This window comes from Rutidosis leptorrhynchoides, chromosome 10, assembly GCF_046630445.1.
Source record: "Rutidosis leptorrhynchoides isolate AG116_Rl617_1_P2 chromosome 10, CSIRO_AGI_Rlap_v1, whole genome shotgun sequence".
In the NCBI taxonomy this organism is placed as follows: domain Eukaryota; kingdom Viridiplantae; phylum Streptophyta; class Magnoliopsida; order Asterales; family Asteraceae; genus Rutidosis; species Rutidosis leptorrhynchoides.
Window position 1 is genome coordinate 291,245,685 of NC_092342.1, and position 144,179 is coordinate 291,389,863.

General features: G+C 33.1%; 1 pseudogene; it reads left to right on the top strand.

The window, feature by feature from the left end:
• The first annotated feature begins 19,464 nt into the window (after positions 1 to 19,464).
• On the top strand, positions 19,465 to 121,440 carry LOC139871149 (serine carboxypeptidase-like 18; annotated as a pseudogene).
• The last annotated feature ends 22,739 nt before the right edge of the window (positions 121,441 to 144,179 follow it).

Below are 144,179 nucleotides of genomic sequence, written 5' to 3' on the forward strand. Positions count from 1 at the left end.
TACCAAGCTACATGGAAGTATGCCAGTGGTACAACTCAACGTAGAATATATTTTAAGTACTTGTGTCTATCTCGTAAACATTTATAAAATCTGCGCATGTATTCTCAGCCCAAAAATATATATTGCAAAAGCAATTAAAAAGGGAGCAAATGAAACTCACAATACGATATTTTGTAGTAAAAATATGCATACGACGAAACTGAACAATGCAAGGTTAGCCTCGGATTCACGAACCTATATCATTTGTATATACATTAATTCATAAAATATATATCAATTAAGTTTATATATTTTGTTATGTATTTAAATTAATATTTTTATATATAATTTTATTAATACTTATAATAATGATAATACTATTAATAAAATTAATGATAATACTAATAATAATAATAATAATAATAATAATAATAATAATAATAATAATAATAATAATAATAATAATAATAATAATAATAATAATAATAATAATAAAATCATATCTAATGATAACAATAATAACAATGATAAAAATAATAATAATAATACTTTCGATGATACTTTTAATTAAAATGATAATTTTAATTATAATGATAACTTTAATAATAATGTATTTTTTTATATTAATAATAATTTTTAATGATAATGATAATAATAATATTGATCTTAATAATAATAATAATAATGGTAATAAAAATAAAATAATAATAATAATAATAATAGATATCTTACTACCTTAAGAGCTTTTCCAAAAATAAATGCCTCAGACAAGGTTTGAACCCAAGAAGTCTCGCTCACCTAATAACACCTCAACCCATTCTAATTTTGTTTTTCTGATTTATACTCCGTATTAAATCCATATAATTTGTTACAGAACCGGCCCAACATGAATTACTAAATCCATTTGTGTGATATATTTTAAATGGCCCGATACACAAAAGCAATAAACCCACTTCGATTAAGTTGATTTAAATGGCCCTAATACAATTGGCCCAATACAAGTAATAAATCAAATCCACCTTGATAAATTTCACATCCGTAATTGAAGGGGAAATGTGGGGATCGGTTCTTTTTTTTTTTTTACTCGATGGCTATATCCCAAAATAATGGCAGCCGTTCGTCATCATCAACATACCATATCATCATCATCGAATCATTATCATGACCACATCATCATCTATCATCCTCTCATCCTCACGGTTCATCATTAGTTTCTCATCATCATCATCGAATAATTTACAGAAAATTCCGGAAGAGTAACAACCTTTTTGCAGTAGTTTTTCGTGGGTTCATGACTGCCATAACAGTCCGAAGGTGATGGTGATGAATTGATGGTGTTTGCGGGTGAGTTCATGAGCAAGTTTAGGAGAGAAAGAGGAGAGAGAGGGAAGAGAGAGAGATTGAGATGGTGGTAACGGTGGTGGTGAGGGTGGTGTTCATGGTGGTGCAATGGTGTTTACAACAGAAGTAGTAACGGCGGCAGTAGAGGGGTCAATGGTTGAATGATAGATGATGATCGATGATGGATGGTTATGGTTTGAGTTGTGGTTATAACAGAATCATGTAGCAGATACAGCAACTTTTTAAAAGGTTTTCGAATAGGTTAAGAGAGAGAGAAGGGGGTGAATCATGGTGATGCTCCGGTGAACTGTGGTGATTGTGGTCGTGGGTTAAGGTGGTGGATGTGGTGGACGAGTAGTGTAAGTTGAAGAAGAAAGGTTGTAGTTGGTGGCTTATGGTGGTTGTGATTATTCGATCAAGAAAGAAAACGCAGATTAATACATAGTGGTGATTGTTTTGAGGTGTTTGTTTAAGTTGTAACTCTAGTTGAAGTATGGCGATTTAAAAAGTGGTGCTCATTGGTTCCATAGTATTTAAGTGATGATGATAGTAGTTTATGTAAACGGGTATGTACATGTATATAGAGAAAGATGGTTGAGAGGTGGTTATGGTGATGGGTTTGTAAATCACAAAATAGAAAATGTACTAGATGAATGGTTTTGGTGTTGGGTTGTTTAATTAGTAAGCATGAGTAATATTGTTCGATGGTGGTGGTGGATTGCGGTTGTAGGTGATAGCGTAGGTTGACGGGTTTATTGAGAGGGTATAGGTGAACTTGCTTGGGTGATAGACACCACAAAAGGAGAAGAATCGGGATGCATAGATGGTGAAGACTATATCTAGTACTCCTATATGTGTTATATATATACAAAAATAAAGATAATGATAAAGTAAAGGTAATAGCAGAAATTCAATCACTCACTCCATTAGTCACAGTATTAACTAAGAAATAGACGAGTGAATCCAAATGAAGATAATAAACTAATGGAACTTAATCTAATCATATATCAATTAAGTACAGTGAATCCAAATCATGTATAGTATCTCAAATTATAATATACTTTAATATACAAGCGTGTGTTAAATTAGCCGTCAGCAGTTACGGACTGGATCTCGTATCCCGTTATTAATTAGTGGAGGATAAAAGGTCTCAGAAAAATCCCACATTTTTTACAGAAAAATATAACTATTTATTTCGGTCTTTTATTGTGTAAAATTAATCATAAAATTTTTTTTATCGATTATTAGCGCTCAAATCAAGTAAAATACACGGAGTATTAAAACTCAATATATGGTAGTTAAATATATTTTTAGCAACCTTAAAATTTATATAACTCAATTATATACCAACGTTTATTTTTAACTTCTCACAAGTTCGAATTAAACACTTCTTTAATAACGATCGAAACGACAAACGAGTATTATAATCACTTAATATTTATTTTTAATATACTATAATATATATATATATATATATATATATATATATATATATATATATATATATATATATATATATATATATAGATATGTTTTAAATAATAATTATTTTAATATAATATTTCATAACAACAACATTCAATATTTCAAATCATACTTCCAATTATTATTTATATATATACACATATCTATTTACAAATAGTTGTTCGTGAATCGTCGGGAATGGTCGAAAGTCAAATGAATATATGAAACAGTTCAAAATTTTTGAGACTCAACCTATCAGACTTTGCTTATCGTGTTGAAAATAAATATCATATTGAGAGTTTGGTTTAAAATTAGTCGAAATTTTCCGGGTCGTGACAACAGTCACTAAACGAACGTCTCCTATACTGACATTTAATGAGTCACATCAATTCACAAAAGTCAACAACTTCTCTGGAAAACTCTTCGAGTCCAACATAGCTAGTCAAATCCTACAACGGTATAGCCATGCTAGTAATACTCCTCTCACAACAACAAAACATAGTTTTCCTATCTTCAGTCAAGACTACATGGAAAGCTCCGTTCAAACTTACTTCCTAAAGATCACCACTAACTCACATGAGTATATGGTAGGAAAAGCGATTCCTCAAGGTCTTACTACGGTCACAATCATCTAAACTAAAAGTCAACATCATACGTGACATGCAAACCCCATACATATGACAGCAACAAACAGGGTTCGAGGTCCTCTTATTAGAAGACAAAGAAACTACTACTCTATTCCAATCCTTACGGGCCACTACGTGTGTCCCTTCGATTCATGGAAAGGAATTACATTTCACCTAAGTTCAACACAACAAGTCCTGTCATACTACAATATCATAGGGTCCGTCATCTACTGGTTCAGTCACGGTCAACAAGCATGAAAATCACACTTCACATAGTTATACAATAGGGTTCGGGACTTTCACCAATCATCAAGGGGTCACTACCCTAATCAGTATCTATGGGTCACTTTGCGTGTCCATCAGTCAACGGTAAATAAAAGACTTCATATTCGTCTTGGTTGATACTACAAATCATTCACCTCAATTCTTCCAGTCTAGGCCAACCGTATAGTATATCAGGCCATAAAACAAATAATTCACAATAGCATGACACCATATCACAAAGGTCATATCTATAAAGCCTCACAGAACATGGCAGTCAGTCTAAGGGAATAAAATCCTGATAGTGGTAATGGTAGCTCCAGACACAATCGTTGTAAATGGATTCATCAATAGTTATCTACTTCTATCTTATAGGAATAAGCAATCAACTACAACTAGCAACACTAATCATCACATATTATCATTACAACAAATACAAAATTTGACAAAGACAAGAACACAATCTATAGGTACAATAATAACAATTACAACAATGTAACAAGAATGTACCTTTATGAATAAGAATACATCTTCTGTATCTATCAACACCTAAATCGCACCCGCACCCTTGACCCTCATCAACTCTGCAACTGAATCCTTATCCTTGGAGCCACGTCAACTAATACTCATCAAGTCCTTCATCAAAATCGGCATCAAACACATCCACCGAAGTTCTGTCAACACTGTGGCTAAACGGGGCACCAGCAGGGTGGAATCGATCTTCATACATGTCTTATCACAACATCTCACACACAAAAGCTTAGTAGATAATATGTTAGTTTATGCCAACTAACTTGGCAATACCTACTTCATTCACTTAACCCACCCCCTAAGATATGTTTGACTCGACATACGGTTTGGGAACATATAACTTTCGTGTACATGCTGCCAGACCTACACTCTGATACCAACTTATAACACCCCAGATTTTTTTTAAATACAGCGGAAGACCAATTAAATAAATACATAATATAAACATGTATATATATATATATATATATATATATATATATAATATATATATTAAATAAATACATAATATATATATTAAATAAATACATAATATATATATACATAATATATATATATAATATATACATAATATATATATACATAATATATATATACATAATATATACATAATATATATATATATATATATATATATATATATATATATATATATATATATATATATATATATATATATATATTAAATAAATACATAATATATATATACATAATATATACATAATATATATATAATATATATATATATATATATATTAAATAAATACATAATATATATATATATATATATATATATATATATATATATATATATATATATATATATATATATATATATATAATCCACTTAATGATAAACACGTTAATAAATAAATGACCGGGTGTTATATTAAAACATAAAAACAACTTTAATAGAATAGACGCGACATCAGAGTTTCGACTAGTCAAACATATCTCTCAACAATCCGTCTCCCTGGAATCTATTAAATATGCAACAGTCAACCTGCAGGGAAGAGGAGGGGGTTAGCACGAAGCTAAGTGAGTGCAACTAACTACATGTAATAGTATACATGAATCGTCATACTAATTATGTCACAAAATCTAACACACAAACATCACCCAAGTGCTGTCTACAGAGACTCTAGCGGCTCGGCCAAACCATTAACCACCAGTTAATCGAACTGGGGCTTACCAGAAGTTCCTCCACTACCATGTTGTATATATATAATCCACACACGACGGACGCGTCATTCACACATACATACACCACGATTGTCTAGGCTACCACATGAGGAACCCAACCCGCAGGTTGATCTCTCCTACCGAGGCTACCACACAATAGGGACGCATTGGGCTCCAGCAGACAAGCATCAATTAACATGCAGTCATCACAACGTACTAACTAACTAACTATAGTAGCAAGTATATATAACAAGCATGGCAATCATAATATAACATGCTACTCTATACTATATACTCCAGTTACTCTCACTCACTGATTACCAGCAAATGAGAAGGTGTTCAGCTATCTAATCACTGAACCTTCTCTTTCTCCTTTTCTCCTGAGAAAGACATATATACAAGTTAGTTATAATGTCTCGATAACAACCCGACAACAAAACAATAACACCAAATACCAACACTTAAGAACTTATCGACTGGTCCACCAATCGTACGAGTAACACTCTCACTCGCACTTTTGAGAACACTCAACCGTGCGGTTAACAACTTACTCGCACGTTTGGTCTATGACTAAACACTCATCAAATAATTAAATGATCCGTACGGTTCACCACACGAGTAACCAGTGACTCGTACGAGTCACATCCCAATGTACATATCATTTTACCTAAAACAACTCACTCGCACAGTTCATAACACGGTTGATCACCCCAACCGTACGAGTGAAGGCTCACTTGTGCGAGTGATGAAGAACAGTGACAGCAGCTGTTATACGGGTTTCAACTCAAAATATCCAACATAAAACATCAATACATACAGTAAATTAACACATACCATCATATATTCACTGTATGATAAGCCTACATCATAAACTCAATCAAAACCGACGCTCAATGAGTGCAAAACAAGACATACACTTTAAAACCCCTACGTCTAACCAAAATAAAGTTTGATCTAGCTTATTAAAACCTTATCATTAGAAATTAAACTTCAAGACGATTCTAAAGATAGTTTATTCATCGAAAACGGAGTTACGGTTTGAAAGTTATGCCCTTAACAATTTTACCAAAAGCTGACTAGTGCTCAATCGCGTGGTTGAGACCTCAAACGTACGGTTGAGTCCTCAACCGCGTGGTTGAGCTATCAAAAGTGTGAGAGCTGTTAGAACATTTTAGCTCGCTGTTTTCGCGTTTTTTGACCCCAAATCATGATTTTTGCAAGATCTGATCATGAAACCACTTCAAAAACATGATATAAACTATATAGAAACTATTTCTAACATCCATCAAGCATTTCTAACACATTAAAATCAAGAATCAAGCAAAATCTAACCAAAATCCATAAGAACACAAAAACCTAAATTGCAACAAGATTAATACATGAATCTGTGAATTACTTACCTTGCGTTGATCATGAAATCACTAGGAATCTGAATCCACAACTTGTTTAGATTGATTTTAACAAGATCAAGAGCTAGGGTTTACAAAGTGACAAGGTGTAGGTATGGTGTATATTTTCTAAATTGGGGAAAATGAAAGAAACAACTAGAAGCAGCCTTATATATGTGGGTTATCAACCCATACCCCATATCTCACGAGTATTTATCAGTTATCTGAATTCTTTCGTACGTAGTTTGGCGACCCAAACGAAGTCCAATATAAATAAACAAACCTATTCTGTGACCCTTGTCACAAACTAATCTCAACTAAAACACCAAATAATTATAAACATACAATTATTAAAATCACTAACTACGCCATACACAAGGGTAAAATGGTCATTTCACTTAGGCCCAATTATAGGATGTTACAATTATTATTCTTCGGTGTATTTTCTTTGGCCGGCCACTCGTGGCTACCTTTATTCGAATCTTCATGACCCTCACCTGTACGGAATTCCTCATTCTTGTTTTCTGATAACGAATCTATAAGGTTATTGACACTCTCAATATAAACCTCATTCCCTTTATCTTCAATATGATCAAAATCATTGTCAGCCTCTTACACCCACACATTGACTAATTTCTTATTAATCAACTCTGCCTTAATCATTCGATCAATACGCTGTACATCGTAGACTTCCATGAAAACAAACAGAGATTCTGCTTGGATCATATTATACAATTTTTGTGAATAGTACAAAACATCTCCCAAGTCTTTAACAGCTCTCATAACACTATCCATGCATCCATACTCGACAGGAATCCCTTTAACCTCAACCCAGGTAGCTCTCAAATATAAACCCCTTCTTTCTTTCATTGGAGAGATCTTTAAGAAGTTACCTCCATGACCACACAACTTTTGAAAATTTTCTCTATCAACACATCTCACTAGGCATCCATACTTTCCCCAAAGAGAACATTTATCGATTTTTGCCTTTCGACTAATAAGCCAATCTGCTAATTTAGCCGTTGAAAAGTCCACCTTATCCAAAACCATAACCGTTTTTTCCAGCCCATCATTAAGCTCATCAATCAACTATAGATTGACCGGAGCATCTACCTTCGAAGAAGAAGGGTAGTTTCTACTGGGATGGTGAAAATCATGATGAGCGCTACTCTTATTTTTACCATTCCACGTAAACTGTTTATCAAATTTAGCGAACCTGTGACGATCCGTCCAAATCCCTTTGGACGAATACATCATTCATTGATTTCATAGTGAGGTTTTGACCTCTATATGATACGTTTTGTAAACATTGCATTCTTTTAAAAAGGCACACCATAAATGAATATATAAATCCAAGGTTTTCGACGTCTGATGATTTTTACGTATAGATAATTACCGTATATAATAGTTTACAATACAACATCCATTGACAATGCAGTCAAAATAAGATACATGGTGATGATTTTGTGAATGCAAAGTTTTCTTGAATAAAGCATGTATGACTCCATGCACATAGCTTGTATAGCGCATAAGCAAACAGCGGAAGACTTCTAGGAACCTGAGAATAAACACAAAGGTGGATCATAGTTTTAATGTTGCATATAATCTATATATAAAGGTGGATCATAAGTTTTCAGTTGTTTCATCCAGAAACGTTTATCAAAATATTCTACGAAATTGAGCACCCTGGTAACTAAACTTTAACGTCTATATAATAAGTACCCTTTGTAAATTCATCTTAATAATACACGCAAACCAACGTATACGCTTCTCAAATATCATACGTCCGTTAAAAGGCTAGTGCTCTAGTTCGGACTGGGATATCAAGCGCTATGGATCCATATACTACTACTCGCGCCCACCAGTTCTTATAATCGACAGTTACTAGTTACCAAAGCTAAGGGATTTTCGGTTCAAACTCGGTGTAGAATTTAGTATGTACTTGTATCCATTGCGTTTAAAATAAAGTGCATGTATTCTCAGCCCAAAAATATAGATTGAAAAAGCAATTAAAAAGGGAGCAAATTAAACTCACCTTAGCAGCACATAAGGTCATTCACCGAAATGTGACCGAAAATAGGAATGCAAAATAACCGTAGATCTCAACCTAGAGAACATATGTTGGTCAATACATGTCTAACAAACTAGGTCAGGTCATAGTGTATCACAATCCTAATGCTCGAGACCGACATGCAAAAGTTAACAAAAGTCATCTCAAAAGTCAACATGACCCAATATGATCTTTAAATCTATACATGTTTATTAACATAATATAAGTCTTGATAATTGAACGAATTTATAGTTTATCAAACTCAAAATATTATTTATTTCAGGAGCTATATTATATTTGAATTATCATGACAATCGAACATATTTTATTATTTCACATAGTTTTTCCAATACTTGTAAAATTAGATTATAGTGTTTATAAAGCTTTAAAACATGATAAGACAGTCAACTTTGACAATTGTTCAACAAGACGAGACGTGCCTTATATAGAAATTCATTTACTCGATTAGTAATATCTAAAAATCCAATTTATCAATCTCATAGACAAGTTGTTTAAATATTAATTTACAGTTTCAAACACAATTTCAATTAACGTTAACCATAATTCAGTTGACCATATCTTTTAATCTGTTCATCGAAATCACGCGATTTCTAAATGAACAGTTAATAATTTTTCGCCAGCTTTCCAAAAACATGCATATCATATACTTTATATCAGTAGCATATGTATCAAATTCGTGATTCATCATAAACTATCTAATGACAAAATTAAAGCATACATGTATGCATAAACATATATACTCGAGCACTAGACATGGATACACTATTAAATATATAAAAGATAAGATATAAATGCTCACGTATCAATATTGAGATTCAATATTGCAGGAAAGTACGTAGATGCAACGGAGATGATAAACACTAGGTTTGACTTGCGAACAATACCCATGAACATCCATAGCTATAACCCATAATTTCCTTAGCTCTATCCCGCTCAAAAAAGTTTGTTTTGAAATCGTGCGAACAGAACCTCGTCGTAGTATTTTATGTATAAATAATAATAATACTAATACTACTAATAATAATAAGATTAATAATAATATTATTAATCTTAATAATAATAATATAAATAATAATTATAATACAGAGAAGGAAGAGAGAAAGAAGAGGAACGAATGATGCACAAACTGAAACAATTTGCTCGATTTATAATTGTGGCCAGATGCACACTGCCATGTGATCGCATGGTTTCTATGTGTAATGGCCATGCGATCGCATGGCCTAGGATACCAGCTCATATTCATTTAACGTTTTGCTTATCGACATAATATTTAATTATATATAATATATTTAATTTATATAATTAATTATATATTATATTATATTCATGTGCATAGTTGACTTCTAATTTTTGGTCCGATGACTCGTACGTTGTTACTCGACTTATGTCCCGGTTCCGATTTCTCGAACGCATTTTCGTACGCTTAGAAAACTAATACTTTACCTTTCGCGACTTGTACCTTTATTAATAATTAGGCTTAATTCATCAATAATTATACTAATTGAAATGTAACTTATTCATTTGAGTGTTGTGGTCATTTGCTTCTATAAATCAACGTCTCGTTATTTATTAATATATATTTAATAATATTATTTTAAATCAAATCGTTTTAAGATTATTTTATTTTATCACCTTGTAAAATATATATATATATATATATATATATATATATATATATATATATATACATTTTTATATTGAAATAGTGTTTTACTGTAGCAAATAGTGATTTTTGAAAACACTGTAACTTTTTGGGTACTGTAGCAATTCGAAAATACTGTAGCAAATTAGTGTTTTACTTGTTCATCTTAAACGTTTTAGTTCACTCATCTAAATATCAATTGAATCAACAAACGAATGTTACTATCGTTTACTAAATAACTTAAAATTATATATATGTATATATCTTTATTTAATACACATAAATCAGTTTTTAAATACACATTGCAAGTTATTTATAATTAATTTTAATAATTAATATTCCAACTTATTGTGTGTGTATATATATATATATATATATATATATAAATATATATCTATTTACAAATAGATGTTCGTGAATCATCGGTCAATAGTCAAAGGTTAACTGAATATATAACATTAGTTCAAAAATTTTGAGAATCAATATTACAGACTTTACTTATCGTGTCGGAAACATTAAATCATTTAAAGATAAAGTTTAAATTTGGTCTGAAATTTCCGGGTTGTCACAGAAACTGACTTTTATCTTACTTCCCACTAGGGTTCTTCCTTCCATGTATTGTACTGAGACGCTTGGTCATTATTTGCAAACTTAACGAAAGCATAGTTACGCCCATTCCTCCACGCAATGTTTTGGATCCATCTAAACCTACGAAACGCATTGCTTATAACCACTGGGATTATTCTCTTGTTTATGTTCCCGACAAAAATCATAGAAATTTTGAGTTCTTATTTTTGTAACATCCTCAACCGGGCCTAGCTGTAAGATTACTTTATTGCCTTTAAGTTAGTGTAGTGTTATTATATGCTTTTATTTTTATCTAATGTTTAAGATTAAATAATGTTGTGGTTAGGACCACTTTGTGACAAGGGTCACAGAACAGGTTCGTTTATTTAATTTGGACTTCGTTTGGGTTGCCAAATAATGTACAAAAGATATCAGATAACTGATAAATACCCGTGTGTTGCACAGTGTGGGAATTAAACCCATTTAGATCACTAGTGCAGCTCATTTTCTATCACTTTCCAGAATATTCCCAAATCACACTCGTTCTTCATCTTCTCACCTAACCAAAACCCTAATCTTTAATTCTTGTTTTAGAGCTCAAATCGTTCATATCTTTGTGTTCTCTACGATTTACTGATTCTTTTAAGGTAAGGTTTGTTTCATTTCGTGATTTAATCTTTGAGAAATTTAAGATTTTGTGGTAGTTTTCATAAAAGTGTAAATTGGGTCAAAATGAGTTGATTTAGTGTTGTTAGTGTCAAAACCTTTGGGTTTGTGTTTCTAAATGATCAATGTATCAGATTTGGTAAATTTTGAGGTTAAAAACGAGCTCTAGAGCAAGAATTGGATGAATTTGGGTGAAACCCGTCACTTTGGCAGCTGCTGCTTCAGATGAACTACCCTCGACCGATGGTCACTGACTATCAACCGATGGTGTCTGGCAATCGGCCGATGGACTAAACCGTCGACCGATGGTGTGAGTCCTTCAACCAACGGTTGTAATTTTATCGATCGACCGATAGGGTAGTCCATCGACCGATGGTGTAGTGACGATCGGCCGACCATCTCTGACGATCGACCGATGGTCTTGGCAGTTGTAATTTTGACTAAGTGTTGAGTTTTAGCCGTTATGCTGCCCGTTTGTATTTTGATGATTATGATGTAAATTTTGAAAGTGCACAAGTGTTAAGCAAAATTTTTTAGCGGATACTTTTTCTGACAAAAAATTTATATATTGTGTTATTTGGTGTTAATGGACAGTAACTAACTTGATGTGCCTTATGTTCAGGTGAAAAAGATAAGGAAGCCGCTCAGTAGTAGATTATCTGAGCTGGTTGCTGGTATTTGGTGAGTGGGACTAACTGGAGAATATAGTATATAGAAGCATGTTATATTATGATTGCCATGCTTGTAGATATACTTATTGTTGTGGTTAGTTTGTACTGTGATGATTGCATGTTAGTTGATGCTTGTCTGCTGGATCCCAGTGCATCCCTATTGTGTGGTAGCCTCGGTAGGAGAGATCAACCTGTGGGTTGGGTTCCTCTGTGGTAGCCTAGACAACCGTGGTGTATATATATGTGAATGACGCGTCCATCGCGTGTGGATTATGTATATACATACGGTGGTGAAGGAACTTCTGGTACGTCCCAGTCCGATCAGCTGGTGGTTAATGGTTTGGCCGAGCCGCCAGAGTCTCGGTAGACGGTACTTGGGTGATGTTTGTGTGTTAGACTTTGTGACTTGATTAGTATAACACTTGTGTATGCTATGGCCTGTAGTTAGTCGTACTCACTTAGCTTCGTGCTATTTCCCCTCCATCTCCTCCCTGTAGGTTGATAGCTTTTGTAGATAGTGCTTTTTGGGAGAAGACGGGCATGGTGATGTTGTGTTTGGCAGGGTTAACTCTGATGTGGTCTTTTAGGATATAAACCGTGTACTTTTGAAAGAAGAATGTAATTACGTCTTTTCCAGTTAAATATGTATTTTGTAATGACACGTGACACTGGTTGTGTTAACAATAGTTAACGTTTATTTTGTAATTAATATATAAATGCTTCAGCCACGTATATAAAAAAAAATAAAAAAATTTGGCGGTGTCACAAATTTTGACCCCCATGATTCTGTTTTTGCCCAGAATGCTTGTTATTGAACCCAGGAACTTCACTTCTATCAGAATCATAGTAATCCTTCTGTTTCGCCGGGCTTTCGCCCACTAGTGCTTCAGCGAAAGAATGGGTTATTGAGACTAAAACAATTGTAAGTGTGATAAACTGATCGTATTATTGAAGAGAATAATGCTTGAATTGGTGAATTACAAACTTACAATGTGTATGTATTTATACACAAGAGCTAACAGCTATATCTATCTAAGGCAAGGAGCCTAAAAATAAAAAAGGAAACTGTGAGCTGTTGTTTGCCATGATTGAGCTGTATCCTCTATGGGAAATGATGGAAACTGATCCCAAAATATAATATCTTCATATCTTGATTTCTAACACTCCCCCGCAAGTTAAATCTTGGGATCTCCGACATTTAACTTGAAGAGAACATATCTGAAGAGTCTTCCATTGATGGACTTTGTTAGGATATCAGCTAGCTAATCTTCAGACCTAACGAATGGAAGAGATATTATTTCTGCCTCGAGTTTTTCTTTGATGAAGTGTCTATCAATTTCAAAGTGTTTGGTGCGATCATGTTGAACGGGGTTTTCTGAGATTGCAATTACTGCTTCATTATCACAAATGATTTTGATGGAGTCTTGAGGAGGAAAACCAATTTCGGTTAGAAGTTTCTTTATCCACAAAGCTTCGGTCACACCTCTGGAAATTCCCCTAAATTCGGCTTCGGCGCTTAAGAGTGCAACAACCTTTTGTTTCTTGCTTCTCCAAGTGACTAGATTTCTGCCAACGAGAGCAAAGTATCCTGATGTTGACTTTCTATCTCCTTTTTCTCCTCCATAACTAGCGTCTGTAAAAATTTGGGCTTCTAAATGATTGTTCTTTTTTAATAATACCCCGTCTCCGACTGTGCCTTTGAGATAGCTGATAATTCTCCGTACTGCATTCATGTGATGTTGTTGTGGTTGATGCATGAACTGACTGACAACCCCTACAGCATAGGCTATATCTGGGCGAGTGTGAGTGAGGTAGATGAGTTTTCCCACAATTCTTTGATATTGACTTCGATCAGCTGACTTTGCCTTGCCTTCCTGGTCTTCTATGTATAACCTTTGATTTGGAATCATAGGAGTATCCGTTGGTTTGCAGTCGATCATTCCTGTTTCAGCAAGAAGATCAAGAATATACTTCTTTTGACATATAAAAATTCCTTGATGGGATCTTAAAACTTCAATTCCCAAAAAATATTTAAGTCCTCCTAGGTCTTTCATTTCAAATTCTTTGAAAATATTAGTTTTTAAGTTTGAAATTTCTTCTTGATCATTTCCGGTGATGATCATATCATCGACATATATGATGAGACATGTAATAAGGTTGTTTCTTTGTTTTAAAAATAAAGTATGATCAAAGTTGCTTTGTTTAAAACCATAATTTTTCATTGCTATAGTAAAGCGCCAAAACCAAGCCCGTGGGGATTATTTTAACCCATAAAGAGATTTTTTAAGGAGGCAGACTTCTCTTTCTTTAAAGTTTGATTTGAAACTGGGAGGTCCTTCCATGTAGACTTCTTCCTTGAGTTCTCCATGTAGGAAGGCGTTTTTTCGTCAAATTGATGAAGTGGCCAGTCGTTATTTGCGGCTACTGAGAGTAGGACCCTGATGGTATCGATTTTTGCTACTGGTGAAAACGTTTCCGAGTAATCAATACCATAGGTCTGCTTGTAACCTTTTGCCACAAGACGAGCTTTGTATCTTTCAGTTGTACCATCTGTTTTGTGTTTTATTGTAAAGACCCATCGGCAACCAACAGGTTTTTGTGATTCTGGAAGAATACATTTTTCCCATGTATTATTTGCTTTGAGAGCCTCCATTTCAATGTCCATTGCTTCCCTCCAGTGAGGAGATTTTAGGGCCTCTTCTACTGAGTTGGGAATTTTTTTCAGAGTATAACGCTGAAGTGAATTGTTTGGCCTTTGTTGATAAGTTTCCTTTGGCAATGTTTGCCATTGGATATCTTGATCTTCGAGGTTCCCTTTCTGGTGAGTACCTTCTTGGTGGAACTCCTCGAGTTGACCTTGGAGGAAGAATGTATTGAGATTCAATTTGTTCTGGTTCTGTTTGTTGCTCGGGTTCTGTTTGTTGTTCGGGTTCAGTTTGTGCTTCACCCTCATTTTGTGGTTCAGTTTCAGGTTCGGGTTGACCTGTATTTTCCTGTACTGATATATTTCTTCCATTCTCACGGTTAGTAGCATTAGTTTCGATAAAATCAGTACTTACCTCAGTATGGTCGGGGAGATCTTCAGTTGTAGTACTAACAGATGGAATACTATGAGTCACTTCTTCTGATGTCGGTATGTCTAGCCAACTCACATTGTCATCGGATATCGTTTCCCCCTGACTTGTGTGTTGGTTAGCATAGAAGTACTCGGTTTCCAAAAAATCACAGTTCATAGTAGTGAACATGTGATGTTTCTTAGGACTGTAGCACCTATATCCTTTTTTATTGACACCATACTCGACAAAGACACATTTCTCAGCACAGGCTTCAAGTTTGGTTCTTTCGTTTTTAGATATATGAACAAACACAGAACACCCAAATATTCGGGGTTTAAGAGTAAGACTTGAGGGAGGTTTATAGAATTTTTTTTAAGGCTTCGAGAGGATTTTTAAGGTCAAGGGCTCTCGTGGGAAGCCGATTTACAAGATAAGTTGCTGTAGCGAGAGCTTCAGGCAAAAAAGATTTGGGAACATTTGATTTGATCATTAGGGCACGAGTTATTTCTAAGAGGATTCGATTTTTTCTTTCGGCCACCCCATTTTGTTGTGGAGTATGTGGACATGTAGTTTGTTGAATAATGCCATGTTTTTCACAAAAAAGACTCATTTGGGTGTTGATAAATTCACCACCATTGTCAGGCCGAAGAACTTTATTGTACTTTGAAATTGAGTTTGAATCATGTTAAAAAAGATGGTGAATTTATCATAAAATTCAGATTTGTGTTTTAAAAAATATGTCCACGTCATACGGGTACAATCATTAATAAACAATAGAAAATATCGAAAGTTATGACCCCCATTAACCCTTGCGGGTCCCCACACATCAGAATGAACTAAAGCAAACGGACGTTCAGTTTTTGTATTACTTGGTTTATAAGAATTTTGATGGCTCTTGGCCAGAATACACGTTTCACACTCGAGTGTTTTATTTGAAAAAAACAAATTGGGAAATAAAATACTTAAATAACTAGAAAAAGGATGACCAAGACATCTATGCCATAACCAAGCTTGTCTGTCAGGAGTCCCGTGAGCTAGCATAACATGACTATCTTGAGTAACCTCGTCAACATAGTCTAACCCATCACGTTCAGTACCACGACTAATGATCTCCCCCGTTTTGATATCCTGTAAGATACAGAACGTTGGGTATAATAACACAGTGCAGTTAAGTTCTTTAGTTACGTGAGTGACAGATAATAATTTGTGAGATAAGGCGGGAACATATAAACAATTTTTTAGTTTTAAAGTAGGAGATATTTCCACCGTTCCACCCCCTTTGACTTGAATAACCCCTCCATTAGCAGTTTTAATTTTATTTTTGTTGGGTTTAGACTTTAATAAAATATCATTTTTATCAAACGTCATGGTGTCTGTAGCACCAGAATCAATAATCCATGCACCATTTTTTGTTGTATTTGAAACGAAATTAGTATAAGAAACATTATTTTTTAAAGAGGATTTATTATTATTATTATTATTATTATTATTATTATTATTATTATTATTATTATTATTATTATTATTATTATTATTATTATTATTATTAGTATTATTACTATTATTATTATTATTATTACTATTATTATTATTATTACTATTATTATTATTGTTATTATTACTACTACTACTACTACTATTACTATTACTATTACTATTAACTTTAATGAAGGACTGTTCAGACAACACATTCTAACTGGGGGGTTAGTTTGTAATCTTTGAAACTTCAGCGTATCATTAGTAAGCGCTGGGTCAAGGGGGGTCTCATTTTGTAAAATTGAAAAAGGATTTGGGGATAAAATCCCTAACCCTAATTCTCCCATCATCATTCCCATCCCCAAATTACCTGCAATTGATGTCTCAGCCGTGAGCAATCTAAACCCTGCTTTGGTGGTGGTGCCGGAGTTGTTGGCCTGCTGGTTACCTCCGGTTGCCACCACCGGTGTTACAATTGCAGCTTTGCCTTTTTTATGGCCGTCGTTCCACCACTCGGGGTATCCTATGACCTTGAAGCACTGCCCTTTTGTGTGCCTTTTCATGCCACATTCGCTGCATTTCAGATTGTCTTTATCCCGGGATGATGACGAATAGTTTGACCGACGTTGATTTCTAGAAACAAGGCCATGACCATCGAGTTCCTTTGATCTTGATGCTGGAGCAACAAGGCCAGAAGCGATGCCGGAGTGGGTAGGGATGTCGGTTTTAGTACCAAATATGGTTTGGTGGGTATTTTCTTTACAAATAGCATCATATGCTCCTTCAACCGATGGTAAGGGTTCAATTCTGAGTAGTTCCCGTTAAATGTTATCATGTTAATGATCTAATGTGTTTAAAAAATTGAAATAGCTTCTGTTCAGAACGAATATTGTTATATTTAACAATATCATTTGGGTGTTCCATGGGATTTGGATCCCTCATTTCAATTTCAACCCATATGCCCTGCAATTTAAGCCATAATTCCTCTACTGACTTACCTTCTTGTTTGATGTTATTTTCTCTTACATGAAGGTCAAAATGTTTGCAGCTTATCTTTTCCTGAGCTATATGTTGTAACAAGAGCATTCTAGAGGGCTTTTGCTGTTGGAAATTGAGTCAAGTTTCTTGCAATTTGTGGCTCAATATTTTGAATAAGCCAGGAAAAAACAACCAGGTCTTCTTGAATCTATTTTTGGTTTTTGCTGTCTGATGGATCCCCTGTTAGATGATTAAGGAGGGCATCTGACTTGCCTCCTATTGCAACCTTGATCATTCTAGACCAGAGGAAAAAATTCGAATTGTTGAGGCTCACATTGATTTTTAATGAATCAGAGAGCCTTTGTGATTGGGATTCAAGGTTTTTTTTGAAGTAACCTAGCCAATTGGTTGGTTAATTCAGTGATTTGAAGACTTTGAGTTTGGCTGCTGTCACCGATGATGGCCCCTAAAAAAAAAAAAAAAAAAAAAAAAACTGGCAAATGATGAGATTATGTGTTTGATTCGATCAACACAGCCCTGATGCCATATTGAGACTAAAAACAATTGTAAGTTTGTAAACTGATCGTATTATTGAAGAGAATAATGCTTGAATTGGTGAATTACAAACTTACAATGTGTATGTATTTATACACAAGAGCTAACGGTTATATCTATCTAAGGCAAGGAGTCTAAAAACAAAAAAGGAAACTGTGAGCTGTTGTTTGCTGTGATTGAGCTGTATCCTCTATGGGAAATGATGGAAACTGATCCCAAAAGATAATATCTTCATATCTTGATTTCTAACATGGGTTAAGGTAGGTGGCTGCACCGGGTTAATTTTTAGGTTGGTAAAGTTAATTTGTTGGGTGGTATGAGTAGTTTGGGTGGATTGTGATGGTGGTAGGGTGGTAGAAGGTAATTTGGAGTGTGTTTGGATGAAATTAGCTGGAGCTGGAGCTTATAGCTGGAGCTGGAGCTTATGGGCTAGAGCTGGAGCTTATGGTAGCTGGAGCTTATTATTTCTTATAAGTGTTTGGTAAACTAGCTGGAGCTTATTTTCCAGTTCATAAACTCTACTTTTTTTCATAAGCTACTAGGAGTAGCTTATTTTTCTAGAGCTTATGATTTTCATAAGCTCTACTTTTCATGTCTACCAAACAAAGCTTATTACTTAGAGCTTATTAAAATCATAAGCTCAAGCTCCCATAAGCTCTCATAAGCTCATATAAGCTCTTGCGCCAAACACACCCTTAGGATTGTTTTGGGTTTTCTGTACGGAGAGAGAAATTCCTTCCATTTTTGATAACTTATATTTGTATCTAAATAATACGAGTCTAATTTTTAACATATAATTCACATGTTCGAGTGATGGCTGTTGATGAACAATTAATGGTGAATAGTAGTCTGTACTATAAGATGAGTAGGTGACTAGTTTCCAAAACTTGGAGGTCTACAATTCATTTCATCGTGGACTCACTCATCCTATCCTTCCTATATATTATTATTATTAATAAAGTTGTTTTATTTTGCTCAAAACTTCAAAGCACAAAGATTTATCAACCACCATGAAACCAAAGTCACAAGCTCATGATAAAATGAGCAGTCGGACAATGTTATTTGTTCTAATAGTTGTTTTTGTTTGGTTGGAGGCTATCGAGTCACGGTTCGTGGTTAAATCACTCCCAGGCTTGGTTGGTGATCTTCCATTAATGCTTGAAACAGGGTAACCTCATGCTTTTTTTGAATTAATATTTGATTTTTTTTTATTATGATTAAACTAACTCTATTTTAATTTTAATACAACAATGTGGTTTAATTGATTTATTAATTATTAGATATATTGGGATAGGAGAATCTGAAGATATACAGTTATTTTACACCTTCATTGAATCAGAAGGGAACCCAAAAGATGACCCACTTCTAGTTTGGCTCACTGGAGGTCCTGGTTGTTCTATTTTTGGTCTTTTATATGAAGTAGGTTAGTATTAGTACTACTATTTCTAGTTTCTACTATTCACTCTTGCCTTCAATTGCCTTTTAATTTGTACGTTCAAATGTTAAATTTAATTTTTCAAACAATGATGGCAAATGGAACACATGTGTGGTGTATTTTGTTAGGATTTTAGCATCCAAATTAACAGTGCTCACAACAATTTCAAAAAATAGTGATCCCACAATCGACTACATGACAAACTATAGAGCGTGTTCTTTATTAATTTTTATTTTCCGTGCTTAGGGTTACGGGAGAATAATGGTTATAATATATAGGCATAAAAGAAAATAGTTTCATAAAAGTAAACATAGTGATGTGGTTCTGTGCAGGCCCCCTCACTTTTAACATTGAGCTCTCCACCGACGAAAACCCAGTACTCGAACTAGTCCCTGATAGTTTGACAAAGGTCTATAATTGTTACTCTGTTTACGTAAGACCTTCACTATACATACGTATGATTCGTAACATGTTTACAAGCTTATAATTAATATGATGTCAACAAAAGTATCCTCTATAAGTAGTACAGGTTAATAATATATGTAATGAAAACTCAACATTACATCTTAGGCAGCCAACGTAATATTTCTTGATCAACCTGCCGGGACTGGATACTCTTATGCGACAACTCCCGAAGCTTACTTGACAAATGATACATTATCAGCAATTAATGCTAACCAATTTATGAGGAAGGTAACATCAATCAATTTCCCGGTTAAAGTAGTTACTTTCCCATTTTTTCAGTTACCGTATAATATTAATCAATATCTACTATACATGACTTGTAATTTTTGATGAATATACACAATTTAGAGACAATAGATATATCATTCAATTCAAGCACTAAGATGAATTTGTTTTTGTCATTTCTATTGTTGCAGTGGCTTGTGGATCATCCAAAATTTGTTAAGCATATGGTGTATATTGGTGGTGATTCTTACGCGGGGATAGTGCTTCCAATGATGGTTGAGGAAATGTTTAACGGTTCTTGTAATAAATACTTAATAAGAAATTAAGAACTAATTATGTGGTGTAGATGCTTCGGTTTCAGCTTAATGGTTTTCATCTTTTGTAGGTAATGAAGTTGGACAAACGCCAAAGATCAACATCAAAGTACATATTAATGAATGCTTATAGCTCATTTTATGCTCCCGAATCTTGGAATGCTTATAGCTCGATTGTATCTTTGTTCGTCTTTTTCATCTATTGATGAAAAGACTTTGTTTTAATAACATATTAATATTAATGAATGACTTACATTACTCGAAAGTTTCATTTTATTAACTTGTACAAAATGATCTATGGTTTTATTGTTTAGGGATATATGCTTGGTAGTCTGTTTGGGGTGTGCGTTCAATTCAAGAATCAAATATGCTCATAATATGGCACTCATATCAGATGGAATCTATGAGGTAAGACACATTTACTACTACTATTTTGTTACTTCAATTTTGGTATTTTGATGGGGTTGTTCGAACATGTCTCTAGGGTATAATTCAATTGGATAGGTGTTCGACGTGAAAGAGTTTAGTTGGGTTGGTCTGGTTGGATTTAAGACACGTTTTATGAAATGTCCCGTTCATATTGATTATAAACGTTCCATATTAATTGATTTCGTCGCGAGGTTTTGACCTCTATATGAGACGTTTTTCAAAGACTGCATTCGTTTTTAAAACAAACCATAACCTTTATTTTATCGACAAGGTTAAAAGGACACCACCTAGATTATCAGAAATGATAATCTAAAAATATCACACTTACACACTACCAATATATATTGGTTTACAATATTAATATGTTACAACAAAGTAAAACTCGAATGCAGTTTTAAACAATATTATACAAGCATGCTGACACCAAATCTTGTCCATATATTAGCATGCAACAGCGGAAGTTCTTAATAATCACCTGAGAATAAACATACTTTAAACGTCAACAAAAATGTTGGTGAGTTATAGGTTTAACCTATATATCAAATTGTAATAATAGACCACAAGATTTCATCTTTCAATAACATGCAATCTGCATAAAAATCATTCGTATGGTTGAACACCTGGTAACCGACATTAACAAATGCATCTAGAATATCCCCATATATAAATATCGAAGTACTAAAGCAGTTCAAATTCTCTGACTGGGGCTTGTCAATGGCCCATAGATCTATCTTTAGGATTCGCGTCAATTGGTGGCAATTATAATAAACACGAATTCTTAGGTTACCAAGTTCAACAAGGGCGATATCCGGTATAACGATTCAACATAGAATGTCGTTTCAATACTTGTGTCTATTTTGTAAATCATTTTCAAAACTGCATGTATTCTCATCCCAAAATATTAAATTTTAAAAGTGGGACTATAACTAACTTTCACATATTTTTACTTCGTCTGGAAGTAAGACTTGGCCACTGGTCGATTCACGAACCTATAACAAATATGTACATATATATCAAAGTATGCTCAAAATATAATTACAATATTTTTAACACATTTTGATGTTTTAAGTTTATTAAGTCAGCTGTCCTCGTTAGTAACCTACAACTAGTTGTCCAAAGTTAGATGTACAGAAATAAATTGATATATATTATCTTGAATCAATCCACGACCCAGTGTATACACGTCTCAGGCTAGATCACAACTCAAAGTATATATATTTTTGGAATCAACCTCAACCCTGTATAGCTAACTCCAACATTACTGCATATAGAGTGTCTATGGTTGTTCCAAATAATATATATACATGGGTCGATATGATATGTCAAAACATTTGAATACGTGTCTATGGTATCCCAAGATTACATAATATATTAGAATACATGTAATACAATATGAGTTAGCTAGGATATGATTTGTATAGAATTGTTACAATATTTCCCGCAGCTACAACAATCAAAAAATATCCAATCTTGTTTTACCCATAACTTCTTCGTTTTAAATCCGTTTTGAGTGAATCAAATTGCTATGGTTTCATATTGAACTCTATTTTATGAATCTAAATAGAAAAAGTATAGGTTTATAGTCGGAAATATAAGTTACAAGTCGTTTTTGTAAGAGGTAGTCATTTCAGTCGAAAGAACGACGTCTTGATGACCATTTTGAAAAACATACTTCCACTTTGAGTTTAATCATGATTTTTGGATATAGTTTCATGTTCATAAGAAAAATCATTTTCCCAGAAGAACAACTTTTAAATCAAAGTTTATCATAGTTTTTAATTATCAAACCCAAAATAGCCCGCGGTGTTACTACGACGGCGTATATCAGGTTTTAAATCATTAAGTTAGCATATCATATAGATATAGAACATGTGTCTAGTTGATTTTAAAAGTCAAGTTAGAAGGATTAACTTTTTTTTGCGAACAAGTTTAGAATTAACTAAACTATGTTCTAGTGATTACAAGTTTAAACCTTCGAATAAGGTAGTTTTATATATGAATCGAATGATGTTATGGACATCATTACTACCTCAGGTTTTGTGGATAAACCTACTGGAAATGAAAAAAATAGATCTAGCTTCAAAGGATCCTCGGATGGCTTGAAAGTTCTTGAAGCAAAATCATGACACGAAAACAAGTTCAAGTAAGATTTCCACTCGAAATAAGATTGTTATAGTTATAGAAATTGAATTAAAGTTTGAATATGAGTATTACCTTGTATTAGAAAGATATCTTACTGTAAATAAGAAAGATTTCTTGAGGTTGGATGATCACTTTACAAGATTGGAAGTAAGCTAGTAAACTTGGAAGTATTCTTGATTTTATGAAACTAGAACTTATAAAATTTATGAAGAACACTTAGAACTTGAAGATAGAACTTGAGAGAGATCAATTAGATGAAGAAAATTGAAGAATTAAAGTGTTTTTAGGTGTTTTTGGTCGTTGGTATATGGATTAGATATAAAGGATGTGTAATTTTGTTTACTTGTAAATAAGTCATGAATGATTACTAATATTTTTGTAATTTTATGAGATATTTCATGCTAGTTGCCAAATGATGGTTCCCACATGTGTTAGGTGACTCACATGGGCTGCTAAGAGCTGATCATTGGAGTGTATATACCAATAGTACATACATCTAAAAGCTGTGTATTGTACGAGTACGAATACGGGTGCATACGAGTAGAATTGTTGATGAAACTGAACGAGGATGTAATTGTAAGCATTTTTTTTAAATAGAAGTACTTTGATAAGTGTCTTGAAGTCTTTCAAGTATAAATACATATTAAAACACTACATGTATATATATTTTAACTGAGTCGTTAAGTCATCGTTAGTCGTTACATGTAAGTGTTGTTTTGAAACCTTTAGGTTAACGATCTTGTTAAATATTGTTAACCCATTGTTTATTATATCAAATGAGATGTTAAATTATTACATTATCATGATATCATGATGTATTAATATATCTTAATATGATATATATACATTAAATGTCGTTACAGCGATAATCGTTACATATATGTCTCGTTTCGAAATCATTAAGTTAGTAGTCTTGTTTTTACATATGTAGTTCATTGTTAATATACTTAATGATATGTTTACTTATCATTTATCATGATTAAACATAGTGTATCAATATCTTAATATGATTCATATGTATTTAGTAAGACGTTGTTATAACGATAATCGTTATATATATCGTTTCGAGTTTCTTAATTCAATAATCTCAATTTTATGTATATAACTCATTGTTAAAATACCTAATGAGATACTTACTTATCATAATATCATGTTAACTATATATATAATCATATATATGTCATCATATAGTTTTTACAAGTTTTAACGTTCGTGAATCACCGGTCAACTTGGGTGGTCAATTGTCTATATGAAACCTATTTCAATTAATCAATTCTTAACAAGTTTGATTGCTTAACATGTTGGAAACACTTAATCATGTAAATAACAATTTTATTTAATATATATAAACATGGAAAAGTTCGGGTCACTACAGTACCTACCCGTTAAATAAATTTCGTCTCGAAATTTTAAGCAGTTGGAGGTGTTGACGTATCTTCTGGAATAAGTGCGGGTATTTCTTCTTCATCTGTTCTTCTCGTTCCCAGGTGAACTCAGGTCCTCTACGATCATTCCATCAAACCTTATCAATTGGTATCTTGTTTTGCTTAAGTCTTTTAACCTCACGATCCATTATTTCGACGGGTTCTTCGATGAATTGAAGTTTTTCGTTGATTTGGATTTCGTCTAACGGAATAGTGAGATCTACTTTAGCAAAATATTTCTTCAAATTTGAGACATGGAAAGTGTTATGTACAACCGCGAGTTGTTGAGGTAACTCAAGTCGGTAAGCTACTGGTCCGACACGATCAATAATCTTGAATGGTCCAATATACCTTGGATTTAATTTCCCTCGTTTACCAAATCGAACAACACCTTTTCAAGGTGAAACTTTAAGCATGACCATCTCTCCAATTTCAAATTCTATATCTTTTCTTTTAATGTCAGCGTAGCTCTTTTGTCGACTTTGGGCGGTTTTCAACCGTTGTTGAATTTGGATGATCTTCTCGGTAGTTTCTTGTATTATCGTCGGACCCGTAATCTGTCTGTCCCCCACTTCACTCCAACAAATCGGAGACCTGCACTTTCTACCATAAAGTGCTTCAAACGGCGCCATCTCAATGCTTGAATGGTAGCTGTTGTTGTAGGAAAATTCTGCTAACGGTAGATGTCGATCCCAACTATTTCCGAAATCAATAACACATGCTCATAGCATGTCTTCATCTAACGACCCGTCCTAATCCATCTGGACGAAGTCCATATCGATTACAACGATTCACAATAGTTGATTACATCGCGAGGTACTTGACCTCTATAGGATACATTTTACAAACATTGCATTCGTTTTTAAAAGACAAATTTTCATTTACATCGAATTTTGACAAGGCATGCATCCTATTTCATAATATATCTAGCTATAATTGACTTAATAATATTCTTGATAAACTCAACGACTCGAATGCAACGTCTTATGAAATATGTCATGAATGACTCAAAGTAATATCCCTAAAATGAGCAAATGCACAGCGGAAGATTTCTTTCGTACCTGAGAATAAACATGCTTTAAAGTGTCAACCAAAAGGTTGGTGAGTTCATTAGTATAACATAAATAATCATTTTCATCATTTTAATAGACCACAAGATTTTCATTTTCATTTCTCATAAATAAACGTCCCATGCATAGAGACAAAAATATCATTCATATGGATTGAACACCTGGTAACCGACGTTAACTTAATGCATAGAATATCCCCAAAACAGAACCTCTCGTCTGTATAATAATCTCGAAGTACTAAAGCATTCGTACCCCGAATGGGACTTGTCAAGGTCCATAGATCTATCTTTAGGATTCGCGTCAATCAGGGGCCATATCCCTAAATTCTTAGGTTACCAGACTTGAAGGGCGATATTCGGTTAATAATCCAACCATATAATGTAGTTTTTGATCACTTGTGTCTATTTCGTAAAACATTTATAAAAGCAGCGCATGTATTCTCAGTCCCAAAAAATATATATTGCAAAAGCATTTAAAAAGGGAGCAAATGAAACTCACCATACTGTATTTTGTAGTAAAAATACATATGACTATATTGAACAACTGAACAATGCAGGGTTGGCCTCGGATTCACGAACCTATATCATTTATATGTTTATTAATATATATATTATCGAAATTGAACAAATTCATATATTATAACTTATGTTATAGATTATATATATTTAATTTGTATATACCAAAAATGATTAGTGTTTAGATAGTTATATTAATAAATATTCAGTTAGTCTTATATTAAAAATGCCTGATTTGTTATATATGAAAATTCATATAAAATTCGTTAATATAATTAATACATACTTTTATATAATATTACCTATAAATATATTTTTATATACATAACATTTATTTAGTAAAATAATATTAATTATGGTAAGTAAAAGTTGTATTTGATTATAATAATAATAAAGAAAATAACAATACTGATAACAATAATATTTATAGAAATTTTACTATTAATAATAGTTAGGATAATAGTTTTAATAATAATAATAACAATACTCATAATATTTATAATAATACTTATAATAATCTGACGACGACGACGACGACGACGACAACGACGACGACATTATTTAAGGTATAGTTTACCATAATCTTAACAATACTTACAAAATACTAATGTTAATGACATTTCTAATACTTGTAGTATAAATATGATATTATTTGTGACGACCCGGAAATTTCCGACCAAATTTAAACATAACCTTTATATGTTTCCGACACGATAAGCAGAATTTGTAATGTTGAATCTTAAAAAGTTTGGAACTACATTCATGTAATCAATTACCCTTTGACCGTGTTCGACGATTCACGAACAATTATGTGTATATAGATATGTATATATAATATATAATATTAACTGAAAACATTAACAAAGTATTAGATATATGATACTTTACATGAACATATTTGTTTCGATATATTTATCGACAGAATTAAGAGATAATATCAAATGATTGAATTATCAGATACATTATGATATGATTACGGGCCTATGTTATGAGGTCCACTGTGATTTAAGAAATCTATTCTTTTTGACAACTCATTACTTAACCAGTATGATAAAGATAACGATATTTATATTTTATTTTATTAAATATATATAACGATTTAAATTAATATTATATATTTTTATACGCGTATTATACGTACATAGTTTTATACTTTTACTATACTTTAACTTTACCTTTACTTTACTTTTACTTTACTTTAACTTTAATAATTCATACTTTAATAATTCACTTTAATAATTCATACTTTAATAATTCACTTTAATAATTCATACTTTAATAATTCACTTTAATAATTCATACTTTAATAATTTACTTTAATAATTCATACTTTAATAATTCACTTTAATAATTCATACTTTAATAATTCACTTTAATAATTCATACTTTAATAATTCACTTTAATAATTCAAAAATCTATTATAAATAGAATTCAATAGGTTTCATTATTTCATAGAAACTTGAAAATATATTTCTCTAAACTCTCTCAATCGAATTACATATATATATATTTACTTAGTACTATTTCAAGATATTATTAGTATACATAAAATACTACGACGGAGTTATATTCAGACGATTTCAAAATAAGTTTTCAAATGGGATATAGCTAAGGAAATTATGGGTTATAGCTATGAAGGTTATGGGTATTGATCGAGGGTATTGCTCGTGAGGTCAACCTAACGTTTATCATTTTCGTTGCGTCTACGTGCTTTCCTGCAATATTGAATCACAATATTGATACGTGAGCATTCATATCTTATCTTTTATATATTAATAGTGTATCCCTGACTAGTGCTCGAGTATATATGATTATGCATGTTTGTATGCTTAGTTTCGTCGTTAAATAGTTTATGATAAATCACGAATTTGATACATATGCTATTGAGATAAGTTATATGATATGCATGTCGTTGAAAAGCTGAAGAAAAAAAATTAATAACTTTTCATTTAGAAATCGTGTGGTTTCGATGAACGGATTAAAAGATATGGTCAACTGAATTATCATTAATTTTAATATTATTATTAAAACGATTATTATAACTGTTATCAGTTGATGTTATTACTAAAATTATCTTTATTACTAAAAATTAATATTTTTATTGAAACTATCATTTTATTATTTTTATCATTATTATTATTATCAATATTATTTTATCAAATAAATATGCGTACAAAGATATTTTTACCACACGTAATTTAATTAGATTAATAATACATACCACTATATTTTTATGATATTAAGTGAATTTTATAAATTTTATTACTTGAGATATATAAAAGTATATTTTTATCATATATGAATTTTAATATAAATTTTTATTTATTAATAAATGACTTGCATTATTTAGTATAATAAGATCTGATAAATATATTTAAATATATAAAACTACTATATATAAGTTATATAATAAACATGTATAGATTTTGAAAGTCATTTTGGGTCAAGTTGACTTTTGTTGACTTTTGCATGTCGGTCTCAAGCATTAGGATTGTGATACACTACTACTTGACCTAAATTGTTAGACAGATATTGACCAACATTTAAATATATATACTTAATATAGGTTCGTGAATCCGAGGCAAACCCTGCACTTGTTCAGTGCCGTCATATACATAATTGCTACGAAATACAGTATTGTGAGTTTCATTTGCTCCCTTTTTATATATATTTTTGGGCTGAGAATACATGCGCTGATTTATAAATGTTTTACGAAATAGGCACAAGTACTAAAACTAATTCTATGTGGGTTTAAACCAGAAATATACCCTTAGCTTGGTAACATTAAACTACTTGTCTATGTACGGTAGGCACGAATCCTAAAGATAGATCTATTGGGTCTGACAAACCCCATCCTGACTATGGGATGCTTTAGTACTTCGAGGTTATTTTAAACACACCTGATCTGGTGTACTTCAGAGGGTAAAACATGAACGTTAAGGCTTGTTACCGGGTGCCTACAACTTATAGAATACTTTTATACACTTGCGAGTGTACGGATATTTATAGAAACTGAAATCTTGTGGTCTATTACTATTACATAAATGATGGATTATGATAAACTAATGAACTCACCAACCTTTTGGTTGACACTTTAAAGCATGTTTATTCTCAGGTATTAAAGAAATCTTCCGCTGTGCATTAGCTCATTTTAAGGATATTACTTGGAGTCATTCAAGACATACTTTGAAAGACGTTGCATTCGAGTCGTTGAGTTCATCAAGATTAATATTAAGTCAATTATAGTTGGATGTAATATGAAATGGTATGCATGCCATTCATTTTTGATGTAAAGAAAGTTTGTCTTTTAAAAACGAATGCAATGTTTGTAAAACGTATCATATAGAGGTCAAATACCTCGCGATGTAATCAACTATTGTGAATCGTTTATAATGTATATGAACGGGTCCTTTCAGTTGGTATCAGAGCGGTGGTCTTAGCGAACCAGGTCTTGCATTAGTGTGTCTAACTGATAGTTGTTAAGATGCATTAGTGAGTCTGGACTTCGACCGTGTCTGCATGTCAAAATTTTTGCTTAACATTTTTAGTCGGAAATCATCTACTTACCATCCTTAGGAAATTACCTGCTTATCATTCTTAAGTCTAGACGCGTTTTCCTACATTTATTGCATAATAGTGTATAGACGAATTCTTATCTTAGCATATCTGTTACTGTGAACTTTGACTGACATCTTTCAAAGATTCCTCCGTAATTTATGGGATTTTGGTATTATATATACATATGTAAATTATGTATTGAAGAATACCAAATCTAAATTCTACAATCTATTTCATACCAAAAAAATTCTTTCTCTGATCATACAAGATGGATCCCTCAACCAGTTCGAGTTCCTCGGATTCCGACAGCTATGCCGATATGGATTTCCACATGAGCTCCGAAAGCAGCGTGACCGGAATGAATCAACCAATTAGCCATCATCTATTCTGGATGAATTGGGGATGGGTTCGTAATTTACTTAACCATTGGAGACAAGAAGAAGGCGATCCCTTTCATCCACCACCTTGCCCTCTTGGCAATGAACCTGAAGCACTTACCGACAAACCTGTCCGAAACACCATTTTCTCTCTCATTTCCAGAGGATCTCGTCATGATTATATACTATACCAAATTCTAGATCTTATTTATCCGCTCGTCTGAACCTACAATTACCCCGGTGTAATAGAAGAAGTCAACGAGCTTCGCATTCGGGTAGTGGCTTTGGAGAATATGGTGCAAAGGTTACAAACACCAGCAGCAGCACCAACAGCATAACCAGTACCACCATCAACAACATCAACAGTACCATTACCACCACCAACAACAACCGCATCGCAAACCTCAACTTCACAATCTGTCCCACGAGCATCGACGTTATACGCCATGTAGATACCAAGGAATACCACAACGATGAAGTATTGATTCATAACTTCATTGGGGAAACATTCTACGGCGATTATGTAATTTCTAAAGTTTAGAAATTATCTATCCTCGCCTTAACCATAAATCAAATGAGTTTAATTTAATATTAACTCATTAAATCAATATTACATCTGAAGAAATATACACATATATATTTCCATAAAGACTGTAATAAAATTCTTTTGTACAAAATATTAATTGTGAATTTTTTTTAACGGGTAGGTAATACCCGAGAGATATATAAATTCACAATTAATATGTTACATTCTTCGAATGTGATTCAGCAAATCATCCATTATACTCCCTACTTTTACAACAATATACATTCTTTTATAAAAATCAAAACAACCATACTCATTCAAAATCTAATTACATATTCTGATTTTGAAATCTCAGAATTCGATTCAAGATATAACCGAAATCGTCACTCTTAAATTCCTACATCTTTCAAAACTATACTTTGACTTCAAAACTGTCCTAGAACCTCATTTCTATTCATGGAACTCACAAAAATATTTGTATCATTCAAAATCTTAGAACATCATATGTATATTAACAATTACAATATGTGTTCAAACACTTCGAAATTCCTAAAGACATGCGAGATGATGATCCAACCATATATTACCCACTGTCATGCATCTGAAAAGCTCTCGAAACCAAAGTTATAGTTTAACACGTATCCATGTCAGATCCTTTGATATTTATTACCAAATATAATTTTTCAATCTCTTTCCAAAATAGACAGTTTTGTCACAGCTCCAGCAAATCACCTTCGTTTGTTTATACGAATAAACCTTATTATAACAATTACCCCTTCATCATTGTTACCGGGGAACCTTTCATATCTCGCCACATTAGCAGTAAACTTATCAACAACTTCATTAACCTTCGACTTAAGCCTCTCCGAAAAGCCACTATACTTATTCATTAAAACCCCATCATGTACTCACCTACATCCTGTAACAATAATTGTCACACCAACTACTGGGAATTAGCAATCAGTATTTTGAATTTCGCGACAATTTTACGTCAAAAGTTATACATATAACGTCTATCTCCTAGACTTACATACTTCGAATGTGAATTTTCTGAAAAACATCCCAAACCATGAACTAGTTCTCCGAAATTGGAAAAATGCTGATGAAGCAGCAAAAACTGTAAACGACTTTAACAGTCAAAAGTTTGATGATAAAGAATAGTATGGTGGTAAAGCTGAGAAAAAGAGAAGGTTGAAACTGGAAAACGGATTGAGCAGACCATGAAGGAGGCTGTGGACAAATCACAAAGACTAAACCTGCCTTCAAAGGATCCAAATGATTCAGTGTCTACTGAAATCATTAGCAAACAACTTACTTCTTATTCTAAACCTTCACAGACAAATCTTCTTCATCATCCATATTATCGTATCTTTTATTATAATATCTTCGATATTCCTGAAGATATTTTCACAACTATTCTTATCTGAAATCTTTTATCTCTTCGCAATATCTGCGTTACAACATAAAAAGAAACTGTGTTAGTTTCTAAATTCTAAAAAAAAAAAAATTTTGAATTTAAAATAGGAATGTTTTTGAAGTAGTGTTGGGAACTGAAGCATGAGTTAGTATAATATAATGACACTTGATCAACGTGATTATATTACAGTAAGTCATGCCGAGTTTTTAATGGAACGTGATGATTCACAGAACATACTGTCATCATGTACTGTTTACACGACTCTTACATTCTACCCAATTTCCAAACATATTAAGAACATATCATCTTGATAGCTCTATATTTTCAGATATTCTGGTAATTTGCCAAATCAAGATCGTGCCATTACGATTTTCTTCTTGGAACATTAACTATGTTCATCTAAAAATTCATATCTACGAATTCTGGACCATTATCCGCTTGACTTAAGGTCGGAAAGAGAAAACGAAAGCATGAAGCTCCGAAATATAATGGAGAATATAAAGCCCGATAACAACCCCGAAATTACAAACCGTGTATATCAATGCGTATAGCAATATAAAGACATGGGAGAATGAAAAACACAATAACCCCAAGGTAATGGTAGAAGAAAATAACTTCCTCCGGTGGTAGATGAAAAAGAAGAATGACATATATGAAAGTTAAGAGTATATCAAGAATCAATACTGGATGAAGCATATTAACGAATGCTTTAAAGTATGAATTGGGGAGAAAGACTAGAAGGTGTGAGATGTGGAAATAAAGAAACGAAGGGGGTGGAATTATAGTAAAATATCAGACAGAGAAATCGAGACAGATTATCGCATTTAATCAAAGAAGATCCTGATTTCCTTAATCGCCGAAGAACCAAATCTTATTGCAAAGATTTTCTTTAAATCCCACGAATTCCGAAAATCAATCATAACTACGTCATCGATTAAAACGAATATACGTTTACTCATTTCACTCTCTTGCGATAGCTTCACTTATACTCTTCGCGTAATCAAATTATTTTATCTATATTACTCAATGATGATAAAACTCTATTTATCAACTCATATTCATCATGAAAACATTTTTATAGTTAGCCATGACGACCTCGATCAAATTTCGGGACGAAATTTCTTTAACGGGTAGGTACTGTGACGACCCGGAAATTTCCGACCAAATTTAAACTTAACCTTTATATGTTTCCGACACGATAAGCAGAATTTGTAATGTTGAATCTTAAAAAGTTTGGAACTACATTCATGTAATCAATTACCCTTTGACCGTGTTCGACGATTCACGAACAATTATGTGTATATAGATATGTATATATAATATATAATATTAACTGAAAATATTAACAAAGTATTAGATATATGATACTTTACATGAACATATTTGTTTCGATATATTTATCGACAGAATTAAGAGATAATATCAAATGATTGAATTATCAGATACATTATGATATGATTACGGGCCTATGTTATGAGGTCCACTGTGATTTAAGAAATCTATTCTTTTTGACAACTCATTACTTAACCAGTATGATAAAGATAACGATATTTATATTTTATTTTATTAAATATATATAACGATTTAAATTAATATTATATATTTTTATACGCGTATTATACGTACATAGTTTTATACTTTTACTATACTTTAACTTTACCTTTACTTTACTTTTACTTTACTTTAACTTTAATAATTCATACTTTAATAATTCACTTTAATAATTCATACTTTAATAATTCACTTTAATAATTCATACTTTAATAATTCACTTTAATAATTCATACTTTAATAATTCAAAAATCTATTATAAATAGAATTCAATAGGTTTCATTATTTCATAGAAACTTGAAAATATATTTCTCTAAACTCTCTCAATCGAATTACATATATATATATTTACTTAGTACTATTTCAAGATATTATTAGTATACATAAAATACTACGACGGAGTTATATTCAGATGATTTCAAAATAAGTTTTCAAATGGGATATAGCTAAGGAAATTATGGGTTATAGCTATGAAGGTTATGGGTATTGATCGAGGGTATTGCTCGTGAGGTCAACCTAACGTTTATCATTTTCGTTGCGTCTACGTGCTTTCCTGCAATATTGAATCACAATATTGATACGTGAGCATTCATATCTTATCTTTTATATATTAATAGTGTATCCCTGACTAGTGCTCGAGTATATATGATTATGCATGTTTGTATGCTTAGTTTCGTCGTTAAATAGTTTATGATAAATCACGAATTTGATACATATGCTATTGAGATAAGTTATATGATATGCATGTCGTTGAAAAGCTGAAGAAAAAAAATTAATAACTTTTCATTTAGAATCGTGTGGTTTCGATGAACGGATTAAAAGATATGGTCAACTGAATTATCATTAATTTTAATATTATTATTAAAACGATTATTATAACTGTTATCAGTTGATGTTATTACTAAAATTATCTTTATTACTAAAAATTAATATTTTTATTGAAACTATCATTTTATTATTTTTATCATTATTATTATTATCAATATTATTTTATCAAATAAATATGCGTACAAAGATATTTTTACCACACGTAATGTAATTAGATTAATAATACATACCACTATATTTTTATGATATTAAGTGAATTTTATAAATTTTATTACTTGAGATATATAAAAGTATATTTTTATCATATATGAATTTTAATATAAATTTTTATTTATTAATAAATGACTTGCATTATTTAGTATAATAAGATCTGATAAATATATTTAAATATATAAAACTACTATATATAAGTTATATAATAAACATGTATAGATTTTGAAAGTCATTTTGGGTCAAGTTGACTTTTGTTGACTTTTGCATGTCGGTCTCGAGCATTAGGATTGTGATACACTACGACTTGACCTAAATTGTTAGACAGATATTGACCAACATTTAAATATATATACTTAATATAGGTTCGTGAATCCGAGGCAAACCCTGCACTTGTTCAGTGCCGTCATATACATAATTGCTACGAAATACAGTATTGTGAGTTTCATTTGCTCCCTTTTTATATATATTTTTGGGCTGAGAATACATGCGCTGATTTATAAATGTTTTACGAAATAGGCACAAGTACTAAAACTAATTCTATGTGGGTTTAAACCAGAAATATACCCTTAGCTTGGTAACATTAAACTACTTGTCTATGTACGGTAGGCACGAATCCTAAAGATAGATCTATTGGGTCTGACAAACCCCATCCTGACTATGGGATGCTTTAGTACTTCGAGGTTATTTTAAACACACCTGATCTGGTGTACTTCAGAGGGTAAAACATGAACGTTAAGGCTTGTTACCGGGTGCCTACAACTTATAGAATACTTTTATACACTTGCGAGTGTACGGATATTTATATAAACTGAAATCTTGTGGTCTATTACTATTACAGAAATGATGGATTATGATAAACTAATGAACTCACCAACCTTTTGGTTGACACTTTAAAGCATGTTTATTCTCAGGTATTAAAGAAATCTTCCGCTGTGCATTAGCTCATTTTAAGGATATTACTTGGAGTCATTCAAGACATACTTTGAAAGACGTTGCATTCGAGTCGTTGAGTTCATCAAGATTAATATTAAGTCAATTATAGTTGGATGTAATATGAAATGGTATGCATGCCGTTAATTTTTGATGTAAAGAAAGTTTGTCTTTTAAAAACGAATGCAATGTTTGTAAAACGTATCATATAGAGGTCAAATACCTCGCGATGTAATCAACTATTGTGAATCGTTTATAATGTATATGAACGGGTCCTTTCATTATTATTAATAATAATTATAATACTTGCAATAATGACAATCTTAATAATCATATTATTAACGATACTTTAAATGATTAAATTAATAATAACTATATAAATATAAATAATACTTATACTAAATACTAATACTAATATTAATGATAGTAATAATTATAACGCTTGTAATTATGGTAATAATAATAATAATTGTAAGTATGGTACTAATAATAATAATAATCATAATAATAACCATAATAACTTAACATAATAATAATACCATTAACAATAATCATAAAAATAATAATAGAGAAAAATAAAAATAAAAGCTTTATACCCTTTTAAAAATTTCTGTAAAAAGAATTGCCTCTAACAAGGCTCGAACCCCTGACCATCCGCTACACCGTCACCTCCCTTAACCATTCCTCCATTATTGTCTTTCTGTTTTATGTTTATACCCGATTATATTTTACCCAAAATATTTCTGTTTCATCTCCACCAAATCGAACATGGATGAAATACCATAGCAGCAATTAACATGAATTTAATTAGAACTTGTAATTACGAAATAGAGGCAATTTATTTTGGTGGTTGGGATTACCAGCGAAAGAAAAAAAAATAACAGAAAAAAATAAATAATAACAAAAAATGATGTAAACAGCCTACGACTCAATCTCATGAACACAAATCCTGATTTTGACTTCAAGATGGTTTTAGCTCCTGATTCCTACACGAAAGAGATTCTAAATCGATCCTAGAAACTTCCTGGATCATCAATTAAACTTAAAACATAACAGGGAGTTCGAATTTCTCAAGAATCAAACTGTTTGACCTTTTTAAATTAAATCTTTGACTCAAAAATTAAAGCTTGATAAAAGGAATTGGAAGCTGTAATTTTGAAGATAGTTTAAATAGATCAAACCTAACAAGTCTGCATATTAGATTTTGAAAAACAAAACAGAATCGTTCCTTTGCCATTTGAGTTCAAGAACAGAGATGAAATAACTGTAATTTAAATTTTCTGTTAAAGCTATCGGAATTGCTGTCTGTACTATATGTTATGCCATCGAATAAATGATGCAGAGATAGGATTTGATCGTGTATTGTTTTGTAGTGAAGATGGGGTTGATTGAATTCACGGGTATAATAGCATGGATGGATAGAATATATAAAAAAAAATCTGATAGTGATATACATATATAAATATTACGCGTAACATGTATCATATTTATATATCTGTACATATTTATTTGTGTTTATATTTATATATCTGTTTATACTTATTTATATTTATGTTTATATTTATTTGTGATGTAATATAATTCATTAATCTTACTAATTAATAAATATATTAATAATAGTAATACTTTTGATATTATACATGATGAATAAAAAAAATATAATAATAATAATAAAAATAACAATAATCTAATAATAATAGTATTATTAAGGATAATAATCATAATGATAAAAATAATGTTAGTGATAACACTACTTAATATATCATTGATGTTATTAATGATAACAGTGATATGAATAATAATAATAATAATAATAATAATAATAACATTATTAATATAGTAACTATATTTTGACTTGTAATTAATATTATATATTATATTAATGATATAACATTTAATGTTTATGTTTATATTATATATAACATTTATACATTTTAACAATATACTTGTAATAATGATTATGTATATAGATTATGTGTAAACTCAAGCTATTATGTTTTAAATATCACAATATATTAATTAGATATATTTTGAATAAATAAACTCATAATATAATACTATACATTTTATATTTTGTTATTGTTGATCCATTATGTTCGAACTTATTTATATTTAATATACTCTATGCATTCAAAATAACAAGTTTTAGTTTTTAAATTAACTTTCATAATAACTAAATCACCTAATAATTTATTAATATATTTAATTTATTATGTATAACTATTTACACATATAATTATCTATACATACCTTTCTGTTTACAATTAAAGGTTCGTGAATCGTTGGAAACAGTCAAAGGTCAAATGAATTCATGAAAATAGTTCAAACATTATGAGACTTAGTTTAATAGACTTTGCTTATCGTGTCGAAATCATAGAAGATTAGGTTTAAATTTGGTCGGAAATTCTTGGGTCATCACAGTACCTACCCGTTAAAGAAATTTTGTCCCGAAATTTGAGTGAGGTGGTCATGGCTAACAATAAAAATGTTTTCATGACGAATATGAGTTGATAAATTGAGTTTTATCATCATGGAGTAATATGGATAAAAATAATTCGATTATTCGAAGAGTACGAATGAAGCTATCACAAAAGAGTGAAATGAATAAATGAAGTTTCGTTTTAACTTTTGACGTTGCCTTAGTGGAATTCCAGAATTCAAGAGATTTAAAAGAAAATCTTGGAAATCTACAAGATCTGATTTTTTGGCGAATAAGGAAATTAAGATCTCTCTAATTAAATACGGTGATCTACTTCGATTACTCTGTCTGATATTTTCATTATAAATTAAACTCTTCCATTCCATTATTCTCACCATTCCTATAATTTCCTTCTTATTTCATACATCCAAAAGATTCTGAAAATGCTTAATCCAGTTCTGATCCTTGTCCTCATCCTTACTTTCGCAACAATCATTCTCCTTTTCCAACTTCCACCAGAGGAATCTGCTTACTTCTACTTTGCCCTTGGGGTTATAGTACTTTTAGTTCTCCCGTGTCTTTATGTGGCGATAAGCATTGATATACACGGTTTGTAATTTATGTGTTTTTTTCGAGCTTTATATTCTCCCTTATATCTCAATGTTCCTATTTCTGTTCCCTATAAACACTGTCATCCACAGTTAATACTCCCTCCTATTTACTGCGATTTATACTCCAATTTCTATTTCAGAGCTTTGTCCCTTCGTTTCTTCTTCTTGCGGTTAGGCATCTCTTGTAATGGTCCGGAATTCACATATATAAATTTCGGAATGAACACAGTTAATGTTCTAGGAAAGAAGTGATAATAGTACAATCTGACTTGTCAAATTACTAGAATCACTGAAAATAGAACTATCAAGAATATATTTTCTTGATATGTTCAAAAGTTAATCAGAATTAAAAAGTTATGTAACATGACACATGGGGACGTTATAATCAGTGAATTATCATGTTCCATTTAGAAACTCAACATGACTTACTGTAATATAATCACGTTGATCAAGTGTCATTATATTATACTAACTCATGCATCAGTTCCCAACACTACTTAAAAAACATTCATATTTTAAGCTCGAAAGTTTACAGAATATAGAAACTAACAGTTTCTATATGATGTAACACTGATAGCACGAAGAGATTATTGATTTCAGATAAGAATAGTTATGAAAATATCTTCACAAATATGGAGGATATTTGTAATGAAAGATACGATAATATCTTTGAATATCTAAGATCAGAGGATGACGAAAACTATTGTCTGCAAGGGTTTAGAGTAAGGAGTAAGATATTCGCTAAAGACTTCAGCAGGCATTGAATCATTTGGATTCTTTGAAGTCAAACTTATTCTTTGTGATTTGTCCACGTTTTCCTTCATAGTTTCGCATAATCCGCTTTTCGGTACTAAATTTTCTATTGAGTGTTTCCAATACTCCATTCTTTATCGTCAAACTTTCGACGGTTAAGGTCGTGTACAATTTTTGCTGCTTCATTCAGCTTTTTCAGTATTCCGAGTATTGATTCGTAGACTGGGTGCTTTTCAAAATTTCAGAATGGAAGGTCATAATTCCAAGAGATAAAGGTTATATGTATACATATAACTGTTGATGTAGAAATGCCGCGATATTCAAAATACTGATTGCTAATTCTCGGCAACTGATATGGTAATTCTCGTTTCAAGATACGGATTAGTATATGATAGGGTTTTGATGAATATAATGGTTTTTCAAAAGGTCAAATATCAATGAAGTTGTTGGTAAGTTTACTGCTAATGTGACGGAATATAAAAGGTTTTCCCGATAACAATAACAATGGCAAACGTATATATATCAAAGTTATAATAAGGTTGATTGGAACGAAAAGTCAGAATTGACTTGTTGGAGCTGTGACAAAATTGACTAATTTGAAGAGGAACTGTAAAGTTATTTTCGGTAATAACAACGCCGAAGAAGTTAGCACGGATATGTGTTAAACGTTTACTCAGGTTCTGGGTGTTTTCAGGTGCATAACTATTGTTGATAATGTGCGGTTGGTTCATCCTCTCGATTGGGGTGTTTTCAAGAATCATGAAAGTTTGAACGCAGATTGTAATCGTCAAGATACAAACGAGGTTTAAGATGAAATCAAGTGGCAACTTGAAGAATTGTTTAGTTTCATATGTTATAATCAATATTTTAATTCATTTTAATTGTCCACTGTTGATAGTCCATAGTTCAAAGTCCACAGTTAGCAATTCAATAATTCATATATAGTTTAATATATAACATTCGAATTAATTAATACGTATCGTGACCCGTGTACATGTCTCAGACTCGATCACAACTCAAACTATATATATTATTGTAGAATAAACCTCAATCCTGTATAGAGAACTCGATCATTACTGCATATAGAGTGTTTATGGTTATTGCAAATAATATATATAGATGCGTCGATATGATATGTCAAAACCTTGTATACGTGTCGCGATATTTAAAGTGCGTAAAATAAATACAGGAATTAAATGACGATAAATAAAATGCGTAAAGTAAATAACAGAAATTAAATGACGATAAATAAAATTGCGAGAATGTAAATTGCGATAATTAAATTGCGATAAATAAAGTGTAATCAGTTAGCTGGGAACAATTAGCTAGGAACAGTTAGCGTGGATTCTTAACAAAATTTCTCATAGTTAATTTGTTTGTTTCTAATAAATTTTATTTTGTCAAATGTTTTCTTCATTATGCCACTTGTTGGATTCTGATAGATCAAAATCCCAATATGAAATTTGAATGAAAATGGTTATTCTGTGGTGAACGGATACGTATATCGGTGATTGTAAGTAGGATAGTAAATGATCGTTGAATCAGCTTCGTCGAATGTACAGTGTAACTTATTAAAGTGAAATCTAAATATTCCTCGGGTATTACCTACCCGTTAAAATATTTTCACCATTAACAGTTTGTACGAAAGAATTTTTAATTATAATCTTTATGAAAATATGCTTGTATATATATTTTCTTCAGATGCAATCATGGATTTAATGAGTTAATATTATATTAAACTCATTTGATTTACGTTAGAACAAGAATATATAATCTCTAAAACATTAGAGATTACATATTCGCCATGTTGAACGAAGATAAATGATGCAGAACGTCATGTAGAACTATGATTATGCTCGAGGTACTGATTGTGATGTTGAGGCGTGTGTTGTTGTGGTTTGTGTTGTTGCTGGTGGTACAGTTGATGTCATTGATGTTGTTGAAGCTGGTACATTTTGCACCATATTTTCCAGATTGATTATTCGAGCGCGAAGTTCGTTGACTTCTTCCATTAATTCGGGATGATTGTCGGTCGGAACGAGCGGATGAATAAGGTTTAGAATTTTAGATAGAATATAATCGTGGTGAGATATTCGAGAAATGAGGGTGAAAATGGTGTTTCGAAATGGTTCGTTGATAAGTGCTTCAGGTTCATCGCTAAGAGGTAAATTCGGTTGGTGAAAAGGAACGCCTTCTTCGCGTTTCCATTGATTAAGTCGACTACGAACTCATCAGATGAATTGGGGATGGATGATTGGTTGATTCATTCTGGTGACACTGCTTTCGGAGCTTAGGTGAATATTCATGTCGGAATATCTGTCGGAATAATTATCGGAATAGCTATCGAAATCTGAAGGACTCGAACTGGTTGAGGGATTCATCTCGTACGATCAGATGAAGGGTTTTTTTATATAAGAAATAGGTTATAGGATGTAGATTAGTACCCTGCAATACATAATTTACATATGCATATATAATACTAAAATTCCATAAGTTACGGAGGAATCTACGGAAGCTGTCAGGCAAAGTTTATAGTAACAGCTACGCTAAGTTATGAATTAGCAGATACGCTAAGATATGAATTTTTGTCTATACACTATTCATGCAATCGATGCAGTAAGATGTGTCTAGACTAAGAATGATAAGCAGGTAATTTTCTAAGGATGGTAAACAGGTAATTTTCGACACGGAATGATAAGCAAAACTTTTGACATGCAGACACGGTCGAAGTCCAGACTCACTAATGCATCCTAACGACTTATCAGTTAGACACACTAATGCAGACCTGATTTGCTAAGACCATCGCTCTGATACCAACTCTAACGACCCGTCCTAATCCATCTGGATGAAGTCAATATCGATTACAATGATTCACAGTAGTTGATTACATCGCGAGGTACTTGACCTCTATATGATACATTTTACAAACATTGCATTCGTTTTTAAAAGACAAACTTTCATTTACATCGAATGATGACAAGGCATGCATGCTATTTCATAATATATCTAGCTATAATTGATTTAATAATATTCTTGATGAACTCAACGACTCGAATGCAACGTCTTATGAAATATGTCATCAATGACTCCAAGTAATATCCCTAAAATGAGCAAATGCACAGCGAAAGATTTCTTTCGTATCTGAGAATAAACATGCTTTAAAGTGTCAACCAAAAGGTTGGTGAGTTCATTAGTTTAACATAAATAATCATTTCCATCATTTTAATATACCACAAGATTTTCATTTTCATTTCTCATAAATAAACGTCCCATGCATAGAGACAAAAATATCATTCATATGGATTGAACACCTGGTAACCGACGTTAACTTAATGCATAGAATATCCCCAAAACAGAACCTCTCGTCTGTATAATAATCTCGAAGTACTAAAGCATTCGTACCCCGAATGGGACTTGTCAAGGTCCATAGTTCTATCTTTAGGATTCGCGTCAATCAGGGGCCATATCCATAAATTCTTAGGTTACCAGACTTGAAGGGCGATATTCGGTTAATAATCCAACCATATAATGTAGTTTTTGATCACTTGTGTCTATTTCGTAAAACATTTATAAAAGCAGCGCATGTATTCTCAGTCCCAAAAATATATATGGTAAAAGCATTTAAAAAGGGAGCAAATGAAACTCACCATACTGTATTTTGTAGTAAAAATACATATGACTATATTGAATAACTGAACAATGCAGGGTTGGCCTCGGATTCACGAACCTATATCATTTGTATGTTTATTAATATATATATTATCGAAATTGAACAAATTCATATATTATAACTTATGTTATAGATTATATATATTTGATTTGTATATACCAAAAATGATTAGTGTTTAGATAGTTATATTAATATATATTCAGTTAGCCTTATATTAAAAATGCCTGATTTGTTATATATGAATATTCATATAAAATTCGTTAATATAATTAATACATACTTTTATATAATATTACCTATAAATATATTTTTATATACATAACATTTATTTAGTAAAATAATATTAATTATGGTAAGTAAAAGTTATATTTGATTATAATAATAATAAAGAAAATAACAATACTGAAAACAATAATATTTATAGAAATTTTACTGTTAATAATAGTTAGGATAATAGTTTTAATAATAATAACAATACTCATAATATTTATAATAATACTTATAATAATCTGATAACACTAATAATGATGATAATATTAATAATACCTAATAATAATACTCATGCTTTTAGATTGATGTTAATGTTAATATTTATGAAAATAATAATAATAACATTAATAACACTTCTAATTAACAATAATAATAACAATAATAATAATAATAATAATAATAATAATAATAATAATAATAATAATAATAATAATAATAATAATAATAATAATAATAATAATAATAATAATAATAATAATAATAATAATATTAATAATATTAATAATAATAATAATAATAATAATAACATTTAAGGTATAGTTTACCATAATCTTAACAATACTTACAAAATACTAATGTTAATGACATTTCTAATACTTGTAGTATAAATATGATATTATTATTAATAATAATTATAATACTTGCAATAATGACAATCTTAATAATCATATTATTAACGATACTTTAAATGATAAAATTAATAATAACTATATAAATATAAATAATACTTATACTAAATACTAATACTAATATTAATGATAGTAATAATTATAACGCTTGTAATTATGGTAATAATAATAATAATTGTAAGTATGGTACTAATAATAATAATAATCATAATAATAACCATAATAACTTATCATAATAATAATAACATTAACAATAATCATAAAAATAATAATAGAGAAAATTAAAAATAAAAGCTTTATACCCTTTTAAAAATTTCTGTAAAAAGAATTGCCTCTGACAAGGCTCGAACCCCTGACCATCCGCTACACCGTCACCTCCCTTAACCATTCCTCCATGATTCTATTTCTGTTTTATGTTTATACCCGATTATATTTTACCCAAAATATTTATGTTTCATCTCCACCAAATCGAACAGGGATGAAATACCATAGCAGTAATTAACATGAATTGAATTAGAACTTGTAATTACGAAATAGAGGCAATTTATTTTGGTGGTTGGGATTACCGGAGAAAGAAAAAAAATAACAGAAAAAAATAAATAATAAAAAAAATGATGTAAACAGCTCACGACTCAATCCCATGAACTCAAACCCTGATTTTTACTTCAAGATGGTTTTAGCTCCTGATTCCTACACGAAAGAGATTCTAAATCGATCCTAGAAACTTCCTGGATCGTTAATTAAACTTAAAACATAACAGGGAGTTCGAATTTCTCAAGAATCAAACTGTTTGACCTTTTTAAATTAAATCTTTGACTTAAAAATTAAAGCTTGATAAAAGGAATTGGAAGCTATAATTTTGAAGATAGTTTAAATAGATCAAATATAACAAGTCTGCACTATTAGATTTTGAAAAATAAAACAGAATCGTTCCTTTGCCACTTGAGTTCAAGAACAGAGATGAAATAACTGTAATTTAAATTTTCTGTTAAAGCTATCGGAATTGCTGTCTGTACTATATGTTATGCCATGGAATAAATGATGCAGAGACAGGATTTGATCGTGTATTGTTTTGTAGTGAAGATGGGGTTGATTGAATTCACAGGTATAATAGCATGGATGGATAGAATATATATAAAAAAATCTGATAGTGATATACATATATAAATATTACGCGTAACATGTATCATATTTATATATCTGTACACATTTATTTGTGTTTATATTTATATATCTATTTATACTTATTTATATTTATGTTTATATTTATTTGTGATGTAATATAATTCATTAATCTTACTAATTAATAAATATATTAATAATAGTAATACTTTTGATATTATACATGATGAATAAAAAAATATAATAATAATAATAATAAAAATAACAATAATCTAATAATAATATTATTATTAAGGATAATAATCATAATGATAATAATAATGTTAGTGATAACACTACTTAATATATCATTGATGTTATTAATGATAACAGTGATATGAATAATAATAATAATAATAACATTATTAATATAGTAACTATATTTTGACTTGTAATTAATATTATATATTATATTAATGATATAACATTTAATGTTTATGTTTATATTATATATAACATTTATACATTTTAACAATATACTTGTAATAATGATTATGTATATAGATTATGTGTAAACTCAGGCTATTATGTTTTAAATATCACAATATATTAATTAGATATATTTTGAATAAATAAACTCATAATATAATACTATACATTTTATATTTTGTTATCGTTGATCCATTATGTTCGAACTTCTTTATATTTAATATACTTTATGCATTCAAAATAACAAGCTTTAGTTTTTAAATTAACTTTCATAATAACTAAATCACATAATAATTTATTAATATATTTAATTTATTATGTATAACTATTTACACATATAATTATCTATACATACCTTTATGTTTACAATTAAAGGTTCGTGAATCGTTGGAAACAGTCAAAGGTCAAATGAATTCATGAAAATAGTTCAAACATTATGAGACTTAGTTTAATAGACTTTGCTTATCGTGTCGAAATCATAGAAGATTAGGTTTAAATTTGGTCGGAAATTCCCGGGTCATCACAGTACCTACCCGTTAAAGAAATTTCGTCCCGAAATTTGAGTGAGGTGGTCATGGCTAACAATAAAAATGTTTTCATGACGAATATGAGTTGGTAAATTGAGTTTTATCATCATGGAGTAATATGGATAAAAATAATTCGATTATTCGAAGAGTACGAATGAAACTATCACAAAAGAATGAAATGAATAAATGAAGTTTCGTTTTAACTTTTGACGTTGCCTTGGTTGAATTCCGGAATTTAAGAAATTTAAAAGAAAATCTTGGAAATCTACAAGATCTGATTTTTCGACGAATAAGGAAATTAAGATCTCTCTAATTAAATACGGTGATCTACTTCGATTACTCTGTCTGATATTTTCATTATAAATTAAACTCTTCCGTTCCATTATTCTCACCATTCCTATACTTTCCTTCTTGTTTCATACATCCAAAAGATTCTGAAAATGCTTAATCCAGTTCTGATCCTTGTCCTCATCCTTACTATCGCAACAATCATTCTCCTTTTCCAACTTCCACCAGAGGAATCTGCTTACTTCTACTTTGCCCTTGGGGTTATAGTACTTTTAGTTCTCCCGTGTCTTTATGTGGCGATAAGTATTGATATACACGGTTTGTAATTTATGTGTTTTTTTCGAGCTTTATATTCTCCCTTATATCTCAATGTTCCTATTTCTGTTCCCTATAAACACTGTCATCCACAGTTAATACTCCCTCCTATTTGCTACGATTTATACTCCAATTTCTATTTCAGAGCTTTGTCCCTTCGTTTCTTCTTCTTGCGGTTAGGCATCTCTTGTAATGGTCCAGAATTCACATATATAAATTTCGGAATGAACACAGTTAATGTTCTTGGAAAGAAGTGATAATAGTACAATCTGACTTGTCAAATTACTAGAATCACTGAGAATAGAACTATCAAGAATATATTTTCTTGATATGTTCAGAAGTTAATCAGAATGAAAAAGTTATGTAACATGACACAAGATGACGTTATAATCAGTGAATCATCATGTTCCATTTAGAAACTCAACATGACTTACTGTAATATAATCACGTTGATCAAGTGTCATTATATTATACTAACTCATGCATCAGTTCCCAACACTACTTCAAAAACATTCATATTTTAAGCTCGAAAGTTTACAGAATATAGAAACTAACAGTTTCTATATGATGTAACACTGATAGCACGAAGAGATTATTGATTTCATATAAGAATAGTTATGAAAATATCTTCAGAAATATGGAGGATATTTGTAATGAAAGATACGATAATATCTTTGAATATCTAAGATCAGAGTATGACGGAAACTATTGTCTGCAAGGGTTTAGAGTAAGGAGCAAGATATTCGCTAAAGACTTCAGCAGGCATTGAATCATTTGGATTCTTTGAAGTCAAACTTATTCTTTGTGATTTGTCCACGTTTTCCTTCATAGTTTCGCATAATCCGCTTTTCGGTACTAAATTTTCTATTGAGTGTTTCCAATACTCCATTCTTTATCATCAAACTTTCGACGGTTAAGGTCGTGTACAGTTTTTGCTGCTTCATTCATCTTTTTCAGTATTCCGAGTATTGATTCGTAGACTGGGTGCTTTTCAAAATTTCAGAATGGAAGGTCATAATTCTAAGAGATAAAGGTTATATGTATACATATAACTGTTGATGTAGAAACGCCGCGATATTCAAAATACTGATTGCTAATTCTCAGCAACTGATATGGTAATTCTCGTTACAGATACGGATTATTATATGATAGGGTTTTGATGAATATAATGGTTTTTCAAAAGGTCAAATATCAATGAAGTTGTTGGTAAGTTTACTGCTAATGTGACGGAATATAAAAGGTTTTCCCGATAACAATAACAATGGCAAACGTATATATATCAAAGTTATAATAAGGTTGATTGGAACGAAAAGTCGGAATTGACTTGTTGGAGCTGTGACAAAATTGACTAATTTGAAGAGGAACTGTAAAGTTATTTTCGGTAATAACAACGCCGAAGAAGTTAGAACAGATATGTGTTAAACGTTTACTCAGGTTCTGGGTGTTTTCAGGTGCATAACTATTGTTGATAATGTGCGGTTGGTTCATCCTCTCGATTGGGGTGTTTTCAAGAATCATGAAAGTTTGAACGCAGATTGTAATCGTCAAGATACAAACGAGGTTTAAGATGAAATCAAGTGGCAACTTGAAGAATTGTTTAGTTTCATATGTTATAATCAATATTTCAATTCATTTTAATTGTCCACTGTTGATAGTCCATAGTTCAAAGTCCACAGTTAGCAATTCAATAATTCATATATAGTTTAATATATAACATTCGAATTAATTAATACGTATCGTGACCCGTGTACATGTCTCAGACTCGATCACAACTCAAACTATATATATTATTGTAGAATAAACCTCAATCCTGTATAGAGAACTCGATCATTACTGCATATAGAGTGTCTATGGTTATTCCAAATAATATATATAGATGCGTCGATATGATATGTCAAAACCTTGTATACGTGTCGCGATATTTAAAGTGCGTAAAATAAATACAGGAATTAAATGACGATAAATAAAATGCGTAAAGTAAATAACAGAAATTAAATGACGATAAATAAAATTGCGAGAATGTAAATTGCGATAACTAAATTGCGATAAATAAAGTGTAATCAGTTAGTTGGGAACAATTAGCTAGGAACAGTTAGCGTGGATTGTTAACAAAATTTCTCATAGTTAATTTGTTTGTTTCTAACAAATTTTATTTTGTCAAATGGTTTCTTCATTATGCCACTTGTTGGATTCTGATAGATCAAAATCCCAATATGAAATTTGAATGAAAATGGTTATTCTATGGTGAACGGATACGTATATCGGTGATTGTAAGTAGGACAGTAAATGACTGTTGAATCAGCTTCGTCGAATGTACAGTGTAACTTATTAAAGTGAAATCTAAATATTCCTCGGGTATTACCTACCCGTTAAAATATTTTCACCATTAACAGTTTGTACGAAAGAATTTTTAATTACAATCTTTAAGAAAATATGCTTGTATATATATTTTCTTCAGATGCAATCATGGATTTAATGAGTTAATATGATATTAAACTCATTTGATTTACGTTAGAACAAGAATATATAATCTCTAAAACATTAGAGATTACATATTCGCCATGTTGAACGAAGATAAATGATGCAGAACGTCATGTAGAACGATGATTATGCTCGGGGTACTGATTGTGATGTTGAGGCGTGTGTTGTTGTGGTTTGTGTTGTTGCTGGTGGTACAGTTGATGTCATTGATGTTGTTGAAGCTGGTACATTTTGCACCATATTTTCCAGAATGATTATTCGAGCTCGAAGTTCGTTGACTTCTTCCATTAATTCGGGATGATTGTCGGTCGGAACGAGCGGATGAATAAGGTTTAGAATTTTAGATAGAATATAATCGTGGTGAGATATTCGAGAAATGAGGATGAAAATGGTGTTTCGAAATGGTTCGTTGATAAGTGCTTCAGGTTCATCGCCAAGAGGTAAATTCGGTTGGTGAAAAGGATCGCCTTCTTCGCGTTTCCATTGATTAAGTCGACTACGAACTCATCAGATGAATTGGGGATGGATGATTGGTTGATTCATTCTGGTGACACTGCTTTCGGAGCTTAGGTGAATATCCATGTCGGAATAGCTGTCGGAATAGCTGTCGGAATAGCTATCGAAATCTGTGGGACTCGAACTGGTTGAGGGATTCATCTCGTACGATCAGATGAAGGGTTTTTTTATAAGAAATAGGTTATAGGATGTAGATTAGTACCCTGCAATACATAATTTACATATGCATATATAATACTAAAATTCCATAAGTTACGGAGGAATCTACGGAAGCTGTCAGGCAAAGTTTATAGTAACAGCTACGCTAAGTTATGAATTAGCAGATACGCTAAGATATGAATTTTTGTCTATACACTATTCATGAAATCGATGCAGTAAGATGTGTCTAGACTAAGAATGATAAGCAGGTAATTTTCTAAGGATGGTAAACAGGTAATTTTCGACACGGAATGATAAGCAAAACTTTTGACATGCAGACACGGTCGAAGTCCAGACTCACTAATGCATCCTAACGACTTATCAGTTAGACACACTAATGCAGACCTGATTCGCTAAGACCATCGCTCTGATACCAACTCTAACGACCCGTCCTAATCCATCTGGACGAAGTCCATATCGATTACAATGATTCACAGTAGTTGATTACATCGCGAGGTACTTGACCTCTATATGATACATTTTACAAACATTGCATTCGTTTTTAAAAGACAAACTTTCATTTACATTGAATGATGATAAGGCATGCATGCTATTTCATAATATATCTAGCTATAATTGATTTAATAATATTCTTGATGAACTCAACGACTCGAATGCAACATCTTATGAAATATGTCATGAATGACTCCAAGTAATATCCCTAAAATGAGCAAATGCACAGCGAAAGATTTCTTTCGTACCTGAGAATAAACATGCTTTAAAGTGTCAACCAAAAGGTTGGTGAGTTCATTAGTTTAACATAAATAATCATTTCCATCATTTTAATAGACCACAAGATTTTCATTTTCATTTCTCATAAATAAACGTCCCATGCATAGAGACAAAAATATCATTCATATGGATTGAACACCTGGTAACCGACGTTAACTTAATGCATAGAATATCCCCAAAACAGAACCTCTCGTCTGTATAATAATCTCGAAGTACTAAAGCATTCGTACCCCGAATGGGACTTGTCAAGGTCCATAGATCTATCTTTAGGATTCGCGTCAATCAGGGGCCATATCCCTAAATTCTTAGGTTACCAGACTTGAAGGGCGATATTCGGTTAATAATCCAACCATATAATGTAGTTTTTGATCACTTGTGTCTATTTCGTAAAACATTTATAAAAGCAGCGCATGTATTCTCAGTCCCAAAAATATATATTGCAAAAGCATTTAAAAAGGGAGCAAATGAAACTCACCATACTGTATTTTGTAGTAAAAATATGTATGACTATATTGAACAACTGAACAATGCAGGGTTGGCCTCGGATTCACGAACCTATATCATTTGTATGTTTATTAATATATATATTATCGAAATTGAACAAATTCATATATTATAACTTATGTTATAGATTATATATATTTAATTTGTATATACAAAAAATGATTAGTATTTAGATAGTTATATTAATATATATTCAGTTAGTCTTATATTAAAAATGCCTGATTTGTTATATATAAATATTCATATAAAATTCGTTAATATAATTAATACATACTTTTATATAATATTAACTATAAATATATTTTTATATACATAACATTTATTTAGTAAAATAATATTAATTATGGTAAGTAAAAGTTGTATTTGATTATAATAATAATAAAGAAAATAACAATACTGATAACAATAATATTTATAGAAATTTTATTGTTAATAATAGTTAAGATAATAGTTTTAATAATAATAATAACAATACTCATAATATTTATAATAATACTTATAATAATCTGATAACACTAATAATGATGATAATATTAATAATACCTAATAATAATACTCATGCTTTTAGATTGATGTTAATGTTAATATTTATGAAAATAATAATAATAACATTAATAACACTTCTAATTAACAATAACAATAACAATAATAATAATAATAATAATAATAATAATAATAATAATAATAATAATAATAATAATAATAATAATAATAATAATAATAATAATAATAACATTTAAGGTATAGTTTACCATAATCTTAACAATACTTACAAAATACTAATGTTAATGACATTTCTAATACTTGTAGTATAAATATGATATTATTATTAATAATAATTATAATACTTGTAATAATGACAATCTTAATAATCATATTATTAACGATACTTTAAATGATAAAATTAATAATAACTATATAAATATAAATAATACTTATACTAAATACTAATACTAATATTAATGATAGTAATAATTATAACGCTTGTAATTATGGTAATAATAATAATAATTGTAAGTATGGTACTAATAATAATAATAATAATCATAATAATAACCATAATAACTTATCATAATAATAATAACATTTACAATAATCATAAAAATAATAATAAAGAAAAATAAAAATAAAAGCTTTATACCCTTTTAAAAATTTCTGTAAAAAGAATTGCCTCTGACAAGGCTCGAACCCCTGACCATCCGCTACACCATCACCTCCCTTAACCATTCCTCCATGATTGTCTTTCTGTTTTATGTTTATACCCGATTATATTTTACCCAAAATATTTCCGTTTCATCTCCACCAAATATAACAGGGATGAAATACCATAGAAGCAATTAACATGAATTGAATTAGAACTTGTAATTACAAAATAGAGGCAATTTATTTTGGTGGTTGGGATTACCAGTGAAAGAAAAAAAAATAACAGAAAAAAATAAATAATAAAAAAAATGATGTAAACAGCTCACGACTCAATCCCATGAACTCAAACCCTGATTTTTACTTCAAGATGGTTTTAGCTCTTGATTCCTACATGAAAGAGATTCTAAATCGATCCTAGGAACTTCCTGGATCGTCAATTAAACTTAAAACATAATAGGGAGTTCAAATTTCTCAAGAATCAAACTGTTTGACCTTTTTAAATTAAATATTTGACTCAAAAATTAAAGCTTGATAAAAGGAATTGGAAGCTGTAATTTTGAAGATAGTTTAAATAGATCAAACCTAACAAGTCTGCACTATTAGGTTTTGAAAAACAAAACAGAATCGTTCCTTTGCCATTTGAGTTCAAGAACAGAGATGAAATAACTGTAATTTAAATTTTCTGTTAAAGCTATCGGAATTGCTGTCTGTACTATATGTTATGCCATCGAATAAATGATGCAAAGACAAGATTTGATCATGTATTATTTTGTAGTGAAGATGGGGTTGATTGAATTCACGGGTATAATAGCATGGATGGATAGAATATATAAAAAAAATCTGATAGTGATATACATATATAAATATTACGCGTAACATGTATCATATTTATATATCTGTACATATTTATTTGTGTTTATATTTATATATCTGTTTATACTTATTTATATTTATGTTTATATTTATTTGTGATGTAATATAATTCATTAATCTTACTAATTAATAAATATATTAATAATAGTAATACTTTTGATATTATACGTTATGAATAAAAAAAATATAATAATAATAATAAAAATAACAATAATCTAATAATAATATTATTATTAAGGATAATAATCATAATGATAATAATAATGTTAGTGATAACACTACTTAATATATCATTGATGTTATTAATGATAACAGTGATATGAATAATAATAATAATAATAATAACATTAGTGATAACACTACTTAATATATCATTCATGTCTAGACGATTTTCTAATGCTTGCTGTAATGTCTGCCAGAATCTTGAAATAAATCTGCCATCCCTATCAGAGATAATTGAGATTGGTATTCCATGTCTGGAGACGACTTCCTTCAAATACAGTCGTGCTAACTTCTCCATCTTGCCATCTTCTCTTATTGGTAGGAAGTGTGCTGATTTGGTGAGACGATCAACTATTACTCAAATAGTATCAAAACCACTTGCAGTCCTTGGCAATTTAGTGATGAAATCCATGGTAATGTTTTCCCATTTCCATTTCGGGATTTCGGGTTGTTGAAGTAGTACTGATGGTTTCTGATGCTCCGCTTTGACCTTAGAACACGTCAAATATTCCCTTACGTATTTAGCAATATCGGCTTTCATACCCGGCCACCAAAAATGTTTCTTGAGATCCTTGTACATCTTCCCCGTTCCAGGATGTATTGAGTATCTGGTTTTATGAGCTTCTCTAAGTACCATTTCTCTCATATCTCCAAATTTTGGTACCTGATGTGCGTAGAGGTGTATACAAAATAGTTATATTTTTACTAGGAAATACTATTAAATACGATACAATTTTACACAAGTTATTTATTTATTTATAGAGTGGATATACCTAAACCTTGCTACAACACTTATAGGCAGTGTACCTAATCGTACAGTAGTGTAGTTTTTAGTAAGTCCGGTTCGTCCACAGGGAACTCGCCAAGTTTAACGCTATATTTTTTAACTTATAATTGTAAAAATAAAAAAAATATATATATAAGTAGTATTATTATTATAAAAGGGGAATTTTACCGTTTAATGACCGGTTTGTCGATTTTAAAACTTTAGTCGCAGTTAAAACCTAATGTAAAATATTAAAAAAATAAATATAACTTAAATTAAAGCGTAAAGTAAATAACAAAAATAAAATTGCGATAATTAAAAAGTACGATAAATTAAAAGTGCAAAAAAATGACAGTAAATAAAAATGCGATAATTAAAAGTGCAATTAAATATGAAATAAAGGAAATTAAATATGAAATAAAGGAATTATGTTTATTTAAACTTCCGTAATCATGATGTTTGACGTGTTGATTTTTAGTTTATTACCATGGGTTAATTGTCCTTTGTCCTGGATTATTCGATATGTCCATACGAATTTGTCCATAATAGTCCATCAGTCATAATCATAAAATGCGGAAGTCTTCGTCAAATTATTCTTATTCTCGAAGTCAAATATTCCAACTAATTGGGGATTCGAATTGTAACAAGGTCTTAATACTTTGTTTAATGAATACACCAGGTTATCGACTGCGTGTAGTCCAAGGTTTTACTACTTTGTTAACAATTACACCAATTACCCTTGAATGTAATCCACCCCTGTTTTAACTAGTCCATTAACTATTAATCCAATCTTGTGTCCGGTAAAATGAACAATTATTGGTATTTATAGATATCCTGCCAACCGTACCCAGTCAAGCGTATGTGGTTATATATAAATACGTCAAATTATAAGCCTATATATTAAATTAACGAGGTATCATTTAGTTAATATAAAGCACATTAATAGCCCATAGTCTAATTTCCACAAGTGTCGTTCTTTTGTCCAAACCCCAATTATGGTACAAAGCCCAATTACCCCGTCTTAATATTTTAGCCCAACATCATGATTACTTCGGCTTAAATAAGCATAATAATAACTTAGCTACGAGACATTAATTTAAAAAGGTTGAACATAACTTACAATGATTAAAAATAATGTAGCGTTACACGGACAGAATTTCGACTTACACCCTTACAACATTCGCTAACATACCCTATTTATTATAATTTAAAATTAAAATTAAAATTAAAATTATAATATATATATATATATATATATATATATATATATATATATATATATATATATATATATATATATATATATATATATATATATATATATCGTTGAGTGAATGAAGAAGAAAAAGATGTGTTTTTGATAAACCAAAACTGCGAATTTATAGGACCTGACCCTCAAAATGGGGCCATGCGATCGCACGGATTTTACTCTTCCAGGCCATGCGATCGCATGGCCAGCTGGGAGAGCTCACATGTCTTTGTTTGCATCTTGCCGACAGTTTATAAATATATATAATAGATAAATAATTTTAAGAATTATTTAAATATTATATTATATTTATGTGCATAGTTGACTCATAATTTTTAGTCCGTTGCGTCGAGCGTTGAGAGTTGACTCTGGTCCCGGTTCCAGATTTTCGAACGTCCTTGCGTACAATTTAATATCTTGTATTTTGCGTTTTGCGTCTTGTACTCTTGTAATTTCGAGACGTTTCTCATCAATAATTGGAACCACTTTGATTGTAGTTTGTACTTTTGAGCTTTTTGGTCATTTGCGTCTTCAATTCGTCGAATCTGTCTTTTGTCTTCACCTTTTATTATTTAAACGAATATCACTTGTAAATAGAACAATTGCAACTAAAAGCTTGTCTTTCTTGAGGGATAATGCTATGAAATATATGTTCGTTTTTAGCATTATCAAATATTCCTACACTTGAGCGTTGCTTGTCCTCAAGCAATATAGTCTTGAAATAAAAACACTAGAATCACTTCTTTATTCTTCACACTTTGTACATCAGTGATTTCTATACGGCGGTATAAACAATGATAGTAACGTTGTGGTTTACAGTCCCACATGACTATGAAAATTTAGATCCTTAAGGAAATTGGATCTTTATGAAAACATTTGATCTTTTAAAAATTCAATCTAGCTCTTACCCTAGATAAGTTTTCTGGAATAACCCTTCATCGGTGTTTGCAAAATATTTTTGTGGGTTTGGTGGGTTTCAGATTTGAAAATTTTAGCTCAAAACTTGCGGTTTTGTGTCACCCACTTGCTAACCTTGTATTGAGAAAGCAACGCGTCCAGTATACTTGCTCCGTATATTACCTTTCGGTAAACTACCGTCCGGTTGTAAAGGAAAGCGTTGAACAAGCAACTGTTAAGGCAGTGTCCCCTGACATGCTTTTAATTATGGTTTATAACGTGTCAGATGCAATTACTATCCTTGGTAGGAGCAATAGTAAAGCTCACCCTATAGTTTTTCGGTCTGCCACAAGGTAGTCTTCGACCATGCTATGCAACCACCGTTCTTACGGTTGACACCCGATTTGGTTCAGGTGACCTAATGAATTCCAGGTGAATTCCTAGGATTTTACGTTCAATGGTAATGAACGCATTAAAAATGGGTTTTTTAGAAAACAAATCGGTTTGTAATTTTGATCAAAATATTTTCTCATTCAAGCTCGAGTTTAGATATCATCGAATTCCATGAGTTTGTAATTCTCAATCTTTAAAGTCAATCTCAAGGATTGAGTAATATCAGTCTTAAAAGCTGATTTTTGATCTTTCAAGGAGATTATCCTTTCGAGGGATCTGATTCATTAGTCTTATCAAGCTAATTTGCACGGTGCCCTCCCCATTTTACGAGACAGATCCTCTCATGGTTAGGATAAGTCTGACCACTTGGCGACCCTGTTTGATGCTGAGGTCCGTGGATTTTCTGCTGATTATATAGATGACTTTTCTAGATTTTTCGTCAACCTACAGCTGGTCTGGACGACAACTTCCTGACCTAAATCAAGAAGCGCGTTTCTTTTTCGGAAGACTTTACTTCCTTTTAATGATGGAATTGATTCATCGTGTAGATCCATCTTTCTTTCAAATATATTACAGTAAATTGGGTAAAACTGATAAAATTGTCCAAAACAAAAGTATCTTCAGTTATTTGTACAAAAATATGTGATATATGTTTTAAATAACTTGGTAAATTTTTCCCAAACTTGGCTTTTATTTGCCTTTTTATTGTCCTCTATTCCATTTTAAATGAATTCTAACATTTTGGGTTGTTTCTCAATTTATGTCCTTTCCGAGGTAACAATAATTTCGGTGTTAACACCTAGTTTTATCGTTCATAAATATATATAAACATGATTTTGAATTCATTTAATTGAAAATTTTGAAAAATTTTACTAGAATTGGGTAGTCAGTATATAAGACTAGGGCTGTTCTTTATTATCAGAGAGCACTAGATTCTAATACAACTACTGCGTTACTAGTATTTTTAATGGTAACCAAGTGTATAAGTTAAAATCTTAAAAATCCGAAAGAATTTAATCCCTTCCCACACTTAAGATCTTGCAATACCCTCATTTGCAAGAAATCAGTAACATTTTAAATTATTGAGGGTGATTAGCGTAGAAAAATGATTAAATTTTACCAAAGTTTCCAAACATATTGGCGTTTGTTGCTGAATGATAAATGGTGCACATCATTTGTTCATTCTGTCTTGTTGTTACATCACATTTGTTTTTCCTTTTGTCGTCAAAATTAGTAGCTTTTGCTGAACTTAATGCCAGTCTTTGAAAATGCGCTGTTTTACCCTGTTGTGTACAATTGATAATATACATACATACAAATAATAACATGCATTATAATTTGAAATGGGACTTAAAATCCCACTTTCAAATCAAATATGAAATATTAGTACAACATAATAAATATATTAAACATACATAAAAGTATCAAAATATAATGTGTTTAAACATAAATAAATAAAAATAATAAAAAGATAAAAATCATATAAATCACCAACGGGAACTATATCAATCTGGATAGGGGTTCTAGTTCATGTCGTCGTTCGGGTTCCATGGTTGGTGATATGTGTACTGGTAGGCCTGGTTAGGGTCGTAGAGAGTATATAGTGGTCTCATCTCGGGCTGGTGTGGAAGATAGTAAGCGGGTCGGGTCGGTACGTAGTGATCCTGAGGTGACAGCCGGCTCATGATCTGACACTGATGATAGTCCCATCTATCATGCTGTCGTTGCCTGGAATGCTCGTAATCATTTCGGGCTTGCCACTGCTCCATCCGACTAAATCTCTCCTCGTTTGTCATTTCCACCTCATCTACACGCTGGTAGACGTCAGTCATAACCTCCCTAATGACATCCCTAATGTCATCCGCTTCCTCCATTTCCTCATCTGAACCTCTCTCTACCTGAGGATGACTACCTTCATAGGGTACTTCCTGGTTGCGTCTGCTCTTTAATACCTTAGCACCCTGATAGACCCTCAATCCTAAAGGCTCAACCTGTTCCCTACATTCCAAAAGTGGACCCCCTTGATCCCTATCTACACCCAAATACTCTCCAATGAGAGTAACAAAAATACCTCCTCCTATTATTCCCACTTCCTGTATTCCTTCTACCATTTTAGACAAATAAAAACCAACACAGTAAGGGATATTAATAAAGCCTCTTGGGTCTCGAATACACTTTAGGTAAAATAAATCATGTAAAGTCATTTTCTCCTTATTGTGACCTCTCTGTATAAACGAGTTAGCCAAAAATCTATGAATTATACGAAGCTCGGCTTTGTTAATATGTAAGTAGGAGTGTTTTCCTCCCAGCGTAAAAACATTATAATCTGACATACGCCTCCAGACGGCGTTCGCGTCAAAATTCCTATCTACCCTTTCACCACGATAAATCAAATTCATACAATTGGGTAGTAGTAATTCACCAGGAGTATATATCTGCAAAGCCCTGGCCATGTCCAGCATGGACATCCTGTACATCCTACGGCCAAGTATAAATCTAAGAAAACTTCTATCATCCAATCTATCTACATCCGCATTTAATGAAATAGTACTCATAAGCTCAATGCACCATTCCTTATATACAGGTCTACGAATGGTGAATAAACGTTCCCAATCGTGAAAAGAAGAGCTGCCATACCTTTGGATCAGATGCTCCCTAACTGAGTTAACTAGTTGGACACTTTCTAAAGGCTCCCAATCGATTACCCTCGGCACTTCTACATTTTTCGGTATCAGTTTGAATTTGTTACTTTGATATGTCGGGTAATCTCTCCAGCTTCTATCGAATCTCAGATTAGGATGCAACGTGTGTTCAGGAATCGTTGGGTATTCTACTGGCGGATGCATCGGAAACACTATAAAGGCATCAACAAATTGTAGCGGATCATAATAAGGTACGTGTTGATCAGGTTGATGTTGTTGTTCCTGTTGTGGTTCTTGTTCGGGTTCTGGTTCGTATTGCAATTCTGGCTCAGGTTCCGGTTGTGGTTGTCTAGATGATGATGATGCACCATCAGTATTAGTAAATCTCTGCAAAACACATTAAACACAAAATTTGTGCATCCAAATATGCATTAGTGTTAGAAAAATAACAAAGTAACACAATTACAATAACATGTTCAATCAAAATTAAACTTATATACATTTTCACAATTTTTACAATTCTACACTTTTTCAAATAAGCATATATGAAAATGTGTACAAAGTTCATAAGCATTCAACTCAAATAACATGTTAAAATAACCATTACTAGCAATTAAACAAGTTTCAAATGGCATTTACATCAATTTAATCAAGTTCATGAATTTTATACCTAAAAAGTCCACTTTAATTCTCAAAAATCATGTTTAGGATCAAAGTTTGGATCATTTAGCTACCTAAACATGTTACACTACTTAATTTAGCAATAATTCATGACAAAAATCGGCCATAACCTGTTTATATCAAAAAGTCCCAAATTGCTCAAGAACACAAACCCTACTTAATCTAGGTTATACATGCATAATATACTAACAATTTACCTCTAATTACACTAGAAATTAACAAAATCAAATTAGGAAAATTATAGCTCAAGAACACTAAAAATCAATTTTAAAGAGGTTTAGGGGTGAAATTGTTACCCTTCTTGATAAACTTCTTATCAAATTCATGATTAGAGCGGATTATAGCGAGAAATTTGGTTGATTTTGGTGAAAAATTGATGAAATTAGGGGTGTTTGTGTGTGTATGTTCGTGTGTGTTTAAGTATGGAAGTGAGACAGAGAGCAGAACTCGTGGCCTTTTTGTTCCTGACCTGATTTCGGTCCCCATGCGATCGCATGGTTTTTGTGAAGGAACCCCATGCGATCGCATGGGGTCTGTTTCTTTTTTTTTTTAAAGTTTTTACTTTTAACACAAAATAATTAAATTAAATTTTAAAAATTTGTTTCTTTTACGAATGAGGGCGTTTCGGATCGTTGTCCTAGTCCGTCCCTCGACAAAATTTTAAAATTTGTCATTTTTAAGCGCAGTTTTAAAAGCAAAGATTTTCGGGTTTTTTAAATGTTTTTGGCATACTTTAATTCAATAAGATTAAAAATAATGATAATAAAAGTTCTCGTCCCTCCCTCGGGTAAAGCAATTTCGGTTCAACGACCTAGTTTTCAACTTACGAAGAATTTTAAAAATCATATTTTTAACTTAGTGAAATAAAGTAAATTTTTATTTTTAAATTCACACCAAACTTTAATTTAAAAAGCATAAAATTAAAAATTCATATTATTAAAATTTTAAAAATTCACACCAAATTATATTATATTTTTGTTTTTATACATACAAACTTATATTAAAAATATTAATTTTTTAAATATTTACAAACTTAATTATATTGATTTTAAAAAGTTTATAATAATAATTTAATATTAATTTTAAAAACAAATTAAAATAAAATTAAAAATATTTTTGGTCTTTTTTCCCACTTTAATCAATCAAATATTATCAAAAATATACGCCCCTCTTTTCGGTAAAGTAATTTCAGTTCAACGACCTAGTTTTACTCCTGACGAATTTCTGAAATATTTTGGGTTGATTGATTAAAGATATTTATACCTTAAGAATAAACGGTAAATTTCGCAGTGATGTAATAAATTTTTGTATGATATCAATAATTTCGGTTACGCATACCTAATTTTATTGAATACCATTTTAATACTTTATAGCGAATGATTTAGCGTTTATTATCAAAAGGTTAAAAGCAATAAAAATAAAAATAAAAACTGTACATACTTACATGTGAGAAAGAATTCTCAGAGACCTGCTTTAGCCGACTCATAGGAGAGTCGTGTGATTTGGTTCTCCATAGCTACGTAAGCATAACCTCGAATCTTCAATATCTTTTCTTCTAAACATATGATCGGTCCTTCTCTGCATAGGGTAACAAATTCGGTGTTTGAATATGTTTGATTATTTGAACATTTACCTTCGTGTGACCATTTTCCGCATTTATAACATCTTTCAAGGTGTCGTGCTCTTCTTTTCGTAGCGGATTTTGATTTTCCTTTACCAAAATGTATCTTATGATGATCTTTTCTGAGTTCTTTTCTTACTCCATCCATTTTTTCTCTTATGAATGATACCATTTCACTCGAAAGTGTGTCATTATTACGTATAGTAATCATAGCATGTAGCATTAGACCATGGTTCAGATCAAAGGAATTCTTCATCTCGTAAAACCTAAAAAAATAAAAATTCAGAATGGGGGGAGAAGACTAGTTCTTTAGGGTCTGCTAGGGAAAGACCATTCGGATTCCATTCTCAGAAACTACACGAAAACAGAATATCTAACTCTAACAGAAATACATATTACCCTAAAAAGATTCGAACCTCCCCACATTTAGTTAGATGTGGTGTTGAAATTGTGATTAACGTTATTTTCAATTGGACTATCAACAACTTGTATATCTTTGACTTTTACTTCAAGCCAATTGTTGATTTTCTCTGTAACTTTCACAAATTCAACTAACATTGCCTTTTCTTTTGGCGATAAATTGGATACTAATCGGTTACATAACTTAAAGTTTCCCTTAATCCTAGCATCGTGAATCCGTTTATAAAGTTTCTTCGTTGAACTGTTAAAAACGGGTTCATCTAATTTCGTATCATCAACGGGGTTCTTTGTGATCGGATCATCATTAAGTGTTTCTTCATCTTCTCCACACTTGTGTGTTTTTATTGGTCTAACAGTTTTGGTTGGTGGAGATCTAAACTTTCGGTTTACAAAGGTGATCGATTTATCACCATCCCTAAGTGTCATTCTACCTTCTCTTACATCAATGAACGCCTCGATGGTTGCTAAAAATGGGCGACCTAAAATTAGAGGAATATCAAGGTTTTCCTCCATATTAATAACTATGAAGTTTGCAACAAAGGTCAAACTTCCCACGTTAACAAGTAAATTATTTGCTATTCCAACCGGGTGCTTAATGGTTAGGTCAAATGATTGAACACCTATTTTGGTTGGTTTTAATTTACCCATACCTAATCTTTTGTATAAGGAAAGAGGCATAATATTTGCACTTGCTCCTAAATCTGCGAGTCCATTATATATAGCACCATCATTAAGCAAGCAAGAAATGATAAATTCGCCCGGGTCTCCTGCTTTAGTAAGTCGAGTTGGTTTGTAAACCTTTTTCGGGTGTTCTTTTCTTGGTTTTTTCACTTCTATTTGAACTTCTTTTTCTTCATTTCTTGGAATGGGAGGTTTGTATAGAAATTCTTCTTCATCACTCCAATTTGAATCCTCCATATTTTCCAATTTTTATTTTTCATATGTTGTTGATAACATATTTATGTTTTCATTTTGAAGGTTTTCTTGGGTGGTGAAATTATGATTGACTTCATTATCAACTTCCATCGGACCATGTATGTAATGTTTAACTCTGTGACCATTAACTTTAAATTCAATCCCATTTGAATTTATTAACTCTATTGTTCCGTATGGGAAAACTCTTTTGACTATAAATGGTCCAGAACATCTTGATTTCAATTTTCCAGGAAATAGCTTGAATCGTGAATTGAAAAGAAGAACTCTGTTTCCTTCTTTAAATTCTTTTGAGCTTCTGATTATTTTATCATGCCATTTCTTCGTTCTTTCCTTATAGATTAACGAATTTTCATATGCTTCATGTCTCAATTCTTCTAATTCGTTTAATTGACTTAACCGTAGACGTCCAGCTTCATTTAAATCAAGATTACATGTCTTCAAAGCCCAAAATGCTTTATGTTCAATTTCTACTGGAAGATGACATGCTTTTTCGTAAACGAGTTTAAAAGGTGTGGTTCCAATTGGAGTTTTGTAGGTTGTTCTAAAAGCCCAGAGTGCATCCTCCAATTTCATGGACCATTCCTTCGGATTTGATCCTACGGTTTTCTCTAGAATACGTTTTAAAGCTCGATTGGTATTTTCAACTTGTCCACTTGTTTGTGGATGATAAGCGGTTGAGATTTTATGAGTTACTCCATATCTTTTGAGAACTTTCTCAAGTTGATTGTTACAAAAATGAGTACCCCAGTCACTTATTAAAGCTTTCGGTGTTCCGAACCTTGCAAAAAGACGTTTTAAAAAGTTGACTACAACTCGTGCATCGTTAGTCGGGAGAGCTTGTGCTTCTGCCCATTTAGATACATAATCAATGGCAACGAGAATGTAGAGATTATTATTAGATTTTAGAAATGGACCCATAAAGTCAATACCCCAAATGTCAAATACTTCACATACTTGAATGACATTTTGTGGCATTTCATCACGTTGACTTATTTTTCCGGCCCTTTGACAAGCATCACAGGATTTACAAAGAAGGTGTGCGTCTTTGAAAATTGTAGGCCAATAGAATCCAGCATCGTAAACTTTTCTTGCTGTAAGTTGAGGCCCATAATGCCCTCCTGTTGGTCCTGTGTGACAATGGTTTAAGATTTTACTAGCTTCATCTCCGAATACACATCGGCGTATTATTCCATCGGGACAACTTTTAAACAAATGTGGATCTTCCCAGAAATAGTGTTTTATATCACTAAAGAATTTCTTTCGTTTTTGGTACGATAATCCTTTTTCAAGGAATCCACATACTAAGTAGTTTGCATAGTCTGTAAACCATGGAATTTCATTATAATCTATCTTCAATAGATATTCATCAGGAAAGTTGTCTTGTATGGCCGATTCATTTAAAACTTCTAATTCAGGATTTTCAAGACGAGAAAGATGATCGGCGGCGAGATTTTCTGCTCCCTTTTTATCTCAGATTTCAATATCGAACTCTTGTAAGAGTAAGATCCAACGGATTAATCGTGGTTTGGCATCTTGTTTCAAAAATAGGTATCTAAAAGCAGAATGGTCAGTATAGACCACCGTTTTAGCTAGAACGAGATATGAACGAAATTTGTCAAAAGCAAAGACAATAGCAAGGAGTTCTTTTTCAGTAGTTGCGTAATTCGTTTGTGCTCCTTGTAACGTCTTACTAGCATAATATATAGGTTGAAATCGTTTTTCAATCCTTTGTCCTAAAACGGCTCCCATTGCAAAATCACTTGCATCGCACATGAGTTCAAACGGTAGATTCCAATTTGGAGTTATCATGATCGGCGCATTAGTGAGTTTTTCTTTAAGAATATTAAAAGATTTGATGCATTCATCTGAAAAGATGAATGGAGCATCTTTTTCTAGGAGTTTATTAATAGGAGTGGCAATTTTAGAAAAATCTTTTATGAAACGTCGGTAAAAACCGGCATGCCCTAGAAAACTCCTAACTCCTCTAACATTGGTGGGATGTGAAAGTTTAGCAATTACATCTACTTTAGCTTTATCCACTTCAATTCCTTCCTTTGAAATTTTATGACCAAGAACGATGCCTTCTTTAACCATGAAATGGCATTTCTCCCAATTAAGTACTAGATTTGATTGTTCGCATCTAATAAGCATTCGTTCAAGATTAACTAGACATGATTCAAATGTGAAATGTCCCGTTCTTATTGATTAAAAACGTTCCATATTAATTGATTTCGTTGCGAGATTTTGACCTCTATATGAGACGTTTTTCAAAGACTGCATTCATTTTAAAACAAACCATAACCTTTATTTCATCAATAAAGGTTTAAAAAGCTTTACGTAGATTATAAAATAATGATAATCTAAAATATCCTGTTTACACACGACCATTACATAATGGTTTACAATACAAATATGTTACAACAAAATAAGTTTCTTGAATGCAGTTTTTACACAATATCATACAAGCATGGACTCCAAATCTCGTCCTTATTTAAGTATGCGACAGAGGAAGCTCTTAATAATCACCTGAGAATAAACATGCTTAAAACGTCAACAAAAATGTTGGTGAGTTATAGGTTTAACCTATATATATCAAATCGTAACAATAGACCACAAGATTTCATATTTCAATACACATCCCATACATAGAGATAAAAATCATTCATATGGTGAACACCTGGTAACCGACATTAACAAGATGCATATATAAGAATATCCCCATCATTCCGGGACACCCTTCGGATATGATATAAATTTCGAAGTACTAAAGCATCCGGTACTTTGGATGGGGTTTGTTAAGCCCAATAGATCTATCTTTAGGATTCGCGTCAATTAGGGTGTTTGTTCCCTAATTCTTAGATTATCAAACTTAATAAAAAGGGGCATATTCGATTTCGATAATTCAACCATAGAATGTAGTTTCACGTACTTGTGTCTATTTTTTAAATCATTTATAAAACCTGCATGTATTCTCATCCCAAAAATATTAGATTTTAAAAGTGGGACTATAACTCACTTTCACAGATTTTTACTTCGTCGGGAAGTAAGACTTGGCCACTGGTTGATTCACGAACCTATAACAATATATACATATATATCAAAGTATGTTCAAAATATATTTACAACACTTTTAATATATTTTGATGTTTTAAGTTTATTAAGTCAGCTGTCCTCGTTAGTAACCTACAACTAGTTGTCCACAGTTAGATGTACAGAAATAAATCGATAAATATTATCTTGAATCAATCCACGACCCAGTGTATACGTATCTCAGTATTGATCACAACTCAAACTATATATATTTTGGAATCAACCTCAACCCTGTATAGCTAACTCCAACATTCACATATAGAGTGTCTATGGTTGTTCCGAAATATATATAGATGTGTCGACATGATAGGTCGAAACATTGTATACGTGTCTATGGTATCTCAAGATTACATAATATACAATACAAGTTGATTAAGTTATGGTTGGAATAGATTTGTTACCAATTTTCACGTAGCTAAAATGAGAAAAATTATCCAATCTTGTTTTACCCATAACTTCTTCATTTTAAATCCGTTTTGAGTGAATCAAATTGCTATGGTTTCATATTGAACTCTATTTTATGAATTTAAACAGAAAAATTATAGTTTTATAGTCGGAAAAATAAGTTACAAGTCGTTTTTGTAAAGGTAGTCATTTCAGTCGAAAGAACGACGTCTAGATGACCATTTTAGAAAACATACTTCCACTTTGAGTTTAACCATAATTTTTGGATATAGTTTCATGTTCATAATAAAAATCATTTTCTCAGAATAACAACTTTTAAATCAAAGTTTATCATAGTTTTTAATTAACTAACCCAAAACAGCCCGCGGTATTACTACGACGGCGTAAATCCGATTTTACGGTGTTTTTCGTGTTTCCAGGTTTTACATCATTAAGTTAGCATATCATATAGATATAGAACATGTGCTTAGTTGATTTTAAAAGTCAAGTTAGAAGGATTAACTTTTGTTTGCGAACAAGTTTAGAATTAACTAAACTATGTTCTAGTGATTACAAGTTTAAACCTTCGAATAAGATAGCTTTATATGTATGAATCGATTGATGTTATGAACATCATTACTACCTTAAGTTCCTTGGATAAACCTACAGGAAAAGAGAAAAATGGATCTAGCTTCAACGGATCCTTGGATGGCTCGAAGTTCTTGAAGCAGAATCATGACACGAAAACAAGTTCAAGTAAGATCATCACTTGAAATAAGATTGTTATAGTTATAGAAATTGAACCAAAGTTTGAATATGATTATTACCTTGTATTAGAATGATAACCTACTGTAAGAAACAAAGATTTCTTGAGGTTGGATGATCACCTTACAAGATTGGAAGTGAGCTAGCAAACTTGAAAGTATTCTTGATTTTATGAAACTAGAACTTTTGGAATTTATGAAGAACACTTAGAACTTGAAGATAGAACTTGAGAGAGATCAATTAGATGAAGAAAATTGAAGAATGAAAGTGTTTGTAGGTGTTTTTGGTCGTTGGTGTATGGATTAGATATAAAGGATATGTAATTTTGTTTTCATGTAAATAAGTCATGAATGATTACTCATATTTTTGTAATTTTATGAGATATTTCATGCTAGTTGCCAAATGATGGCTCCCACATATGTTAGGTGACTCACATGGGCTGCTAAGAGCTGATCATTGGAGTGTATATACCAATAGTACATACATCTAAAAGCTGTGTATTGTACGAGTACGAATACGGATGCATACGAGTAGAATTGTTGATGAAACTGAACGAGGATGTAATTGTAAGCATTTTTGATAAGTAGAAGTATTTTGATAAGTGTCTTGAAGTCTTTCAAAAGTGTATGAATACATATTAAAACACTACATGTATATACATTTTAACTGAGTCGTTAAGTCATCGTTAGCCGTTACATGTAAGTGTTGTTTTGAGACCTTTAGGTTAACGATCTTGTTAAATGTTGTTAACCCAATGTTTATAATATCAAATGAGATTTTAAATTATTATATTATCATGATATTATGATGTACGAATATCTCTTAATATGATATATATACATTAAATGTCGTTACAACGATAATCGTTACATATATGTCTCGTTCAAAATCATTAAGTTAGTAGTCTTGTTTTTACATATGTAGTTCATTATTAATATACTTCATGATATGTTTACTTATCATAATATCATGTTAACTATATATATAACCATATATATGTCATCATATAGTTTTTACAAGTTTTAACGTTCGTGAATCACCGGTCAACTTGGGTGGTCAATTGTCTATATGAAACATATTTCAATTAATCAAGTCTTAACAAGTTTGATTGCTTAACATGTTGGAAACATTTAATCATGTAAATATCAATCTCAATTAATATATATAAACATGGAAAAGTTCGGGTCACTACAGTACCTACCCGTTAAATAAATTTCGTCCCGAAATTTTAAGCTGTTGAAGGTGTTGACGAATCTTCTGGAAATAGATGCGGGTATTTCTTCTTCATCTGATCTTCACGCTCCCAGGTGAACTCGGGTCCTCTACGAGCATTCCATCGAACCTTAACAATTGATATCTTGTTTTGCTTAAGTCTTTTAACCTCACGATCCATTATTTCGACGGGTTCTTCGATGAATTGAAGTTTTTCGTTGATTTGGATTTCATCTAACGGAATAGTGAGATCTTCTTTTTGCAAAACATTTCTTCAAATTCGAGACGTGGAAAGTGTTATGTACAGCCGCGAGTTGTTGAGGTAACTCAAGTCGGTAAGCTACTGGTCCGACACGATCAATAATCTTGAATGGTCCAATATACCTTGGATTTAATTTCCCTCGTTTACCAAATCGAACAATGCCTTTCCAAGGTGAAACTTTAAGCATGACCATCTCTCCAATTTCAAATTCTATATCTTTTCTTTTAATGTCAGCGTAGCTCTTTTGTCGACTTTGGGCGATTTTCAACCGTTGTTGAATTTGGATGATCTTCTCGGTAGTTTCTTGTATAATATCCGGACCCGTAATCTGTCTATCCCCCACTTCACTCCAACAAATCGGAGACCTGCACTTTCTACCATAAAGTGCTTCAAAAGGCGCCATCTCAATGCTTGAATGGTAGCTGTTGTTGTAGGAAAATTCTGCTAAAGGTAGATGTCGATCCCAACTGTTTCCGAAATCAATAACACATGCTCGTAGCATGTATTCAAGCGTTTGTATCGTCCTTTCGCTCTGCCCATCAGTTTGTGGATGATAGGCAGTACTCATGTCTAGACGAGTTCCTAATGCTTGCTGTAATGTCTGCCAGAATCTTGAAATAAATCTGCCATCCCTATCAGAGATAATAGAGATTGGTATTCCATGTCTGGAGATGACTTCCTTCAAATACAGTCGTGCTAACTTCTCCATCTTGTCATCTTCTCTTATTGGCAGGAAGTGTGCTGATTTGGTGAGACGATCAACTATTACCCAAATAGTATCAAAACCACTTGCAGTCCTTGGCAATTTAGTGATGAAATCCATGGTAATGTTTTCCCATTTCCATTCCGGGATTTCAGGTTGTTGAAGTAGACCTGATGGTTTCTGATGCTCAGCTTTGACCTTAGAACACGTCAAACATTCTCCTACGTATTTAGCAACATCAGCTTTCATACCCGGCCACCAAAAATGTTTCTTGAGATCCTTGTACATCTTCCCCGTTCCAGGATGTATCGAGTATCTGGTTTTATGAGCTTCTCTAAGTACCATTTCTCTCATATCTCCAAATTTTGGTACCCAAATCCTTTCAGCCCTATACCGGGTTCCGTCTTCCCGAATATTAAGATGCTTCTCCGATCCTTTGGGTATTTCATCCTTTAAATTTCCCTTTTTTAAAACTCCTTGTTGTGCCTCCTTTATTTGAGTAGTAAGGTTATTATGAATCATTATATTCATAGATTTTACTCGAATGGGTTCTCTGTCCTTCCTGCTCAAGGCATCGGCTACCACATTTGCCTTCCCCGGGTGGTAACGAATCTCAAAGTCGTAATCATTCAATAATTCAATCCACCTACGCTGCCTCATATTCAGTTGTTTCTGATTAAATATGTGTTGAAGACTTTTGTGGTCGGTATATATAATACTTTTGACCCCATATAAGTAGTGCCTCCAAGTCTTTAATGCAAAAACAACCGCGCCTAATTCCAAATCATGCGTCGTATAATTTTGCTCGTGAATCTTCAATTATCTAGACGCATAAGCAATCACCTTCGTTCGTTGCATTAATACACAACCGAGACCTTGCTTTGATGCGTCACAATAAATCACAAAATTATCATTCCCTTCAGGCAATGACAATATAGGTGCCGTAGTTAGCTTTTTCTTCAATAACTGAAACGCTTTCTCTTGTTCATCCTTCCATTCAAATTTCTTCCCTTTATGCGTTAATGCAGTCAAGGGTTTTGCTATTCTGGAAAAGTCTTGGATGAACCTTCTGTAGTAACCAGCTAGTCCTAAAAACTGGCGTATGTGTTTCGGAGTTTTCGGGGTTTCCCACTTTTCAACAGTTTCTATCTTTGCCGGATCCACCTTAATACCTTCTTTGTTCACTATGTGACCGAGGAATTGAACTTCTTCCAACCAAAATGCACACTTTGAAAACTTAGCGTACAATTCTTCCTTCCTCAATACTTCTAACACCTTTCTCAAATGTTCACCGTGTTCTTGGTCATTCTTTGAGTAAATAAGTATGTCATCAATGAAAACAATGACAAACTTGTCAAGGTATGGTCCACACACTCGGTTCATAAGGTCCATGAACACAGCTGGTGCATTAGTTAAACCAAACGGCATGACCATAAACTCGTAATGACCGTAACGTGTTCTGAAAGCAGTCTTTGGAATATCATCTTCTTTCACCCGCATTTGATGATACCCGGAACGTAAGTCAATCTTTGAATAAACAGACGAGCCTTGTAGTTGATCAAATAAGTCATCGATTCGCGGTAGTGGGTAGCGGTTCTTGATGGTAAGTTTGTTCAACTCTCGGTAGTCGATACACAACCTGAATGTACCATCTTTCTTCTTGACAAACAAAACAGGAGCTCCCCACGGTGATGTGCTTGGTCGAATGAAACCACGCTCTAAAAGTTCTTGTAATTGGCTTTGCAGTTCTTTCATCTCGCTGGGTGCGAGTCTGTAAGGAGCACGAGCTATTGGTGCAGCTCCTGGTACAAGATCTATTTGAAATTCAACGGATCGATGTGGGGGTAATCCCGGTAATTCTTTCGAAAATACATCGAGAAATTCTTTTGCAATGGGAACATCATTGATGCTCTTTTCTTCAGTTTGTACTTTCTCGACGTGTGCTAGAACAGCATAGCAACCTTTTCTTATTAGTTTTTGTGCCTTCAAATTACTAATAAGATGTAGCTTCGTGTTGCCCTTTTCTCCGTACACCATTAAGGGTTTTCCTTTTTCTCGTATAATGCGAATTGCATTTTTGTAACAAACGATCTCTGCTTTCACTTCTTTCAACCAGTCCATACCGATTATCACATAAAAACTCCCTAACTCTACTGGTATCAAATCAATCTTAAATGTTTCGCTAACCAGTTTAATTTCTCGATTCCGACATATATTATCTGCTAAAATTAATTTACCATTTGCTAATTCGAGTAAAAATTTACTATCCAAAGGTGTCAATGGACAACTTAATTTAGCACAAAAATCTCTACTCATATAGCTTCTATCCGCACCCGAATCAAATAAAACGTAAGCAGATTTATTGTCAATAAGAAACGTACCCGTAACAAGCTCCGGGTCTTCTTGTGCCTCTGCCGCATTAATATTGAAAACTCTTCCGCGACCTTGTCCATTCGTGTTCTCCTGGTTCGGGCAATTTCTAATAATGTGGCCCGGTTTTCCACATTTATAACAAACTACATTGGCATAACTTGCTCCGCCACTACTTGCTCCGCCATTACTCGTTCCGACACCATTTGTTCCTTTCGTTCTGTTAACCCCTGGTCCATAGACCTCACACTTCGCTGCGCTATGACCATTTCTTTTACACTTGTTGCAAAATTTGGTGCAGAACCCCGAGTGATACTTTTCATACCTTTGGCATAGCTGCTTCTGATTGTTGTTGTTGTTGCAGTTGTTATTGTTGTTGGGATGATTGTTGTAGTTGCTGTTGTTGTTGTTGTTGTTGTTGGGCCGTTTGTTGTAGTTGCGATTGATGTTGCGATTGTTGGGATAATTGTTGCGATTATTGTTGTAATTGCTGTTGTTATTGTATTGGTGATTCTTATCACCGTTTTCCTCCCACTTTCTTTTGACTTGCTTCACATTGGCCTCTTCAGCAGTCTGTTCTTTAATTCTTTCTTCAATCTGGTTCACTAGTTTGTGAGCCATTCTACATGCCTGTTGTATGGAGGCGGGCTCGTGTGAACTTATATCTTCTTGGATTCTTTCCGGTAATCCTTTCACAAACGCGTCGATCTTCTCTTCCTCATCTTCGAATGCTCCGGGACATAATAGGCACAATTCTGTGAATCGTCTTTCGTACGTGGTAATATCAAATCCTTGGGTTCGTAACCCTCTAAGTTCTGTCTTGAGCTTATTGACCTCGGTTCTGGAACGGTACTTCTCGTTCATCAAGTGCTTGAATGCTGACCACGGTAGTGCGTACGCATCGTCTTGTCCCACTTGCTCTAGATAGGTATTCCACCATGTTAACGCAGAACCTGTGAAGGTATGCATAGCGTACTTCACTTTGTCCTCTTCAGTACACTTACTTATGGCAAACACCGATTCGACCTTCTTGGTCCACCGTTTCAATCCGATCGGTCCTTCGGTTCCATCAAATTCCAAAGGTTTGCAGGCAGTGAATTCTTTGTAGGTGCATCCTACACGATTTCCTGTACTGCTAGATCCAAGGTTATTGTTGGTATGTAGCGCAGCCTGTACTGCGGCTATGTTTGAAGCTAGAAAAGTACGGAATTCCTCTTCATTCATATTCACGGTGTGTCGAGTAGTCGGTGCCATTTCCTTCAAAATAGTCAAATGGAACAAGTTAATCATACAGAATATTAAGAGCAGTTAATAGTATTTCGTAGCATAATATGAACTCATTTATAAAAGCTTTTTCTTCATATTAGCGTTTTATAAATTTAAATTCGGGTAGTACCTACCCGTTAAGTTCATACTTAGTAGCTAATATACAATTCAACTACTACAATTCTATATGAAAAACTGATTATAATAATATTTCGCTTTCAAACTTTTATACAATATTTTACAAACTTACAATACCGCTTATTTTACATATAGCATGAAATATAGCACACAATAAATTTGATACAAGATGGTTGTGAAGATAATTCTAGCTAGTACACAAGTCGTTCAGCAAAGGCAATAAAGACACGTAATTCATACGTCCAGAAACAAGTCATGCATTCTGGTTTTACTAGGATTACTTCCCATCCTTGGTCTTGTGGAACATAACCGTTATGGCCGTTGATAAGACAGCGTGTTGTAACGTCGTCAAAGGGATGAGGGTTACGTAATGTCCAACAGTCCCGTAACAATCTAAAAACCTCATTTCTTACCCCAATTACCGACTCTGTCACTTGTGGGAACGTTTTGTTTAATAGTTGTAGCCCGATGTTCTTGTTCTCACTTTGGTGAGAAGCGAACATTACTAATCCGTAAGCATAACATGCTTCTTTATGTTGCATGTTAGCCGCTTTTTCTAAATCACGAAGTCCAATATTCGGATATATTGAGTCAAAATAATTTCTTAACCCATTGCGTAAAATAGCATTTGGGTTCCCCGCAATATATGCGTCAAAGTAAACACATCGTAACTTATGGATTTCCCAATGTGATATCCCCCATCTTTCGAACGAAAGCCTTTTATAAACCAAGGCATTCTTGGAACGTTCTTCGTATGCCTTACAAACTGATCTCGCCTTAAATAGTTATGCCGAAGAATTCTGACCGACTCTAGACAAGATTTCATCAATCATGTCTCCGGGTAGGTCTCTTAAAATATTGGGTTGTCTATCCATTTTGTGTTTTTATACTGTAAAATAGACAAGAGTTAGATTCATAAAAAAATATACTTATTAATACAAGCAATTTTTACATATATCATAAAGCAAAAGCACACTATATTACTTATATTACACCACACGAATACAACTATCTTATTCCGACTCGCTTGTTTCTTCTTCTTCGGTTTTGGTTCGTTTTGCCAAGTTTCTAGGGATATATGATGTTCCCCTAATACGAGCCGTCGTTATCCACATTGGTTTAGAAAAACCTGGTGGTTTAGAGGTTCCCGGGTCATTGTTACAACTTAAGGTCTTTGGGGGTTGACGATACATATAAAGTTCATCGGGGTTGGAATTAGATTTCTCTATTTTTATGCCCTTTCCCTTATTATTTTCTATCGCCTTTTTAAATTCAGTTGGGGTAATTTCTATAACATCATCAGAATTCTCGTCTGAATCGGATTCATCGGAGAATTGGTAATCCTCCCAATATTTTGCTTCCTTGGCGGAAACACCATTGACCATAATTAACCTTGGATAGTTGGTTGAGGATTTTCTTTTACTTAACCGTTTTATTATTTCCCCCACCGGTTCTATTTCTTCATCCTGTTCCGATTCTTCTTCCGGTTCCGATTCTTCTTCCGGTTCCGACTCTTCTTCCGGTTCCTCTTCGGGAACTTGTGAATCAGTCCACGAATCATTCCAATTTACATTTGACTCTTCATTATTATTAGGTGAGTCAATGGGACTTGTTCTAGAGGTAGACATCTATCACATAATATCAAAAGCGTTAAGAGATTAATATATCATATAATATTCACATGTTAAAAATATATAGTTTCCAACAAAATTTGTTAAGCAATCATTTTTCAAGTAAACACGGTCGAAGTCCAGACTCACTAATGCATCCTAAAAAACTCGATAAGACACACTAATGCAAAATTCTGGTTCTCTAAGACCAACGCTCTGATACCAACTGAAATGTCCCGTTCTTATTGATTAAAAACGTTCCATATTAATTGATTTCGTTGCGAGGTTTTGACCTCTATATGAGACGTTTTTCAAAGACTGCATTCATTTTAAAACAAACCATAACCTTTATTTAATCAATAAAGGTTTAAAAAGCTTTACATAGATTATCAAATAATGATAATCTAAAATATCCTGTTTACACACGACCATTACATAATGGTTTACAATACAAATATGTTACAACAAAATAAGTTTCTTGAATGCAGTTTTTACACAATATCATACAAGCATGGACTCCAAATCTCGTCCTTATTTAAGTATGCGACAGCGGAAGCTCTTAATAATCACCTGAGAATAAACATGCTTAAAACGTCAACAAAAATGTTGGTGAGTTATAGGTTTAACCTATATATATCAAATCGTAACAATAGACCACAAGATTTCATATTTCAATACACATCCCATACATAGAGATAAAAATCATTCATATGGTGAACACCTGGTAACCGACATTAACAAGATGCATATATAAGAATATCCCCATCATTCCGGGACACCCTTCGGATATGATATAAATTTCGAAGTACTAAAGCATCCGGTACTTTGGATGGGGTTTGTTAAGCCCAATAGATCTATCTTTAGGATTCGCGTCAATTAGGGTGTCTGTTCCCTAATTCTTAGATTACCAGACTTAATAAAAAGGGGCATATTCGATTTCGATAATTCAACCATAGAATGTAGTTTCACGTACTTGTGTCTATTTTTTAAATCATTTATAAAACCTGCATGTATTCTCATCCCAAAAATATTAGATTTTAAAAGTGGGACTATAACTCACTTTCACAGATTTTTACTTCGTCGGGAAGTAAGACTTGGCCACTGGTTGATTCACGAACCTATAACAATATATACATATATATCAAAGTATGTTCAAAATATATTTACAACACTTTTAATATATTTTGATGTTTTAAGTTTATTAAGTCAGCTGTCCTCGTTAGTAACCTACAACTAGTTGTCCACAGTTAGATGTACAGAAATAAATCGATAAATATTATCTTGAATCAATCCACGACCCAGTGTATACGTATCTCAGTATTGATCACAACTCAAACTATATATATTTTGGAATCAACCTCAACCCTGTATAGCTAACTCCAACATTCACATATAGAGTGTCTATGGTTGTTCCGAAATATATATAGATGTGTCGACATGATAGGTCAAAACATTGTATACGTGTCTATGGTATCTCAAGATTACATAATATACAATACAAGGTGATTAAGTTATGGTTGGAATAGATTTGTTACCAATTTTCACGTAGCTAAAATGAGAAAAATTATCCAATCTTGTTTTACCCATAACTTCTTCATTTTAAATCCGTTTTGAGTGAATCAAATTGCTATGGTTTCATATTGAACTCTATTTTATGAATTTAAATAGAAAAATTATAGGTTTATAGTCGGAAAAATAAGTTACAAGTCGTTTTTGTAAAGGTAGTCATTTCAGTCGAAAGAACGACGTCTAGATGACCATTTTAGAAAACATACTTCCACTTTGAGTTTAACCATAATTTTTGGATATAGTTTCATGTTCATAATAAAAATCATTTTCTCAGAATAACAACTTTTAAATCAAAGTTTATCATAGTTTTTAATTAACTAACCCAAAACAGCCCGCGGTATTACTACGACGGCGTAAATCCGGTTTTACGGTGTTTTTCGTGTTTCCAGGTTTTACATCATTAAGTTAGCATATCATATAGATATAGAACATGTGTTTAGTTGATTTTAAAAGTCAAGTTAGAAGGATTAACTTTTGTTTGCGAACAAGTTTAGAATTAACTAAACTATGTTCTAGTGATTACAAGTTTAAACCTTCGAATAAGATAGCTTTATATGTATGAATCGATTGATGTTATGAACATCATTACTACCTTAAGTTCCTTGGATAAACCTACTAGAAAAGAGAAAAATGGATCTAGCTTCAACGGATCCTTGGATGGCTCGAAGTTCTTGAAGCAGAATCATGACACGAAAACAAGTTCAAGTAAGATCATCACTTGAAATAAGATTGTTATAGTTATAGAAATTGAACCAAAGTTTGAATATGATTATTACCTTGTATTAGAATGATAACCTACTGTAAGAAACAAAGATTTCTTGAGGTTGGATGATCACCTTACAAGATTGGAAGTGAGCTAGCAAACTTGAAAGTATTCTTGATTTTATGAAACTAGAACTTTTGGAATTTATGAAGAACACTTAGAACTTGAAGATAGAACTTGAGAGAGATCAATTAGATGAAGAAAATTGAAGAATGAAAGTGTTTGTAGGTGTTTTTGGTCGTTGGTGTATGGATTAGATATAAAGGATATGTAATTTTGTTTTCATGTAAATAAGTCATGAATGATTACTCATATTTTTGTAATTTTATGAGATATTTCATGCTAGATGCCAAATGATGGCTTCCACATGTGTTAGGTGACTCACATGGGCTGCTAAGAGCTGATCATTGGAGTGTATATACCAATAGTACATACATCTAAAAGCTGTGTATTGTACGAGTACGAATACGGATGCATACGAGTAGAATTGTTGATGAAACTGAACGAGGATGTAATTGTAAGCATTTTTGATAAGTAGAAGTATTTTGATAAGTGTCTTGAAGTCTTTCAAAAGTGTATGAATACATATTAAAACACTACATGTATATACATTTTAACTGAGTCGTTAAGTCATCGTTAGCCGTTACATGTAAGTGTTGTTTTGAAACCTTTAGGTTAACGATCTTGTTAAATGTTGTTAACCCAATGTTTATAATATCAAATGAGATTTTAAATTATTATATTATCATGATATTATGATGTACGAATATCTCTTAATATGATATATATACATTAAATGTCGTTACAACGATAATCGTTACATATATGTCTCGTTCAAAATCATTAAGTTAGTAGTCTTGTTTTTACATATGTAGTTCATTATTAATATACTTCATGATATGTTTACTTATCATAATATCATGTTAACTATATATATAACCATATATATGTCATCATATAGTTTTTACAAGTTTTAACGTTCGTGAATCACCGGTCAACTTGGGTGGTCAATTGTCTATATGAAACATATTTCAATTAATCAAGTCTTAACAAGTTTGATTGCTTAACATGTTGGAAACATTTAATCATGTAAATATCAATCTCAATTAATATATATAAACATGGAAAAGTTCGGGTCACTACAAAATGTATCACCAAAGACTGAAAAGTCATCCATGAAAACTTCCATGCATTCTTCTATCATGTCGTGAAAAATCGCCATCATGCACCTTTGAAAGGTTGCAGGGGCATTGCAAAGTCCAAATGGCATGCGTTGGTAAGCAAAAGTACCATAAGGGCAAGTGAATGTGGTTTTCTCTTGGTCCTCGGGTGCTATTGGGATTTGAAAATATCCGGAAAAATCATCAAGAAAACAATAGTAACTGTTTCAGGCTAATCTTTCCAACATTTGATCAATGAAAGGTAAGGGAAAGTGATCTTTTCTGGTGGCATCATTTAATTTTCTATAATCAATACAGACATGCCATCCTGTTACAGTCCTAGTAGGAATAAGCTCATTTTTCTCATTTGTGATGACAGTCATGTCACCCTTCTTAGGTACGCATTGAACTGAGCTTACCCATGGACTATCAGAGATTGGATAAATTAAACCTGCATCTAGCAGTTTAATAATTTCTTTTTAACAACATCTTGCGTATTAGGATTTAGTCTTCGTTGGCGTTGTACATACGTTTTATGACCTTCTTCCATAAGGATTTTATGTGTGCAACACGAAGGAATTATGCCTTTAATGTCATGAATCTTCCATGCAATAGCTAGTTTATGAGCTTTTAGCACAGTAATGAGTTGAGATTTTTCATTTTCAGTAAGAGAAGACGATATTATTACAGGTAATTCAGATTCACCATGTAAATAAGCATATTCCAAATGGTTTGGAAGTGGCTTTAATTCTAATATCGGTGGTTCTTCTATCGATGATTTATATCGATATCTGTCTTCTTCTTTTAGCATTTGAATTTCTTCTGTTGTCGGTTCATATCCATTAGCCATAAGTGTAGCTAACATTTCAGTTTCATCAATTGGTTCAGTTCCTTCTCCTAAAGAACATTCTCCTGTTCCTTGTAATTCTGGAAATTCTTCTAACAATTCTGCATGTGAATCTGTAGTTTGAATATAATAACATGTATCATCTGCAGATTGCGGTTGTTGCATTGCTCTATCAATAGAAAAGGTAACACTCTCGTCCTCTATACTTAGGGTCAGTTTCTTACCAAACACGTCTATTATTGCTTTAGCCGTGTTTAAAAATGGTCTTCCTAATATGAGAGGAACTCGAGAATCTTCTTCCATGACCAGAATAACAAAATCTACTGGAAATACTAAAGTACCAACTTTAACTAGCATGTTCTCCATTATCCCTCTAGGATATTTTATTGATCAATCGGCTAGTTGTATGCTTATTCGTGTTGGTTTCAATTCTCCAGGGTCTAGTTTAGTGTATAGTGAATACGGCATTAAATTTATACTAGCACCTAAATCTGCCAATGCTTCTATTGAACTAAGACTACCCATAAAATATGGAATTGTGAAACTTCCTGGATCTGATAATTTTTCTGGTATTTTATTCAACAGCACTGCAGAACAATTAGCATTCATAGTAACAGCCGAGAGTTTTTCCATTTTCTTTCTATTTGTGATTAGATCTTTCAAGAATTTAGCATATCTAGGCATTTCAGAAATCACATCAATGAAAGGAAGATTTACATTTATTTGTTTAAACATATCCAAGAATTTGGATTGCTCGGCTTCAAGTCTCTCTTTTCTCATTTTACTCGGGTAAGGAAGTGGTGGTTGGTATGGTTTAACATAAGGTTTAGCCTTAACTGTGTTATCTTCATTAACCTTTTCAACTACCGGTTCTGTTTCCTTATCTTGTTCAGATTGTGGTTCTTGTGGAGTAGGAATAGCTTCATCAGAGATTACAGGCATTTCAGGTGGTTTAAGCGTAATACCACTTCTTGTGGTAATGGCTTTAGCTGTTTCATTCCGGGGGTTAGCATTTGTATCACTAGGTAGACTTCCCGGTTTTCTTTCACCTATCAACCTTGATAGGTTGCTTACTTCTTGTTCCAAATTTTGAATAGAAGCTTGTTGATTTCTAAATGCTTGAGCATTTTATTCATTGGTTTGTTTCTGAGATGTGAAAAACTGCGTTTGAGATTCAACTAGCTTTGACATCATATCTTCTAAATTTGGCTTTTTATCATCGGTTTATGGTGGTTTGTTTTGAAAAATAGGTCTTTGCTGATTGTAAGTATTATTGGATACTTGTTGATTGCTAGGACCTTGTTGGTTGTTGTATGGAACATTTTGGTTATAATTCTGGTTTTGATTGTAGATTGGTCTTGGCGGTTGATAATTATTCTGATAATTATTTCCAGGCCTTTGGTTTATGTATGAAACATTCTCTCTTTGTTTCATTGTTAGTTCAATACTGAGACAATCTTTTGTTAAATGTGATCCTCCACACTGCTCACAACTAATTCGTATTGAGTGAATATCTTTAGTCATCTTTTCCATTCGTCTCTCGACAGCATCTATCTTTGCAGAAATGGAATCAAAATCATGGCTAGAATCGGCTCTAGCTGCTTTAGATGATCTAACGATATCTTTTTCTTGGTGCCACTCATGTGAGTGGGAAGCAATGTTATCAATAATTTTGTAAGCATCAGTTGCGGTTTTCTTCATAATGGAACCACCAGCTGCTATATCGATGTCTTTCCTTGTAGTGATGTCGCATCCTTGGTAGAATATTTGTACTATTTGACAAGTGTCTAAACCATGTTGCGGACATCCTCTCAATAACTTTCCAAATCTTGTCCACGCTTCATATAGAGTTTCATTTGGCTTTTGTGTGAACGTAACAATTTCTCCTTGAAGTCTCACGGCTTTAGATGCCGGAAAGAATTGTTTAAGAAAATTTTCAACTAAAACGTCCCATGTGTCAATCGCCCCTTCAGGTAACGATTCTAACCAATCTTTGGCTTCTCCCTTTAAAGTCCAGGGAAATAACATGAGATATATCTGTTCATCCTCCACTTCTCGAATTTTAAATAAAGTACAGATCCTATTAAAAGTACGAAGATGTTCATTTGGATCTTCCTTCGGTGCACCACTAAATTGGCATTGATTAGTTACCATGTGTAGAATTTGTCCTTTGATTTCATAATCTGGCGCATTAATGTCAAGTTGAGTAATTGCGTGACCTTGGCCAGTGCGTTTAGCTCGTATTCGGTCTTCCATACTTAGGGGTTCCAGATTCTCCATGATTGAATTTGTTGAATCTGAATCACTAGAGGATTCTGATTTAATGGTTTGTTCCTCGACAATCTCCGTTTGAATGATTGGTGGTTCCGGAGGAAAGATTAGTGGTTCAGGATCTCTGAATTGTCCCTGAATATCCTCCGAATTCTCAATTGTGAGGTCGGGTTCAAAAAATGGATTATCGGAAAATTGAATTGGAGTACTTGGTTGACTGGATGATGATTCTAAAGAAAAATCAATGGCGACAATATTGGCTAAATGTCTTGATCTGGTTACAGGTGGTGAACGTTTTGCTCGGTGCATTCACTGAATATCCTATTAGTTATAAAAGATAAAAATTTTATAAGTTATCAAATTAATAGACTTTTCTACTTTTGCCCACGTTTCGAATAGCCAATAGATGTAGCAGGTAGCCAGGACCCTTTAAATCGGAAGCCCACAACTCGCCACTAACAAATCCAACTATTACTACGAACCAGAAAATTTTGGATGTCTATCAATTTAACCACTTAAAATAATTTTTCCGTTGAAATTTAAAGAAATTTTAGAGAAGAAATAGAAAATTCTATGTCCTAAAAACTAGAGCGGTGAGAAATAAGAAAGAAAAAGAGCGCGTCGAAAAACGTCGAAAAAATAAAAGGTTGAAAAATAATAAAAAGAACGTAGCGCGTCGAAACTTAAAAGTCTAAAAACTAAGAATTAAAAGTTGCGTCTAAAAGTATTAAAGCTTAAAAGAAATACTATATCCAAAACGGCAATAACTTAAAAAGGTACTAAAATTTATAAAACGGCGTCGCAAAATTCTAAAGCACCTAAATCTTAGTCTAAAGAAAAAGTACTTAAGGAATTTTACGGCAAAGCCTAAAAATCTAGAAATAAAAATAACTACGGCAAAAACTATGACTTAAAACTAAATACGAACGAAAAATACAAATATTATGCTATAACAAATAAAAAGTTACAAAATATAAAAATAAACTTAAAGTTGTAAAAAGTACAATTTTTATAAAAATATTATTTTTATATTATTTATTTTATAAAACTATTAATTTTATATATTAATTAAAACTAGATTAAAACTAAATAATACAAAATAAAATTAAAAACTAAATTAAATAATTAACTAATTAACCCTAATTACGGTTTATAATAATAAATATAATAAATACTCCGTAATTATTGCTGTTGGTCAGTCAAACCTGGCGTGTCAGATAAGTCCATGCGATTGCATGGATATCCCGTTATAACTCCATGCGGTCGCATGGAATAGGGTTTTGGGCTAGACTTTGGGCTGCAACAGTGATCGGGCCGTATACTATTATATTTATATATATTTTTTTGAAGTATTTAAATAAACAAATAAAAACTTGTATTTTAAAAACTAAAATAAAAATAAAGAAACTTTATAGTTTTATATATATATTTAACAACTCTTAAATATATATATATATATATATATATATATATATATATATATATATATATATATATATATATATATATATATATATATATATATTTTCTTACTTTTTAAACTTTTGTATTTTTAAAATTTAAAACGTATATTTTTACAACAAATTAACTAAAACTTATTAAAAATACTTTTTTTTATATAGCGTTGCGCTTTCGGCGTTTAACTTTCCCCGGTAGCGGCGCCAAAAATACTTGATGTGCGTAGAGGTGTATACAAAATGGTTATATTTTTACTATGAAATACTATTAAATACGATACAATTTTACACAAGTTATTTATTTATTTATTGAGTGGATATACCTAAACCTTGCTACAACACTTATAGGCAGTGTACCTAATCGTACAGTAGTGTAGTTTTTAGTAAGTCCGGTTCGTCCACAAGGAACTAGCCAAGTTTAATGCTATATTTTTTAACTTATAATTGTAAAAATACAAAAATATATATAAGTAGTATTATTATTATAAAAGGGGAATTTTACCGTTTAATGACCGGTTTGTCGATTTTAAAACTTTATTCGCAGTTAAAACCTAATGTAAAATATTAAAAAAAATAAATATAACTTAAATTAAAGCGTAAAGTAAATAACGAAAATAAAATTGCGATAATTAAAAAGTACGATAAATTAAAAGTGCAAAAAAATGACAGTAAATAAAAATGCGATAATTAAAAGTGCAATTAAATATGAAATAAAGGAAATTAAATATGAAATAAAGGAATTATGCTTATTTAAACTTCCGTAATCATGATGTTTGACGTGTTGATTTTTAGTTTATTACCATGGGTTAATTGTCCTTTGTCCTGGATTATTCGATATGTCCATACGGATTTGTCCATAATAGTCCATCAGTCATAATCATAAAATGCGGAAGTCTTCGTCAAATTATTCTTATTCCCGAAGTTAAATATTCCAACTAATTGGGGATTCGAATTGTAACAAGGTCTTAATACTTTGTTTAATGAATACACCAGGTTATCGACTGCGTGTAGTCCAAGTTTTACTACTTTGTTAACAATTACACCAATTACCCTTGAATGTAATCCACCCCTGTTTTAACTAGTCCATTAACTATTAATCCAATCCCGTGTCCGGTAAAATGAACAATTATTGGTATTTATAGATATCCCGCCCACCGTACCAAGTCAAGCGTATGTGGTTATATATAAATACGTCAAATTATAAGTCTATATATTAAATTAACGAGGTATCATTTAGTTAATATAAAGCCATTAATAGCCCATAGTCTAATTTCCACAAGTGTCGTTCTTTTGTCCAAATCCCAATTATGGTACAAATCCCAATTACCCCGTCTTAATATTTTAGCCCAACATCATGATTACTTCAGCTTAAATAAGCATAATAATAACTTAGCTACGAGACATTAATTTAAAAAGGTTGAACATAACTTACAATGATTAAAAATAGCGTAGCGTTACACGGACAGAATTTCGACTTACACCCTTACAACATTCGCTAACATACCCTTATTATTAGAATTTAAAATTAAAATTAAAATTATAATATATATATATATATATATATATATATATATATATATATATATATATATATATATATATATATATATATATATATCGTTGAGTGAATGAAGAAGAAAAAGATGTGTTTTTATCAACCAAAACTGCGAATTTATAGGACCTGACCCTCAAAATGGGGCCATGCGATCGCATGGATTTTACTCTTCCAGGCCATGCGATCGCATGGCCAGCTGGGAGAGCTCACATGTCTTTGTTTGCATCTTGCCGACGGTTTATAAATATATAAATAATATATAAATAATTTTAAGAATTATTTAAATATTATATTATATTTATGTGCATAGTTGACTCATAATTTTTAGTCCGTTGGGTTGAGCGTTGAGAGTTGACTCTGGTCCCGGTTCCGGATTTTCGAACGTCCTTGCGTACAATTTAATATCTTGTATTTTGCATTTTGCGTCTTGTACTCTTGTAATTTCGAGACGTTTCTCATCAATAATTGGAACCACTTTGATTGTGGTTTGTACTTTTGAGCTTTTTGGTCGTTTGCGTCTTCAATTCGTCGAATCTGTCTTTTGTCTTCACCTTTTATTATTTAAACGAATATCACTTGTAAATAGAACAATTGCAACTAAAAGCTTGTCTTTCTTGAGGGATAATGCTATGAAATATATGTTCGTTTTTAGCATTATCAGTACCCAAATTCTTTCAGCCCTATACCGGGTTTCGTCTTCCCGAATATTAAGATGCTTCTCCGATCCTTTGGGTATTTCATCCTTTAAATTTCCCTCTTTTAAAACTCCTTGTTGCGCCTCCTTTATTTGAGTAGTAAGGTTAGTGTGAGTCATTATATTCATAGCTTTTACTCGAATGGGTTCTCTGTCCTTTCTGCTCAAGGCGTTGGCTACCACATTTGCCTTCCCCGGGTGGTAACGAATCTCAAAGTCGTAATCATTCAACAATTCAATCCACCTGCGCTGCCTCATGTTCAGTTGTTTCTGATTAAATATGTGTTGAAGACTTTTGTGGTCGGTATATATAATACTTTTGACCCCATATAAGTAGTGCCTCCAAGTCTTTAATGCAAAAACAACTGCGCCTAATTTCAAATCATGCGTCGTATAATTTTGCTCGTGAATCTTTAATTGTCTAGACGCATAAGCAATTACCTTCGTTCGTTGCATTAATACACAACCGAGACCTTGCTTTGAGGCATCAAAATATATCACAAAATCATCATTCCCTTCAGGTAATGACTATATAGGTGCCGTAGTTAACTTTTTCTTCAACAATTGAAATGCTTTCTCTTGTTCATCCTTCCATTCAAATTTCTTCCCTTTATGCGTTAATGCAGTCAAGGGTTTTGCTATTTTGGAAAAATCTTGGATGAATCTCTTGTAATAACCAGCCAGCCCTAAAAATTGGCGTATGTGCTTCGTAGTTTTCGGGGTTTCCCACTTTTCAACGGTTTCAATCTTTGCTGTATCCACCTGAATACCTTCTTTGTTCACTATGTGACCGAGGAATTGGACTTCTTCTAACCAAAATGCACACTTGGAAAACTTAGCGTACATTTTTTCCTTTCTTAACAACTCTAGCACTTTTCTCAAATGTTCTTCATGCTCTTGGTCATTCTTTGAGTAAATAAGTATGTCATCGATGAAAACAATGACAAACTTGTCAAGGTATGGTCCACACACTCGGTTCATGAGGTCCATGAACACAGCTGGTGCGTTAGTCAACCCAAACGGCATAACCATAAACTCGTAATGACCGTAACGCGTCCTAAAAGCAGTCTTTGGAATATCATCCTCCTTCACCCGCATTTGATGATACCCAGAGCGTAAATCAATCTTCGAATAAACCGACGAGCCTTGTAGTTGATCAAATAAGTCGTCGATTCTCGGTAGTGGGTAGCGGTTCTTGATGGTAAGTTTTATCAACTCTCGGTAGTCGATACAACCTAAATGTACCATCCTTCTTCTTGACAAACAAAACAGGAGCTCCCCACGGTGATGTGCTTGGTCGAATGAAACCACGCTCAAAAAGTTCCTGTAACTGACTTTGTAATTCTTTCATTTCATTGGGTGCGAGTCTGTATGGAGCACGAGCTATTGGTGCAGCTCTTGGTACAAGGTCTATTTGAAATTCAACGGATCGATGTGGGGGTAATCCCGGTAATTCTTTCGAAAATACATCGGGAAATTATTTTGCGACGGGAACATCACTGATGTTCTTTTCTTCAGGTTTAACTTCCTCGATGTGTGCTAGAATGACGTAACAACCTTTTCTTATTAGTTTTTGCGCCTTCAAACTACTAATAATATTTAATTTTGTTCTTTTCTCCGTACACCATTAAAGGTTTTCCTTTTTCACGCACAATGCGAATCTCATTTTTGTAACAAACGACTTCTGCTCTCACCTTTTTCAACCCGTCCATGCCAATTATTACATCAAAACTCCCTAACTCGACTGGTATTAAATCAATTTTAAATGTTTCGTCAACCAGTTTAATTTCTCTATCCCGACATACTTTATCTGCTGTAATTAGTTTACCGTTTGCTAATTCGAGTAAAAATTTACTATCCAAAGGCGTCAATGGGAAACTTAATTTAGCACAAAAATCTCTACTCATATAGCTTCTATCCGCACCCGAATCAAATAAAACATAAGCAGATTTATCGTCAATAAGAAACGTACCCGTAACAAGCTCTGGGTCTTCCTGCGCTTCTGCTGAATTAATGTTGAAGACTCGTCCACGGCCTTGCCCATTATTATTCCCTTGATTAGGGCATGCTTTGCTGAAATGGCCCGGCTTTTCGCATCAGTAACAAATAATGGAATTATTTATTCTGTTATTTTTATATGCCTTTGGTCCATAGACATCACACTTCGTTACACTATGTCCAGTTCTATTACACTTGGTACACACTACTACACAGAACTTATCTGGATGAAACCCTCCACATCTTAGACATTTATTGTTCTGATTGTTGTTGCAATTGTTATTATTGATTTGGTTGTTGTTGGGATTGTTATTGATGTTGGAACGGTTGTTGTAGTTGTTGTTGTTGTTGGGACGTTTGTTGTAGTTATTGTTAGGATTGCGGTTATTATTGCGATTGTTGTTGCGGTTGTTGGGATAGTTGTTGCGATTGTTATTGTTGTTGTACTGGTGATTCTTGTCACTGTTTTCCTCCCACTTCCTCTTGAGTTATTTCGTGTTGGCTTCTTCGACTGTCTGTTCTTTAATTCTTCCCTCAATCTGATTTATGAGTTTATGAGCCATTCGACTTGCCTTTTGTATGGAAGCGGGCTCATGTGAACTCACATCTTCTTGAATCCTTACTGGTAATCCTTTTATAAACGCGTCGATCTTCTCCTCTTCATCCTCGAACGTTCCTGGACATAATAGGCACAACTCTGTGAACCGTCGTTCATATGTGGTAATGTCGAACCCTTGTGTTCGTAACTCTCTAAGCTCTACCTTGAGCTTATTGACTTCGTTTCTAAGACGATACTGCTCGTTCATTAGTTGCTTGAATGCTGACCACGGTAGTGCTAAGCAACATTTTGTCCTACCTGTTACAGATAGGTGTTCCACCACGTTAACGCAGTACCTGTAAAGGTATGCGTAGCGTACTTAAATTTGTCCTCTTCAGAACACTTACTTATGGCAAACACCGATTTGACTTTCTCGGTCCACCGTTTCAATCCAATTGGTCCTTCGGTTCCATTGAATTCCAAAGGTTTGCAGGCAGTGAATTCTTTGTAGGAGCATCCTACACGATTTCTTGTGGGATTAGTTCCACTACTAGAACCAGAGTTATTGTTGTTATTTTGCATTGCAGCCTGCACTGCGGCTATGTTTGCAACAAGGAAAACACGAAAGTCTTCCTCGCTCATGTTCAAATTCTGACGAGTTGCCGGTGCCATTTCCTTCAAAAATAGCCAAAAGAATTGAGTTTATCATATAGAATTTAAGAGTAGTCAATAGTATCTCGTAGCATTATATGAACTTATTTATAAAAGCTTTTTCTTCATATTAGCGTTTTATAGTTTTAGTTCGGGTAGTACCTACCCGTTAAGTTCATACTTACTAGCTACTATACAACTCAACTACTACGCTTCTATATGAAAAACTTATTACAATAATATTTCGCGTTCAAACCTTTATACAATATTTTACAAACATACAATACCACTATTATACATATAGGATGAAATATAGCACATAATATCTTTGCTACTCGGCAGCTATAAAGGCATTTTTAGTTAATACACAAGTTGTTCAGCAAAAGAAATAAAGACACGTAATTCATAAGTCTAAAAACAAGTCATGCATTCTGGTTTTAATAAGACGACTTCCCATCCTTGGTCTTGTGGAAAGTAACCGTTGTGACCATTGACTAGGCAGCATGTTGTAATGTCGTCAAAAGGACGAGGGTTTCGTAATGCCCAACAGCCTCGTAGCAATCTAAAAACCTTGTTTCTTACCCCAACTACTGAGTCTGTCACTTGTGGGAAGGTTTTATTTAAAAGTTGTAACCCGATATTCTTTTTCTCACTTTGGTAAGAAGCAAACATCATTAACCCGTAAGTATAACATGCTTCTTTATGTTGCATGTTAGAAGCTCTTTCTAACTCACGAAATCCTATGTTGGGATATGTTGAGTCAAAATAGGTTCGTAACCCGTAGCGTAAAATTGCATCTGGGTTTCCCGCACTAAATGCCTTAAAGAAAACTTGGCGTAACTTAAAGTCTCCCCAATGTAATATACCCCATCTTTCAAAGGAAAGCCTTTTATATACTAAGACATGCCTGGAATGTCTTTCAAACGTTTGACAAACTAATTTTTCCGTAACTAATTGTGCTGATGAATTCTGCCCGACTCTAGACAAGATTTCATCAATCATATCTCCTAATAGATCTTCTAAAATTTTTGGTTGTCTATCCTTAACGTCCATTTTGTGTTTTTATACTGTAAAATAGACAAGGATTAGATTCGTAAAAGATAATTAACAAACAATACAAGCAATTTTTACATAGAACATAAAAGTACAAGCACACTACATTACATATAATACACAACATGATTACAACCCTCTAATCTGAATCACTGGTTTCTTCTTCTTCGGACTTGGTTCGTTTTCCTAATTTTCTAGGAATATATGGTGTTCCTCTAATACGAGCCGTCATTTTCCACAATGATTTAGAAAAACCTGGTGGTTTAGAGGTTCCCGGGTCATTGTTATATTTTAGGAAATACGGATATTGCCAATACATATAAAGTTCATCGGGGTTTGAATCGGGTTTCTCTATTTTTATATATTTTCCCTTATTATTTTCTTTCGCTTTATTAAATTGGGTCGAGGTAATTTCTATAACATCATCGAAATCCTCATCGGGATCCGATTCATCGGAAAATTGGTAATCTTCCCAATATTTTGCTTCCTCGGCGGAAACACCATTGACCATTATTAACTTTAGTCCGTTGATTGAGGATTTTCTTTTATTTAATCGATTTACTGTAGGTATCAATATTTCTTCCTCCGGAACCTCTTTTTCTTCCGGTTCCTCCTCTTCTTCCGGTTCCTCCTCTTCCGGTTCCTCCTCTTCTGGTTCCTCTTCTTCCGGTTCCACCTCTTCCGGTTCCTCTTCTTCCGGTTCCTCTTCTTCCGGTTCCTCTTCGGGAATTTGTGAATCTTCCCAAAGTATATTTGACTCTTCATTATTATTAGGTGAGTCGATAGAATTTGTACTAGAGGTAGACATCTATCACACAATATCAAACACGTTAAGAGATTAATATATCACATAATATTTGCATGTTAATAATATATAGTTTCCAACAAAAAATCTTAAGCAATGGTTTTTTTTTTTAAGAAAAAACGGTCGAAGTCCAGACTCACTAATGTATCCTAACAAACTCGATAAGACACACTAATGCAAATTTCTAGTTCTCTAAGACCAACGCTCGGATACCAACTGAAATGTTCCGTTGATATTGATTATAAACGTTCCATATTAATTGATTTCGTTGCGGGGTTTTGACCTCTATATGAGACGTTTTTCAAAGACTGCATTTATTTTTAAAACAAACCATAACCTTTATTTTATCGACAAGGTTAAAAGGACACCACCTAGATTATCAGAAATGATAATCTAAAAATATCACACTTACACACTACCAATACATATTGGTTTAAAATATTAATATGTTACAACAAAGTAAAACTCGAATGCAGTTTTAAACAATATTATACAAGCATGCTGACACCAAATCTTGTCCATATATTAGCATGCAACAGCGGAAGCTCTTAATAATCACCTGAGAATAAACATGCTTTAAACGTCAACAAAAATGTTGGTAAGTTATAGGTTTAACCTATATATCAAATTGTAATAATAGACCACAAGATTTCATCTTTCAATAACATGCAATCTGCATAAAAATCATTCGTATGGTTGAACACCTGGTAACCGACATTAACAAATGCATCTAGAATATCCCCATATATAAATATCGAAGTACTAAAGTAGTTCAAATTCTCTGACTGGGGCTTGTCAATGGCCCATAGATCTATCTTTAGGATTCGCGTCAATTGGTGGCAATTATAATAAACACCAATTATTAGGTTACCAAGTTCAACAAGGGCGATATCAGGTATAACGATTCAACATAGAATGTCGTTTCAATACTTGTGTCTATTTTGTAAATCATTTTCAAAACTGCATGTATTCTCATCCCAAAATATTAGATTTTAAAAGTGGGACTATAACTCACTTTCACAGATTTATACTTCGTCGGGAAGTAAGACTTGGCCACTGGTCGATTCAAGAACCTATAACAAATATGTACATATATATCAAAGTATGCTCAAAATATAATTACAATATTTTTAATACATTTTGATGTTTTAAGTTTATTAAGTCAGCTGTCCTCGTTAGTAACCTATAACTAGTTGTCCAAAGTTAGATGTACAGAAATAAATTGATATATATTATCTTGAATCAATCCACGACCTAGTGTATACACGTCTCAGGCTAGATCACAACTCAAAGTATATATATTTTTAGAATCAACCCCAACCCTGTATAGCTAACTCCAACATTACTGCATATAGAGTGTCTATGGTTGTTCCAAATAATATATATACATGGGTCGATATAATATGTCAAAACATTTGCATACGTGTCTATGGTATCCCAAGATTACATAATATATTAGAATAAATGTAATACAATATGATTTAGCTAGGATATGATTTGTATAGAATTGTTACAATATTTTCCGTAGCTACAACAATCAAAAAATATCCAATCTTGTTTTACCCATAACTTCTTCGTTTTAAATCCGTTTTGAGTGAATCAAATTTATATGGTTTCATATTGAATTATATTTTATAAATCTAAACAGAAAAAGTATAGGTTTATAGTTGAAAATATAAGTAACAAGTCGTTTTTGTAAGAGGTAGTCATTTCAGTCGAAAGAACGACGTCTTGATGACCATTTTGAAAAACATACTTCCACTTTGAGTTTAACCATGATTTTTGGATATAGTTTCATGTTCATAAGAAAAATCATTTTCCCAGAAGAACAACTTTTAAATCAAAATTTATCATAGTTTTTAATTATCAAACCCAAAACAGCCCGCGGTGTTACTACGACGGCGTATATCCGGTTTTACGGTGTTTTTCGTGTTTTCAGGTTTTAAATCATTAAGTTAGCATATAATATAGATATAGAACATGTGTCTAGTTGATTTTGAAAGCCAAGTTAGAAGGATTAACTTTTGTTTGCGAACAAGTTTAGAATTAACTAAACTATGTTCTTTGTGATTACAAGTTTAAACCTTCGAATAAGGTAGTTTTATATATATGAATCGAATGATATTATGGACATCATTACTACCTCAGGTTTTGTGGATAAACCTACTGTAAATGAGAAAAATAGATCTAGCTTCAAAGGATCCTTGGATGGCTTGAAAGTTCTTGAAGCAAAATCATGACACGAAAACAAGTTCAAGTAAGATTTCCACTCGAAATAAGATTGTTATAGTTATAAAAATTGAATCAAAGTTTGAATATGAGTATTACCTTGTATTAGAAAGATATCTTACTGTAAATAAGAAAGATTTCTTGAGGTTGGATGATCAATTTACAAGATTGGAAGTAAGCTAGCAAACTTGGAAGTATTCTTGATTTTATGAAACTAGAACTTATAGAATTTATGAAGAACACTTAGAACTTGAAGATAGAACTTGAGAGAGATCAATTAGATGAAGAAAATTGAAGAATGAAAGTGTTTGTAGGTGTTTTTGGTCATTGGTATATGGATTAGATATAAAGGATGTGTAATTTTGTTTACTTGTAAATAAGTCATGAATGATTACTAATATTTTTGTAATTTTATGAGATATTTCATGCTAGTTGCCAAATGATGGTTCCCACATGTGTTAGGTGACTCACATGGGCTGCTAAGAGCTGATCATTGGAGTGTATATACCAATAGTACATACATCTAAAAGCTGTGTATTGTACGAGTACGAATACGGGTGCATACGAGTAGAATTGTTGATGAAAATGAACGAGGATGTAATTGTAAGCATTTTTGTTAAATAGAAGTACTTTGATAAGTGTCTTGAAGTCTTTCAAAAGTGTATAAATACATATTAAAATACTACATGTATATACATTTTAACTGAGTCGTTAATTCATCGTTAGTCGTTACATGTAAGTGTTGTTTTGAAACCTTTAGGTTAACGATCTTGTTAAATGTTGTTAACCCATTGTTTATTATATCAAATGAGATATTAAATTATTACATTATCATGATATCATGATGTATTAATATATCTTAATATGATATATATATATATATATATATATATATATATATATATATATATATATATATATATATATATATATATGTATATATATATATATGTATATATATATATATATATATATATTAAATGTCGTTACAACGATAATCGTTACATATATGTCTCGTTTCGAAATCATTAAGTTAGTAGTCTTGTTTTTACATATGTAGTTCATTTTTAATATACTTAATGATATGTTTATGTAGTGACCCGAACTTTTCCATGTTTATATATATTAATTGAGATTGATATTTATATGATTAAATGTTTCCAACATGTTAAGCAATCAAACTTGTTAAGACTTGATTAATTGAAATATGTTTCATATAGACAATTGACCACCCAAGTTGACCGGTGATTCACGAACGTTAAAACTTGTAAAAACTATATGATGACATATATATGGATATATATATAGTTAACATGATACTATGATAAGTAAACATATCATTAAGTATATTAACAATGAACTACATATGTAAAACCAAGACTACTAACTTAATGATTTTTAAACGAGACATATATGTAACGATTATCGTTGTAAAGACATTTAATGTATATATATCATATTAAGAGATATTCATACATGATAATATCATGATAATATAATAATTTAAAATCTCATTTGATATTATAAACATTGGGTTAACAACATTTAACAAGATCGTTAACCTAAAGGTTTCAAAACAACACTTACATGTAACGACTAACGATGACTTAACGACTCAGTTAAAATGTATATACATGTAGTGTTTTAATATGTATTTATACACTTTTGAAAGACTTCAATACACTTATCAAAATACTTCTACTTAACAAAAATGCTTACAATTACATCCTCGTTCAGTTTCATCAACAATTCTACTCGTATGCACCCGTATTCGTACTCGTACAATACACAGCTTTTAGATGTATGTACTATTGGTATATACACTCCAATGATCAGCTCTTAGCAGCCCATGTGAGTCACCTAACACATGTGGGAACCATCATTTGGCAACTAGCATGAAATATCTCATAAAATTACAAAAATATGAGTAATCATTCATGACTTATTTACATGAAAACAAAATTACATATCCTTTATATCTAATCCATACACCAACGACCAAAAACACCTACAAACACTTTCATTCTTCAATTTTCTTCATCTAATTGATCTCTCTCAAGTTCTATCTTCAAGTTCTAAGTGTTCTTCATAAATTCCAAAAGTTCTAGTTTCATAAAATCAAGAATACTTTCAAGTTTGCTAGCTCACTTCCAATCTTGTAAGGTGATCATCCAACCTCAAGAAATCTTTGTTTCTTACAGTAGGTTATCATTCTAATACAAGTTAATAATCATATTCAAACTTTGGTTCAATTTCTATAACTATAACAATCTTATTTCAAGTGATGATCTTACTTGAACTTGTTTTCGTATCATGATTCTGCTTCAAGAACTTCGAGCCATCCAAGGATCCATTGAAGCTAGATCCATTTTTCTCTTTTCCAGTAGGTTTATCCAAGGAACTTAAGGTAGTAATGATGTTCATAACATCATTCGATTCATACATATAAAGCTATCTTATTCGAAGGTTTAAACTTGTAATCACTAGAACATAGTTTAGTTAATTCTAAACTTGTTCGCAAATAAAAGTTAATCCTTCTAACTTGACTTTTAAAATCAACTAAACACATGTTATATATCTATATGATATGCTAACTTAATGATTTAAAAACTGGAAACACGAAAAACACCGTAAAACCGGATTTACGCCGTCGTAGTAACACCGCGGGCTGTTTTGGGTTAGTTAATTAAAAACTATGATAAACTTTGATTTAAAAGTTGTTATTCTGAGAAAATGATTTTTATTATGAACATGAAACTATATCCAAAAATTATGGTTAAACTCAAAGTGGAAGTATGTTTTCTAAAATGGTCATCTAGACGTCGTTCTTTCGACTGAAATGACTACCTTTACAAAAACGACTTGTAACTTATTTTTCCGACTATAAACCTATACTTTTCTGTTTAGATTCATAAAATAGAGTTCAATATGAAACCATAGCAATTTGATTCACTCAAAACGGATTTAAAATGAAGAAGTTATGGGTAAAACAAGATTGGATAATTTTTCTCATTTTAGCTACGTGAAAATTGGTAACAAATCTATTCCAACCATAACTTAATCAACTTGTATTGTATATTATGTAATCTTGAGATACCATAGACACGTATACAATGTTTCGACCTATCATGTCGACACATCTATATATATTTCGGAACAACCATAGACACTCTATATGTGAATGTTGGAGTTAGCTATACAGGGTTGAGGTTGATTCCAAAATATATATAGTTTGAGTTGTGATCAATACTGAGATACGTATACACTGGGTCGTGGATTGATTCAAGATAATATTTATCGATTTATTTCTGTACATCTAACTGTGGACAACTAGTTGTAGGTTACTAACGAGGACAGCTGACTTAATAAACTTAAAACATCAAAATATATTAAAAGTGTTGTAAATATATTTTTGAACATACTTTGATATATATGTATATATTGTTATAGGTTCGTGAATCAACCAGTGGCCAAGTCTTACTTCCCGACGAAGTAAAAATCTGTGAAAGTGAGTTATAGTCCCACTTTTAAAATCTAATATTTTTGGGATGAGAATACATGCAGGTTTTATAAATGATTTACAAAATAGACACAAGTACGTGAAACTACATTCTATGGTTGAATTATCGAAATCGAATATGCCCCTTTTTATTAAGTCTGGTAATCTAAGAATTAGGGAACAGACACCCTAATTGACGCGAATCCTAAAGATAGATCTATTGGGCCTAACAAACCCCATCCAAAGTACCGGATGCTTTAGTACTTCGAAATTTATATCATATCCGAAGGGTGTCCCGGAATGATGGGGATATTCTTATATATGCATCTTGTTATTGTCGGTTACCAGGTGTTCACCATATGAATGATTTTTATCTCTATGTATGGGATGTGTATTGAAATATGAAATCTTGTGGTCTATTGTTACGATTTGATATATATAGGTTAAACCTATAACTCACCAACATTTTTGTTGACGTTTAAAGCATGTTTATTCTCAGGTGAATATTAAGAGCTTCCGCTGTTGCATACTAAAATAAGGACAAGATTTGGAGTCCATGTTTGTATGATATTGTGTAAAAACTGCATTCAAGAAACTGAATTCGATGTAACATATTTGTATGTAAACCATTATGTAATGGTCGTGTGTAAACAGGATATTTTAGATTATCATTATTTGATAATCTACGTAAAGCTTTTTAAACCTTTATTTATGAAATAAAGGTTATGGTTTGTTTTAAAAATGAATGCAGTCTTTGAAAAACGTCTCATATAGAGGTCAAAACCTCGCAACGAAATCAATTAATATGGAACGTTTTTAATCAATAAGAACGGGACATTTCAGTTGGTATCAGAGCGTTGGTCTTAGAGAACCAGAAAATTTGCATTAGTGTGTCTTATCGAGTTTGTTAGGATGCATTAGTGAGTCTGGACTTCGACCGTGTTTTCTTTAAAAATGATTGCTTAACATTTTTGTTGGAAACTATATATTTTTAACATATGAATATTATGTGATATATTAATCTCTTAACGTGTTTGATATTATGTGATAGATGTCTACCTCTAGAACAAGTCCCATTGACTCACCTAATAATAATGAAGAGTCAAATGTAAATTGGAATGATTTGTGGACTGATTCACAAGTTCCCGAAGAGGAACCGGAAGAAGAATCGGAACCGGATGAAGAAATAGAACCGGTGGGGGAAATAATAAAACGGTTAAGTAAAAGAAAATCCTCAACCAACCGACCAAAGTTAATTATGGTCAATGGTGTTTCCGCCAAGGAAGCAAAATATTGGGAGGATTACCAATTCTCCGATGAATCGGATTCCGACGAGAATTTCGATGATGTTATAGAAATTACCCCAACTGAATTTAAAAAGGCAAAAGAAAATAATAAGGGAAAGGGCATAAAAATAGAGAAATCTAATTCCAACCCCGATGAACTTTATATGTATCGTCAACCCCCGAAGTCCTTAAGTTGTAACAATGACCCGGGAACCTCTAAACCACCAGGTTTTTCTAAACCAATGTGGACAACGACGGCTCGTATTAGGGGAACATCATATATCCCTAGAAACTTGGCAAAACGAACCAAAACCGAAGAAGAAGAAACGAGCGAGTCAGAATAAGATAGTTGTATTCGTGTGGTGTAATATATGTAATATAGTGTTCTTATGCTTTATGATATATGTAAAAATTGCTTGTATTAATAAGTATTTTTTTATGAAACTAACTCTTGTCTATTTTACAGTTTAAAAACACAAAATGGATAGACAACCCAATATTTTAAGAGACCTACCCGGAGACATGATTGATGAAATCTTGTCTAGAGTCGGCCAGAATTCTTCGGCACAACTATTTAAGGCGAGATCAGTTTGTAAGACATTCGAAGAACGTTCCAAGAATGTCTTGGTTTATAAGAGACTTTCGTTTGAAAGATGGGGGATATCACATTGGGAAACCCATAAGTTACGATGTGTTTACTTTGACGCATATATTGCGGGGAACCCAAATGCTATTTTACGCAACGGGTTAAGAAATTATTTTGACTCAATATATCCGAATATTGGACTTCGTGATTTAGAAAAAGCGGCTAACATGCAACATAAAGAAGCATGTTATGCTTACGGATTAGTAATGTTCGCTTCTCACCAAAGTGAGAACAAGAACATCGGGCTACAACTATTAAACAAAACGTTTCCACAAGTGACGGAGTCGGTAATTGGGGTAAGAAATGAGGTTTTTAGATTATTACGGGACTGTTGGACATTACGTAACCCTCGTCCCTTTGATGACGTTACAACACGCTGTCTTATCAACGGCCATAACGGTTATGTTGCACAAGACCAAGGATGGGAAGTAGTCCTAGTAAAACCAGAATGCATGACTTGTTTCTGGACGTATGAATTACGTGTCTTTATTGCCTTTGCCGAACGACTTGTGTACTAGCTAGAATTGTCTTCACAACTATCTTGTATCAAAGTTATTGTGTGCTATATTTCATGCTTTATGTAAAATAAGCGGTATTGTAAGTTTGTAAAATATTGTATAAAAGTTTGAACGCGAAATATTATTACAATCAGTTTTTCATATAGAATTGTAGTAGTTGAATTGTATATTAGCTACTAAGTATGAACTTAACGGGTAGGTACTACCCGAATTTAAACTTATAAAACGCTAATATGAAGAAAAAGCTTTTATAAATGAGTTCATATTATGCTACGAAATACTATTAACTACTCTTAATATTCTGTATGATTAACTTGTTCCATTTAACTATTTTGAAGGAAATGGCACCGACTACTCGACACACCGTGAATATGAATGAAGAGGAATTCCGTACTTTTCTAGCTTCAAACATAGCCGCAGTACAGGCTGCGCTACATACCAACAATAACCTTGGATCTAACAGTACAGGAAATCGTGTAGGATGCACCTACAAAGAATTCACTGCCTGCAAACCTTTGGAATTTGATGGAACCGAAGGACCGATCGGATTGAAACGGTGGACCGAGAAGGTTGAATCGGTGTTTGCCATAAGTAAGTGTACTGAAGAGGACAAAGTGAAGTACGCTACGCATACCTTCACAGGTTCTGCGTTAACATGGTGGAATACCTATCTAGAGCAAGTGGGACAAGATGATGCGTACGCACTACCGTGGTCAGCATTCAAGCACTTGATGAACGAGAAGTACCGTCCCAGAACCGAGGTCAATAAGCTCAAGACAGAACTTAGAGGGTTACGAACCCAAGGATTTGATATTACCACGTACGAAAGACGATTCACAGAATTGTGCCTATTGTGTCCGGGAGCATTCGAAGATGAGGAAGAGAAGATCGACGCGTTTGTGAAAGGATTACCGGAAAGAATCCAAGAAGATATAAGTTCACACGAGCCTGCCTCCATACAACAGGCATGTAGAATGGCTCACAAACTAGTGAACCAGATTGAAGAAAGAATTAAAGAACAGACTGCTGAAGAGGCCAATGTGAAGCAAGTCAAAAGAAAGTGGGAGGAAAACGGTGATAAGAATCACCAATACAACCACAACAGCAATTACAACAATAATCGCAACAATTATCCCAACAATCGCAACATCAATCGCAACTACAACAAACGGCCCAACAACAACAACAACAACAGCAACTACAACAATCATCCCAACAACAATAATAACCGCAACAACAACAACAATCAGAAGCAGCTATGCCAAAGGTGTGAAAAGAATCACTCGGGGTTCTGCACCAAATTTTGCAACAAGTGTAAAAGAAATGGTCATAGCGCGGCGAAGTGTGAGGTCTACGGACCAGGGGTTAATAGAACGAAAGGAACAAATGGTGTCGGAACGAGTAATGGCGGAGCAAGTAGTGTCGGAGCAAGTTATGCCAATGTAGTTTGTTATAAATGTGGAAAACCAGGCCACATTATTAGAAATTGCCCGAACCAGGAGAACACGAATGGACAAGGCCGTGGAAGAGTTTTCAATATTAATGCGGTAGAGGCACAGGAAGACCCGGAGCTTGTTACGGGTACGTTTCTTATTGACAATAAATCTGCTTACGTTTTATTTGATTCGGGTGCGGATAGAAGCTATATGAGTAGAGATTTTTGTGCTAAATTAAGTTGTCCATTGACGCCTTTGGATAGTAAATTTTTACTCGAATTAGCAAATGGTAAATTAATTTCAGCAGATAATATATGTCGGAATCGAGAAATTAAACTGGTTAGCGAAACATTTAAGATTGATTTGATACCAGTAGAGTTAGGGAGTTTTGATGTGATAATCGGTATGGACTGGTTGAAAGAAGTGAAAGCGGAGATCGTTTGTTACAAAAATGCAATTCGCATTATACGAGAAAAAGGAAAACCCTTAATGGTGTACGGAGAAAAGGGCAACACGAAGCTACATCTTATTAGTAATTTGAAGGCACAAAAACTAATAAGAAAAGGTTGCTATGCTGTTCTAGCACACGTCGAGAAAGTACAAACTGAAGAAAAGAGCATCAATGATGTTCCCATTGCAAAAGAATTTCCCGATGTATTTCCGAAAGAATTACCGGGATTACCCCCACATCGATCCGTTGAATTTCAAATAGATCTTGTACCAGGAGCTGCACCAATAGCTCGTGCTCCTTACAGACTCGCACCCAGCGAGATGAAAGAACTGCAAAGCCAATTACAAGAACTTTTAGAGCGTGGTTTCATTCGACCAAGCACATCACCGTGGGGTGCTCCTGTTTTGTTTGTCAAGAAGAAAGATGGTACATTCAGGTTGTGTATCGACTACCGAGAGTTGAACAAACTTACCATCAAGAACCGCTACCCACTACCGAGAATCGACGACTTATTTGATCAACTACAAGGCTCGTCTGTTTATTCAAAGATTGACTTACGTTCCGGGTATCATCAAATGCGGGTGAAAGAAGATGATATTCCAAAGACTGCTTTCAGAACACGTTACGGTCATTACGAGTTTATGGTCATGCCGTTTGGTTTAACTAATGCACCAGCTGTGTTCATGGACCTTATGAACCGAGTGTGTGGACCATACCTTGACAAGTTTGTCATTGTTTTCATTGATGACATACTTATTTACTCAAAGAATGACCAAGAACACGGTGAACATTTGAGAAAGGTGTTAGAAGTATTGAGGAAGGAAGAATTGTACGCTAAGTTTTCAAAGTGTGCATTTTGGTTGGAAGAAATTCAATTCCTCGGTCACATAGTGAACAAAGAAGGTATTAAGGTGGATCCGGCAAAGATAGAAACTGTTGAAAAGTGGGAAACCCCGAAAACTCCGAAACACATACGCCAGTTTTTAGGACTAGCTGGTTACTACAGAAGGTTCATCCAAGACTTTTCCAGAATAGCAAAACCCTTGACTGCATTAACGCATAAAGGGAAGAAATTTGAATGGAATGATGAACAAGAGAAAGCGTTTCAGTTATTGAAGAAAAAGCTAACTACGGCACCTATATTGTCATTGCCTGAAGGGAATGATGATTTTGTGATTTATTGTGATGCATCAAAGCAAGGTCTCGGTTGTGTATTAATGCAACGAACGAAGGTGATTGCTTATGCGTCTAGACAATTGAAGATTCACGAACAAAATTATACGACGCATGATTTGGAATTAGGCGCGGTTGTTTTTGCATTAAAGACTTGGAGGCACTACTTATATGGGGTCAAAAGTATTATATATACCGACCACAAAAGTCTTCAACACATATTTAATCAGAAACAACTGAATATGAGGCAGCGTAGGTGGATTGAATTATTGAATGATTATGACTTTGAGATTCGTTACCACCCGGGGAAGGCAAATGTGGTAGCCGATGCCTTGAGCAGGAAGGACAGAGAACCCATTCGAGTAAAATCTATGAATATAATGATTCATAATAACATTACTACTCAAATAAAGGAGGCGCAACAAGGAGTTTTAAAAGAGGGAAATTTAAAGGATGAAATACCCAAAGGATCGGAGAAGCATCTTAATATTCGGGAAGACGGAACTCGGTATAGGGCTGAAAGGATTTGGGTACCAAAATTTGGAGATATGAGAGAAATGGTACTTAGAGAAGCTCATAAAACCAGATACTCAATACATCCTGGAACGGGGAAGATGTACAAGGATCTCAAGAAACATTTTTGGTGGCCGGGTATGAAAGCCGATGTTGCTAAATACGTAGGAGAATGTTTGACGTGTTCTAAGGTCAAAGCTGAGCATCAGAAACCATCAGGTCTACTTCAACAACCCGAAATCCCGGAATGGAAATGGGAAAACATTACCATGGATTTCATCACTAAATTGCCAAGGACTGCAAGTGGTTTTGATACTATTTGGGTAATAGTTGATCGTCTCACCAAATCAGCACACTTCCTACCAATAAGAGAAGATGACAAGATGGAGAAGTTAGCACGACTGTATTTAAAGGAAGTCGTCTCCAGACATGGAATACCAATCTCTATTATCTCTGATAGGGATGGCAGATTTATTTCAAGATTCTGGCAGACATTACAGCAAGCATTAGGAACTCGTCTAGACATGAGTACTGCCTATCATCCACAAACTGATGGGCAGAGCGAAAGGACGATACAAACGCTTGAAGACATGCTACGAGCATGTGTTATTGATTTCGGAAACAGTTGGGATCGACATCTACCGTTAGCAGAATTTTCCTACAACAACAGCTACCATTCAAGCATTGAGATGGCGCCGTTTGAAGCACTTTATGGTAGAAAGTGCAGGTATCCGATTTGTTGGAGTGAAGTGGGGGATAGACAGATTACGGGTCCGGAGATTATACAAGAAACTACCGAGAAGATCATCCAAATTCAACAACGGTTGAAAACCGCCCAAAGTCGACAAAAGAGCTACGCTGACATTAAAAGAAAAGATATAGAATTTGAAATTGGAGAGATGGTCATGCTTAAAGTTGCACCTTGGAAAGGCGTTGTTCGATTTGGTAAACGAGGGAAATTAAATCCAAGGTATATTGGACCATTCAAGATTATTGATCGTGTCGGACCAGTAGCTTACCGACTAGAGTTACCTCAACAACTCGCGGCTGTACATAACACTTTCCACGTCTCGAATTTAAAGAAATGTTTTGCTAAAGAAGATCTCACTATTCCGTTAGATGAAATCCAAATCAACGAAAAACTTCAATTCATCGAAGAACCCGTCGAAATAATGGATCGTGAGGTTAAAAGACTTAAGCAAAACAAGATACCAATTGTTAAGGTTCGATGGAATGCTCGTAGAGGACCCGAGTTCACCTGGGAGCGTGAAGATCAGATGAAGAAGAAATACCCGCATCTATTTCCAGAAGATTCGTCAACACCTTCAACAGCTTAAAATTTCGGGACGAAATTTATTTAACGGGTAGGTACTGTAGTGACCCGAACTTTTCCATGTTTATATATATTAATTGAGATTGATATTTACATGATTAAATGTTTCCAACATGTTAAGCAATCAAACTTGTTAAGACTTGATTAATTGAAATATGTTTCATATAGACAATTGACCACCCAAGTTGACCGGTGATTCACGAACGTTAAAACTTGTAAAAACTATATGATGACATATATATGGATATATATATAGTTAACATGATACTATGATAAGTAAACATATCATTAAGTATATTAACAATGAACTACATATGTAAAAACAAGACTACTAACTTAATGATTTTTAAACGAGACATATATGTAACGATTATCGTTGTAAAGACATTTAATGTATATATATCATATTAAGAGATATTCATACATGATAATATCATGATAATATAATAATTTAAAATCTCATTTGATATTATAAACATTGGGTTAACAACATTTAACAAGATCGTTAACCTAAAGGTTTCAAAACAACACTTACATGTAACGACTAACGATGACTTAACGACTCAGTTAAAATGTATATACATGTAGTGTTTTAATATGTATTTATACACTTTTGAAAGACTTCAATACACTTATCAAAATACTTCTACTTAACAAAAATGCTTACAATTACATCCTCGTTCAGTTTCATCAACAATTCTACTCGTATGCACCCGTATTCGTACTCGTACAATACACAGCTTTTAGATGTATGTACTATTGGTATATACACTCCAATGATCAGCTCTTAGCAGCCCATGTGAGTCACCTAACACATGTGGGAACCATCATTTGGCAACTAGCATGAAATATCTCATAAAATTACAAAAATATGAGTAATCATTCATGACTTATTTACATGAAAACAAAATTACATATCCTTTATATCTAATCCATACACCAACGACCAAAAACACCTACAAACACTTTCATTCTTCAATTTTCTTCATCTAATTGATCTCTCTCAAGTTCTATCTTCAAGTTCTAAGTGTTCTTCATAAATTCCAAAAGTTCTAGTTTCATAAAATCAAGAATACTTTCAAGTTTGCTAGCTCACTTCCAATCTTGTAAGGTGATCATCCAACCTCAAGAAATCTTTGTTTCTTACAGTAGGTTATCATTCTAATACAAGGTAATAATCATATTCAAACTTTGGTTCAATTTCTATAACTATAACAATCTTATTTCAAGTGATGATCTTACTTGAACTTGTTTTCGTATCATGATTCTGCTTCAAGAACTTCGAGCCATCCAAGGATCCATTGAAGCTAGATCCATTTTTCTCTTTTCCAGTAGGTTTATCCAAGGAACTTAAGGTAGTAATGATGTTCATAACATCATTCGATTCATACATATAAAGCTATCTTATTCGAAGGTTTAAACTTGTAATCACTAGAACATAGTTTAGTTAATTCTAAACTTGTTCGCAAATAAAAGTTAATCCTTCTAACTTGACTTTTAAAATCAACTAAACACATGTTATATATCTATATGATATGCTAACTTAATGATTTAAAACCTGGAAACACGAAAAACACCGTAAAACCGGATTTACGCCGTCGTAGTAACACCGCGGGCTGTTTTGGGTTAGTTAATTAAAAACTATGATAAACTTTGATTTAAAAGTTGTTATTCTGAGAAAATGATTTTTATTATGAACATGAAACTATATCCAAAAATTATGGTTAAACTCAAAGTGGAAGTATGTTTTCTAAAATGGTCATCTAGACGTCGTTCTTTCGACTGAAATGACTACCTTTACAAAAACGACTTGTAACTTATTTTTCCGACTATAAACCTATACTTTTCTGTTTAGATTCATAAAATAGAGTTCAATATGAAACCATAGCAATTTGATTCACTCAAAACGGATTTAAAATGAAGAAGTTATGGGTAAAACAAGATTGGATAATTTTTCTCATTTTAGCTACGTGAAAATTGGTAACAAATCTATTCCAACCATAACTTAATCAACTTGTATTGTATATTATGTAATCTTGAGATACCATAGACACGTATACAATGTTTCGACCTATCATGTCGACACATCTATATATATTTCGGAACAACCATAGACACTCTATATGTGAATGTTGGAGTTAGCTATACAGGGTTGAGGTTGATTCCAAAATATATATAGTTTGAGTTGTGATCAATACTGAGATACGTATACACTGGGTCGTGGATTGATTCAAGATAATATTTATCGATTTATTTCTGTACATCTAACTGTGGACAACTAGTTGTAGGTTACTAACGAGGACAGCTGACTTAATAAACTTAAAACATCAAAATATATTAAAAGTGTTGTAAATATATTTTTGAACATACTTTGATATATATGTATATATTGTTATAGGTTCGTGAATCAACCAGTGGCCAAGTCTTACTTCCCGACGAAGTAAAAATCTGTGAAAGTGAGTTATAGTCCCACTTTTAAAATCTAATATTTTTGGGATGAGAATACATGCAGGTTTTATAAATGATTTACAAAATAGACACAAGTACGTGAAACTACATTCTATGGTTGAATTATCGAAATCGAATATGCCCCTTTTTATTAAGTCTGGTAATCTAAGAATTAGGGAACAGACACCCTAATTGACGCGAATCCTAAAGATAGATCTATTGGGCCTAACAAACCCCATCCAAAGTACCGGATGCTTTAGTACTTCGAAATTTATATCATATCCGAAGGGTGTCCCGGAATGATGGGGATATTCTTATATATGCATCTTGTTATTGTCGGTTACCAGGTGTTCACCATATGAATGATTTTTATCTCTATGTATGGGATGTGTATTGAAATATGAAATCTTGTGGTCTATTGTTACGATTTGATATATATAGGTTAAACCTATAACTCACCAACATTTTTGTTGACGTTTAAAGCATGTTTATTCTCAGGTGAATATTAAGAGCTTCCGCTGTTGCATACTAAAATAAGGACAAGATTTGGAGTCCATGTTTGTATGATATTGTGTAAAAACTGCATTCAAGAAACTGAATTCGATGTAACATATTTATATTGTAAACCATTATGTAATGGTCGTGTGTAAACAGGATATTTTAGATTATCATTATTTGATAATCTACGTAAAGCTTTTTAAACCTTTATTTATGAAATAAAGGTTATGGTTTGTTTTAAAAATGAATGCAGTCTTTGAAAAACGTCTCATATAGAGGTCAAAACCTCGCAACGAAATCAATTAATATGGAACGTTTTTAATCAATAAGAACGGGACATTTCAGTTTACTTATCCTTTGTCATGTTTAAACATAGTGTATCAATATCTGTGACGACCCGGAAATTTCCGACCAAATTTAAACTTAACCTTTATATGTTTCCGACACGATAAGCAGAATTTGTAATGTTGAATCTCAAAAAGTTTGGAACTACATTCATGTAATCAATTACCCTTTGACCGTGTTCGACGATTCACGAACAATTATGTGTATATAGATATGTATATATAATAAATAATATTAACTGAAAACATTAACAAAGTATTAGATATATGATACTTTACATGAACGTATTTGTTTCGATATATTTATCGACAGAATTAAGAGATAATATCAAATGATTGAATTATAAGATACATTATGATATGATTACGGGCCAATGTTATGAGGTCCACTGTGATTTAAGAAATCTATTCTTTTTGACAATATTCGGAAAATAGTAAAGTGATTTATAAGTAAGAACAAATGTGTCAATTAACGGGAACTAGACAAGGGTTAGTGGAAATTCCTGTTTAATTTTCAAGGCATGTTTTATAATATTTTTCTCGTGACCTTAATAAGATAACTATGTTAACCTTCATTTTATATGAAAGTAAGAACGTGGAGTGTAAATAACTTAGATGTTGGATATCGATAAGTTAAGTAACTCGATATTTTTCATTAAGATGATTTCATATGTTTATTTAACCTGTGGACTTTATCTCATGCTTCACCAACAGACTGTAATTTAAAAACTTGAAACCTATTATGAATATATATAATTCTACTTTTCTAAAATGTTTTATGATATAACGATTTAAATTAATATTAAATATATTTATACGCTTATTATACGACATAGTTTTATACTTTTACTATACTTTAACTTTACCTTTACTTTACTTTTTACTTTACTTTAACTTTAATAATTCATACTTTAATAATTCACTTTAATAATTCATACTTTAATAATTCACTTTAATAATTCACTTTAATAATTCATACTTTAATAATTCACTTTAATAATTCATACTTTAATAATTCACTTTAATAATTCAAAATCTATTATAAATAGAATTCAATAGGTTTCATTATTTCATAGAAACTTAAAAATATATTTCTCTAAACTCTCTCAATCGAATTACATATATATAATTACTTAGTATTATTTTAAGATATTATTAGTATACATAAAATACTACGACGGAGTTATATTTAGACGATTTCAAAATAAGTTTTCAAACGGGATAGAGCTAAGGAAATTATGGTTTATAGCTATGGAGGTTATGGGTTTTGTTCGAGGGTATTGCTCGTGAGGTCAACCTAACGTTTATCATTTTCGTTGCGTCTACGTACTTTTCTGCAATATTGAATCACAATATTGATACGTGAGCATTCATATCTTATCTTTTATATATTAATAGTGTATCCCTGACTAGTGCTCGAGTATATATGATTATGCATGTTTGTATGCTTAGTTTCGTCGTTAAATAGTTTATGATAAATCACGAATTTGATACATATGCTACTGAGATAAGGTATATGATATGCATTTTGTTGAAAAGCTAAAGAAAAATTAATAACTTTTTATTTAGAAATCGTGTGGGTTCGATGAACGGATTAAAAGATATGGTCAACTGAATTATCATTAATTTTAATATTATTATTAAAACGATTATTATAATTGTTATCAGTTGATGTTATTACTAAAATTATCTTTATTACTAAAAATTAATATTTTTATTGAAACTATCATTTTATTATTTTTATCATTATTATTATTATCAATATTATTTTATCAAATAAATATGCGTACAAAGATATTTTTACCACACGTAATATAATTACATTAATAATACATACCACTATATTTTTATGATATTAAGTGAATTTTATAAATTTTATTACTTGAGATATATAAAAGTATATTTTTATCATATATGAATTTTAATATAAATTTTTATCTATTAATAAATGACTTGTATTATTTAGTATAATAAGATCTGATAAATATATTTAAATATATAAAACGACTATACATAAGTTATATAATAAACATGTATAGATTTTGGAAGTCATTTTGGGTCAAGTTGACTTTTGTTGATTTTTGCATGTCGGTCTCGAGCATTAGGATTGTGATACACTACGACTTGACCTAAATTTTTAGACAGATATTGACCAACATATAAATATATATACTTAATATAGGTTCGTGAATCCGAGACAAACCATGCACTTGTTCAGTGCCGTCATATACATAATTGCTACGAAATACAGTATTGTGAGTTTCATTACTCCCTTTTTATATATATTTTTGGGCTGAGAATACATGCATTGTCTTATAACTGTTTTACGAAATGGACACAAGTACTAAAAACATATTCTACGATGAGTTGTACCACCTTGCATATTTTTCCTTAATAGCTTGGTAACTACCATTTACATGCGGTATTGTAAACGTGAATCCTGTTGATAGATCTATCGGGCCTGACAACCCCAACCGGACTGGACGACCAGTATTCAACGGTTGCACAGTACTTCGTTTCAGTGACTACACTTGGTACAGTGTAGTGAGATTTCATAATAAAGGGAATATGCGATGTTTATTAAATGTTAAGTATGGTTACCAAGTGCTCAACCACTTAGAATATTTTTATTAAAACGTTTATGTATATGAAATCTTGTGGTCTATTACTATTACGGAAATGATTGATTATGATAAACTAATGAACTCACCAACCTTTTGGTTGACACTTTAAAGCATGTTTATTCTCAGGTATTAAAGAAATCGTGCATTAGCTCATTTTAAGGATATTACTTGGAGTCATTCATGACATACTTTGAAAGACGTTTCATTCGAGTAGTTGAGTTCATCAAGATTAATATTAAGTCAATTATAGTTGGATTTAATATGAAATGGTATGCATGCCGTCAATTTTTGATGTAAAGAAAGTTTGTCTTTTAAAAACGAATGCAATGTTTGTAAAACGTATCATATAGAGGTCAAATACCTCGCGATGTAATCAACTATTGTGAATCGTTTATAATGTATATGAACGGGTCCTTTCAGTTGGTATCAGAGCGATGGTCTTAGCGAACCAGGTCTTGCATTAGTGTGTCTAATTGATAGTTGTTAAGATGCATTAGTGAGTCTGGACTTCGACCGTGTCTGCATGTAAAAAAGCTTGCTTATCAATTCTAGTCGGAAATCATCTACTTATCATCCTTAGGAAATTACCTGCTTATCATCTTAAGTCTAGACGCGTTTTCCTGCATTTATTGCATAATAGTGTATAGACAAATTCTTATCTTAGCACATCTATTACTGTAAACTTTGCCTGACATATTCTGTAAATTCTTCCGTAATCTATGAAATCTTTTGATCTATATATATAGATATTCTATGTAGTTAGAATACCACCCGATAACCGAAAATCATTTCATACCGAAAAACCCTTTACTCAATAGTACGAAATGGAACTCGTCACTAGTTCAAGTTCTTCGGAACCCGACAGCTATCCTGACATGGATTTTCACTCAAGCTCCGAAAGCAGTGTGACTGGAATGGATCAACCAATCAGCCATCATCTATTCTGGATGAATTGGGGATGAGTTCGTAGCCTCCTTAATTATTGAAGACAAGAATAAGGCGATCCTTTCCATCCACCACATTGCCCTCTTGGCGAAGAACCTGAAGCACTTACCGGCGAACCTGTCCGAAACACCATTTTCTCTCTCATTTCCAGAATATCTCGTCACGATTATATACTACACCAAATTCTAGATCTTATTTATCCGCTCGTCCAAACCGACAATCACCCCGGTGTAATAGAAGAAGTCAACGAGCTTCGCGCTCGGGTAGTGGCTTTGGAGAATATGGTGCAAAGGTTACAAACACCAGCAGCAGCACCAGCAACATAACCAGTACCACCATCAACAACATCAATAGTACCATTACCACCACCAACAACAACCGCATCGCAAACCTCAACTTCACAATCTGTTCCATGAGCATCGATGTCATACGCCCTGTTGATACTAAGGAATACCACAATGATGAAGTATTGATTCATAACTTCATTGGGAAAACATTCTACGACGATTATGTAATTTCTAATGTTTAGAAATTATCTATCCTAGCCTTAACCATAAATCAAATGAGTTTAATTTAATATTAACTCATTAAATCTATATTACATCTGAAGAAATATACACATATATTTCCATAAAGACTGTAATAAAATTCTTTTGTACAAAATATTAATTGTGACATTTTTTTAACGGGTAGGTAATGCCCGAGAGATATATAAATTCACAATTAATTTGTTACATTCTTCGAATCTGATTCAGCAAATCATCCATTATACTCCCTACTTCCACAACAATATACATTCTTTTATAGAAATCAAAACAACCATACTCATTCAAAAATCTAATTACATATTCTGATTTTGAAATCGCCGAATTCAATTCAAGATATAACCGGTATCATCACTCTTAGATTCTTACATCTTTCAAAGCTATACTTTGACTTCAAAACTGTGTTAGAACATCGTATGTATATTAACCATTATAATCTGTGTTCAAGCCCTTCGAAATACCTGAAGACACTTCAAATAATGAACAATCGAGATGATGATCCAACCACATGTTATCCACAGTTACGTACCTGAAAAACTCTTGAAACCAAAGTCATAATTTAACATGTATCCATGTCAGACCTTTTGGCATTTACTAGCTAAAATAACTTTTCAATCCCTTCTAAAAATAGATGGTTTTGTCACAGCTCCAGCAAACCAACTTCAATTGTTCATTCGAATAAGCCTTATTATAATGATTACCCCTTCATCATTATTACCGGGGAACCTTTCATATCTCGCCACATTAGCAGTAAACTTATTAACAACTTTATTGATCTCTGACTTTTCGAAAAATCTTTATATTTATCAAAACCCCATCATTTACTCATCTGCATCTTGTAACGAGAATTGCCATACGAATCATTGGAAATTAGCAATCAGTATTTTGAAATCTCATAGCATGTCTACGCCAACAATTATATGTGTCTATCTTCTGGACTTATATACTCTGAATGTGAAGTTTCTGAAAAATACTTCTCGAAATGCTGATGAAGCAGCAAAAACTATAAACGACCTTAACAGTAAAAAGTTTGATGATAAAGAGTAGTGTGTTGGCAAAGCTCAGAAAAAGAGAAGATTTGGCACTGAAAAATATGGATTGAGAAAACCATGAAGAAGGCTGTGGATAAATCACAAGGACGAAATCTACCTTCAAAGAATCCAAATGATTCCGTGTCTGCTGAAGTCATTATCGAATACCTTGCTCCTGACTCTAAACCCTTACGGACAATATTCTTCATCATCCTCTGATATTAGAAATTCTAAGATATCATCGTATCTTTCATTATAAATATCCTCCATATTTCTGAAGATATTTCCATAATTATTCTTATCTGAAATCATTTACCTCTTCGTGCTGTCTGTATTACATCATAAAAGAAACTATTTTAGTTTCTAAATTCTGAAACTTTCGAATTTAAAATAGGAATATTTTTGAAGTAGTGTTGGGAACTGAAGCATGAACTAGTATAATATAATGACACTTGATCAACGTGATTATATTACAGTAAGTCATGCTGAGTTTCTAAATGGAACGTGATGATTCACAGATCATAACGTCATCATGTGCTATGTTACACGACTCTTGTATTCTCTTTAACCTCTAAAATATCAAGAAAATATTTCTTGATGATTCGGCCTTTTCTGAGGTATTCTAGTAATTTGACAAGTCAAGATCGTGCCATTACAATTTCCTTCTTAGAACATTAAAAATGTTCATTCCGAAATTCATATATGCGAATTCTGGACCATTACAAGCGGTGCTTAATCGCAAGAAGAAGAAACGAAAGGACAAAACTCCGAAATAGAAATTGGGGTATAAATCGCAGCAAATAAAAGAGAGCATTAATTGGGAATGACAATGATTATAGAAGACAGAAGCAGGGACATCGAAATATAAGGGAAGATATAAAACCCAACAACAACCCAGAAACTATAAACCGTATATATCGGTGCATATAGCAATATAAAGACACGGGAGAACTAAAAACACTATAAAACCAAGAGTATAGTAGAAGTAAATAGATTCTTCCGGAGGTAGATGAAAAAGAAGAACGACAGATATGAAAGTGAGGAGTATATCGAGAATCAGCACTGGATGAAGCATATTGACGAATAATTTTAAAGTAAGAATTGAGGGAGAAAGAAAAGAAGGTGTGAATTAAAAGGAAATGAAGGAGGTGGATTTATAGTGAAATATCCGACAGAAAAATCGAGATGAATCATCGCATTAAATTGAAGAGGATCATAATTTCCTTAAATCTCGAAGAAACAGATCTTATAGATTTCCAAGATTTTTTTTTTTTGAATCCCTTGAATTCCGGAATTCAACCATGACTACGTCAAAAATTATGACGAAACTTAATTTCCTCATTCCACTATTTTGTGATAGCTTCACTCATACGCTTCGAGTAATCGGATCATTTTATCCATATTACTCTATGGTAATAAAATCTTATCTATCAACACATATCCGTCATGAAAACATTTTTATGGTTAGCCATGACGACCTCGATCAAATTTCGGGACGAAATTTCTTTAACGGGTAGGTACTGTGACGACCCGAAAATTTCCGACCAAATTTAAACTTAACCTTTATATGTTTCTGACACGATAAGCAGAATTTGTAATGTTGAATCTCAAAAAGTTTGGAACTACATTCATGTAATCAATTACCCTTTGACCGTGTTCGACGATTCACGAACAATTATGTGTATATAGATATGTATATATAATATATAATATTAATTGAAAACATTAACAAAGTATTAGATATATGATACTTTACATGAACGTATTTGTTTCGATATATTTATCGACAGAATTAAAAGATAATATCAAATGATTAAATTATCAGATACATTTTGATATGATTACGGGCCAATGTTATGAGGTCCACTGTGATTTAAGAAATCTATTCTTTTTGACAATATTCGGAAAATGGTAAAGTGATTTATAAGTAAGAACAAATGTGTCAATTAACGGGAACTAGACAAGGGTTAGTGGAAATTCCTGTTTAATTTTCAAGGCATGTTTTATAATATTTTCCTCGTGACCTTGATAAGATAACTATGTTAACCTTCATTTTATATGAAAGTAAGAACGTGGAGTGTAAATAACTTAGATGTTGGATATCGACAAGTTAAGTAACTCGACATTTTTTATTAAGATGATTTCATATGTTTATTTAACCTGTGGACTTTATCCCATGCTTCACCAACAGACTGTAATTAAAAACTTGAAACCTATTATGAATATATATAATTCTACTTTTCTAAAATGTTTTATGATATAACGATTTAAATTAATATTAAATATATTTATACGCGTATTATACGTACATAGTTTTATACTTTTACTATACATTAACTTTACCTTTACTTTACTTTTACTTTACTTTAACTTTAATAATTCATACTTTAATAATTCACTTTATTAATTCACTTTAATAATTCACTCTAATAATTCATACTTTAATAATTCACTTTAATAATTCATACTTTAATAATTCACTTTAATATTTCATACTTTAATAATTCACTTTAATAATTCATATTTTAATAATTCACTTTAATAATTCAAAAATCTATTATAAATAGAATTCAATAGGTTTCATTATTTCATAGAAACTTGAAAATATATTTCTCTAAACTCTCTCAATCGAATTACATATATATATTTACTTAGTATTATTTCAAGATATTATTAGTATACATAAAATACTACGACGGAGTTATATTCAGATGATTTCAAAATAAGTTTTCAAACGGGATAGAGCTAAGGAATTATGGGTTATAGCTATGGAGGTTATGGGTATTGTTCGAGGGTATTGCTCGTGAGGTCAACCTAACGTTTATCATTTTCGTTGCGTCTACGTACTTTCCTGCAATATTGAATCACAATTTTGATACGTGAGCATTCATATCTTATCTTTTATATATTAATAGTGTATCCCTGACTAGTGCTCGAGTATATATGATTATGCGTGTTTGTATGCTTAGTTTCGTCGTTAAATAGTTTATGATAAATCACGAATTTGATACATATGCTACTGAGATAAGGTATATGATATGCATTTCGTTGAAAAGCTAAAGAAAAATTAATAACTTTTCATTTAGAAATCGTGTGGGTTCGATGAACGGATTAAAAGATATGGTCATCTGAATTATCATTAATTTTAATATTATTATTAAAACGATTATTATAATTGTTATCAGTTGATGTTATTACTAAAATTATCTTTATTACTAAAAATTAATATTTTTATTGAAACTATCATTTTATTATTTTTATCATTATTATTATTATCAATGTTATTTTATCAAAGAAATATGCGTACAAAGATATTTTTACCACACGTAATATAATTACATTAATAATACATACCACTATATTTTTATGATATTAAGTGAATTTTATAAATTTTATTACTTGAGATATATAAAAGTATATTTTTATCATATATGAATTTTAATATAAATTTTTATTTATTAATAAATGACTTGTATTATTTAGTATAATAAGATCTGATAAATATATTTAAATATATAAAATGACTATATATAAGTTATATAATAAACATGTATAGATTTTGGAAGTCATTTTGGGTCAAGTTGACTTTTGTTGATTTTTGCATGTCGGTCTCGAGCATTAGGATTGTGATACACTACGACTTGACCTAAATTGTTAGACAGATATTGACCAACATATAAATATATATACTTAATATAGGTTCGTGAATCCGAGAGAAACCCTGCACTTGTTCAGGGCCGTCATATACATAATTGCTACGAAATACAGTATTGTGAGTTTCATTACTTCCTTTTTATATATATTTTTGGGCTGAGAATACATGCACTGTCTTATAACTGTTTTACGAAATGGACACAAGTACTAAAAATATATTCTACGTTGAGTTGTACCACTTTGCATATTTTTCCCTAATAGCTTGGTAACTACCATTTACATGCGGTATTGTAAACGCGAATCCTGTTGATAGATCTATCGGGCCTGACAACTCCAACCGGACTGGACGACCAGTATTCAATGGTCGCACAATACTTCGTTTTAGTGACTACACTTGGTACAGTGTAGTGAGATTTCATAATAAAGGGAATATGCGACGTTGATTAAATGTTAAGTATGGTTACCAAGTGCTCAACCACTTAGAATATTTTTATTAAAACGTTTATGTATATGAAATCTTGTGGTCTATTACTATTACGGAAATGATTGATTATGATAAACTAATGAACTCACCAACCTTTTGGTTGACACTTTAAAGCATGTTTATTCTCAGGTATTAAAGAAATCTTCCGCTGTGCATTAGCTCATTTTAAGGATATTACTTGGAGTCATTCATGACATACTTTGAAAGACGTTGCATTCGAGTCGTTGAGTTCATCAAGATTAATATTAAGTCAATTATAGTTGGATGTAATATGAAATGGTATGCATGCCGTCAATTTTTGATGTAAAGAAAGTTTGTCTTTTAAAAACGAATGCAATGTTTGTAAAACGTATCGTATAGAGGTCAAATACCTCGCGATGTAATCAACAATTGTGAATCGTTTATAATGTATATGAACGGGTCCTTTTAGTATCTTAATATGATTCATATGTATTTAGTAAGACGTTGTTATAATGATAATCGTTATATATATCGTTTCTAGTTTCTTAATTCAATAAACTCAATTTTATGTATATAACTCATTATTAAAATACCTAATGAGATACTTACTTATCATAATATCATGTTAACTATATATATAATCATATATATGTCATCATATAGTTTTTACAAGTTTTAACGTTCGTGAATCACCGGTCAACTTGGGTGGTCAATTGTCTATATGAAACCTATTTCAATTAATCAAGTCTTAACAAGTTTGATTGCTTAACATGTTAGAAACACTTAATCATGTAAATAACAATTTCATTTAATATATATAAACATGGAAAAGTTAGGGTCACTACAGTTTATGCTTGTTTGAATACTGACGTCAAGGTTGTAAAACTTGCTACTCGAGAAGTACTCGGTCGGGACTTTGGAGGGAGTAATCGGTAACTCGGAATTAATTGGGGATTAATCGGATTAGAAATTTGATACATTCAAGAAATAAATGTTAAATATAGAAAAACAACTATAAATACAACCATAAATTTTAACATAATTGTATAGAAACATAAACATAATCTTTCATTTGTTCAAAAACTCTTAAAATTCTAGTTAAATTCATATTAAAATGTTGCACCAATTTTGGCCGACTAAATTTGGCTTTGACAACAAATCTGATTTTGACCCATCAACCGAGATTGACCAAGTAATTAATCGGATTTTGGAAGATTGGTTCGGCCTGTTCTTAAAAATTAGTACTCGAGAGTAATCAGGAGTAATGGGGTGGTTTACAACAGTAATTTTACTGTTTAGTTGGTGTCTTTATGTTTTCGGGATCCAGATGGATTGCAAGTTCTTTCTTTAGTTAATTGATATGTTTCACTATTAAATTAAGTTTCTAACTGCAAAGATACCATTTTTCTTTTAGAGCTTGCACTAAGTAAATTTGCAATATGTCCATTAATTTTTTCTAACGACGATTAGGAGTCAGTGAATCCACTAAAGTAATTTACATTTTTTCGCAGTCAACGAGAAAAAATTGCCATGAAGAGTACTACACCGTAGATCCCAACAATACATTGTGCATACAAGATCTTGATGTAGTAGTGTAAGACCCAAATATTTATTGTACATAGAGTATAAATGGCGTACATAAAATGTATGAAGCATGGCATAAATTAAAAAGCTCAAAAACTGTTCAGACCATTGTGCGCGCCGCACACCATTAGGTGAGCGCACCGCGCACCCTGCCAGCGACAGAATTCTGCTTTTTCTATTTTAAGTTAAATGAAGGGCATTTTGGTCATTTCACTTGGGGTCGGTTTGGAGCCTACAAAGCTGATCCATTGATCATCTTATCCTTATTTCCACACCACAAACACTCTCATCTTCAAACCCTAGAGAGCGAAGAGTTTTAGAGAGAGGAAACTCCATTTGGAGAAGAAGGAGTTGGATTCTCACCAAAGCTCGGGTTTTAAAATTGTTCATCTCGTTCAAGGCTACTTTGTGGTAGTATTGGTAAGTTCAAACTCCGAATTTCATTTGTTAGATTTGATATTCAAGTTAGGGTTTTAGTTTGATTAGTTGTGAAACCCTTTTAGATGATGAAGTGGGTTTATGGTGACTAGTTATTGTGTTCACTTGGCGGGTTTTAGTTTGGTTAACGTTTTGGCCATGATTAGGCTTTGATAATGGGTATAATCACTAGTGTTAGTGATTATGGAAGTGTTGGAACTCATTTGGGGGTATTTGGTTGACTAATTTTGAAATGGGTCAAAATTAGAGTTTAGGTGTCAATTTGGGCAAGATTGGTGTTAAACACTTATGATTGGGTTTAATTGGTGTATTAGGACCATTCTCACTTGTGTTAGTGATTATTGGTTAGTTTGGGCGCGGTTTGTGCTTGGAAGTGCATTTGGGTCGAATTTGCACTAATTGTCAATATGGGTTGGTTTGTAATCCACCATAATTGTGTTATTTGTTATGTGGTAATGGATTAGGTACGTTTCCATTGGCGTTTGCGGATTTTGGTTTGGCATCCATCAAGACTTCAGGGTGAGTTTTAATATCCTATGTGCATATGTATGTGTAGGATGGGTGCGGGTCAGGTGAAGTGGTTCTCGGTTATAGAGCTCACTTCACATATAGGTGGATTTGATGGACTTGTGTATAGGTCCAATTGGCACGGTTGTGCGTTTTGGTTGACCACCTTTGGCGAGGTGCACACTTTGTGTGTACGTTATCACATGTGCTTGTGATGTGGATTATATAACCCCAATGGCGAAGGGTTGGTATTGAGTTGAGATTGGATAACCCCGATGATGTGGATTTGTATAATCCCGGGAAGGGTTTTGATGTGAGAAGTGAATCACGTGTGGATGCGGATTCACGATGACGCGTGTAGTTCGGTCATCTTAAAGAGGTAGTGATCTCGTGTGGATGCGGATTTACTAAGGCTCGTGTAGTTCGGCCAACATCGATGTTGTTGTGATATTGAAGATAGTAGTCTCGTGTGGATGCGAATTTACGAAGGCTCGTGTAGTTCGGCCAATCTTCATTGTGGTATTTTGGTAATTGACTTTCGGTATTGGGTTAAGGGGTTAACCTTGGGTGGTTTACGCTTTGTTGTATGTATATTGATGTATTGTTGTGATGTAGCTAACCCTCTGGGTGTAGCTTATTGGCGTTATACACATCGTCGTTGGTGTACTTATATTGTTGATGTTATTAGCTTGTTGTATAGTGATCGTACGGTATGCTTAGATTAGCTTGCCTTTATGCTTGGATGCTCCGGTATGTGCTATTTGATTATTATTGTGTGGCGTGTCCATTTTATGCATATATATGTATGTAGTATATTTTCACTCACTAAGCGTTATCTTACCCTCTCGTTGTTTACATTTTTATAGATTTGCATGGAGGCGGTGGCTCGGGTAAGCGTGAGGACTAGTGGACTTGTGTAGTTTGCTTTAGAAGACTTGCTTTTGGATTGATTAGGATTGGGTAGCGTATCCCCAATCGCCATGCTCAGTCTTTATATTGTGTTTAAATCATGTGGTCGAAACTTGTGTTTTGTACTTAAAGGGTAATTTGGGCATATGTGGGCCCGGTGTCGTAAAATTCGCTTTATTAATGGAACGTGTTAGTTTTACTTAATATAATATGTTGTGAAAAGCGTTTCGTCTAAAAGTGTCGGGAAGTGGGAGGTCTTTAACGAAAAATTGGAAAATCCGGATAGCGGGCTGTCAGGCATTGTGCGCGCCGCGCACCCCTCTATTGTAAAAAAAAAAAAAAAAAAACTTTGTGTAATCGGTTGGATAACAGGTTGGGTCGTTACAAGTGGTATCAGAGCATGGTCTAAGGGATTTAGGTGACTTGAGATAGGTGCCTAGACTTAGACTTTTGTGTGTGCTTATTTGTTGCGGGACTTGTAGGATTACGGGTCGGAATGAGAATTTGGTTAGTGCCTTAATTTGTAGGTGGACTAACGGTTATGTTAATATGCGGATATTATTATTATACTTTTACGTTGTGATTGTACTTATGTTTGCGTTGCGAATAACATCGAGCAAGATAGTCGTTGTACTAACGAGTTGATACGGCGTGTGTGCATAATAAGGACTTGCAAACCTTATTACGGGTGCAAATCGTGTCTAACAAGTGATGTAGCACGAGAGTTTAGCAAGATGGGGCGGTGTTGTGCGTGTGGTTTTATACATTCGTGGACTAATCGTTTTGCATTCTTTAGAATGACGACGTGAAACGAGATCGAGACGGATGACGTTGAGTTTAACGCTAGAGTTGCGGCCGCCGTTGCGGAGCAAATGGGTGCGTTTCGAGAAGAAATGGATAGGAAGTATTCCGAATCTCGGAGTAGTAGTGAAATGGAGCGTGGTCATAAGAACTTCATGAGGACTAAACCTCCGATGTATGACGGGAAACCGGATCCTTTGGTTAGTACAACATGGATCTCGGATGTCGAAGGGTGTTTTCGTACTATTGATTGCCCTCCCGAGAAGAGGACAAGACTCGCTACTAGTTTGTTGCGGGGTAGGGCGAAGGATTGGTTGGATGATAAGATTGATCTTGTCGGTGGTGAACCGTTTATGGCGTTATCGTGGGACGAATTTAAGAAGGAATTCTTCGAGGAGTTCCGGACTGGAGCCGACTTGTCGGATTTGCGTAATGAGTTGCGAAATTTGCAACAGAGTACTATAGATTTAAACGATATTGAGTGGGTACAATGCAATCTAACGATGCTTTTTAGATATGATAAAGTATTTGACATATATACACACAATGTTGCCAATTCTGCTGGTGGCTCTGTTGGCTATCATCGACGCCTTGCTGATAAAGATTATCGAGCACTTATATATAGGTAATAAAGCGCTTGATCACTTTTTTCGTAACTGTAAATAATATTAACTTTGTTGTGCTCATGATAGCCAAACAGGAAAAAATCACTACTTTTTGTCTATTTCTTGTCCTTTTTGAACAGTGGAGATCATGACTTAGTTGTCCCATATTTGAGTACGTTGAGTTGGATTAAATCGCTAGATTTAACAATCGTAGATAACTGGAGACCATGGTTTGTCGACAACCAAGTAGCCGGGTTAGTTTTGTTGTCATTTGAAGCAATTATTATGACCCAAGAAAATTTGAAAAAATTTGGGTATGTTTTGACACAATGCTGCTAAATTGTTCCTTGCAGATACAGAGTGAAATACGTTAACAACGAATACAACTTGACATTTGCTACCGTAAAGGTAAGGAATCTATGGTGTCACTAATTTATTTTGAAAAAACTTCTAATTTTCATGATTATGATTATGGTTATGATTATGATGGTTTACATTTTGTTTTTATAAAAGGGAGGAGGTCACACAGCTCCAGAGTACAAACATAAAGAAAGTTTGAGTATGCTTATAAGATGGATTGCCAACGATACGTTCTAAGACCAAATATCGAGTTTTGTTGTTGTTGTATGTACTATGTATTCGTTCTTACTTTTGTAGTTTGTGCAATTCATTTTATGATTGTTACGTTGATATACAATCATAGAAATCTTATCAACTGAATAAAGAGAAAGGAAGGTTCAGTCTACTCTAAATTTAGTTATTATAACTACTTGTGCTTTGCTCAAGTGGCCATCAGGATTCCTAGTGGAGATATAGGTCTCGAGTTCAAACAATGACAGTATCCTCTTGAGCCTAATTATTGTTACTCTACAATTTTTGACTCAAATAAACTAAATAAACAAAAAGCTAAAAGTACTATTTGGAAACTAAATGAACTTATTGTTGGAAATATGTTGAAAAAAGTGTGCGTTTCACCATTTTTGGACATCGATTAATATATGTTCAATTGGCATATATTAATAGTAATAGTTAGCATAAGATTTTACGACTCTAATTTTTAACATATAATTCACATGCTCGAGTGATGGCTGGTGATGAACAATTAATGGTGAATAGTACTCTGTAGTCTGTACTATAAGATGAGTAGGTGACTAGTTTCTAAAACTTGAGGTCTACAATTCATTACATTGTTTATTCACTCATCCTATCCTATATATTATTTTTATTATATACGAGTATTATATACTCCTATTAATAAAGCTGTTTTGTTTTGCTCAAAAATATTAAAGCACAAAGATTTACCAACCACCATGAAACCAAGGTCACAATCTCACGATAAAATGAGCAGTCGGAAAATGTTATTGGTTCTAATTGTTGTTTTTGTTTGGTTCGAGGCTATGGAGTCACGGTTCGTGGTTAGCTCACTCCCAGGCTTAGTTGGTGATCTTCCATTAACGCTTGAAACAGGGTAACCTCATGCTTGGTTGTTTTGAATTTATCTTTGATTTATTTTTTATGATTATACAACAAAATGTGGTTTATTTGATTTATTAATTATTAGATATATTGGGATAGGAAAAGCTGAAGATATACAGTTATTTTACACCTTCATTGAATCAGAAGGGAACCCAAAAGATGACCCACTTCTAGTTTGGCTCACTGGAGGTCCTGGTTGTTCTATTTTTGGTCTTTTATATGTAGGTTAGTATTACTACTACTATTTTTAGTTTATACTATCTATTCTTACCTTCAATTGCCTTTTAATTTGTATGTTCAAAATGTTCAATTCAAATTTTTAAACAATGATGGCAAATGGAACACATGTATGGTGTATTTTGTTAGGATTTTAGGATCCAAATTAACAACAACAACAACAACAACAACATGTGATACCACATAAGTGGTGTATGGGAAGGTGAGATGTAGACAATCCTTCCCTTATCCGAGAATAAAGACAAGTCATTTCTCCACCCAGAGTAAAAATAATGATCCCACAATCAACAACAAATGAAAGAATTACGGTAAATGCGTAAAGTAAATCGACACAAGATACTACGTTTTTATATCAGGTTATTGGTTTAGTCCGAGACAAACTATAGAGCGTGTTCTTTATTTATTCGTATTTCTGTGCTTAGGGTTACAGAAAATAATGGTTATCATTATATAGACATAAAAGAAAATAGTTTCATAAAAGTAAACATAGCGGTGTGGTTCTGTGCAGGCCCGCTCACTTTTAACATTGAGCTCTCCACCGACGAAAACCCAGTATTGGAACTAGTCCCTGATAGTTTGACAAAGGTCTATAATTGTTACTCTGTTTATGTAAAAGCTGTATTATTTATACATATGTATGATTGGTAACGTATTTTCAAGTTTTAAAATCAATATGATGTCAGCAAAGTATCCTCTATAAGTAAGTACAGGTTTATATATGTAATGAAAACTCACCATTACATCTTAGGCGGCTAACGTAATATTTCTTGATCAACCTGCCAGGACTGGATACTCTTATGCAAAAACTCGCGAAGCTTACTTGACAAATGATACACTATCAGCAATTCATGCTAACCAATTTATGAGGAAGGTAACATCAGTCAATTTCCCGGTTAAAGTAATCATCAATATCTACTATACATGACATGTAATTTTTTGATGAATATACACATGACATGTATTGTTGCAGTGGCTTGTGGATCATCCAAAATTTGTTAAACATACAGTGTATCTTGGTGGTGATTCTTATACAGGGATAGTGCTTCCGATGATGGTTGAGGAAATGTTTAATGGTACTTGTAATAAATACTTAATTAGAAATTAATAACTAATTATGTGGTGTAGATGCTTCGGTTTCATCTTATTGGTTTTCATCTTTTGTAGGTAATAACATCAAAGTTGTTGGAAGCTTCGACGAGCTCAACACAACCACTATAGAGGACCTAGGTTATACTCACTCATTACACCAACACTTTGACGTTTGTTAGCCTTTAATTTTATAAATCTTTAGTGCACAATAATACTTAGGCGACAGTGTCGACCATATATCATTCAGGCGGTATAACCGACCATATATCACTTAGGCGTCAAAGCCGACCATATAATAAAAATAACGCAAGTGCACTAATGACTTAAACACGAACTAAGGCTTAACCGGGAAACTTAACAAAGAACACTTTTATTAATACAAAATACAATTACAATATTACTTACTTATAAGTTTTCTCTTCTCTAACTCACACTCTTCTTACTTCCTCACAACTCTAACACATTCTCTTCTTCACACACTACAAATGAAAACTTCACCCATATTTATACTACTCCATGGAACTTTCTAGACACTAGATATTTCCATGGATATATAAATATCTACATATTTCTACAACCTACAAATATCTAGATTTTTCTTTTACATTTCAATTTCTAGATTTTTCTTTCATATTCTAATATCTAGATATTTTCTTATACATATTAATATCTAGATATTTTACACACACACACACACACACACACACATATATATATATATATATATATATATATATATATATATATATATATATATATATATATATATATATATATATATATATATATATATATATATATATATATATATATCTACTAATACCAAATTTACATTGTATTTTAACACTCCCCCTCAATGCAAATTTTCTTCCAACGATGTCTTGCAGACCATTCCAAGTGCTTCTCTGAATTTTGTAAACTTCGGTATACTTAGGCTCTTGGTGAATATATCTGCAACCTGTTCATCTGTCTTTGTTGGCATCATCTTGATTTTCCCTTCAAGGACCTTCTCGCGAACATAATGATATAATGATAGTGCACTTCTATATGTTTTGTTCTTGCATGAAAGACTGGATTCTCTGCTAGTCGTATAGCTGATAGGTTATCGCAAAGAAGATTTTCTTGATAATCTGTTGATTGATGAAGATCTTCCATTAGTTGTTTCAACCATGTAATTTCTTGTGTTGCTGATGATGCCGATCGATATTCTGCTTCAGTGCTTGACAAGGATACTGTTGGTTGTCTCTTGCTGCACCATGATATTACTCCTGATCCAAGACTAAACATGTATCCAGTTGTTGACCGTCGTGTATCATAGTCTCCAGCGTAATCGGCGTCACAATATCCAGTCACCCGACATTCTTTTGTTCTCTTATATAAAATGCCAAAGTTAATAGTACCTTTAACATACCTTAAGATGCGTCGTACAACATCAAGGTGAGGCTTCTTCGAATTGCTCATGTATCGACTAACCACTCCAACTGCATAAGATATATCTGGCCGGCTTAGTGTGAGATAAATAAGACTTCCGACCAACTTTCGATACATGGTAACATCTTGAAGACTTTTTCCTTCATCTGCTCGTAGTTTTGTATTCGGATCCATTGGGGTTGAGATAAGTTTGCAATTAAGCATTCCGTACTTTTGTAAAAGATCTCGCGCATATTTTTTTTGTCCCAGAAATAATCCTTCTCTTTTCTGCTCTATTTCGAGTCCAAGAAAATGTTTGAGTTCTCCAAGCTCCTTCATATGAAATCTGATAGACAGATTCTCTCTTGCTCTTTGGATCTCCTCATAGTGATCTCCCGTGATGATTAAGTCATCCACATATACTAGCACTATGGCTAGTTTTCCTTGATCTTGTTTCACAAATAAACTAGAATCTGAAGGAGCAACTGTGAAACCACTTTGTACCAAGAACTCACCAATTTTCCCGTACCAAGCTCTTGGAGCCTGCTACAAGCCGTATAGTGCTTTCTTTAATTTGCAGACATGGTCAGGATAAATTTCTTTGTCAAGTTCTCCATGTAAGAAAGCGTTCTTGACATCCATCTGCCACAGCTTCCAAGATTTGCTAGCGGCTAAAGCTAGTAGAGCTCGAATTGTTGTGATCTTCGCCATTGGACTAAACGTTTCTTCATAATCCAGCCCATATTGTTGAGAAAACCCTCTGGCAACAAGTCGAGCTTTATACCTTTCAATGGAGCCATCTGATCGAGTCTTCACCTTGTAAACCCATTTACAAGATATTAGTTTTACATCTTTTGGCTTTGGAACTAAACTCCATGTTTGGTTTTCTTTTAGTGCATTAATTTCTTCTTCCATTGCTTTCTGTCACTCTCGACTTTGTGCTGCTTCTTTATAAGTGGAAGGCTCAATAGGTATTGATTCATCCACATGAGCAGCATTGGCATACCTCGGATTAGGTTGCCTCGGTCTTGTTGATCTCCGTAATTCTTGTACATGCTCCTCGACATCCATTTGGCTTTGACGAACCTCCTTGGATATAGATTGATGCACACCAGTTTTTCATGGACTCGTTTCCTTAGAGTACGACTCTTCTCCTTCTTTAGTTGGATCTACTATTTGCTCTTTACGTTCTTCTATTTCTTCTGGAACTTCTTCTAATCCATGAGATTCTGGAAGCTCTATCTTTTGAGGTGACCACCATGAAGAAGCTTCATCAAATACCACATTTCTTGAAGTATGACACTTTCCAGTATTTAAATCACAACATCTCCATCCTTTTCTTGATTCATCATAACCGACAAAAATGCATCGAATTGTCTTCTTATCAAATTTGCTTCGGAGATGATCTGGCACGAAGACGTAGCATACACATCCAAAAACCTTGAGATGATTGACGGTTGGCTTGATCTTCCATAATTTTTCATATGGTGAAATATATCCCAACTTTGTTTGTGGGAGTCTGTTAATCACGTATGAAGCCGTCCTCATACATTCGGCCCAAAATCTTCCTGGTACATTCTTACCATGAAGCATACTTCGACAAGTTTCAGCAAGATGACGATTCTTACGTTCTGCCACTCCATTCTGTTGTGGAGTATTAGGGCAACTTAATTGCCTTCTGATCGTGTGCTTCTCAAGATACATATTGAACTCAGTCGATAAATATTATCCTCCATTATCTGTGCATAAGCACCTAATCTTATTATTGAGCTCACTTTCTATCTTCTTCTTGAACTCTTTAAACTTCTGAAAAGTCTCCGACTTTTCCTTCATGAAGTAAACCCACACATACCTTGAGAAGTCATCAATGAATGTCACCATATACTTCATGCCTCCAAGTGATGTTTGTTTCACTGGGCCGAAGATATCTGAGTGTATGAGCTCTAGTGGTGTCTTGGACTGATGCGCTGACTCCTTGAATGGCAATTGGTGAGCTTTGCCAAATTGACATCCAGCACATATTGTATCTTTTCGGATATCAATTTGAGGAAGCCCATTTACTATGTGTTTCACTATCATCTCCTTTAACTTATTGTAGCCCACATGCCCAAGACGTTCATGCCAAAGATCAGCCGTCTCATTTTTTTGAGTCTTATCCACATATGCTGTTTCAGCAGATAGTACATAGACCGACTCTATTCTTCTTCCTTGCATAATTGGATTGCCAACCACCTTCACTCTCTTGAATATGGACACATCTTCTGGTCCAAAGAGCACATAATTCCCTTCTGCTGTCAGTTGTGGTACTGATAGTAAATTCTTCTTTAGGCCAGGGACAAGATACACCTTCTCGAGTTGGAGCTTATGAGAGCCGCCTTCATTTGGAATTATTGTCTTTCCAATGTGAGAAATAGACAACCTAGAATTGTTGGCTGTCAACACGACTCTCTTTCCTTTGTAATCATTCATTTCTTGCAGCTTCGTCTCATCATTGGTCATATGATTTGAGCACCCAGAATCGATGATCCAATCATCTTTGTAGTTTATTGTTGACTTTAAGGTTGCTGCAAGAGCTTGATCATCCATGCCAGCTTCAACAGAAATTCCAGCTTCTGCATCCCATGTTTCCTCATTAATGGTTGCTTCAAATGTGACCTCTTTCTTCTCATCTCTTGTGGTGGCCACATTTCCTTCAAAAGTTCGTCTTTTGGGGAATTTACAATCTCGAGCAAAATGACCCTTCTTGCCACAATTGAAGCATTCACCATTCTTTCTCTTATCATTTTCTCCATGTTGTTGGTGATGATCTCTTCTTCCTTGTTGAGCTCCCCGAGCTCCCCCTGAAGCGTTGCCTTTTGACTTTGGGTGACTCTTCCATCCATATGTCTGACTTTCTTTCATCGCATCTTGTCTTCGAGATGTTGCTTTCTTCCTATTGGTGAAGAGTGCATCTTCTCCGTCTTTTATGGTTACTTCATTCATCTGCTTGGCTAATGCCTCTTGATTAGCCAATAAATTCTCCAGCTCTCTTAATGATGGTTGAGTAGGCCATCCTCTCACAGCGGCTATAAATCCATTATACTCGGACCTTAAGCCGTGGATGATAATTCTCTTCATCCTTGCATCACTCACTTTCTCTTCAGGAGCAAGTTGAGATATCTCACGAAAAATAGATTTCACCTTGGTGAAATACTGAGAAATAGATAGACTTCCTTGTGAGATAACTGCGAGTTCATTTTCCAAGAGCTGGAGGCGTGCTTCATTTTTCTTTGAAAACAATTTTTCAAAAGTTTCCCAAGCTGCCTTTGGTGTTTTCTCGTCACGGATGTGCTCCAATAGATCCACCTCGATTGTAGTCTTCAATATAAATAAAGCCTTCCCGGCCTTGATGTTCCATTTTCTCAAGGCTTCGACATTTTTTTTCGGTGGAGGCGTTGTGTCACTACCAGCAACTATTTTCCATAAATCATGTCCTTGTAGGTAGGATTCTATGCAAGTCCGCCAATAAATGATAGTTGTGGTTATTGAGACTCTTGATTCCACTGCTCGTACTTGCAATATCTGCCATCATGACGTCCAACGTCCAATAAGCTTGGTCCCAGACCGATGAGCTTTCACAGTTCCTAACTGTGCTCCGACAGAATCTCCCTTAGGGCCTTGGTGTTAACAAGATGATGTAAACGTCCAACGTTTACCGATGAGTACCTCCACTAGCAATGGTCTCGAACGACCCGCTCTGATACCAATTGTTGGAAGCTTCGACGAGCCCAACACACCCACTATAGAGGACCTAGGTTATACTCACTCACTACACCAACACCTTGACGTTGGTTAGCCTTTAATTTTATAAATCTTTAGTGCACAATAATACTTAGGCGACAGTGTCAACCATATATCATTCAGGCGGTATAACCGACCATATATCACTTAGGCGGCAAAGCCGACCTGAAACAACCCAACCCGTATTTAAACCGGCCCATAAATTTTTTTTCCTTTTAATACGCTTTAAATAACACCTTAGGTCCCAATTGTGTTTCCATAAACATCTTTAATGCAATAGAAGGTTTAATAAACCTTAAAACATTTAATACATTGATTAATTGTCCAAACGGACATGCACGACCCGACTAGTTTAGTTTCCAACCAAAACCGAGCATGGTGATTTGGGACTACGCTACCCAAATCCTAATCGAATACAAAAGCAAGATCTTCTAAGCAACCTAGCCAAGATCTCTAATCCCCAAGCTTACCCGAACTGCCAAGCATGCGAACCTATAAAAATATCAACAACGAGAGGGTAAGCTAACGCTTAGTGAATGATAATATACTACATACATATATATGTATAAAATGGACACGCCACACAAAATATCAAATACCGCATACCGAAGCATCCATGTATAAGGCAACTACACTAAGCATACCGTGCGATCTCTAAGCAACAAGCTAAAGATATCGACAAAGTATAAGTTCACCAACGACGATGTGAACAACGCCAATAAGCTACACCCGGAGGGTTAGCTACAACACAACATTACATTAATATATATAACAATATAAAACGAATAAGGTTAACCCCTTAACCCATTACCGAATACCAAACGCCACAATAAAGATTGGCCGAGCTACACCAGCCTTAGTAATTCGAACCCACACGAGATTACTATCTTCACAACATCGAGGTTGGCCGAACTACACGAGCCTTAGTAATCCAAAACCACACGAGATTACTACCTCAATATGATGACCGAACTACACGAGTCATCGTGAATCCGAACTACACGCGATTCACTTCTCAACATCAAAACCCACGGTCACGGGATTATAAAATCCACCACATCGGGGGTCATCCACTTCACAACATTATCAACCCTTCGCCATTGGGGTTATAACATCTAAATCACAACCACGTGTGATAACGTACACACAAGCGTGTACCTCGCCAAAGGTGGTCAACCAACGCACAACCGTGCCAATTGGACTCATACCAAAGTCCATCAAATCCACCTATATGTGAAGTGAGCTCTAATAGTCGAGAATCACTTCACCCGACCCGCACTCATCCTACACATATATATGCACATAGGATATTAACACTCACCTTGTCGCCTTGAAGAAATGCTTCCAAGTAATCCGCAACTCGTCAATGGAAAGTACCTAATCCATTATCACAAATTCAACAACACACTTAGATTGGATTTACAAACCAACCCAATTTGACACTTAGTGCAAATTCGACCCAATTGCACTTCCAAGCACAAACCGTGCCCAAACTAACCAATAATCACTAACACAAGTGATAATGGTCCTAATATGCCAATTAAACCCGAACATAAGTGTTAAACACTTATCGTTCTCAAAATCGCCCATAAACCCTAATTTTGACCCATAAAGTCAAAATCTCACCAATTACAAGTTTTGACACCAAAACATAGTTAACTCGGTTTTATACTTCAACTTAATCCATTTTAAGTTTACAAACCTCATCGAATCGACATTCGGGTCATAATCCTCAACAAACCCTAATTTTGACTCTAGTCAAAATTAGTTAACCACGAAAACCCTAAAAGTCTCCAAAACACCAATAATCACTAATGCTAGTTATTGTACACCATTTACAAGTCTTAAACATGGTTAAATCATTAACCAACCCAAAACCCGCCTTTAACACTTATAAACCCGAATCTTGGTGTTAATCTTCAATTAACAACTAAATGGGTTCCATCTATGAATCATACAATCAAAAGCCCCAAATTTGAATGATGAACACGAAAATGAAATTCGGAGTTAGAGCTTACCACTAGTATCACCGTGTAGCTAAGAACGAGGAGAACAAACTTGTCAACTACGCCAAAGATCAAATCCCGCTTCTTCCTTTCCAAAAATCCCTTTGAAATCAAATGGGTGTTTGAGTTTTTGAGAGGAAAATGAAATGAAAAGAAAAATGAAATTAGGAAATGAAATGAATGGATGAGGTTTAAGCCTCAAATCTAGCTCAAACGTGAAAAGACTAAATTGCCCTTGAACTTCATTTGAAATTACAAGAATCTGGTGCCAGTTCGTGCAGTATGCCGCGCCGCGGCCTTAAATGTCGCGCCGCGACATTTGACTAAGTCCGGGATCATTTTAAACCTAACTTCTGATCTTTGTTTCAGTAGAATGCCGCGCCGCGGCCTCGTTTGTCGCGCCGCGACCCAAAGCTCGACATGAGCCCTTCTCCCGCGTACAAGACTTTAACACCCGAACATGGCCCGAACCCTTCATATGCCTATCGTACATACACAATACACTTATAAATCATGTACGGAGAAAAACGGGGTGTTACACGACCATATAATAAAAATAACGCAAGTGCACTAATGACTTAAACACGAACTAAGGCTTAACCGGGAAATTTAACAAAGAACACTTTTATTAATACAAAATACAATTACAATATTACTTACTTATAAGTTTTCTCTTCTCTAACTCACACTCTTCTTACTTCCTCACAACTCTCACACATTCTCTTCTTCACACACTACAAATGAAAACTTCGCCTATATTTATACTACTCCATGGAACTTTCTAGACATTAGATATTTCCATGGATATATAAATATCTAGATATTTCTACAAGCTACAAATATCTAGATTTTTCTTTTACATTTCAATTTCTAGATTTTTCTTTCATATTCTAATATCTAGATATTTTCTTATACATATTAATATCTAGATATTTTACATATATATATATATATATATATATATATATATATATATATATATATATATATATATATATATATATATATATATATATATATATATATATCTACTAATACCAAATTTGCATTGTATTTTAACAAAAGTACATATTAATGAATGACTTACATTACTCGAAAGTTTCATTTTATTAACTTGTACAAACTGATCTATGGTTTTATTGTTTAGGGATATATGCTTGGTAATCCGTTTACAGACAGAGGGGGTGCGGTCAATTCAAGAATCAAATATGCTCATAATATGGCACTCATATCAGATGGAATCTATGAGGTAAGACACATTTACTACTACTATTTTGTTACTTCAATTTTGGTATTTTGATGGGGTTGTTCAACATGGCTCTAGGGTATCATTCAATTGAATAGGTGGTCAATGTGAAAGAGTTTGGTTGGGTTGGTCTGGTTGGATTTAAGACACGTTTTATATTTGTTTGATTACTGACGTCAAGGTTGCAAAACTCGCTACTCGGGGAGTAATCGGTAACTCGGTGATTAATTAGGGATTAATCGAATTGAAAATTTTATACATTCAAGTAATAAATGTCAAAATTATGTGTAAAAATAGAAAAAAAAAAAAAAAAACTATAAACACAACCATAAACTTTAACATTATTGTCTAGAAACATAAACATAATCCTTCATTTGTTCAAAACATCTTAAAATTCTAATTAAATTCATATTAAAATGTTGCATCAATTTTGGCTGACTTAATTTGGCTTTGACAACATATCAGATTTTGACCCATCAACCGAGATTGACCAATTAATTAATCGAATTTTGGAAGATCGGTTCAGCCTGTTTTTAAGAATTAGTAATCGGGGATTAATCAGGAGTAATTGGGGTGTTTTACAAGCGTGAATTTTACTGTTTAGTTGGTGTGTATATGTTTCGGGTTCCAGATGGATTGCAAGTTCTTTCTTTACTTAGTCGATATGGTTCACTACTCAAAAAAGTTAAATTAAGTTTCTAACTTTACTGATACCATCTTTCTTTTAGAGCTTAAACTAAGCAAAGTTGCAATATGTCCATTAGTTTTTTTCAAACGGCGATTAGGAGTCAGTGACGAGGATTCGAACGCAATGTCAGAACTCACCCACCCGATCATTTTCTGAGACGAACATTACAGTCCTACTGTCCCTCATGAGAAAACCCTATGGCGAATCCATTCAGGCATCACGTGTGGTAAAACCCCCTCGGGTGAGGCTCGAACGCAAGACGTCCGAGACCTCTGAGGCCTATGAAATGGGCAGGTAACCTCGAGGAAAATATTTTGCAGCTCATGGGGGTCGAACCCCGACCTCCCTTATGAGTCAGGATTACCACCAATACACCAACACTTTGACGTTATTATGTCCATTAAAGTAATTTACATTTTTTCGCAGTCAACGAGAAAAAATTGCCATGAAGAGTACTACACCGTAGATCCCAACAATACATTGTGCATACAAGATCTTGAAGTAGTAGATAAGGTACATGAGCTAGAACGCAATTTTTATAATTACCTGTTAATGTTATCTGGCTTTTTTATTATTTTTTTCTTTTATTTTACATATTTATGTTTAGTTTATTTATTATTTATTTTTCATATGTTGCTTTGTAGTGCCTTGAAGGTCTTAACACAGCCCAAATTTTATAGGCCAATTGTCTCGATTCAAATACCTTGAAGTCTGACCTCTCCAGGAGAGGCTTAAGAGCTTATGGCACGCACTCTTTGAATATTTTACGTCATGCTGACTCAGTATTTTGTCAAGTATTACTCTCTCCCTCTCTCTGTATTTCTCTGTAATAAAAATAAAAATTATTAAATTAAGCAAATATATATTTTAAATCGAGCAAATATATATTTTTAAATAAATAAATCAAGCAAATAACCACTTGGGCATAACTCAAGTGACCCGGAGTTCCCAATGAAGCAGGAGATCCATGTTCGATTCATGTGAGGTGACCTCTGCAAAAAAAAAATATATATATATATATTTAGCATGATTTTTTCATGTATAAAATCCATCTAGAAACTAATAAACCATCATAAAACCTTACAACAGGATGACAACTATGTATATGTCTCTGACTGGGCTAATAGGAGAGACGTACGAGAGGCTCTTCACGTTAGCGAGGTTTGTTGTGCTGTGTGATATTTTTTCACGTTCAACTTGGTTATACAAGGATAATAGTAAACTAGTAATAATGATGATATTGTCCTTTAATCATATCAACCAGGAATTAAACGATGTTGAGTGGGTGCAATGCAATCTAACGATGCATTTTAGTTATGATAAAGAATTTGACATATATACACACAATATTGCCAATTCTGTTGGCTCCATTGGCTATCATCGACGCCTTTCTGATAAAGATTGTCGAGCACTTATGAAATGTTCCGTTTTTATTGATTAAAAACGTTCCATATTAATTGATTTCGTTGCCTGACCTCTATATGAGACATTTTTTTTCAAAGACTGCATTCATTTTTAAAACAAACCATAACCTTTATTTCATAAATAAAGGTTTAAAAAGCTTTACGTAGATTATCAAATAATGATAATCTAAAATATCATGTTTACACACGACCATTACATAATGGTTTACAATACAAATATGTTACATCGAAATCAGTTTCTTGAATGCAGTTTTTACACAATATCATACAAACATGGACTCCAAATCTTGTCCTTATTTTAGTATGCAACAGCGGAAGCTCTTAGTATTCACCTGAGAATAAACATGCTTTAAACGTCAACAAAAATGTTGGTGAGTTATAGGTTTAACCTATATATATCAAATCGTAACAATAGACCACAAGATTTCATATTTCAATACACATCCCATACATAGAGATAAAAATCATTCATATGGTGAACACCTGGTAACCGACATTAACAAGATGCATATATAAGAATATCCCCATCATTCCGGGACACCCTTCGGATATGATATAAATTTCGAAGTACTAAAGCATCCGGTACTTTGGATGGGGTTTGTTAGGCCCAATAGATCTATCTTTAGAATTCGCGTCAATTAGGGTGTCTGTTCCCTAATTCTTAGATTACCAGACTTAATAAAAAGGGGCATATTCGATTTCGATAATTCAACCATAGAATGTAGTTTCACGTACTTGTGTCTATTTTGTAAATCATTTATAAAACCTGCATGTATTCTCATCCCAAAAATATTAGATTTTAAAAGTGGGACTATAACTCACTTTCACAGATTTTCACTTCGTCGGGAAGTAAGACTTGGCCACTGGTTGATTCACGAACCTATAACAATATATACATATATATCAAAGTATGTTCAAAATATATTTACAACACTTTTAAAATATTTTGATGTTTTAAGTTTATTAAGTCAGCTGTCCTCTAACCTACAACTAGTTGTCCACAGTTAGATGTACAGAAATAAATCGATAAATATTATCTTGATTCAATCCACGACCCAGTGTATACGTATCTCAGTATTGATCACAACTCAAACTATATATATTTTGGAATCAACCTCAACCCTGTATAGCTAACTCCAACATTCACATATAGAGTGTCTATGGTTGTTCCAAAATATATATAGATGTGTCGACATGATAGGTCGAAACATTGTATACGTGTCTATGGTATCTCAAGATTACATAATATACAATACAAGTTGATTAAGTTATGGTTGTAATAGATTTGTTACCAATTTTCACGTAGCTAAAATGAGAAAAATTATCCAATCTTGTTTTACACATAACTTCTTCATTTTAAATCCGTTTTGAGTGAATCAAATTGCTATGGTTTCATATTGAACTCTATTTTATGAATCTAAATAGAAAAAGTATAGGTTTATAGTCGGAAAAATAAGTTACAAGTCGTTTTTGTAAAGGTAGTCATTTCAGTCGAAAGAACGACGTCTAGATGACCATTTTAGAAAACATACTTCCACTTTGAGTTTAACCATAATTTTTGGATATAGTTTCATGTTCATAATAAAAATCATTTTCCCAGAATAACAACTTTTAAATCAAAGTTTATCATAGTTTTTTTAATTAACTAACCCAAAACAGCCCGGGGTGTTACTATGACGGCGTAAATTCGGTTTTACGGTGTTTTTCGTGTTTCCAGGTTTTAAATCATTAAGTTAGCATATCATATAGATATAGAACATGTGTTTAGTTGATTTTAAAAGTCAAGTTAGAAGGATTAACTTTTATTTGCGAACAAGTTTAGAATTAACTAAACTATGTTCTAGTGATTACAAGTTTAAACCTTCGAATAAGATAGCTTTATATGTATGAATCGAATGATGTTATGAACATCATTACTACCTCAAGTTCCTTGGATAAACCTACTGGAAATGAAAAAAATAGATCTAGCTTCAAAGGATCCTTGGATGGCTTGAAAGTTCTTGAAGCAGAATCATGACACGAAAACAATTTCAAGTAAGATTTCCACTCGAAATAAGATTGTTATAGTTATAGAAATTGAATTAAAGTTTGAATATGATTATTACCTTTTATTAGAAAGATAACCTACTGTAAGTAACAAAGGTTTCTTGATCTTGGATGATTACTTGGAATGGATTTAGAAAACTTGGAAGTAAACTTGCAATCTTGGAAGTATTCTTGATTTTATGAAACTAGAACTTTTGGAATTTATGAAGAACACTTAAAACTTGAAGATAGAACTTGAGAGAGATCAATTAGATGAAGAAAATTGAAGAATGAAAGTGTTTGTAGGTGTTTTTGGTCGTTGGTGTATGGATTAGATATAAAGGATATGTAATTTTATTTTCATGTAAATAAGTCATGAATGATTACTCATATTTTTGTAATTTTATGAGATATTTCATGCTAGTTGCCAAATGATGGTTTCCACATGTGTTAGGTGACTCACATGGGCTGCTAAGATCTGATCATTGGAGTGTATATACCAATAGTACATACATCTAAAAGCTTTGTATTGTACGAGTATGAATACGGGTGCATACGAGTAGAATTGTTGATGAAACTGAACGAGGATGTAATTGTAAGCATTTTTGTTAGGTAGAAGTATTTTGATAAGTGTCTTGAAGTCTTTCAAAAGTGTATGAATACATATTAAAACACTACATGTATATACATTTTAACTGAGTCGTTAAGTCATCGTTAGTCGTTACATGTAAACGTTGTTTTGAAACCTTTAGGTTAACGATCTTGTTGAATGTTGTTAACCCATTGTTTATTATAACAAATGAGATGTTAAATTGTTATATTATCATGATATTATGATATATAATATATCTTAGTATGATATATATACAGTTAAATGCCGTTACAACGATAATCGTTACATATATGTCTCGTTTCGAAATCATTAAGTTAGTAGTCTTATTTTTACATATGTATTTCATTGTTAATACACTTAATAATATATTTACTTATCATTTAACATAATTAACCAAGTGTATCAATATCTTAATATGATTCATATGTACCTAGTAAGACGTTGTTATAACGATAATCGTTATATATATCGTTTTCGAGTTTCTTAAATTAATAGTCTCATTTTTATGTATATAACTCATTGTTAAAATACCTAATGAGATACATACTTATAATAAAATCATGTTAACTATATATATAACCATATATATGTCATCGTATAGTTTTTACAAGTTTTAACGTTCGTGAATCACCGGTCAACTTGGGTGGTCATTTGTCTATATGAAACCTATTCCAATTAATCAAGTCTTAATAAGTTTGATTGCTTAACATGTTGGAAACACTTAATCATGTAAATATCAATTTCATTTAATATATATAAACATGGAAAAGTTCAGGTCACTACAACTTACATATAGGTAATAATAATACCCTTTATAACTTCTTTTCAAATAACTGATTATAATGTGAATGCCCACTTTGTGTTGCTCTTGATAGCAAATAATCGCTATTTTCTTATGTTTCCTGTCCTTTTGAACAGTGGAGATCATGACTTAGTTTTCCCGTATTTGAGTACGTTGAGTTGGATTGAATCGCTAGATTTAACAATCGTAGATATCTGGAGACCATGGTTTGTCGACAACCAAGTAGCCGGGTTAGTTTTACTGTCATTTGAAGCAATTATTATGACCCAATAAAATTTGAAAATATTGGGTATGTTTTGACACAATGCTGCTAAATTGTTCCTTGCAGATACAGAGTAAAATACGTTAACAACGAATACAACTTGACATTTGCTACCGTAAAGGTAAGGAATCTATGGTTTCACTAATTGATTTTGTAAAAACTTCTAATTTTCCTTATTATGATGGTTTACTTTTTGTTTTTATATAAGGGAGGAGGTCACACAGCTCCAGAGTACAAACATAAAGAAAGTTTGAGTATGTGTTGGTGCATGAATCCCCAGCCATTATTTGTCTTTATGTTTAACACATTTCGGTTATGTAATAATGTTTACTCGAGACTATTGATTATATTTGTGATTGTGCGTACTTAATTTATTAAATGATCAATATGTTAAACTGCACACAGTCGACCGAGTGTGTATAGACACTCGACCGACTGTGTCAGTCAGACGACCGAGTGTACACAGACACTCGACCGAGTGTGTCTGTGTTCACTATATATACGGGTTTAGACTTCTTTGATGAGGTTACTCGTCCCATTCACCCTAAGTCGTAGGTTTTCGTCTTCAGAGAACCCTAACACCATATACCACCGAAATATATCGTCTAGGTGTCGATCTAATCTAGTTTTAGCTCTAGGTTTGATCTATTCGATCCCAAAACGACCCGTATCTCGGTTTAACCTTATTTTAGTGTATTCCGCCTCTAGGATAGATTGCAAGCGACCTAAGATCTTAAGAATAAACGTCTACAAAGTGGTATCAGAGCTGGAGTCTCTGGTTTTGCTTGATCAAATCGTTTTTGGGTCAAAATTGGTGTTTTTGGTGTTTTTGGGTTTTTAGTCATTTAATCAATTTTTCTACGTTATTGTTGGTAGTTTTATTGTCAAAAGGTGTTTCTGGAGTCATCACTATTGTTTTCTACGTGTTGGTTTTGTGTTTTTCATCCATAATCGATTGCAAAATCGATTTTTGTCTAGAAAACCCTAATAGTCGACCTGCTATTGTCAAGAACACACTCGGCCGTGTGTGTACTGACAACCGACCGAGTGAGTCCTTAGATCGACCGTGTGAGTATTTCAACCGACCGTGTGAGTTTTACCAGAGCCGTGTTAGTTTCCTAAAGTTAGTCGGCCGTGTGAGTTTGTCACTCGACCGTGTGAAATAGTGAACCGACCGTGGGAGACAGACAATCGGCCGTGTGAGTTAGTAATACCCAAGGCTCGGCTTGTAACGTAGTGCTGTCAAAATTTAGTCAGTCAATCGACCGTGTGAGTCATACACTCGACCGTGTGTCTCATTCAATCGATCGTGTGTCAAGGACAATCGACCGTGTGAATTTAAACAGCTCATAATTAACTTTAAATTTAATACTTAATCAATTAAAATGTCTGACACAAACGAACAAATGATGAATGAATACAGTGCATTAGTTATTGCACCTGGACTACAAAAACTATTACTTAATGAAAGTGAATCTGGTTCTTCGAATAAAGTACCTAGACTTGATAATCTTAAGAACTTCTTGGACTGGAAAGTTAGGTGTGTTATTTACTTAAATGGTGTTGATTCTAGACTTTGGGAATGTATTGAGAATCCGTATGTATGGCCATGCGGAGCAGATGGTGAACCCAAAGAAACTTCTCAGTTTAGTCCCACAGAGCATGAAGAGTACAATCTTGAGTGTAGATGTTATGCTCAGCTAACCCAAGCTTTGTCAAAGGAGATTTTTTAGCAATTTAAGAACCGAAACAAAACATCGTATACTATCTGGTTGGCTCTTCAATCTGTAACAGAAGGTACAGCTACTTACCGTGCGACTAAGGGTAAGGTTTTGAAGGATGAGTGGAGGGTGTTTGCAGCTCTTCCATCAGAATCTCAAGGACAGACTTTGGAGAGATATCGATTATTGGTTGCAGAGATGGCAGATTATGGGATTGAGGTGCCTGATGAAAAGGCAGTAAGGGTGATGAAATATGGTCTTCCAAAAAAGTGGGATCATGAGATAGAAAAGATTCAGAATAGGTACAGTTCATCAGGTCGTCCATTGACACTAACAGCTTTTACTTCGAAGTTGATGGAGAAGGACATTCAGGATGAAGCAAAGAGAAAGAGGCTTGGTTCTGTAGCTGCTGCTGCATCAACTTTGGCTTCATCTTCTGGTACTCATGCTCCACTACAGACAGCATATATATCAGCCAATGCTTCACAAATGTCTGCACCGTCGTCTCAGTCCGGCTACTTTAATGCTAAATTACAAGCTCAAAATTCTACAATTAAGATGATTGAAGATTCTCCGGTTCAACAGACTCAGACTCAGACTCCTGTGTTTCAAACTGAGAATATCAAGAAGAGATCTCGCGAATCTATTCAGGAAGATATGGCATTAACAGCTATTGTTGTTAACTCATACAACGATATGATTGGTGGACAAGTGCTTAATAGTCATCTTGAAAATGAAGACTATGATCAGATTGATGAGGACGAGCTTGAGAGAATGGATATACTCTACTGTATGGGTAGCATTGTGAGACGTGCTAGAAAGTACTTGAAGAGAACAGGACAAAGATCGTTGAGTTTAAATCGAGATTCGAAGTTTGGTTCTGATATGTCAAAGGTTAGGTGCTACAATTGCGATGAATATGGTCACTTTAAGAAAACTTGCACGAGACCACCCAAGCCTGGTTTTCATGATCCTTTTCACCAGACAACCATCTCAGTTACACCACAACATGTAATTGTAGAGAAAGAATCTTCGGGTTCTGTTCAATCTAAGGCTTTGACTACAATGTATGCGGATGAAGTATGTGACTGGTCCATCTCGGTAGATACACAGAAAGCTAACGTTGTGTTTGTAGGTAAAAGCGAAGCAGAAATTGAAGAGGAAAGAATTGTTCGGAAAAATGCAGGTTGTATTGGTAAGGATAATCTGAATTGCACATGCTATGTGTGCAAATGTGATGCTAGCTTGAAGAGAGCAGAAGAGCTTATGAAATTCTATTTCAGGAAGAGGATTAAAGATAGGTTGTATGATAAGTTTGGCAAAGATAAGGACTTATCAGATCTTGAGCTTACTACTGACTCATCTGATGAAGAAGAAAGGATGAATTGTCATGTTGGTACTTGGTTCAGGAAAGAGTTGGAACATTTGCTCAACTGTGATCTTAAGAGTGGTGATGAGAAGATTGTTACGGTTCAGAGTCCAGTTTGTTCAGATCAAGGTGAAGGTAAAGGAGGTTATGAGGCTGATTACTCGGATAGTACGAGCTCAGAGTCAGAATCAGAATCAGATGCAGATTCTCAGGTTGAAAGAAATGACTATACATTCATGGCCAACACGTCCGGTAATGATAAGGTATGTAATGACTCAGTTTCTAATTGTTCTAAATGCATTGGTTATGAACAGGAAATTGAGAGGCTTGAATGTGTAATCACAAAGCTTAATGAGATATCTGTTACATGTGAGACTTGTCCTAAGCTTAGAATTGACCTTAAGAACCTAAGTTTGGAGAATCAGACTAATAAAAAGAACTATGATGATGCGCTCTTCTACCTTAATAAACAGAAAGATTATGTTGATGTGATTAAGTCTTTATAAAATCAGGTAGGTCACTTAAAATCAACCGTAATAGATGATGGAAAAGTGATTACTATGTATTTGGGACATATAGAGACTCTTAAGGCAGAAAGGGATTCATTTAAGTTGAAATATGAGTGTGAGAAAGCTGGGATTGACAATTGGCAGAGGATGTCTTATGTGAAACAGACTTTGAATCCTCCTAAACAGCAGGGTTTGGGTTATAACCAGGTTGCCCCACCACTTTTAGGTGAGTATATTAACAAATCGGTTGAGAAAAGTAAGGGTCCAGTTGTAGAACAATAATATGGTAAGCCTAAAGAAACAACTGTTGAGAGTTTTGGTAAGGTAGTTGAGTCAAAGAAACCTCTAGATGTTGTCTATGAAACAGAGTCAGATACTGATATCGACACTGAGAAAGACAGCAAACCTTTTAAGCTTGTCACTAAACCGGTTACCATTCTGAAAAATCCTGCTAATGCTAGTAAGATGACTGAAAGTCAAAAGGCTCAGTCTAAGAGCATTGTGACTCCCAAACAGTTTAAGAAGAAGAACACTCAGGGCGTGTCACCTAAGTTTTTTAGTAAGGGAAGGATAGACGAAACAGGTCCTAAGGTAGAACAACCACCAAAAAGTGCGAGTTCCAATTCTAGTAAGGTGTCCAAGTATGTTTCGCCTGGTCGTCGACAGACTGTTAAGCAACAAGTCTCGTCACCCCCTACGACTAGACAACGTACTGAACCACCTAGGAGACAGTTTTCACCAATTAGACGCAAATTGTTTAATTCTCATGATTTTGATAATGTTAACTGCTTCAATTGTGGGAGGTTGGGACACATGGCTATGAATTATAGACTCATTCGACAGATACCCAGAAGGAAGGTTGATCTTGGTCCAAATCGTTCCTTTAATAGGAGATCACCTTCACCAGTGTTTAATTCTTCTTCTGTGAAAACAAATGATAAAAAGGCTTTTCAAACTAATGATTACTATAGAAAACCATTACCGAATAACACAGTTTGGAAACCTATATCAGAAGTTAAGGGTGTTCAAAATCCTGAAGGTCCTTCTGGATCTAAAGGACAATGGGTGGAGTTGCCAGTTGTTGGTGTTGATGGGAAACCCACTGCCATTAGGGCATGGGTGGCCCTTTCTAACTAATCCTCTTACTTTAATGTTCAAGTTGCCTACAATCCACGCTGCAGTACTTGGATTGTTGATAGTGGGGCGTCCAGGCACATGACAGGGAAGTTGTCTTTGCTGCCTAATGTGAAAACAGTGGATGGAGGACCAGTTTCTTTTGCAGGTAGTGGAGGAGGATTTATTACTGCTCAGGGTGTTATTGCTAATGAGAACGTCAGCTTTGATAAAGTTAATTATGTAGAACAGATGTCGAACAATCTGCTTTCAGTTTCACAAGTTGCTGACAAAAAGTATACCATTGCTTTTGATGATAAGTTTTGTTATATTTTGAGAAAAGAGCTTGTTTTACCGGAAGACACGATTCTGATGACGGCTCCAAGGTGCAAGGATCTCTATATCCTTAATATGCGTAAGGCTCATGTTAAAGCAGCTAGAGGCTATCAGGCATTTGTTTCTAAGGCTACTGAACAGGAGTCGATAATCTGGCATAAGCGTATGGGTCATCTGAGTCTAAGGAAGATGAATAATCTTATCCACAATGAATTAGTTGAAGGTGTGAATGTTAAGAGTTTTCATATTCCTGAAGGTTGTCTTCCGTGTAAGCAAGGGAAACAGACTAAGAAGTCACATACTGCCAAGAAGCATCATTCAGTTAATATTCCTTTGGAATTGCTGCACATGGATCTCTTTGGTCCAGTTAACTGTAAAACTCTCACCGGAGAGTCTTATTGCTTGGTAGTTACAGATGAATATTCTCGTTTCTCGTGGGTTGTGATGTTGAAACACAAGTCAGATACTTTCGATCATATTAAAGTTTTGATTCTGAAGCTCGAAAGTTTGTATAAGTTGAAGGTTAGAAAGATTTGTACTGATAATGGTACGGAATTTAAGAACAATCAGATGCTGCTGTTTTGTAATAAGAAGGGGATACAACAACAGTTCAGTCCTGCTTATACACATCAATCAAACGGTATTGCTGAAAGAAAGAATAGGACTTTAATTGAAACCGCAAGAACAATGCTAGCAGATTCATGTCTTCCAATTGTTTTCTGGGATGAAGCCGTGAGTATTGCATGCTACGTGATGAACAGAGTTCTAGTGGTGAAGAGACATGGTAAAACATGTTATGAACTGTTACACAAGAGAAAGCCGAACATTAAACATTTTGAACCCTTTGGTGCACCTTGTACTATTCTGGTACGAGACGCTGGAGGAAAATTTAATTCAAAGGTGATCTCTGGTATCTTCTAGGGATATGGGAATCTGAACAAACGGGTGTATAATACTGAGTTCAAGTGTGTGGAAGAACGTTATGAGGTTGATATTCAATGCAATGCTCCACCTCGTGTTAGTAAAGGATTCGCATGGCAGTTTGAATATGATAAGTTATTTGATTCCTTCAATCTTCCACCAGATGCTACTGATGAAGAAGTTCTGACTCAGATATTGTTTGATTCTCAAAACTCTTCTGAGAATGTTATCACTATTCCAGCACAGGTTCAGAATCCGGTTTCTAGCTTGCAACCAAGTCCACAGAGTGTTAGAGGTGATTCTGATTCA